This window comes from Archocentrus centrarchus, chromosome 16, assembly GCF_007364275.1.
Source record: "Archocentrus centrarchus isolate MPI-CPG fArcCen1 chromosome 16, fArcCen1, whole genome shotgun sequence".
NCBI lineage: Eukaryota > Metazoa > Chordata > Actinopteri > Cichliformes > Cichlidae > Archocentrus > Archocentrus centrarchus.
The window spans coordinates 1,351,571-1,495,749 of record NC_044361.1 but is presented as its reverse complement, the minus strand read 5'-3'; the positions used below and the strand labels follow the sequence as shown (position 1 = coordinate 1,495,749).

The 144,179-nt window shown below is 43.3% G+C and overlaps 3 protein-coding genes and 1 pseudogene across 7 annotated transcripts; 3 read left to right on the top strand and 1 right to left on the bottom strand.

Moving 5' to 3' along the window:
* Window positions 1-44,159: 44,159 nt before the first annotated feature.
* Window positions 44,160-48,390, top strand: rbm8a (RNA binding motif protein 8A). The gene is made up of 6 exons (XM_030749859.1): window positions 44,160-44,267; window positions 44,780-44,839; window positions 44,933-45,010; window positions 45,361-45,497; window positions 47,352-47,488; window positions 48,016-48,390. The coding sequence occupies exons 1-6, from the start codon at window positions 44,201-44,203 to the stop codon at window positions 48,062-48,064; spliced, it is 528 nt and encodes a 175-aa protein (XP_030605719.1). The 5' UTR covers window positions 44,160-44,200; the 3' UTR covers window positions 48,065-48,390.
* Window positions 48,391-50,636: 2,246 nt separating this feature from the next.
* On the top strand, window positions 50,637-95,549 carry otud7b (OTU deubiquitinase 7B). 3 transcript variants are annotated; one of them, XM_030749720.1, is made up of 12 exons: window positions 50,637-50,907; window positions 76,125-76,361; window positions 79,092-79,262; window positions 79,796-80,023; window positions 80,793-80,894; window positions 81,266-81,393; window positions 83,982-84,088; window positions 84,307-84,434; window positions 86,505-86,654; window positions 87,581-87,698; window positions 89,597-89,675; window positions 90,281-95,548. In XM_030749720.1, the coding sequence occupies exons 2-12, from the start codon at window positions 76,277-76,279 to the stop codon at window positions 91,745-91,747; spliced, it is 2,763 nt and encodes a 920-aa protein (XP_030605580.1). In that variant the 5' UTR covers window positions 50,637-50,907; window positions 76,125-76,276; the 3' UTR covers window positions 91,748-95,548. The 3 variants fall into 3 exon arrangements, with proteins under 3 accessions (XP_030605580.1, XP_030605581.1, XP_030605582.1); XM_030749721.1 differs by having other exon boundaries at window positions 50,638-50,907; window positions 87,584-87,698; XM_030749722.1 differs by lacking the exon at window positions 50,637-50,907 and having other exon boundaries at window positions 76,271-76,361; window positions 90,281-95,549.
* Window positions 95,550-96,423: 874 nt separating this feature from the next.
* LOC115793890 (voltage-dependent anion-selective channel protein 1 pseudogene) lies at window positions 96,424-97,101 on the bottom strand (annotated as a pseudogene).
* A 2,041-nt stretch (window positions 97,102-99,142) lies between these two features.
* mtmr11 (myotubularin related protein 11) lies at window positions 99,143-139,691 on the top strand. Of its 3 annotated transcripts, none has more exons than XM_030750101.1 (17): window positions 99,143-99,161; window positions 112,654-112,723; window positions 123,157-123,293; window positions 123,431-123,500; window positions 124,457-124,596; window positions 125,022-125,106; window positions 126,816-126,963; window positions 127,271-127,358; window positions 127,737-127,825; window positions 128,930-129,057; window positions 130,890-130,968; window positions 131,216-131,286; window positions 133,658-133,830; window positions 134,190-134,360; window positions 134,620-134,838; window positions 135,353-135,673; window positions 138,840-139,691. In XM_030750101.1, the coding sequence occupies exons 2-17, from the start codon at window positions 112,660-112,662 to the stop codon at window positions 139,290-139,292; spliced, it is 2,436 nt and encodes an 811-aa protein (XP_030605961.1). In that variant the 5' UTR covers window positions 99,143-99,161; window positions 112,654-112,659; the 3' UTR covers window positions 139,293-139,691. The 3 variants fall into 3 exon arrangements, with proteins under 3 accessions (XP_030605961.1, XP_030605959.1, XP_030605960.1); XM_030750099.1 differs by lacking the exon at window positions 99,143-99,161 and adding an exon at window positions 101,714-102,223; XM_030750100.1 differs by lacking the exon at window positions 99,143-99,161 and adding an exon at window positions 111,352-111,370.
* Window positions 139,692-144,179: the final 4,488 nt, after the last annotated feature.

The window sequence follows — 144,179 nt, the reverse complement described above, 5'->3', positions numbered from 1 at the left end:
CCTCAAAGAGCACAAACTCGGTCCACTTTAACTCATAGGGTCTTTAACTTTATTAATTCAGGCGTGTAAACAACAATACAGCTCGGTCTGGATGCTCTGCTGCATACGCTTCCGGCCCCTAAAACTGTCCGAGCGCTTCACCTATACAAACAGTAGTTCCTATTGTAACAACTAGTACCACTCGTTAACAGCAGGAGCTTAGACAATGTTCCTCTGAGGTGCCAGCGTCTCCTAATGCGGCTCATGAGATACAAACCAGAAGCTGTCTAGATGCCAGGTAAAACCCTCGTAGTAGCTGATGCCTTGTCTCGTGGCCCACAGACTTAAACCAAAGAAAAGACTGACACACACAGTGAGGTGGAGTGCTACATAGCTACTGTAATGCTAGGCATTCCAGCCTCTAAGGGTCGAATGGACAGCATCAAAGCAGCCACTGCAACAGACTGTGAACTACAAACTGTTATAAAGTACATAAGAAATGGATGGCCAGAATACAGAGATAAAGTTCCACTGAATGCCAGAGCATATGCCAAAGTGAAAAATGAACTGTCAGAGACAGATGGTCTAGTAATACGAGGATGCAGGATTGTCATTCCAAAGTCACAAAGAGCAGAGATCCTCAAGAAAATACATGATGGACACCAAGGACTTACAAAGTGTAGAGACCGGGCAAATTCCTCTGTTTGGTGGCCAGGGCTCTCTAACGAGCTCAAAGAGACTGTAATGCAATGCCAAACCTGTCATCTCAACACCTCTGCCTGGTCGACCTTGGAAACGTATCGCACTCGACCTCTGTGAACACAACAAGAATAACTACCTCATAGTATCAGACTACTACTCCCGTTTTCTAGAGATACTGCACTTACCTTCCACAACAAGTACTCAGATTATTCAACGACTGAAAGCAATCTTTGCTAGATTTGGGATTCCTGATGAGATGGGGAGTGACAATGGACCTCGGTTTTCCAGTGCTGAATTCAAAGAGCTAGCACAACAAATGAACACTAAACATTTGACCTCAAGTCCTCACCATCCTCAAGGAAATGGTTATGCGGAGGGAGCGGTGCAGACCGCTAAGAGAATCCTTAAACAGGAAGACTCCCTCCTAGCTCTCATGTGTTATAGGTCAACACCCTGTGCTACAACAGGAGTCAGTCCAGCTGAGCTCCTCATGGGGAGAAAGATTAGAACAACTCTCCCCACCCTGGATCATTGTGCCAAAAAGCGATCGTCTGCCAAAAAGTGATTGTCCATATTTAAACTGTTGTAAATGACTTGCTGACCTATAATCTGTGAAAAATATGTCAAACATATCTCTCGTGAATGATATCAAGTCATTTTGAGTAAGAAACAACATTTATGTCACAAGGTAGAAGCTGCAATCAGTTTTTGGCAGTGACTTTTATATATTCTTTATTTATCAGGGTAAAAACTGCGATTGGCCAGATTTTTAAAGAGATATGTGGCCAAGAGGGCAGCAAAAATCAGAACAAATGTGATATTACACTCTATAAAGATATTTTAAGTGCCCAAAGAGGACTGGATTTATTATAATGTACATGCAATAATGCAGTCATTAACATACTTGAATAACAGGTCATTTCTTCATTTTATATCTAAGCCCTTCATAAATCCTATTGACTACACTCTATTCACCAATATGAGCAAATACATTACACATAAAAACACAGCAACATCAAAAATCACTTTCTGGCAGACGATCACTTTTTGGCACAATGATCCTCTGCAGAGGTAAGAATCAGAAACAAAGCAGCAGTATTCAATGTGTGGAGGAGAGAAGAACTTAAAATGTTTTTACTCTTATTTATTTTCACCTTTATTTTCCACAGACTGTGTTCGCCTCACAATGCGAGTGTGAGTGTTCCTAATGCGTGGACCGTGATATAATTGTGTGTAAGTATCTATTGGTGTTGTTTGTGTGTTTTTTGCCTGAATATGTTTATGTATGCACTGTGTTTACACTCTTTATTTACAATGTAAAAGAATGTTTTCCAGCTTCTTGTTAAACCTACAGACGGTCCGCCGCAGCTTCTGCTACAGTCAGCCTCACGTTCAGGAAAAGGCGGCAGCCATTAAAAATCCTGCCCGGTGACGTGCAAGAAGGAAGCCGGTAAGACGTGTTGGATTGTATTGTTGGTCTGCTGTATTTGTGTAGTTAGCTTGGAAATGCAGTTTTATTTTTGGAAAATATTACTTATTTTTTTAACTTTATATAAAATCTGGCTTCTTTTGAACAACCCAAAATGTCTATAAAAAGGTGATGCAGTGCAGGTGAAAATAATTAACACTGAATGTTTATAGTTTCAGCAGCTGTAACATTTTGGGACCTAAAGATAAAAAATGTATAATCAGTTTAAAGGTGCCTCAATCAGAATCAGAATCAGAAGGTTTTTATTGCCATATGTGTGAACAGGTTCACAGCATTAGGAAATTGCTGCGGTACTTCGTGCTTACAGAAAAAAAACAAATAAGTATAAAAACTATAAGATACAAGTATACAAATTGCAAATATACAGAGATATTAGAGCTATAACTATAACACAATATTACAAAATTACAAAATATACAGTGCAGAGACTAATTAAAAGATAAAAGAATGTAAACTATATTCCACTAATATGTACATCAGTGCAATCAGACAGGTGCATAGACATAGGGTCATCAGCGTTTGTGGAGGGTGGTGGTAACAGTCTTAGGGTAATTGTTCATGAGTCCAACAGCAGAGGGGAAGAAACTGTTCTTATGGCGGGAGGTTCTGGTCCGTATGGACCGTAGCCTCCTGCCTGAGGGGAGAGGGTCAAAAAGTCTGTGCCCAGGGTGAGAGTGGTCGGCTGTGATCCGACCTGCACGCCCCAGTGTCCTGGAGGTGTACAGGTCCTGGAGAGATGGGAGGTTACAGCCAATCACCTTCTCAGCAGAGTGCACAACGCGCTGTAGTCTCTGTTTGTCCCTAGTGGTGGCTCCAGCGTACCACACAGTGATGGAGGAGGTAAGGAGGTAAGGGTTAATGACCAAAATCACTGAAGTACTTTTATAAATGTTACATTTTTTCAAAGTACTTGTTCATTTGTCTTTTATTCACAGGATGCAGGAGTTGGTACTTTGTCACATAACCATTGTTTTTGATGACAAAGATGGGCTGATTAATTTTTTTTTTTTTGCATTCAGGGTCTTATCTGCTATGTGTGCATTCAAAGTCAAGAGACTCAAACTTTCAGTGTAGTTTCCTGATTTTTCACAATATTTCATATAGTTTCATAATGACTTAATGTGTGCTCTGTGTCAACAGCTGCTGGAGGCGAGGACGAGTGTCCTGGCAGTGAAGGAGGTTGCCTTCTGGGACGGTGTCACCACTGACCTCATGTTGGATGAGGAGGATGACGTCTCAGAGGGCGTATCGGGCTGGATTAAGACCCCCAAGCTTCCCCAGCCAGGAGCTCAGTGACCTCTGAGCCAAACTGCAAGACTGACTAGAAGCTCACCCTAAATACAACACTGTGCACCATAAGTGTTTGTATGCTGGACCATGCTCTGAGAGAAAGCCACCACCACATGGCCTAGAAGTAGCAAAGCATCATATGTCATAATGTTTTTGTTTTCTTATATATGATGTGTGTGTGTGTGTGTGTGTGTGTGTGTGTGTGTGTGTGTATTGCTTTGTAAATAAAAAAAAAAAAAAAAAAAAAATTCAAACTTGTGCCTCACAATTTGTTTCTCTTAATTGAATTCCTTTTAGTTGAGGTTATTAGCATGGCATGAATACAACATAACATACAAGGTATATCACAGAAATAATAATTAAAAATAATTTTTATTACTGGGTTATTATTTATTAGGGAGGGGCTTACCCAGGCCTGTCTTTATAAAGGCCAATGGGGACATATCTACCAACCAATCACATGTGAGTGCTGAATTATGACGGCATTTTTTTCATCCAATAACTGAGAAGCCACGTGGGTCTGTTACTGCTGCTTCGGCTTGCAGCGCTGCTATTCATATGTAGAGTCGTGAACACTTCCCGCTGGCAGGTGTTACACCAAATTCTGCGACCCATCATATTCTGCGACCACAGGGGGCGATAGCGTACATCCCTCTGCATGTACGTGCTGAATACCAGCAAGAAGGAGACTATTTACGTAAACTGCGTAAGCACCAAAACAGGAGATTGTAAACCTTACGGAATATTATTTCGTTCGCATTGACGAAGGAAATGCGTGTTTTTAATTTGACATTGAACACAGCTGGACGGACCGTTGCATTGAATGCTTTTATTCTATCGTTTGAAATACATAAACCCACTACTACCCATCCTTCAATAAATTGGTAAACGATAAATAAATGTTGCAGTTTACGTAAATAGTCTCCTTACGATAACACCTGTTATCGTAATCATGTAGTGATGCGGCAGCTATTCTGTGGAAGGTATATCACTTATCTGGATATCATAAATATTCAGATCATTGATACAGAAACAGGACTGGCCGAAGGCTGTGTTCGGGGAGACACGCAGCTGTCATCTTGCTAACGTGTTTACATGTGGAAGCCACGCATTGCTAAAGCTTTGTGTAGGCTGTATACTGTTTCTCAGTGCACGAGTTCCAGGCATACAGATTATATCGACGCACGATGTCAAAAATTCAGCGGCCGCATCGTTCGAAGGACCCGGCCCACGTCCTTTGCGGCCCACGAAGACTGCAAAGGCTGGAAGTGAGCGGCTAGCCTTCATATCAGCGTCACCTCTGCGTAGCTCATGTCGCCTAGCAACCGTGAGTGCGAAGCACAGCTGTGTAAAAGCAGCTGGTTAAACGGAGAACGAACTTTTGCTCCTTTTTGTGGTTTAATTTTAAATCTTTAATTCAAAATAAGCTGTTAAAACAAGATGACACATTTCAACATCAAGGAATACAGCTGAGAGAATGATTAATTTCCAACTATATTAAGTGAGACATTAATGCTGAATAAAACTATCCAGTTATGATGCTTAACTTTAATTTAAGAGTTTGCTTATCACAGGAGCACTTCCACCCTTCGTTGGTCTGTGTAGTAGACTGGTGGGAAAATAAACAACATTTTGAAGTGTAAGCTTATGTATATTGATTCATTCATCAACCAAACTTAAATTAATATTTATCATATTAAATATTTAAATGTGATCAAAATGCAATTGTGATTAATTACAAAGCTCCTAATTAATTAGATTAATTTTTTTAATCGAGTCCCACCCCTAATTTTATTTATTTAATATATATATATATATATATATATATATATATATATATATATATATATATATAAGATAAATTATTATATATATATATATATATATATATATATATATATATATATATATATTATATATAAAATCACATTAAATAGTTGGACTTCCGGACCATGACTGGACCTCTTTAAATTTTATTTGAAGACCCCTGTCCTAAACCATCAGCCTTTTGGTCAGATATTTTTATTACACTTGGTCAGGCACTGGGGATTACTTTAGATTTGGATCCCTCTCTAGCTCGGAATGTTCTTTGATGTAAGCATCAATGAACATTCCTAACTCCTTAGATCTTTTGATGATGTCATCGAATTGGTCACGGAAGATCTTAAGTAGACCCCTCATATGGAACTTTCTTCCAAAGAATATCAGGCATTTTAAAATAATTTTTTAAAAGTTTCTCAACAATTGCCTGAACAAACGCTGCTCAATATGTCGGTCAACAAACCATCTGTCCTCCCTAATAATCTTGAGATTGTGGAAGGAACCATACTGGGAAACTCCTACAAAGTGGAGGCTTTGCTGGATAAGGGCACCTTTGGTTATGTAACAAAATGTCTCAATACCCAAACCAACAAAGCAGTGGCTATCAAAGTCAACAAGAACAATCCTGAAAGTCTGGAACAGGCAAAATTGGAAATGTTCATCCTCGAGCAGCTGCGATGCTTGGATCCAGACAGGTGCAACATTGTGAAATGGAATGGCTTTTTCTTCGACAGGGAGCGTATATGCTTAAATTTTGAACTACTCGATCAAAACCTACTTGATTACATGGAGGACTGCAAATACCAATGTCTTCCCATTAGTGAGCTGAGGCCAATTTTATATCAGCTGACAAATGCCCTGTCCCACCTGAATTCCATGGGAATAGTACACACTGACCTGAAACTAGATAACCTGATGGTTGTGGACCGCCATCAGTCTCCAATCAAAGTCAAAATTATCGATTTTGGACTGGCACGTCCTGTGTCTTCATTGAATCCATGTGACTATCTGCAGGTTGCTTGGTACAGGGCACCAGAGGTAATGGTCAGTGCTCCATTTAATCAAGCCATTGATATGTGGTCCCTGGGTACGATAGCTGCAGAGCTGGCCGTTGGTTGGCCACTCTACCCTGGTGAAACAGAAATTGATGTTCTCAGATTCATAATACACACTCAGGGTCAGCCACCAGACTGTGTCCTAGACCGTGGATTTAATACAGAGCGTTACTTCATACAAGAAAATTGCGGCAATCAGCGCTGGAGAATCAAGTCTGAACAAGAATTTAAACGTGACGAAGGATACCAAATGCAAGAAACACAATATTTTAAGCTTGAGAGTCTTGATGATCTTGAGCATTTAATGAAAATGAGAACGGGACACCACAGTGGTCAGGATTTGTTGGTCAGCCTGATTAAACAGATGCTGTACTTAGATTACAATCAGCGCATCACACCCTTGGAGGCTCTTCAGCATCCCTTCTTTGACCCCTGCCTCTCTCAGAGTTCCTCCAGAGATCCTTGCATTGACATAGAGAACAAAGACGACCAAAGCCTGGTTCTCTTTCAGGAGCCTTCCTATTGCCAATCAAAAAGCGCACACAACATTGTTAAAAACCCAGTTGAATTACCTGAACAAACACTGCTCAACATGTCAGTCAACAAACCATCTGTCCTCCCTAATAATCTTGAGATTGTGGAAGGAACCATACTGGGAAACTCCTACAAAGTGGAGGCTTTGCTGGATAAGGGCACCTTTGGTTATGTAACAAAATGTCTCAATACCCAAACCAACAAAGCAGTGGCTATCAAAGTCAACAAGAACAACCCTGAAAGTCTGGAACAGGCAAAATTGGAAATGTTCATCCTCGAGCAGCTGCGATGCTTGGATCCAGACAGGTGCAACATTGTGAAATGGAATGGCTTTTTCTTCGACAGGGAGCATATATGCTTAAATTTTGAACTACTCGATCAAAACCTACTTGATTACATGGAGGACTGCAAATACCAATGTCTTCCCATTAGTGAGCTGAGGCCAATTTTATATCAGCTGACAAATGCCCTGTCCCACCTGAATTCCATGGGAATAGTACACACTGACCTGAAACTAGATAACCTGATGGTTGTGGACCGCCATCAGTCTCCAATCAAAGTCAAAATTATCGATTTTGGACTGGCACGTCCTGTGTCTTCATTGAATCCATGTGACTATCTGCAGGTTGCTTGGTACAGGGCACCAGAGGTAATGGTCAGTGCTCCATTTAATCAAGCCATTGATATGTGGTCCCTGGGTACGATAGCTGCAGAGCTGGCCGTTGGTTGGCCACTCTACCCTGGTGAAACAGAAATTGATGTTCTCAGATTCATAATACACACTCAGGGTCAGCCACCAGACTGTGTCCTAGACCGTGGATTTAATACAGAGCGTTACTTCATACAAGAAAATTGCGGCAATCAGCGCTGGAGAATCAAGTCTGAACAAGAATTTAAACGTGACGAAGGATACCAAATGCAAGAAACACAATATTTTAAGCTTGAGAGTCTTGATGATCTTGAGCAATTAATGAAAATGAGAACGGGACACCACAGTGGTCAGGATTTGTTGGTCAGCCTGATTAAACAGATGCTGCACTTAGATTACAATCAGCGCATCACACCCTTGGAGGCTCTTCAGCATCCCTTCTTTGACCCCTGCCTCTCTCAGAGTTCCTCCAGAGATCCTTGCATTGACATAGAGAACAAAGACGACCAAAGCCTGGTTCTCTTTCAGGAGCCTTCCTATTGCCAATCAAAAAGCGCACACAACATTGTTAAAAACCCAGTTGAATTACCTGAACAAACACTGCTCAACATGTCAGTCAACGAACCATCTGTCCTCCCTAATAATCTTGAGATTGTGGAAGGAACCATACTGGGAAACTCCTACAAAGTGGAGGCTTTGCTGGATAAGGGCACCTTTGGTTATGTAACAAAATGTCTCAATACCCAAACCAACAAAGCAGTGGCTATCAAAGTCAACAAGAACAACCCTGAAAGTCTGGAACAGGCAAAATTGGAAATGTTCATCCTCGAGCAGCTGCGATGCTTGGATCCAGACAGGTGCAACATTGTGAAATGGAATGGCTTTTTCTTCGACAGGGAGCGTATATGCTTAAATTTTGAACTACTCGATCAAAACCTACTTGATTACATGGAGGACTGCAAATACCAATGTCTTCCCATTAGTGAGCTGAGGCCAATTTTATATCAGCTGACAAATGCCCTGTCCCACCTGAATTCCATGGGAATAGTACACACTGACCTGAAACTAGATAACCTGATGGTTGTGGACCGCCATCAGTCTCCAATCAAAGTCAAAATTATCGATTTTGGACTGGCACGTCCTGTGTCTTCATTGAATCCATGTGACTATCTGCAGGTTGCTTGGTACAGGGCACCAGAGGTAATGGTCAGTGCTCCATTTAATCAAGCCATTGATATGTGGTCCCTGGGTACGATAGCTGCAGAGCTGGCCGTTGGTTGGCCACTCTACCCTGGTGAAACAGAAATTGATGTTCTCAGATTCATAATACACACTCAGGGTCAGCCACCAGACTGTGTCCTAGACCGTGGATTTAATACAGAGCGTTACTTCATACAAGAAAATTGCGGCAATCAGCGCTGGAGAATCAAGTCTGAACAAGAATTTAAACGTGACGAAGGATACCAAATGCAAGAAACACAATATTTTAAGCTTGAGAGTCTTGATGATCTTGAGCATTTAATGAAAATGAGAACGGGACACCACAGTGGTCAGGATTTGTTGGTCAGCCTGATTAAACAGATGCTGTACTTAGATTACAATCAGCGCATCACACCCTTGGAGGCTCTTCAGCATCCCTTCTTTGACCCCTGCCTCTCTCAGAGTTCCTCCAGAGATCCTTGCATTGACATAGAGAACAAAGACGACCAAAGCCTGGTTCTCTTTCAGGAGCCTTCCTATTGCCAATCAAAAAGCGCACACAACATTGTTAAAAACCCAGTTGAATTACCTGAACAAACACTGCTCAACATGTCAGTCAACAAACCATCTGTCCTCCCTAATAATCTTGAGATTGTGGAAGGAACCATACTGGGAAACTCCTACAAAGTGGAGGCTTTGCTGGATAAGGGCAGCTTTGGTTATGTAACAAAATGTCTCAATACCCAAACCAACAAAGCAGTGGCTATCAAAGTCAACAAGAACAATCGTAAAAGTCTGGAACAGGCAAAATTGGAAATGTTCATCCTCGAGCAGCTGCGATGCTTGGATCCAGACAGGTGCAACATTGTGAAATGGAATGGCTTTTTCTTCGACAGGCAGCGTATATGCTTAAATTTAGAACTACTCGATCAAAACCTATTTAAATACATGAAGGACCGCAAATTCCAAGGTCTTCCCATTAGTGAGCTGAGGCCAATTTTATATCAGCTGACAAATGCCCTGTCCCACCTGAATTCCATGGGAATAGTACACACTGACCTGAAACCAGATAACGCGATGGTTGTGGACCGCCATCAGTCTCCAATCAAAGTCAAAATTATCGATTTTGGACTGGCACGTCCTGTGTCTTCATTGAATCCATGTGTCTGTGTGCAGCACATCTGGCACAGGGCGCCAGAGGTAATGGTCAGTGCTCCATTTAATCAAGCCATTGATATGTGGTCCCTGGGTACGATAGCTGCAGAGCTGGTCACAGGATTGCCACTCTACCGTAGTAGAACAGAGCTTGATGTTCTCAGATTAATAATACACACTCAGGGTCAGCCACCAGACTGTGTCCTAGACCGTGGATTTAATACAGAGTGTTACTTCATGCAAGAAAATTGCGGCAATCAGCGCTGGAGATTCATGTTTGAACAAGAATTTAAACGTGACGAAGGATACCAAATGCAAGAAACACAATATTTTAAGCTTAAGAGTCTTGATGATCTTGAGCAATTAATGAAAATGAGAACGGGACACCACAGTGGTCAGGATTTGTTGGTCAGCCTGATTAAACAGATGCTGCACTTAGATTACAATCAGCGCATCACACCCTTGGAGGCTCTTCAGCATCCCTTCTTTGACCCCTGCCTCTCTGAGTTCCTCTAGAGATCCTTGCATTGATATAGAAAACAAAAAAAATAAATAAATAAATAAATAAGATAACACAGAAGAACAAATCCTTGTTCTGTCTCAGTGTCCGTCCCATTGGATACAAATGTATACAAAAGCCCACACAGCATTGACTGGAGTGTCCAAAACCCAGCTGCATACCTAAATTCTACACTGAGCAACAACAATGAAGAGTTTGACATTAAATTTGAAACCACAAATGAGAGCGTACGATTTAGGAGTTAAAGTGCAGAGTCCTTCCAGTCCTGCTTCTGCTGAGCTACCCGTTCTCATCAAATTTGCCCAAATTGTCCACACTGCAAAACCCAGTACTAGTTTAGTTATGATTACACCAGCCCATTATTAAGTTGCTCCAAAAAATATCATTTGGGCTTTGTTTTTTCTTCCTGTTTTCACTTTCCCCTCACCCACCAGGCGGTCCCGGCAGATGGCCGTCGCTCTCTGAGCCTGGTTCTGCCGGAGGGAGTCAACAGGGAGTTTTTCCTCCCCACTGTTGCCAAGTACTTGCTCACAGGGAATCATCTGATTCTTGGGGTGGGGACTCTTGTGGAAATTGAAACAAGAAGAAAAAGCCTATTCAACAACAGATTATATAATCTTGACCTTGAACAAGTAACCTCACATTCAAGTGTCACTGAAGAGCAAATTTTTTTTGAAAATGGAAAATTGGCTATACTAAAAATTTGACCTTAAATTTGAGTTTGTCTATCTGGGCGGTCAATACTTAAAATGTCTTACTGTTTTAACATACTGTTGTAACTGTTTTAAGTCATAGTAAATAAATAAAAATTGAAGGTCAACTTACATCAAGTGTTGTTTTGGAATTCTTGTATTATATTATTACCTTGACAACTGACCTCAGGAAACTCAACTGTCACGTCTACAATTAGACAATATTTAGTACACAAAACATTCTGTCGTAGTAAATATATATCCACACAATCTTTTAGGGTCGTCTACATATCTCACACTGCACACAGATGTCAAAAAATGAAATGAAACTGAAATACAAAACATTTCACTGTGTGGTCTGGTAAATGAGGAATAGAAGCAGGTTTTGACCTTTGACGTGGGGGTCAAGCAATCCTTTGAACACCCAAATCTGCATGGGATGGAGTGTAAGCTATTGGCAGGATTAATATAATTTATGTCTATGTTTAAATTGAAATAATTTTAATATGATCCATGTGTATGAATATGTAAAGAAGTATATATGGTTGTTTAAAGACTGATTTTGAATTTATGTCTTTAATTTTTTGGCTTGTTGTCTCTCAGTTAGTCCACTTTTCTAAGGGTAATCATACTTTGAGTGTTGCATTATTTGCCACTTAGATCAGGTAAAACTTACAACCCTATTTGAATTTTTTTCTTTGTGTTTCATCTAAACAATACTCACTTTTATAGGATACATGAAATATTGAAAACAACATTTGCAGTTTCTATTCTGTACAAGCAGATCAAAGGATATTTTGGGAGAAAACATGAAACATTTTAACATATGTCAGTTTATTTGAATGCTTTCTTTAGTGCAGATCATAACCCTGCTTCCCTTATTGCGTTCTCCATCAACTCTAAATGTTGTAGCCTTTAAAGTCTTGGTGGAGTGTTCAGAGTAAACGATGTTTCAGAAACAAACACAGATAAGAGTTTAAAAGTTACTCAGATTGTTCAATCTTTAATTCATCCCTCCTCATTTTTGAATTTCAACGGTGATTTTTATTTATTTATTTTTTTTAAATCACTTTTATATTGATATTTACTGTCACTAATGACCACTGAATACATTAAGGTTACTGGGGTAAAGGTAAGGCCTGTTATAGCTATTATACGTGCTTAAGGCCTTAGTGGGACACATCTCTGTTTCACATGACTTTTGCAACCTCATGTTGTATTTTAGGAAGTCTTATGACAGGTACGCTCCTAAAATGGAGTTCTGCAGACCTGCCTGTGTTTTTGTAACGTAGATTAACAGAGGTTTTAATAGAAAGAAGATCCTTCACTGTGACACCTGCCAGAGCTGTTGTAAATCATTGAGTGACATTTGTTTCTTTCGCCCATGTGGGACAAGAGTTGGCAGAGCCTCAACAGGTAATTGGTTGGGGTTCAAGTTTCATGGGTTGAGACTTTATGTAAATTAGGAGGAGTCAAAGGTAAATGGGCAGTTACCATCTTTAAGATTTAAATGTTGGCCACTCTTTGTTTCACACTTTTTTGCTTTTTTCCTGTCCTTTTTTCTGTGTTCTGCATCCTTCTGTCTGTGTTTCTCTCTTCGCTCTCTGTGTATCTCAGTCTTAACTATGTTACTGTCTCTGTCTTGGGCTGTACCAGAACCTGCGCAGTGATTATTTTTTTTTTGGAAACTCTGGATTTAATTGGGTTTGGATTTTTGGCCAAAAGGAATGTGAGGACACCCCCCTCCAAAAAGAGATTACCAACAGTAGATGACACAAGGCTGACCATGTAAGAATTGGGAGCTTGAGCTTCCCAGTCACTTTAAAAACTGACAAGGCCACCCTGGGAATTTCACCCAGGGAATCTAATTTCAAGTTATATCAGTTACAAAAACAAAACAAAACAAAAAAAATAACAAACAAAAAATAAAAACACCATAAATATGTTTAGAACTACAAATAAACTTTATGAAATAACTTAACTTTAATGATTTGCCTAGACCCACATTACATAGATCAGTTTTGTCCCGTATTGTTTAATGTTAGAATATCAACTTTAATGAAAACACTGTGGGGTGAGACTGCTAGCTACATTCAACCCTCCTCCATCTGGGACACTGTTGCCAACCTGTGTAAGAAAACTCGCTGTCGTCTGTCTGTGACAAAGGCCGAAGTGAGGACCGGGGATGGCAGCGGACGGAGCGGGTGGGCAGGCTCGGTGTTTAAGTGAGGTTCGGGTGTTGGAGGGTGGAGACAAAGGTCTGGGCGATGCCAAAGTGTGAAGGGACACAGTAAGAAGGCTTTATGCACACAAAACATGGTGACAGCGGAGGATTTCGCTGTCGCTATATCGCTTTATGGGGCAAAAAAATAAAGTGCTGAGCCCTAGCGCGGCTTTGTTTACGCTGCTAAACTAAACCGGAAACAAGTCACCGAACTCTGAAAATGGTGCATTGAGGTCCAGTTGTTTTTATGGGGTTATTACGGCTGTCGGCACTAACCTAGTGATAGTAACAATTCAGTTTGGAGCAGCACAGGAATGAAAACTGAAAATACGGGAAAAATACAGGAAAATAAAAATACGGGATGACGCCGGGACAGAGGGGTAAAATACGGGAATTTCCCGGCCAAAACGGAAGTCAACTCAAGTCTATTTATAAAGCACATTTAAAAACAACAGCCGTTGACCAAAGTGCTGTACATTTAAGATAAATAAAATAAAATAACTTAAAAACGTAAAGGAGACAGATAAAACAGGAAGCATAAAATAAAAACAAAAATAAAAGAACAAACATCAGTAATGTATCCAGGACTCATTTTGATTTAAAAGCCAAAGAATAAAAATGGGTTTTCCAACGAGTTTTAAAGATGTCAACTGTAGGGGAGGTCCTGATGTGAAGGGGCAGCTTGTTCCATAATTTCGGAGCAACGACTGCAAAAGCCCGATCACCTCTATGTTTTAATCTTGACCTCGGTACAGTTAAGAGCATTTGCTCAGCAGACCTCAGTGATCTGATGGGAGTGTGCAGGCTTATAAGATCAGAGAGGTAGGAAGGTGCTAACCCATGCAACGCCTTAAAAACAAATTAAACCTTAAAATCAATTCTAAAACTGACTGGTAACCAGCGTAAGAATGCAAGTATGGGGGATATATGGTCTCGTTTACGAGTGCTGGTTAGTAATCGTGCTGCTGTGTTTTGAATCAGTTGCAGACGGCAAAGTAGCGACAGACTGACACCTGAATAGAGACTGTTACAGTAATCGAGTCGGGATGAAATGAAAGCATGGATAGCTCTCTCAAAGTCCGTGGAACAGAGAAATGGCTTCACCTTTGCAAGTAGACGAAGATGGAAGAAGCTAGATTTGATGACAGTATTAATGTGCTTGTCAAAACTAAGATTTGTGTCAAGGATCACCCCCAAGTTCCTTGCAAAGGGTTTATTATACATCTTTAAGGGGCCAAGGTCATAGAGGTCAGGGGTACCAAACACAATGACCTCAGTTTTCTGCTCATTTCATTTAAGAAAGTTTTGAGCCATCCATGTTTTAACTTCCTCCAGACAATCCAGTAAGGCCTTCAAAGGACTCGCTGAGGTTTTTTTCAGTGGCAGATAGATCTGCGAGTCATCTGCATAACAGTGGAAGGGAATGCAGTGTTTTTTTAAAAACTGAGCCTACAGCCTAACTGTAAAACTTCTGTTCGTTAAATAGGATTTGAACCATTTAAGTGCAGTCCCTTTAATACCAACAAAGTGCTCCAGTCGAGATAAAAGGATACCATGATCTATGGTATCAAAGGCAGCACTAAGGTCTAAGAGTACTAAAATGGCAGAGTCCCCCGAATCAGTAATAGTTAAAAGGTCATTTAAAACTTTTAAAAGTGCGGTTTCAGTACTGTGATATGCTTTAAACCCAGACTGGAATACTTCAATAACAACATTCTGGTCTAAGAAGGTCTGGAGCTGAAGGAGGACAACTTTCTCCAAGACTTTTGAAAGAAATGGCAGTTTAGAAATTGGTCTGAAGTTGGATAAAATGGTTGGGTCAAGGTTTTGTTTTTTAATAGGTTCTACCACAGCATGTTTAAAATCAGCAGGCACACAACCAGAATTAAGACTGCTATTGATAATAGACAGCACACGCTTTCCCACTGTGTAAAAAACATCCTTTAGTAGGAGAGATGGAATAATATCTAAAGGACATCTTGTGGGTTTCAACTGGTTGACTACTTCATTCAGCAGTGAGAAAGACACGGGCTCAAAGTGGTCAAAGGTAGTAGCGGTTATTGTGTGAACAGATGGGTCGGTGACAGGAGGGATAATATGAGACCTAATATTAGCTATCCTATCAACAATAAATCTTAGTAATTTTTCTCACACAGCTTTAGACGCAACAAGAGGAGGAGCACCGGGAGGATTTAGAACATAGTTAAAAACAGTAAATAAAATGCGGGGTCTGTGACAGTTATTAGACACAATCTCAGAGAGATACTTTGTTTTTGCTGCTCTTACAGCTCTCTGATAGTTCAGTAAAGATTCTGAGTGCATCAAAAGACACTTGAAGTTTATCCTTTTTCCATTTACGTTCGGCTTTTCTACACATCTGTCTGAGTTCTCTGGTGCCACTGTTCAGCCAAGGCTCAGTTTTCAGTTTTGGTCTCCTGATTTTGAGAGGAGAAATGGTGTCAAGGATTTGTGAACAGGTGGAACAGAACAGAGAAAGTAAGTCGTCAGTGTTCAGATGGCTGGGCCAATCAAGAAGTACTGCATTGTTGCTATTTTGATAGCAACGAATAAAGTGATCAGCAGTAACTGAATTAACCATGCGAGATCGGTGTGTAGGCACATCAGGTTTGGCTGACTGGCATGAAAGTGAAATCTCAAATATTACAGGCATGTGATCAGAAAAATTAACTTCACAAATTTCAATGTCACAGAGAGGCAGGCCACAGTACAGGGGTGGACAGCTTGATTTCAAATAACTGCAGTTCGAAGCTGGAGTAAACATCAGCTGTTAGCTGCCGGTGTTACACCAAATTCTGCGACCCATCATATTCTGCGACCACAGGGGGCGATAGCGTACATCCCTCTGCATGTACGTGCTGAATACGAGCGAGAAGGACACTATTTACGTAAACTGTGTAAGCACCAAAACAGGAGATTGTAAACCTTACGGAATATTATTTCGTTCGCATTGACGAAGGAAATGCGTTTTTTTTATTTGACATTGAACACAGCTGGACGGACCGTTGCATTGAATGCTTTTATTCTATCGTTTGAAATACATAAAACCACTACTACCCATCCTTCAATAAATTGGTAAACGATAAATAAATGTTTCCAAGCACTTTTTTGGGAAGGGGTTCAAACGATTTATAAGATTTTCTGCCACCCAGCTCAACTCGCATTCAGCACGTACATGCAGAGGGATGTACGCTATCGCCCCCTGTGGTCGCAGAATATGATAGGTCGCAGAATTTGGTGTAACACCACCGGCAGCTGAAGCTGTTTTTATAGACAGTAGCTAGCCGTCCGCCTCGGCCGGTTAACCGAGGAGAACTGAGATAGTGACAGCCTGAAGGGACAAGTCCAGAAAACGGGCTCAACTCACCCAAGCTTAGCCAAGTTTCCGTCACTAGGAGAAAATCCAAGCCTCGAGAGTCATTCAGGATAAGAGTTTTATTGGCTAGTGACCTGGCATTAACCAGGGCAAGCCTGGCTAAAACAGAGTTGCTATCCGGCTGCGATACACGACCCAGGGGGCGAAGATTCCGGTGATCCACTCCACCTCTACGAAGACGGGGTGAGGGATGCCGAGGAAGCTGGACAGTAGGTCGCGGAGCCACAGGTACAATCCACCGATAAGCGGGTTCCAGTGATCGCCAGGATATGGTCCACTTGGGGTCCGGGGCGAGTCGGTTCAGAAAATCGCGGGGGTTGACCATCGGGGAGACCGCCAGGTAGTGTTTAAACTTCGCTGACACACCACCTCGTTTCCTGTGGCGTTTCTTGTTTGCACGAAGACAAAGTGGGCTGCGGCGAAGGTACAGAGGTACAGTCTCCAGTACAGGTGGGATTTGAAACTCCTGACGTCCTGGAAGCAGTCGATATTGCTCTTCAACGATGACTTTGGTAGTTAGAAGGAATTGGCGGTCATAAACCAAAAAAGTGGAGACATTACTGAAGAGAAACAAAGCGAAAATAAGCAAAACAGGTAACAGCTGACGGCAAGCCACACACACGGGCGCCATCTTGATTAGCAGGACGACTTGACAGGTATGTGAATGGGATGCCTGAAGAAAAGGGCTGAAAGAGTCACCAGCTCACAGGTGAGAGTCTCATCCTCTACACCAGGGTCGGCAACCTGTAATCCGGAAAGAGCCATTTGAACCCGGTTTACACGGAAAAACAAGACAGTGAGAGCCGCAAATACTCGCGGAAGCCGGTAGCGGCTACCGCGAGTGACGCATATATTGAGAAACTAAAATAAATAAAATGATTTTATTTTAATATTTCAAGATCACAATTATGTTCTAATTTAAAACAACAAAAACCGAACTGACAAAAATAAAATGTACTTCAACTGGATACTTATAATTTACTTCCGCGAGCCGCACAGAGCCGCAGATTAAGCCTGGATGAGCCGCAGGTTGCCGACCCCTGCCCTACACACAAAAGCTAAAGTGCAGCACAAAGTGATGAGGAAATAGCCACTGCACACAGAAGCAGATCCCTCCACCATAGGCATATCAGCTCCTAAATAAATCAATACACAAATTATATACACTTCAATACAATGTGTGATTAACCCTGCTGCACAATACACTAGCAATCTGTAGCTAGCCCAAAAGCCTCCTTGCTGTGGGTTAACACACACAAAAAATAAAATGTAAAAATTCAAAACTCCAAATAAAACAAAGCAACCAAAATAATCTTAACAGTCTTTGAACTAAAACAATTAACAGTGTGAGATAATCAACACACACAACCAGAATCTAAAACCAAGTTAATGTATTAAAATCCCATTACCTGCTGTTCATAGCAGGCAGGCATTTTAATTTAATATATAGGATAGAAAAAATGAATTTTAAATTCTATTCTAGATTTAACAGGGAGCCAATGAAGAGAAGCCAATATGGGAGAAATCTGCTCTCTCTTTCTAGTCCCTGTCAGTACTCTAGCTCAAGCATTTTGGATCAGCTGAAGGCTTTTCAGGGAGCTTTTAGGACAGCCTGATAATAATGAATTACAATAGTCCAGCCTAGAAGTAATAAATGCATGAATGAGCTTTTCAGCATCACTCTGAGAAAGTAATGCCATCCAGAGTAAGTATCTGGTTAGACACCATGTTTCTAAGATTTGTGGGCCGAGTACAAGAATTTCAGTTTGATCTGAATTTAGAAGCAGGAAATTAGAGGTCATCCAGGCCTTTATGTCCTTAAGACATTCCTGCAGTTTAACTGATTGATGTGCGTCATCTGGCTTCATTGATAGGTAAAGCTGAGTATCATCTGCATAACAATGAAAATTGATGCAATGCTTCCTAATAATACTGCCTAAGGGAAGCATGTATAATGTAAATAAAATTGGTCCTAGCACAGAACCCTGTGGAACTCCATAATTAACCTTAGTGTGTGAAGAAGACTCCCCATTTGTGAATTATACCACGGAGTCAGGCACTTCTGATTTGAAGCTTTCCTTTTCAGAGGAGCCACAGTATCCAAAGTCGTACGCAGTGAGGATGTAAAACTATTGAGATAATCGACCTCACTGGGACCTCACTGGGAGCAGAGTTTAGGTAGCTGCTCTGCACTGTGTTGGCACAGAGTCACAGTAACTGTCAGAATGCTCGAAGCACAGGTCGAGGAGGAGGATTAGCTGCAATCTTCAATTCCAGCTTATTAATTAATCAAAGACCCAGACAAAGTTTTCATTCTTTTGAAAGCCTGACTCTTAGTCTTGTCCATCCTAATTGGGAAAATCAAAAACATGTTTTATTTGTTATTATCTATCGTCCACCTGGTCCTTACTCAGAGTTTCTGTCTGATTTCTCAGACTTTTTATCTGATTTAGTGCTCAGTTCAGATAAAATCATTATAGTGGGTGATTTTAACATCCATGTAGATGCTGAGAATGACAGCCTCAACACTGCATTTAATCTATTGTTAGATTCAATTGGCTTCTCTCAAAATGTAAAGGAGCCCACCCACCACTTTAATCATACTCTGGATCTTGTCCTAACATATGGCATAGAAACTGAAGACTTAACAGTATTCCCTGAAAGCCCCCTCCTGTCTGAGCATTTCTTAGTAACATTTACATTTACTTTAATGGATTACACAGCAGTGGGGAATAATTTTTATTACAGTAGAAGTCTTTCTGAAAGTACTGTAACTAAGTTTAAGGATCTAATTCCTTCATTATTATGCTCTTCAGTGCCAACACAGTGCAGAGCAGCTACCTAAACTCTGCTCCCAGTGAGGTCGATTATCTCGTCAATAGTTTTACATCCTCACTGCGTATAACTTTGGATACTGTGGCTCCTCTGAAAAGGAAAGCTTCAAATCAGAAGTGCCTGACTCCGTGGTATAATTCACAAACGCACAGCTTAAAGCAGATAACCCGAAAGCTGGAGAGGGAATGGCGTCTCACTAAATTAGAAGATGCTCATTTAGCCTGGAAAAAGAGTTTGTTGCTCTATAAAAAAGCCCTCCATAAAGCTAGGACATCTTACTACTCATCATTAATTGAAGAAAATAAGAACAACCCCAGGTTTGTTTTCAGCACTGTAGCCAGGCTGACAAAGAGTCAGAGCTCTGTAGAGCCGAGTATTCCTTTCACTTTAACTAGTAGTGACTTCTCTTTTAGACAAGATGGCGGCGCGCATAGTCGCAGCGGCTCAGTGCTCTCCTTTTCGGTGCTCTGTGAAATTGTGTATGTTGTTATGTGTGCTTCAACTGTGGCTCAACACATCACCATTATGTCGGGCGGACATTATAACATACAGACGGCACGAACTCCTACATATAGGAGCACAAAGTGAGCAGGCGGTTATGGCTGACTTCCTCCACTCTCACAACATCCCGGTGGACATCGCCAGACCACCTGGCTCTTTGTGGTTCATCATCCCTGTGAGGGGGGGTCGCAGACGGAGACGGCGCAGAGAAAGGAGGCAGAAAAGAGGCGGCAGAGCTGGCGTTTTGGAGAGGCTACGTAAACGGCCTCATAGACCTCCGTTACCCAGTGTTTTCCTCGCCAATGTAAGATCACTCCCGAATAAAATGGATGAGTTGAGACTGCTGGTGGCTACAAACAGGACCGTGAAGGACTGCTGCGTTTTGCTCTTCACTGAGACCTGGCTTCATTCATCCATTCCTGATGCAGCCATCGAGCTAGCCGGCAGGACAACGCACCGGCATGACAGAATGCGGACCTCCGGTAAGAGCAGAGGAGGGGGTGTGTGCTTGTATGTAAACAACAGCTGGTGTACAGACAGTATGACTGTGAACAGCCACTGCTCTCCAGACCTGGAGTACATGACTGTTAAATGCAGGCCCATCTATCTGCCCCGTGAGTTTACAGCTGTTTTGATCACTGTTGTTTATCTTCCCCCTGATGCTAATGCTAACTCGGCTGTTAGTCTCTTACATGACACGGTTTGCAGTCAACAGAGCAGATATCCTGAGGCTGTACACATCATTGCAGGAGACTTTAACCATGTCGATTTAAAGACTGTTCTACCCAAGTTCCATCAGCATGTTAAATGCCCTACAAGAGGGAACAACACACTGGATAAAGTCTACTCTAACATCAAGCTGGGTTTCAGGGCTGTGCCACTGCCACATCTGGGCCAGTCAGACCATCTGTCCCTGCTTATGATTCCAGCATACACCCCCCTCAGCAAAACTGCTCTTTCTACATCTAAGACTGTTCAGACCTGGCCTGAAGGTGCCTCTCAACAGCTGCAGGACTGCTTTGAAACAACTGACTGGGACGTATTCAAGCACCAGGACCTGGAGCAGTATACCTCAGCTGTTCTGGACTACATCAAGTTCTGCACCGACACTGTAACTGTGGACAAGAATATCCGGGTTTTTCCAAATAGAAAGCCATGGATGAATGGAAAGGTGCAGAGCTTACTCAGAGAAAGGAACATCGCCTTCAGAGCTGGTGATGGGGCGCTTTACAGCGCTGCCAGAGCCAACCTGAAGAGGGGCATCAGGGAGGCCAAGGCTGTGTATAAGAGGAGGATTGAGGACTGTTTCCAGAGCCACGACTTCAGGCAGGTGTGGCAAGGGGTTCGGCATATTTTGAACTACAAACCCAGCCTGTTAGTTGATCAGCGTAACATCAATCTGGCAGAGGAGCTGAACAGCTTCTTTGCACGCTTTGAGGTACAGCAATCAGAGACAGCCATCCAACATCCCTCAGCAGGCAGCAGCAGCATCCTCAGGCTGCAAGAGCAAGAGGTGAGGCGTATGCTGGAAACTGTGAACCCCAGGAAAGCTGTGGGGCCCGATGGTGTCTCTGGACGGATACTGAAGGTCTGTGCGGCTCCGCTGGCTGGTATTTTTACCAGCATTTTTAACCAGTCCCTGAGCCAGGCTGCTGTCCCTTCCTGCCTGAAGTCCTCCATTATCGTCCCCATCCCCAAGAAGAACACTATCAGAGGTTTGAATGACTACAGGCCAGTAGCACTCACACCAATTGTTATGAAGTGCTTTGAAAAGCTTGTCCGGGCTCACGTCATCTCCAGTCTCTCTCCCAGACTAGACCCCCACCAGTTTGCCTACAGAGCCAACCGGTCCACAGAGGACGCCATTGCCACGGCCCTCCACTCTGCCTTCTCTCACCTGGAGCAGGGGGGGAACTACGCTCGGCTGCTCTTTGTGGACTTCAGCTCGGCGTTTAACACCATCCTTCCTGGCAGACTGGTGACTAAACTGTCAGATCTGGGGATACCACGCTCCACCTGTCTTTGGATCAAGGACTTCCTGACAGACCGTTCCCAGAAGGTAAGAGTAGGTCCCCACCTCTCTTCAGCCATCAGCCTCAGCACCGGCTCTCCACAGGGCTGTGTGCTGAGTCCCCTACTCTTCACCCTCTACACACATGACTGCACCTCCATACATGCCAGTAACTGCATCATTAAGTTTGCGGATGACACCACTGTGGTGGGGCTCATATCAGGCGGGGATGAGTCAGCATACCGGGACGAGGTGCAGCGGCTGTCAAGGTGGTGCAGTGAGAATAACTTGATCCTGAACACCACTAAGACAAAGGAGATGGTAGTAGACTTTAGGAGGACAACACATGTCATTCAACCTCTGTTCATCGAGGGGGATGAAGTGGAGCTGGTTTCAGATTTTAGGTTCCTGGGAGTACATCTGCAGGATGATTTGACCTGGAGTATCAATACGACCAGCATTGTCAGGAAGGCCCAACAGAGACTGCATTTCCTGAGGGTTCTTAGGAGCAACTATCTGACCCAGAATCTGCTGGTGTCCTTCTACCGTTGCTGTGTAGAGAGCATCCTGACCTACTGTCTGTGCGTGTGGTTCAACAGCTGCACAGCAGCAGACAGGAAAACACTCCAGCGAATCATCAACACGGCTCAAAAGATCATAGGCTGTCCCCTGCCCTCCCTCCAGGAACTGTTCAATGCCCGCTGCCAGAGGAGGGCACAGAACATCCTCCAGGACCCCTCACACCCTGGACACTCCTTGTTTCAGCTACTGCCATCAGGCAGACGTTTCAGGACAATGAAGGCCAGAACAAACAGACTGAGGAACAGCTTTTATGCCAGGGCTATCATTGAACTGAACTCTGTGTGGTTTGGACAGTGATGTGGGGTGGTAGTGCTGACTGTGTGCGTGCGTTGGTGTGTGTATTGGGGCTAGATTCGTCTTAATTTACTATTGTGCACTGTATTTTAGTAATCATTTTTATCACTCATATTTTTATTATTTTATTATTTATTGTCTGAGGCACCTAGAAAGGAATGCATTTTAAATTTCGTTGTGCAACTTCTGTGTACAATGACAATAAAGATTCTGATTCTGATTCTGATTCATGGATTTCTTTACAAATAAAATTTTAGACATTAGAGAAAAAATTATTCATAACCATCTCAAAGATTATTCTTCATGTTCGGCTGCTTTCAGCACTGCTGGTATTTGTTTAGACTCTTTTGCTCCAGTTGATCTTTCAGAGTTAACTTCAATAGTTACTTCCTCCAAACCAGCAACATGTTTGTTAGATCCCATTCCTACTAGACTGTTCAAAGAAGTCTTTCAAATTTTTGATGCTTCAATCTTAAAAATGATCAATCAGTCTTTATTAGTTGGCTATGTACCACAGACCTTCAAGGTGGCTGTAATTAAACCTCTACTTAAAAAGCCATCACTGACCCAGCTGTCTTAGCTAATTATAGGCCAATCTCCAACCTTCCTTTTCTCTCAAAGATTCTTGAAAGAGTAGTTGTAAAACAGCTAACTGATCATCTGCAGAGGAACGGTTTATTTGAAGAGTTTCAGTCAGGTTTCAGAATTCATCACAGTACAGAAACAGCATTAGTGAAGGTTACAAATGATCTTCTTACAGCCTCTGACAGTGGACTCATCTCTGTTCTTGTCCTGTTGGACCTCAGTGCAGCTTTGATACTGTTGACCATAACATTTTATTACAGAGATTAGAGCATACTATAGGTATTAAAGGTACTGCACTGCAGTGGTTTGAATCATATTTATCTCATAGACTCCAATTTGTTCATGTAAATGGGGAGTCTTCTTCACACACTAAGGTTAATTATGGAGTTCCACAGGGTTCTGTGCTAGGACCAATTTTATTTACATTATACATGCTTCCCTTAGGCAGTATTATTAGAAAGCACTGCATCAATTTTCATTGTTATGCAGATGATACTCAGCTTTACCTATCAATGAAGCCAGATGACACACATCAATTAATTAAACTGCAGGAATGTCTTAAAGACATTAAGGCCTGGATGACCTCTAATTTCCTGCTTCTAAATTCAGATCAAACTGAAATTCTTGTTCTCGGCCCCACAAATCTTAGAAACATGGTGTCTAACCAGATACTTACTCTGGATGGCATTACTTTGGCCTCCAGTAACACTGTGAGAAATCTTGGAGTCATTTTTGACCAGGATATGTCCTTCAATGCACATATTAAACAAATATGTAGGACCGCTTTTTTGCATTTGCGCAATATTTCTAAAATTAGAAACATCCTTTCTCAGAGTGATGCTGAAAAGCTCATTCATGCATTTATTACTTCTAGGCTGGATTATTGTAATTCATTATTATCAGGCTGTCCTAAAAGCTCCCTGAAAAGCCTTCAGCTGATCCAAAATGCTGCAGCTAGAGTACTGACAGGGACTAGAAAGAGAGAGCAGATTTCTCCCATATTGGCTTCTCTTCATTGGCTCCCTGTTAAATCTAGAACAGAATTTAAAATCCTTCTCCTCACATACAAGGTCTTGAATAATCAGGCCCCATCTTATCTCAAAGACCTCATAGTACCATATCACCCCAACAGAGCACTTCGCTCTCAGACTGCTGGCTTACTTGTGGTTCCTCGGATACTTACGAGTAGAATGGGAGGCAGAGCCTTCAGCTTTCAGGCGCCTCTTCTGTGGAACCAGCTTCCAGCTTGGATTCGGGAGACAGACACCCTCTCTATTTTTAAGATTAGGCTTAAAACTTTCCTTTATGATAAAGCTTATAGTTAGGGCTGGATCAGGTGACCCTGAACCATCCCTTAGTTATGCTGCTATAGGCCTAGTCTGCTGGGGGGTTCACATAATGCACTGTTTCTCATTCACCTTATTTACTTTGTTTATACTCCACTCTGCATTTAATCATTAATTGATATTAATCTCTGGCTCTCTTCCACAGCATGTCTTTCTCTCCCCTCAGCCCAACCGGTCGTGGCAGATGACTGCCCCTCCCTGAGCCTGGTTCTGCTGGAGGTTTCTTCCTGTTAAAAGGGAGTTTTTCCTTTCCACTGTCACCAAGTGCTGCTCATAGGGGGTCGTTTTGACTGTTTGGTTTTCTCTGTATTATTGTAGGGTCTTTACCCACAATACAAAGCGCCTGGAGGCGACAGTTTGTTGTGATTTGGCGCTATATAAATAAAATTGAATTGAATTGAAGAGCATAACAATGAAGGAATTAGATCCTTAAACTTAGTTACAGCACTTTCAGAAAGACTTCTACTGTAATAAAACTTATTCCCCACTGCTGTGTAATCCATTAAAGTAAATGTAAATGTTACTAAGAAATGATCAGACAGGAGGGGGCTTTCAGGGAATACTGTTAAGTCTTCAGTTTCTATGCTATATATCAGGACAAGATCCAGAGAATGATTAGAGTGGTGGGTGGGCTCCTTTACATTTTGAGAGAAGCCAATTGAATCTAATAATAGACTAAATGCAGTGTTGAGGCTGTCATTCTCAGCATCTACATGGATGTTAAAATCACCCACGATAATGATTTTATCTAAACTGAGCACTAAATCAGATAAAAAGTCTGAGAAATCAGACAGAAACTCTGAGTAAGGACCAGGTGGACGATAGATAATAACAGATAAAACATGTTTTTGACATCACTAAGCAAACCGGTGAAAGTCTCAGGCCAGGGCAGGACAACTTCAGCACGGCGCAGCAGGCATCAACCGCTGGCTAGAACCCTGGTATGTCAATGACACTGGATAAATATAGAAAAGTCAGTTTGCCAAAAAGTGACTGCACCTTCTGCCTCAAAATTACTTTGCCATCATTTATGAGATATATGTTGCATATATACTTGGCAGATTATAGGCCAACAAGTCATTTACAACAGTGTAAATATGAGCAAATTTTTTTTTCCTGCAAATAGAAGAAGTCACTTTTTGGCACAACAACTGCATAATGCCAACTTATATCACCACTATCACTGAAACACAGGAGACTCTGATCTTAAAAATCAGTTTTAGTTTTTAATTCTTTCAGCTGCAGCCTGTTTGAGAGCAAGGAACGAATAAAAGTAAAAAAAAAAAAAAAATAAAGAATCCAAGTGTGGGCTCAGATTACATACAAATGTGATACAAGTGCAAAGAGGCTTCCAGTTTTAGGATCATATGTTAATGCTTTGAAAACAACATATTTTTTCTGTAATTGCAGCATAAATGAATTACAACATTAAACAAATAAATTAAGGAATTAAGGTTATTTCTTACTGATGACCATCAGGTAGAGACATTAGACACTATAAAAAAAATAAAAAAAAAAAAAACAACTAGACCCTCCTCCTAGCTGGCACAGTATCTGAAGAAACACAAGTTTCTGGAGTATTGATTAATGATTTCATACCTGTTGATCTCTAACCTGGAACACAACCTGCTCCGGGGTTAGGTTCAGGTAAGACCTGAACTACCTTCACAGTGCTGAAACGTAAACCCTGAAGTTACCCAGATAAGACAAAATCCTGCTACTATCATTCAAGAACCATAAACTTTTAAACAGCAACCATGTGAGCGCTCCTGCTAATCATTTCCAGCCATTGCTCTCAACTTACAAATATGAGCACACTCCTTGGCGTTCCTGTTGAAATAAACCTGCCACCAAATAAACCCTCACTGAGGAAAAGGCACAGCTGCTGTCACTTAGCAGGCTTGATAGCTAATTAGCTGCTCAGCTGCAGCACAGCTTGAAAACTCTCCGGCAAATGTCACTTCAGTCCCTTTAAAAGTTGTTGTGGCTCTTTCAGAACCACTCCTCACAAAAGAGTTTCAAACTACAGGCAGCTTTGCTGAGCTACTTTTCCCTCTTGTTCCCTTTTTCCTGCACAGTTTTCAGGAGCAGCTGCTATCAGTCAGACGCTGACTCGTCTCCAAGTGCTGAGATAAATGAGGAAGGATGGAGATCGAACCCAGCTGTATGCCGGCAGAGACTAAAGACTGTTTTGAATTGTTTGGTTTTTGGTGGGTGGAGCATATTTGTTCCATATTGAAGTTCTGCACACTGATGAGGTTTCAGCTGATAATATCTGGAGTTGTGTATTAGTGCATTAGTTTTATTTCTGTATCATATTCCATTAGCTTTGGACATGAAGCCAGGAATGGCAGAGAAGTGTGTGAGGGTGGTGCTGGAGACTGCAGTGAGCTGGGTGGTAGGAGTGACAGATGGGTTCATGGTGGGGGTGGGATTTCAACAGGGATCTGCTCTCAGCCCCTTCTTCTTTGGGATGGTGATGGACAGGTTGACAGATGAGGTCAGGCAGGAGTCTCTGGGAACTCTGATATTTGCAGACAACATTGTGATCTGCAGTGGGAGCAGGTGGAGGAGAACCTGGAGAGGTGGCAGCAGGATTAGAAATGAGTCCATCAGAGGGACAGCTCAGGCTGAGCAGTTTGGAGACAAAGTTAGAGAGGCGAGGCTGAGATGGTTTGGACATGTGCAGAGGAGGGAGAGTGGATATATCAGACAAAGGATGGTGAAGATGGAGCTGCCAGGCCGGAGGGAAAGAGGAAGACCTCAGAGGAGGTCCACGGATGTAGTGGAGGAGGATGCTAGGGACATGGTGAGATGGAGGCAGATGATCCACTTTTTTTTTCTTATCCTACTGACATTAAAAATATTCCAGGATCATGAAAGGAACGTCATCTTAAATCTTTAATATTTCTTCCCTACTGTAACTGAACCCAATTTGATGCCCCGTCTTTCATCCTGACAGCTGTGAAGGTCGTGGCTGCGTTTGTCAGGCGGCCACGACCACACACTTCACCTTTGTGTAGTGTCTGAGCAAAGTGCTCACACAGGACCACATGGATGAATACCCCAAATCTCAGCCTGAGAAGCAACACAATGTGCAGAGCTTACTTAAGCAAACACTTTTTTTTAAGAGCTATATTAGCCAAGCATGATGTCTGAAGCTGTGAACGGGGTGGGGGCTTGTTTTCAGCCAATACTTTGAAATACTTTTTTTCTAAGTACTTTTAGTTGGCCAAATTCTCATATTAGAAAATCGTTTCCCGTTGATAATAAAATTGATGTCACCTGTGACAGACCCCCACCCCACTCCCACTGGCCTGTGTCCAGTCTGGTCCCTCCATCCTTGCTCTCCACGATGACTGTAACTCTGTGTGGACTCAAGCTTGTGTTTGATCATCTATTAAGTTTCAAATTAATTATGAACACTGTTCAAAAGATCTACCAGATGTGTACAAACATGAACAAAACTCCAATGAATGCATTTCATTTTGTTCATTGTGATCAATAATTGTGAGGAACTCACTTTAAAGTGGTGTGTGACTGTATCACACACAAAGTGGGTGCAGCACCTTCACCGAGCGTGGATAGTAAACCCGCACTGGTGCAGACTCTGTGATGAGGGGCTTTTATAACCCACTTCCACCTGAAGCATAGGTGGTGGATCCTGCAGTCAGAGGGTGCAGGCTGAGAAAATACAGATGTGGCCCCTCCGCCCTCAGTCTCTGTCAGACCATTGTCCCCGCTGCCTTTGAGTCCTCCCCTGTTTTCAGCTGTGGGTCTTGACCTTTTGTTACTCTGGTTAGCTTTTGGATTTGGCTTGTTTTCCATGTGTTCTGTTTCATGTATAGCAGATCTATAGGCTGGACTAGCCTTCAGTCCAGTGGCGTCAGCTGCTGGATTTACTGAACCTCCCCTGAACTGTGACAAATGACTCGACACTGAGAGGGTCATTTATGACTTTCCTCCCGTGGAAATCCTAATTATGATTGTCTGCAAAGGTAAACTGTCAGATATACAGTGTATAAGGGAATAAGCGTGGCAGCGATTAGCTCACAATTGTACTCGAGTGCAGTACTTGAGCAAATTTACTTTCCCTGAAGTGGTGACTGTGTTCACATTATTGATTCATTAGTAGGTTGATTGGACGGATGTTTGATGAGAGAGGCAGCAGATAAATGGCGATATGCAAGGATGGAGAGATGGATAAGGAAAAGAATTACAGACAGATGGAGAGGCAGACAGCCTGCCAGACTGATTGTTGTTGTATTGACCATGTGACCGGTCAATACATCGCTGCGTCTGAAACATTAGCTGCTGATATCAGGTCGTCCCGTGTGCTGTGTGCAAAAACAGAAAGGTGGCACGGTTCATATACGCACAGACGTGGGTTCACATGTGCCCGCTCGTATATGCACAGACAAATCCTTGGATTTGATTCCCAAAGAGAAAATGGATTTATGCCTGTTCAGTCCAGTGAGGGGCACGTAACTGCAATATTTCGGTCGAACGTCTGCGCACCGAGGTGCACAGCTTCACTTGCACTCTCCTCTTCCCTTCATCGCTCCGTTTTGTGAGTTCTTGCATGTATGTGTGTGTGTGTGTGTGTGTGTGCCTTCGCTCCTGTCAGTCCACTTAAGGGCCTTTGGTTTCAGAGGAGGCCATTGTATTTCCTCCATCGCCTAGCAACCATCACCAAGGCCAGCGGTCCATTGTTGCGGAGGCTGAGCACCTGAATTGCCTGCTGCCTGTTTCTACTTTTCAAAATTGTACTGTAATTTCACAAAGTGGTGTTTCAGCATTAGAGAGAGCGAGAGAGGCAGCCTCGCTCCAAATTGGAGGGTTATGAAAATTAGGGTAAGCTTCATTTGTTGGTTTCACATCAGGAGCTGCGTGCATTTTGGAAAAGCCCCACAAACATGGTGTGCTGCCGGGGAATGAAAACAAACACTCAACGGTGTATATGGTGTAGTGTGTTCAACCTATAGTGTGTGTGTGTGTGTGTGTGTGTGTGTGTGTGTGTGTGTGTGTGTGTGTGTGTGAGAGTGAGTGAAGGAGGAAGACAAAGAGAGCGATGAAGACAGGAATGGAGAGATAAGGATTAGCTGTAGTTTACTGCGTGAGTGTTTATGGCCTCGTAGTTTGTTGAAATGCGCTTTATGGACCGAGAAGCTGATAAAGAAAGAGATAAATCCTCAAAGACGGGCAGACAAAGAGCAGAGAGAGAGAGATGTGGAGACCCACGGAGAGAAAAATGGAGAAAATAGGAAAAAATATGAACAGAGCAACATGTAGTGGGCGGAGCTTAAGTGCTGAAAAGGTTTATGGGCTAGATTTTTCTCAGTGACGTCACTTTTACACAGTTTCCTTGAATAGCACCTGTGTGCCTGGGGGCTGTCTGTCTGTCAGTCCTGAGTAAAAACATAACCCATGCCAGCAAAAACATATCTATCAGTGTTCTCCACTGGCCAATGCAGACAGACTGTGCCTTTTTCCCTCAGAGGCCAATGCACACTGTTGTCTTCAGATCTTAGCGATTGGCCCCCTCAGCGCTTCCATTTTCTCAGCAGCCCCCAATTATTTCAGCATCTTTTCTGCAAGCCTTCACATTTTTTTAAATTCTCTTTTTTAAAGTAAAAGGTTGTTTTTTTTTCACCTACTTTCTCTCCGTGCAGTGAAAATTGCTCTTTTTTTTTTTTTTTTTTTTTTTGTGCGCCTGCAATCGACGCCCTTGCGGATGACCCCAGGTGTCTGATTCAGAAATGGTAAGTGCCACCAATTTCACCATCAAAGAAATCTGTGTGTTGTTACTCTGTATATCTTTGTATTGTTTTTGTCTGAGAATTTCTTTCCTTTTCTTGATCTTTTACGTCGCAGCGATTGAGCTGTGACTCGTGATCTGTGCCCATCTTTGTCTGTCAGTGTCACACACTTTCTCTCATTGATTTTCAATTGTGCAACTGGTCCGTTCGGTCTCCGCAGCCCCGCGTCTCACATCAAATCGCTGCAGAGACGTCCTCACAAATCAGGTTATTCTCATTCATTCACTGACTAGAGTCCATCAGATGCATTAGAAATACCATTTAAAATACATACAAACACATGCAACTGCCATCCATGTTACACACTGCACACACACACGCACGCAGATCAGGTTTCATTGCATGGACACACACAGACACACACACAGAGGGTCTGTTAGATGGCAGCACTGTTGGCTGATGTGCGATCAAGTTCCAGTAAATACTCACTGCAGTCTCCTCGTTCTTATTTATGTATTTAAATTTACGTGGAATCAGTTTTGTTTTACACACTGAAATTTTACACCGATCGAAGCGGCTTCGATAGTTTGTTTCATTTTTCTTTTGGCAGCGACAGAAAAAAATTCAAGATTAGATCCATTAAATGTTTTTATCAGCTTGAACTAAAGAGGATCATGTCTGTCTTTCTTAATATGCTGCATATGAGTTCATGGCACAGATAGGTGATCATTTAAATATATGGGCTTATGCTTTATTATAGAGCCTATAATGAAAGTGCTGCTCTCATATAACGTGCCGGTTAACTGTCGTGTTTCCGCAGCTGTAGCATGTGCCCGTGCAGCTAAAGCATCAACAAAATGGCAGCGTGCCCACGAGAACGACCGTCTGCCCTCAGACACACACACACACACACACACACAAAAATGCTTTTATTAATGTTCAGTTATTGATGACATTAAAAAAAACACCTTATCTGCATCCTGCAGACTTTGTCGAGTTTGTGGAACAAAGTGCAGCGTTAAATGAATGCAGCTAGTTTATTGGAGTTCAGGGAGGAAAAAAATCCTTTTTTTTTAACTTTCTCATGGATATTTTTTAATTTTTTGCAGCTTCCTTTTGCAGCAGTATTTAACCAAAACTGATGGAAAATAAAGAAAAATCTGGTGGCAACAGATCACGCAGCTTCAGAGTTCCTGTTTGATGTTTCCAAGGGTGCAGCTAATGATCATATTATTGATTAATCTGGAAACAAATGAAAGGAAAGACAGCAGAAGAATATCCAGCTTTCACCAAGCAGTCAAAACCCTTAAATTGTTCGTTATGTGATAAGAAATATTTTTGAAATTTTTGCCTAAAATAAGACTGAAACAGTGCTGCTCTGCTTCAAACTGCAGCATTTCTCAGGACGCTGCAAAGCAAGGCTGCTGCGTTTAATCAGAAACGCTGCTGCTCTAAATGGATCGAATCCATTCGTGTCACCTCAGTAGAGGCCTTACATTCTGCACTCTACACAATATCAATGCATTCACTGGAAACGGTGCCATGCAGCTCACGTTGCTGATTGACAGACCAGCAGTGAGCTCTTTAATGCTGAGGAGAGCTGGTTAGAAGCTGTTTTCTCTCTGTTTCAGCTGGCAGGGTGGTCAGCAGCCACGCTGAGCCTTGGATCAGATAACCCTGACGGTGACCCCGGGCCTTCATCCAGCCTTCAGGCTCGTCCTTCTTCCAGAACATCGCACACCCAAAACACTTAACCCTCCACTAGTTCCATATTTAAAGATGGAGAAACTGCAGGAGTAAAATTGTGCTTAATAATACAAGTTAGAGGCAGAAAGGAATAACATTTTCTATTCACGGCGGCAGAGATGTAAGATGAAGGCTTTGTGAGTCCTGCTTTCAGATGTGAAAAATGGTAGATGAAAGATAATGGTCACACAGAGATAACTGCAGTGATTGAAATAATAACCCACGCAGTTCGTCTTTTTTTTTTCCTTTTTTTTTAAGTGTTTCTTTTACACTGGTTTCAGGCACTTTTCCACGTGGTTTATTGACAGGCTGCCAGCTGAATCATTTAATCTCTATGAGTACAAGGAGAAGGCCACCGAGCACAGCCAGTTCTGCCGCGGCGCTCCGGCCTTCAACTGAGAGTCCCGAGGAAAGTTTGGGTGGAAGGAGGTTTTCTTTAAGGCTGCTTCAGCTCCGGCTCTGCAGGAAGATCTGGATCGTGCGGGAGCTCGGGGAGGCCGCCTGGAGTGTGGCCCGAAGTTTGGCAGCGGCAGATAAAGACTAGAAGAACAGAATGGTCTTAATTGCGTATTTTATTTAGTTGCTTAATCCTGTAATGGTGTAACTGATGCTTTCTGCCTCAGGAATGAAAAAAGCTTTAAGAGAAAGATGCTGCTCAATGGGGGGGTCCACAGCAGCATGGAAGACTAGTGATTTTGTTGTTTTGTTGTTTAAAAGGACAACAAATCATTGTCTCCCTCATTGCTGTGAGACACGAGCTTCAGGATTCAAGCCATGTCTTCATTTTCAGGCACACAGATTTTTCCTTCGAGGCACTAAAATTATAAATGAAGTCCTCCAGTGTCCTCCTCAGAAATCCCACTCGGATGCCTTACTGCTGTGTGCAGCAGACTCACTGGAATACAAAGAGGTCGCGTCGAGCTTCGTCCCCACGGAGAAATGGCTCAAATCAAAGTCCTGCTTTCGTCTCATAACTGGGATACATGCAGAATACCAACACCGTGACTGACCTTTAACAGGGGAACGGTCCTTTTTCTTTGCTGTTGTCGACCGTTAATGAACAATAAAGTTTTAAATGACTTCAGTGCAGAGAGTCCAGGCCCCACATGTGTGGGATTTTTCCTTCTGCTTTGATGATTGCAAAGAAAAAGTGTTTGTGGAGAAAATAACTTTTTAATAAATGTATTAGAAACTCTTTCAATTACAAACTGCCTTAACAGTGTTAGAAGTGATATTGTTGCACATCTTTACAGTGGATTTCTTATTCAGAGGTTTATTGTGAACACGCTTATGAAAAGAGTTTTACTGTGTATTTCAATCTTGGCTGAAACTTTATCGACATGGAAAATAAACACATCTGCTACCTCTTCACACGCTCGTGGGAGTGTTTGTGATCGAACGCTTGTTTCATTTAATTATGGGCCTGAATATTAGTCGGTGCATCCATGGATGATGTCGTGAGTCCGATCCTCGACTCCACAATATTAAACAACCCACTTCAAAATATCAAATGGACTGAATGATGGAAAGCCAAAGGTCAGAGGTCATGTTGACTCTCATTAGTTTCTGCTACAAATTATTTCACTTCCAACTGTATTTAGTTGACCTTTGCCTTTCCATAAATTTAACCCTAATCTACTAATGATATAAATAAAGGATTGTTTTTAAAAATTTGAATATCAAATCGACTCAAACAGACAGCACGATGGAGCCGCAGCATTTTGGGGGGACAAAGGTGAGGAGTAGGAATATTCTGGTATTTCTTTGGGTAAAATGAGCTTCACGAGGCACACAGTTCAGTGTACATCACCTGCTGGAAGTTCTTCACTGTGTCAAACGATTCATGATCACATCCCACCCGAGGTTTGACCCGATCCTGGAGCGCTCCCGGGCCAGAGCCTCGGCCTCTGCCCGCTGTAGACTGGTTCAGTCTGGCCCAGGTCCTCTCACCCAGAGGCTGGACGCCGGCCCAGCTGACCGTGGCTGACTGATTATTTTTTGGGCTCACAAAAAAATTCAAATTCTACACCAGCAAATTACTATAAAAATACAGGAAGTCACAAGGAACAGAAACGCTGACAAAACCTGTAATTTTGTTGTAGATCAAGAAAAAAAACTGACAACAGTATGAAAAATGCTGCTTTTTTATGTGAATATACTTTAATACATTCGAGAGAACAGTAAAATTACAGTGTGATGTAAACTAACAGGATTATACTGTAAACCTATTGTAATTTTGTTTCACTTACATGGTGATTATCATATATGATCACATGCATTCATAATCAGTGGAAACCTTACCATCAGCAACAGTGAGCTGGCAGTGAGACCGCGCTCAAAGCTGGAGAGAGTCCAATACAATGCAAGCAAACTATGAAATCAGATGTTTCTGACAATAAAGCAAAAGAAAAAAGAAGAATAAAAAGTCAGCGTGTTTACTTTACCCAAACAAGCAATACTTTCTTTGTCTGCTGCCATACAAAGAGGAAGAAAAGGAAGAGAAGCAAAGCAGCGGGAGACGTGCCGTTATGCTTGGTGTTCTCAGTTTTTTCTGCCTGGGAGTGAGAGGGTCTTTATAGCTTGGCCTAAAGAACTGATCAGTATCAAATCAATTCCTACAACATTACAAAGAGAGCCCCAAAAATCAGACCGTCCCTGATGAACAAGCACTCGGTAACATTGGGGATAAAAAACTCTCATTTAACAGGAAGACAGAGAGAACAGAACCAGAGACAATAAAAGCACAGAGAGAAGATACACAACAAACAAGGAGAGAGCAGACAAACATTAATGACATGCAGTAGTGCCATTTAAAGCCACAGAGCCTGTGCATTAGTATCCCAGCAGCACTAGCCTATAGCAGCATAACTATGGCAGGGTTCAGGGTCACCTGATCCAGCCCTAAAAGCAGAGACAATCTGCCTCCTCAGTCCAAACTGAGAGCTGGCTCCACAGGAGAGGGCCTGACACATACTGTGAGGTATTTAAGGTATGATGGGGCCTGATCATTCGGGACTTTGTGCGCTTAAAGTTCTTGTTTATAGCCTCACTGCAGTATTTCGCATTAACTGAAGGCTTTTCAGGGAGCTTTTAAAACAACCTGATAATAAAATATAGTAGAATCATCCAGTTTCAAAGTAACTAATGCAGCTTGTCTTTCAGGATCACCCTGAGATAGGATGTTCCTAATTGTAGTGATATTGCACAGATAAAAGAAAGCAGGACTACTTTTTTTTAATGTCCAAGTTTCTGAAAATATCCTGCTCAAAAATTACTCCAAGGTTCATCATAGCAGTACTGGAGGTGATTTTGTGGGCTAAAGAAAACCTTTTAATGAAGTCTGCCAGAAAGCACCAAAGGCAGCAGCAGCCATACATCAGTCAGTCATCTCTCTAACGAGAAGAGTGGGAAATACGAAATCCTTTTCAGTAAGACACATTAAACAGTATATTTATGACAGTATAAAAACATACAGTCTTTTGTGTGTGAATAGGACACCTGAGACAATTTTTTATGTGCTGTACTCAATAAATTTTGATGACTGCAGGGGTTACTTCTCATACTGGTGCCTCAGCAGAAGCCTGGTGAGACCAAGTTACTGTCCTATCAGATGGTGCTGAGAGCGTAGATGAGCTTCTGAGGTGCTTCACTTTTTATCAGTAACAAAGTCAAATATATAATTTTTTCCTGTTGGGTTATTTATCCATCTCAGTTCTCTTGGTGAGAGCCAGTTTTAAAAAAAATATCAGCTTTTCACCATCGTGGAAATAAATGGCACTTGCCTTTCCTTTCTGTGCTCAAACACCATGAAAAACTGAGCAGCAATGTCTTTTTTCCAAAAATCATAATAAATAAATATAGACATACAAACATGTAGAAACTTCTGTGGAGAAAAAAATGAAGCGTCACCAAAAACTGTAATTCTTCAAATGCCCACTTGAGGCTCTAAAAGCAAACTTTTACAGACATGTTTGCAGTCTGGAAAAAAAACTACATTTAGACGTCTACATTTTTTATAACTCACTAGTTTAAATTTTATTAAGGTTTGCAGTTTGTATGATCTGGGTCATGGTGCTTTCACTGACATGTGAATGTCTTTTAATAAGGCACTAATTAGCAGGTGTGTGTGTGTGTGTGTGTGTGTGTGTGTGTGTGTGTGTGTGTGTGTGTGTGTGTGTGTGTGTGTGTGTGTGTGTGTCCACCCACTTGTCTAAATATCATCTCTTCTGCCTTAAAAAATAAAAAACTAACATTGCTTCCAAACATGATGTGCCGTGGCTATGTCCTTCTTTGATATACAGTCTATCTCTGCAGCCCGTCCAAAACCAGGCGACTCTCACCAGAACAGTGAAGATGGATAAGTAGCACTGCCTGCTGGGGGAAAACTACTCCTTTAATGCTTCTGTAACAGCCAAGTCTCTTTTTTTCTCTCCTTCATCGTTGCAGCAGCAGGCAGGGTTGGACACTGTGGTGTGGGTGTAACCAGGTTAATGTGAACATATTCTGCACATTTGACATCGTCCCCTAAATAAATGAGCATGAGCAGCTGTGATTTCGCTGTTTTTCTCATTTTCTACTTTTGGTTTTGGTGTGTTGTTCCTTTATCAAGCTCACCGGTGGCTGTGACCACAGCGCCACCCGCTGGTGGAGGGAGAAAAGCAGCAGCGAGTAACAAACTAAAGAGAAAGAGCGCAGGTTTGTGTTACTGTGTTGATGATGTGAGAGTGATGGCGTCCAGCATCAGCCTGATGTGATGGAGTCTGAAGGAGGATTTGAGGTCAGGGTGGTTAGCTGTCAGTTAGCATGCTGCTCCATTATTAAATCTGCTGCTGAGCTGAGGTGGGACCCAGTTAGTGTGTTTAATGTTCTTTAGCTGTGTCAGCCGACATGTTTAGGCACCGCCGCCGTTTGGACCCGTTAGTAACCCCGGGATCAGATTTAATGCTTGGACTGAGTGGAGATCCTGGCTGATCCTGAACCTTCAGTGCTGGTAACCCACTGAAGGGTTAGTGAGTCTTCCTGACCGGTCCCTCTGCAGGTGAACTGAATCAGGTGTAATTAAACTGGGATATTAGAGAGTTTAAACACCAGCTAAATAATAACTAACAAAGGTTAACTTTAAAGCTGAACTGGACAGGGAGATGGATTTATTTATTTATTTTATTTTTTTTTTTTGGGGGGGGGGTGTCCGTTTTACTTATTTTATTCTGGGATTTGGATGCATACGTCCTGTAAATTGTCTCTATATTTCTGTGTCTTCTGTTTCCCATAAACAAGCCTGCAGGTCAGCACTCACCCTGCTCTGTGGTCTGTATTTTAGGGCTTCCAGTTATAAACTGCTCTTAACCTAAGCGCTGATCCTGTCTGTAAATATCTGCAGTGCTATCTGTAGCATCACTATGGCAACCTGCATATCTGTCTGGTTTGTGCCTCTGAGTGTAACAAAGTAACTACAAAGAAACTCTGGATCTCTAGCATGCAAAAAATGTCTTTGTGAAGTTTACTTGTGTTAAGTCTTCAGTGTTTGCAAGTCTGCTGTGTTGTAGTGCCTTAAATGCTGTGTGTGTGTGTGTGTGTGTGTGTGTGTGTGTGTGTGTGTGTGTGTGTGTGTGTGTGTGTGTGTGTGTGTGTGCGCACGCATGCGCATGCGTGTTTCCTTTCAAAACACATCTGTGCTGTGAGAAATAGCCATGCAGCAGCTTCAGATAGATCAGAGGTATTCAAATAAAATTTAAAGAGGTCCAGTCAGACAAAATTTCATGCGGCCAAGGTCCAGAAGTCCAACTATTTAATGTCATTTTATATATATATATATATAGAATAGAATAGAATGCCTTTATTGTCATTATACAGGATGTACAATGAGATTGGAGGGCCACTCCTGTTCAGTGCCATGTAACAGAAAATCAAACTCTCTAAATGAAAATAAAAATATTATAAAAATATTATAATCTAGTATAATCAATATGATCAAGATATATATATATATATATATATATATATATATATATATATATATATATATATATATATATATATATATATATATGTCACAAAATTAAATAAGTTCTGATTGGATGTCGTCCCCACCAAGCATTTTCATCTTGTTTTCATTCGTTGACGAAAGTGTCTGTTAATTTTGTTATCGTTTTTATCCTTTTAGGTAGTTTTAATTTAGTTATTTTCTCGTTTTCATCATGAAAAAAAGGGTCATTGGCGACAACTATGACGAAAATAGTTCGTCAATAAAATTAACACTGGGCTGATGCCACATTCACGTGTTGCTTTGCATTCACAGCCTCACTAAATGAGTTTAGTGTACCAGAATGATACCAGAATGATACCAGAATACAAAATAAACTGCCTTTATGGAGCTTCCAGCCTCAACACACAGGCCAATGGCTTTAGTGGATCCATGACTGCCCTCTGCCGGTCTTCTGATATAATTTATTACAGAAAACTAAACCCAAGCAAAGATGGTCCTAGTTGTTTAAACTCAAATTCAACAAATTTATCCCATCAAGTTTACATAAACATCTTAAAATATGGGCTGAGATCAAGCAGAATGCTGACGTCACATCTCAGATTGTAATTTTTAGTAGAGCAGCGATTCCCTGCAAAATTAGAAAAGTACAATTACACACAACACAGAGGTAATATTAGACAATCCACACAAGTGTAAGGTAAGAAAGCAAGATTATGCGTGAAAATACATTAATCTCCTGTTTATGGTTCATACAGTGACATTAAAAAAGTAATTGAAGATTAATCTGTGTGCAGTTATGTGACATAATGTTAGAGGAAATCTCAGCATCTCTGTAATAAAAACAGTATGAATTTTTGAAGCTGTGACTCATAAACCACTTCAGATGTACTCAGGCACACTGAAATATGACATGGTTAATAAGTCATCAGATTACAGTTTAGGCCATTTAGTGAGTGGGCCGTGCGTCTGTGGTGGTCAAACCAGAGTCAACAAGAGACTTTCTGCTGCTTCCTGAATCCTGTCCACAGCTGTCTTTAATTCAAAATGTACAAAATCAATGAGGGACCAACACAACATAACTGCTGTAACACCATAACTCAACACATTAACGCCAACGTGAACAGTCCTATGAGTCTTTGGACTAGTGGCCCCTCCCTCTTGGCCGTTACAGTATTTTAGGCTCTTCCTTAATGAGCCTCGGCACAGCCTTTTTCCCATGACACAGTTAGCTCCACAGGGATGACCTTAGACTGCTCTGATCAGATGACTGTCTGGATGATAAGAGGGAAATTCAGCTTCCTTCCCAGGTCTACTCTTATCTCCCACCCTTGTGCCTTCTGCAGGAAGCTGGCTCTGGTTCTCCTCGCAGTAGATGGCTGCCTGGATGAATGGCAGTGTTTGTACTTGTGGCTTTTGCGGTGGTTGTGTCTGTTTCCTGGCCTGCTTCAAGGTGCTTATAAAAGTTGTAGTCTGCAAGTACCTTGTTGTGCCAACATCTAAACCTCCCACTGGGTGAGAGTTGTATAGTCCCCTGCCAAAATCTAGGCTAGTGTATGCCCCCACCACCACCACCAGTTTTGCCAAAGAATGGTGTGTGTGTGTGTGTGTGTGTGTGTGTGTGTGTGTGTGTGTGTGTGTGTGTGTGTGTGTGTGTGTGTGTGTGTGTGTGTGTCTTGTGGAGTGATGAATCCAAGTTTGAACATTTTTGGTTCAAATTATTAATGGTATGTTGACCTGAGGAGAGAGGTCCAACAGTGAGTGTCTACATCTGTAAAACACGGTGGAGGCTGTGTCATACCCTCAGATCCACCAGCTGGAAAGTGTCTGATTGGCAACCCATTCATTATTCAGCACAATAATGATCCCAAATACACAGTCAATGCAGTAAAAGCATGCCTGGATAGAAAAACACACAATGAAACACTATGAGCCATGGATCGACCTCCTCAGAGCCCAGACCTCAGCATTACTGAAGCAGTGTGGGATCATCCTGGCAGACAATGGAACAAAAGGCAAAAACATCCAAAGAAGAGCTTTGAGTGTCCTTCAAGAGGCCTGGAGAACTTGTCTATGTCTAACCTTCAAGCTTGTTAGAATTGTACAATCTCTGTTTCTGTATTTGAACATGTGTCAATAAATCACTGCACTTTTTTTTTTCTCCTAGCAAATTATAAAGAAATGAGGGGTTGCTCTAGAGTTTTGCACAGTGCTCCCAGTTAGCAAAATGACTCCACCACCAACCTGCCCCAGATGTGTCACTGACTCCGTAAAGGACCCACAAAACCAGTCCGGATTGGAGTCCACCTACACAATTTGCCGGATTCGGAATGGATCAGGATTATGGCTCAGGAAAAGTGCAGGACTGGATCCGAAACGGCTCCGGTCATTTCCAAGCTCATCCGGTCCGGATCCGTTTTGGATCCATTTATGTAGCATGTCATCCGGCACAGATCCGTCTTTGATCCGTTCACGTTCCGTTTTGGATCCGTAGCATGTCATCCGGCCCGGAGCCATTTCGTGTTTGTTCATGGATGCGGATTGCTCTCTGTGGCTTGTTGCAACAACAGCTGGTTATAAACTGGTTATAAACTAACATTATGCCAGCTAACTTTAGACTCGAGTGTTCTAAAATCCCACTTTCTCTCTGAGCTTTCTGATCACATTATCACAGTTTATTCTAAGTGTTGCAGGTCAGTGATGACGGATCAATTTTTTCTGTTCTAACTGATCTTCCTCCAAAATCTTCACAGAAAGGGGAGCAGGATGGAGGAAATCTATAGTGCAGAGCAGAGAGGGAGAAAAAACTTCCTCTCAGTATCATATAATACCTACAGTAATACATAAGTAATGTGTTATAATACATACACACAAGTGTGTGTTCCTATTGATGAAATTAGCAAGCACCGTAAGTCCAGGGTGAAATAGCTAAATAAATGAAAAAAGAAGCCAACAATAATCATGCAGGAAAAAATGCAGCGAGATTCTTCATGATTCTGTATCATTATTATTCTTTATTTCCTCAAATAAATGTCCAGAACATAAATGTGCCGACTCAGCAACACCCTAATTAGTGTCTGTCAGACGTGAGAATCACAGTAAAATGTGCTGCCTGATATCTGCCTGCTTTTTTTATATATTTTAAAAAGCTTCATTTACTCAAGCATGAAATACGTTTCTGTTTGTCAGATAGTCAGAAAGACACAAACAGACATGAGCGAGGTAACACAGACTCACTGCCCTCACTACAGGCAGCTCCTCCTTAAGATTAGTTAACACACGAGCATCAACACCTTTAAACCTAATAAAAAAGATGATGACCCCTGTGGCTCACAGCTGACCTGGTATCAAAGCTCCTCCTCCTTTTCCCTTCTGGTTCCTCCATGGTCACATCCACCTGCATGAGCACATGACATCAGAAGAGACGCCACAACAGAGTGTTAGTGCTCCATAGTTAACTCTGTCTCTCTCAGATGCTCCAAGATTTGACTTTGGAGAACAGAAACAGGCTGTGCTAACAGTCAGTCCTGGAGAGGGTCAATGAAATCATTCATGTGCTCAGCCTGGCACAGTGTGACCAACTTGGCGACTTTGTTGTTAGATTTAGTGGCTTTTCAGACCCTCTTAGAGGCTATTTTTCCTAAAGGTAGTGGTGGGCGGATCGATCCAAATATCGATAATATCGATACCAATGTTGATCCCAGTGTAATGAGATAGATACTTTAGCTTCAGTTTCTCTCCTGTATGCAGTGCTGCGGTTTCATCAAAGATGCGAGCTGACTGTTTAAGTGCCGCTCCTGTCACAGCACAGAGCAGGCACACTTTGCTTCTCCACTAACGGCAGTGTTTTGACGTTATGACATGTAACATATTTATGTGGAGAAAAAAAGGAATTTGTCAGCGCTCTCAAACTCCCGGCCACTTCCGGCCCCGCCCCTACTTCTGGCCCACGATTTGTTGTCAAAAATATTTGGCTCTTTAGGAATAACATCTTTGTCTCTCCAAAGATGTTATTCATCTCTCCTACAACCTGGATTGCAACTACATGCAAATGACAAATTATGCAAATTAGGTGATGGCGTCATCTAGCGGCTTCTAGCGTCTTTTAGGACAGCCAATAGCTACTTTCCTTACTGAAGAATTGGCAACAGTGTGTTGCCAATGACACATTGATCACTGATCAGTGAATAAAACATCGGTCACCCAGCATCAGGGTTATTATAGTTAACGAAAACGAACGAAATAACGAAAACTGAAATTGAAAAAACATTGTGGTTAACTGAAATAAATAAAAACTACAATTAAAAGGAAAAAACGATAACTAACTAAAACTGTATTGTGAGTTTAAAAAACTAACTAAAACTAACTGAAATTATTGTGGATTGATCTTTTTACCACTCTCCGAGTTTAAGTTGGGAGCGCCGTCGGGCAGCTGTGTGCGTGCGTGTGCACGAGAAAGCCGCAAAGTCGCTTTCACAGCGTTGCGGCAGCGTGGACCCGCTCTGAACTGTCCACGCTGCCGCAACGCTGTGATTAACCTGTTCAGTTCTTGTGTTTCCGTCTACTTTATCAGTGAGAGAATAACAATCAGGAATAATAATCAAAGCATCAGTATAAGGACTCACAAATGTCAACAAATTCCTGGAGGGAGACTGCTGTCGGAATGGACGTGATGAAATGAAGGAAGTGGAAAAACAGGGACAAATATGTTTGCAGCCAAAAAACTTGAGCATAAAGAGCAAGGACCAAAAAAAGTCCCAGCTGGCACACGACCACAAGGTAATTAACACACACAACACACACAGCTACACAAGCATAAATGTGGACATGAGGTCGGACACTTCCATAGGTTGTGTACAGAGGCTGCAAAGACCCTGCAAGTCTAATCAGCGAGCATCTAACCAAGCTAGCTCCAAAACAGAAGCAGCTTCAGGTGGTGAGAACATCAGGATGCAGCTGGATTTGAGCTTTGACTCCTTCAAACAGTTTGTTTTTGTCAAACACCACATGTAGCTGTTGTTAATCTGCTGCACTGACACTGAACTTTATTGGGAGTTTTATTGTAGAATTTATTGAGTTTGGGAGTTCATATTTTTCTTTGTTTCTCCTTGTTGATGTTCATGTGTGTCCTAATTATTACACATTTAGCGTGTAGTGCTTCTGTCTTGTGAACCGTTGGTTGTTGAATATATTTCTTTATGGTATCTTTTGTTGAGTTTTTATTACACAAAAGTCACTTTTGCGCATTGAATCTTGCACCTGACAAAGTATGAAAATACTAAAACTAATACTGAAACTAACGAAACTAAACTAAAACTAAGCATTAAACCTAAAATAAAAACTAATAAAAACGAGCAAAACCACTCTGAAAACTAATTAAAACTAACTGAATTAGAGAAACAAAAGTAAAAACTAACTAAAACTAAACGATAATGTAAAATCCAAAACTATTATAACCCTGCCCAGCATTTATTCAAAAATGCTTCATTTATATATATATATATATATATATATATATATATATATATATATAAAATCCTCTTATTTTTAAGAAATGAGACGTTGCAGGTATTTTTAAACTAAATACCTGCAACCTGCAAGCTTGTAACCAAAAGGAACACCTTTAAATATGATTGTTTGTTTAAATTAATTTGACCTAAGCCCCCTTTTCCTGTCTACAGTTTATTTTTCTATTTGTTATAGTTCCTTTCGATGTTTATTGCTTCGCATGCGTATTTTATGTATTTTAAAGCAATGGCGACTTACTTCACACAAACTGGCAACATCCGCCTGCCTTCCTGCGCTTTTTGCGTACGCACGTTACGTAGGTCAGACGCGTACACACAGAGACATCATGGCGGACGTGCTGGATCTTCACGAAGCGGGAGGCGAGGACTTTCCTATGGATGAGGATGGTGATGGTAATAATAATTTGTGTACTGTTAGTGGCAGATGTTACACCGTCCCAGCGTTCAAATGATGTGTAATATTGAGGTCCGTATCACAGTCGTTGGGTCCGTAAATGCAACAAAAGCTGGACTGCGTGGGAGCAGGCCCGATAAATGCTAACATGCTAACGCGAGCTAGCAGCGTACTGTTGATTAATTTAAACGCGCTATGCAGGTTAGCTAGGCTGCGGGCACACAGGTCTGTAAAGGTCACTTTTTCCCCTGAAAATATTCCCTTTTAAGTGGTTAAGTGAGTGTGAAGGCGAACATTTGCTTGGCCAATAACTTAAAACCCAGTTTTAGTGCAGTTAGCAGCTGCTAACACGCTAATTCGCGGTAACGGGTGATTGTTTTCACAGACCAAACTAAGGCAGCGCGTTATTTGTTTCCGGTCAGCTGAGTTAAAATTGTTTAATGAACTTGCAGTGAAGAGAGCGTTACAGTAGCGTGCAGTGGCTCTGACCTGTCCATCTTTCATTCATTAGAAAGCATCCACAAGCTGAAAGAGAAAGCTAAGAAGAGGAAAGGAAGAGGCTTCGGCTCAGGTGAGTGGCCCTTGGTGCGATGCTGGTGGCTTATAGAGTGTCTCCTGCCTGAGCTGCGGAGGGCAGTAAGTGTTAATGTGCTTCCATTTCCAGAGGAAGGAGCCCGGTCCAGAGCCAAGGAGGACTATGATACTGTGGAACAAGACGGTGATGAGCCAGGCCCTCAGAGATGTAAGTCCAGAGTCAGTTTAACACAAGATGATATGATGAGCTTAGAGAGCAGCCGGGAGGAGGAAAGTGACAGAGCAGTCTGCAGCCTTTGAGGGCGAGCGATACAGATCTTATTTTTTCATTTTTGTTACACAAAAGAACAATAATGTGATGATAAAGTGCAACAGCACAGTCTACACACTATCAGATTATGGGAAAATGTTTGTTGCTTTTGTTACCCCATGTCAGGGATTTATTTTTATTTTTTATAGTGAATCGGATGCTGTGTTATTATGGGATAAACTTAATTTAGAGCTCAGCAGGTTTGCTCTTATTATTGTTATATTTAAGTTATTTATTGCTTGCGGCAGCTGTGGAGGGCTGGATCCTGTTTGTGACGGGTGTACACGAGGAGGCCACAGAGGAGGACATCCACGACAAGTTTTCAGAGTTTGGAGAAATCAAGAACCTGCATCTCAACCTCGATCGCAGAACAGGATATCTCAAGGTGAGGGAACAAAAACATGGTATTAGCACATTTATGAGTATTTAAACAGATGAGATTCAGTCCATGCACATGTGTCAGTGTTTTGCATTTTCTGACACATCCTATGGATCACTTAATTGAATTTGGGTCACATGAGCAAGCATTCAGGTGCTGTTTCAGTGCTATGCATCTGCAACATCGATATTTTGTGTGGCAATATTGTATCAATACAGGGACACCAGATATTTATATTTTAGTAAATAAATTAAAATACTCTGGGCTCATTCATGTACCTGAGATAAGCTGAGCAAATTAGCATTAAATAAGCTTGGCCAAAAAAAAAGAGAGAAATCAGTGGTTTCCGTGTGATTGTATTGATTTTTTTTTTTTTTTCTCACACCCTGTGACTGACTGTGGTGACTAAATCACTTCTGATCGCAAGGCGGTTGCACAGGTCAGCTGAAGGGAGGCAACCTTTCTGCAGACGGTCGCAGTCTGACTTGGACTGACTGCAGTCGCCCTGAGAGAGCTTGTTGAAGGCTTGCAGACACTTAGTGTCTGATTTATGGATGCAGACAGATGCCAACATGTTACATCAGTCTGAATGAGTCTGTCATTGAGCACAACTCGAGGGGATTCGACTCAGTGTCAGCTGCTTGTATTCCTGTAGAACAGGGCGGTGGCTGAGGACAAATGTAAAGCTTAAATGTGAATCTTTATTAAATGCAAATTTCTGTGTATGCAGACAAACAGCTGTGATTTTTTTTTTAAGTTTTTTACAATTTATCAATTACTGTACTAAATGGACTAGTTCTTATATAGCGCTTTTCTACTCTGAGCACTCAGTACTTACACAACATGTTTACATTTACCCCATTCACACCCATTCATACAAGCACTTCTATGATTATCTAAGCTAAGTGCTTTTTATTATCTAACATTCATACACATTCACACTCCAACGGTTGTGTCAGAGAGCAACTTGGGGTTCAGTATCTTGCCCAAGGATACATTGGCATGCAGCCTGGAGTAGCCAGGAATCAAACCGCTGACCTTCCGATCAGTAAGTGACCTGCTCTACCTCCTGAGCTAGAGCCCATCCTCAAGAGATGAATTTAGTTTAACTACCAGCCACTGCTTCATTGTCTGTTCAGTGTTTGTTTAGTCTGCTACTGTCATTTATGAGCTCGGGTATCAGCATAACAATGACACTTTTGTATGTACACCAGCTTAACTAAATTCAACAGAACAATTTTAGATATCACACGTCATCGTTGCGTGTTAGAGAAAGTTTGTTCATGCAGATAAATAACTGAAATGTATGAATGCAAAGGAACAGCTATGTGTACAGTCCTTGTCCTGCTATTTTAATATTTCAGCCGTGTACCACACTTATTCATTAAGGAAAAACACCTGATGATCCTCGATTACAGCTCCACAGGAAGCCTCCTCTTCTCTCTCTGCTTGGTGCATATTAGGAGATCAGATATCCTTCAGCTTCACTGAGATTAGTTTAGTGGGTCACAGGAGAATAAAGGACATAGGAGCCGAGGAGGCACAAATTAATACTGTTGTCTTTTTCCACTGCTGAAGTATAGAAACATGTCCTCCTTTCGGCCACAAGGTGGCAGCATTGTTTAGGCTGTGAAGTAGAAATGAAGCGTGTGATGCAAACCGATTCTCATACATCTTACTGTTAATAATTTTTGATTGCAAAGGTCAAAATGTGTTTGCCGACTAATTCCACAGGGTGGAGGGAGAGGAGCGTTTATTTTCTGAGCTCTTTTTGAAGTTTTTCTTTTTTTCTTTTTTGAAATTACATTTCACTGTACTGTTAACATAAAGATGCAATAACCCGCATTGTTCTGTCTCCAGGGTTATGCACTGGTTGAGTATGAGACGTACAAAGAGGCGCAGGCAGCCATGGAAGGGCTCAACGGTCAGGACCTCATGGGCCAGCCCATCAGTGTAGACTGGTGTTTTGTCAGAGGGCCTCCCAAGAACAAGAGAAGGTGAGGGTGGTGCGTTCTTCTGGAGCAGGAACAAGCTCCTGTGTGTGAAGAAGACAGTACGACGATGTATTATGAATATAAAGTATGGATCATGTTAGTAGAATTTCTTCATCTTACTGGTGATGAATTTTCCTCTTCCCCGGTCCTTTGTGTTTGCAGTCGATGTTTAACTTTTCTAGTTAAGGTCTTTATTTACCCCAAAAGATGCAAAGTTCCTGTGATACAGCCGGCAGAACATAAAATATAACAACTTAATAAAAAAAAAAAGGAGAGAAGCTTTCAGAAAAGGAGATTAGTTTATTAATAATAATAAGAAGCAGCTCAGCAGACTTCTGCATTTTTGTGTATAAACTTCAGTTTTCAGTATTTCTGCACTTTGGCTTCCAGTAGAAGGATTTGGGATATCTCAGCAGGTTTCCCAAATATTTCGACAGTTTAAACAATTTGACTCAAATCATTCAGTTTCAGCGTTCACACTTCATTTTCTTCAGAAGTTCATCGCCAGTTTAATGTGTGTTTCGTCGTAGGACTGGCGGACGGAGACGCAGCAGAAGTCCAGACAGGAGGCGGCGCTGAACGCAGGACGGCGTCACTGTGATGAGCGCGTCATCGGCTTTCCGATGCCCCCCTAACAAACAACCTTAGGAATTTTTGTACAATAGTTTGAGTAAACGTGTGACGTCGACTTGTGTGACTGCAGATATTGAGATGGAGAACACCAAAAGAATAAGTTGTCTGAGCAGCATTTACAGCTGTTTGGCTCTAACAGAGAATCTGAGATTTTACTTTCAGCTACATGTTTGTGTTTCTGGTTTTTGTGATTTCTCATAGTGTTTTCTGTTTGCTTGTTGTAACTTTTGCTTTATATAACCTGGGTAAAATTAAAATTTTTAGAAGGTAAATCAGTGCCTGTTATTTTGTTGTTGTTGTTGTTGTTTGTAACAGTTTAAAGAACATTCACTGTAACCACTCATTTTACATTTTGGCTGCATCTATAAAAATACATATACAGGTGACCAGTGAAGGTGATCATAACAAATATTGACCTTAAAGTTTGTTCTAATTGTACAAACTCAGTTTTTGCCTCATATATTGTATTTCCATGTGTGTTTGCATGGTTCAGTAAATCACTGCACCTATTTCCCATTTTCTTCCTAAATTGTTGTACAGTATGTGACAACATAAAATAAACATTTAGGAATGCTGACATGTACATATTTGTAGGAAATTTGAGCTTTTCTTTTAGATTAAATTCATTTCATAAAATTGAACATGCAGGGCATAAATTGCAAAGGAACAAAATACACCACAAAAAAATTAAAGGAACACTTTAATCAGAGTTCAGCATCAGGTCAGTTAAACTGAGGGGGGGTCATCAGTTTCAGCTGCTTTGGTGTTCATGAAATTACCAACAGGTGCACTAGAGGGGCAACAATGAGACCCCCCCCCCCCCCCCCCCCCCCCCCCCCCCAAACAGGAATGGTTCACAGGTGGAGGACACTCACATTTTTCCCTCATCTTTTCTGACTGTTTTTCACTAGTTCTGCATTTGGCTAGGGTCAGAGTCACTGCTGGTAGCATGAGGTCATACCTGGACCCTACACAGGTCACACAGGTAGTCCAACTCCTCCAGGATGGCACATCAATACGTGCCATTGGCAGAAGGTTTGCTGTGTCCCAGCACAGTCTCAGAGCATGGAGGAGATTTCAGGAGACAGTTACTCTAGGAGAGCTGGAGAAGGTCCTTAACCCATCATCAGTACAGAGATCTGCTCCTTTGTGCAGGAGGAACAGGATGAGCACTGCAGAGCTACAAAATGACCTCCAGCAGCCGCTGGTGTGAATGTCTCTGACCAAACAATCAGAAACAGACTTCATGAGGGCGGCCTGAGGGCTCGACGTCCTCTAGTGGGCGCTGTGCTGACTGCCCGGCACCGTGGAGCCTGATTGACATTTGCTGTAGAATACCAGGATTAGCAGGTCCACCACTGGTGCTCTGCGCTTTTCACAGGTGAGAGCAGCTTCACCCTGAGCACATGTGACAGACCTGAAAGGGTCTGGAGAAGCCGTGGAGAACGTTATGCTGCCTGTAACATCATTCAGCATGACCGGTTTGATGGTGGGTCAGATGGTCTGAGGAGGCATATCCATGGAGGGACACACAGACCTCTACCGGCTAGGCAACAGCACCCTGACTGCCATCAGGTATCGGGATGAAATCCTTGGACCTGTCAGACCCCACACTGGTGCAGTGGGTCCTGGGTTCCTCCTGATGTACAACAATGGCCGGCCTCATGTGGAGAGAGTATTCAGGCAGTTCACTGAGGAATTGATACCACTGACTGGCCCCCACACTTGCCTGACCTAAATCCAATAGAACACCTCTGGGACATTATGTTTCGGTCCATCTGACACCACCAGGTTGCACCTCAGACTGTCCAGGAGTTCAGTGATGCCCTGGTCCAGATCTGGGAGGAGATCCTCCAGGACTCCATCCATCATCTCATTAGGAGCACTGCCAAAAAATTGCCAGAGGTCAACACAAAACCAAAGTAATTTAAAGAAATGGGAGCACATTTGCAGTGTCTGAAAAGCTTTTGTTTGTTTTTTGAAGAAGTAAGTTTGATATGTGTTGAATTTATTCGTAAAAACCAGAGATTTTGCGTTAGAAAATTTAGATATATCGTCGTAAAACTTTGCAAGAAGTGTCCCGAGGTTGATTACAAAGTACTACTTTTCAGACAAAGCACTGAATGGTAAGAAAACACTCTCAAATCACATGTAATATTATCCATGCTAAATCTACACATGACCTGCCACAGGTTACTAGTGCGTGCACATTTCCAGAAAAGATGGATTACACTCAGACGTGTTCCCTGCTGCGTTTTATTTAGCATCGCTAATGACGTAGGGTTTACATCATCCTGGATGACCTCACCCCGGCCACGGTGACGCCCCAGCTATTTTGTCAACTCCAAAGCACCTGTCACTCCGGCCTGAGTGCCGCACTGTCATTGGTTGCTGAGACGAAAAACCCGGCCCCCCATTTTTCCGCAGCCAGTTGGCAGGCGGATGTTTGGCGTTCTCATTTGGTGTTTACTCTAATGGGGAACGTCGGTCAAAGTCTTCTAGTCCGACCATTGGTTTTCGTAACCGTCAATAAAATAAACTCCCGTCTCTGATTGGCTGGATCCTCGTGGGGGCGGTCTGAAACCTTCGGTTGACGTTGTTGTTGTAAGTGGTGGAGAAATTACTTTGTCGCTGGTGGTCCGGTTTGGGATTTTACGCTCAGTTCTCCCCATGAAGACGCTAAAAAGTTAGAAGTCGTTGGTATTGGAAAAGTATATGCTACTCACAAGTTGGCACTTGCTGGAAAACTGAATGGGACGATGAAAACAACATCTGCGAGGCCGCTAAAGGTATGCAGTAAGGGGATACTCCAGCTACTAGCGTTAACCTAAGCTACCGTTAGCTTGCTGCTGATTAGCCAGGCTTGAAGTAGCCACTTGCTAGCCAAACGTAACGGTTCGGCCTAATTACCGGAAAAAAAACCCCAAAAAAACATACGGCACTTCTTTATGGTGAGCATTCATGCGCATGTGTGGCAGACTTTAAAGGGATGATTACATTTCCTAATGGGTGCAGATAAAGTTAGTGGGATGTGTATGAACGGTGCATGGACCTCATGCGTTTGAACGCCTTAAATGCGTTTATGTAAGCATGTTTATTGTTCTGATATTTTTCCTTCAAAGAATAGTTATAGCCATTAATCGCTGGGTGAGAGTGAGCGGTGAAGACAAGCCGTCGCCGTGTGTGGTGTCAGGATTCAGAGAGCTGGTTGCTGAACCTTGCCTTCGCTTTATAAGCTGTCACATAAGCAGTACGAACAGTGAGATCAGTGTTAGATGAGCTCTTTAGTTGTTGTGCATTTGTCGGTGGACGCAAGTTCAATCATCACAATGTCGCTTTTTCTGGGAGCTTCTAGTCACGATCCAGATTATCAGAGTCCGGTTTTTATTTAAGGTGCGTCTGTGATGTAACACTGACTTAAAGCACCAGCTCAGAGGAAATTAGCAGAGCCAGCTCTTCACACTCTCTCCAGTTTCTAACCAAAAACTGGATTAACTGAGCCCGAATTAAGCGGCTAACTCGGTGTTTCTCCCCACACGTCGGTGTGAGACTTCTACCTGAGCTGGAGGGTCACAGGGTTCACTCCTTCCTGCTCAGCCTGAAACTGTAACTGGGCTTATTTGCCATATTTTTTCCTACATCACCACCAAGGTGTAAGGTTGCACTCTGCCTTGAATTATTCAGGTCTTGTAGTTGTGGACTGCTTTGTTTGCTGGGACACCGGGACAGACAGCCAACATGAGAAGTAGGACAGGGGTACAAGTTCTTAAGTGGATTTGGCCTACAGCAGGGGGGGGTCAAACTTATTTAGGCTGTGTTATGATCAAGTGGGCTTGACCAGTAAAACTGCTGAATAATCACCTTTATTTATTTAAGTCTATGTGTAAAGAACGGAAAACATTTACATTTAATGAATCTTTCATTTACGTAACAGGCGATGAGCAGCAAAAGATCTCTTAAGAAAAAAGACTGCAATTGAAACCAGCATTTCCACAGTTCATCACTTTTATTGGTATTGCATGCAAATTAAAATTTACAGTGGCTCATTAAAGGAGAATAACCTCTTATACTCCTGTCTGTAAAAGCAGATGCAAATAACTCCTCTGTCCAGAAGGTCAGGCTGGAGCTACAGTGACTGCTGATTACCAAACAAACACACGCACAATAAATGCACACAACAGTGAAGCGGTTGCTCATTGAGGAGTTAGGCATGGTGCAATAGGAAAAAGAAACAGATCCAACCCTCCACCCATGCTCACTGTTTCCAGTGGCTGTGAAGGATGCTTGAAATGTGGACACACAAGCAACTGCAGATCAGCACCAGTGTGGAAAGTTGGATGAAACTACCAGCACGATGCTATTATATACACAATACGACTGGTAATATTTATCTTTTCCGTGAGTGACTTTTGCAGGTCGAACTCTGAGGTACGATCAATACATTCCAGTACAGTCTAACGGCAGTTTGTGAAATAGTCACAACTTTCAGTGTGTTAATTTGTGTTGCTGAACACACATTTCCACCCCTTGTTTTCATGTCCCTGAATACAGTTTTTCATCTCTGTATGTACTCATTCGTGTCCAGATACACAAAGTGAATATCTTCCACCCCTAAAGGCAGGAAAAAGTCAGTATTTTAGAGGCTGGAGGGGTTGGTGGTGTCCTGAATCATTTGTACACTTATGCCAGAGTCTTACACTTCAATTTCATCATTTTGGCGATTTAAAAACTACTTAAGTTTAGTAAAAGACCAGAATTAAAGTCCAGTGCCACTTTGTTGTAGCTCAGTTTTGTTGGTTGCGAGCACGACTGTGCTGATGAGTCTCGACAGCTTACGAGCTGTGGACGTGAATCCTTCTTCCTGTCCGGATGCGTCAGTCTCAACGTTGTGCCAACTGTAACTAAGAAAACAGCAGAATTTGTGGTCAGAAACATGGAAAAATTGCTTTTCAAGATTGCTCTTCTTTGATAGAGCAACAGTTTTACACTTTTTTATGTGGCCAGTGTATTAAAGCAGGCCTGAAATCAACCCAACTGTTATATTGAAGATTATATATAAGGAAGAGAGTCGGGTCAACAGCTATGAGTCAGAACCCCCCCCCCATCTCCAATACTGAAGAAGGCGGCAGGGGTCCAGGGCTGCTCAGTTATCATAGTCTCAGTTATTTTCATGATTATTCAACACGATTTGAAGAAGAGTAGATTTATTAAACTATAAACTGTAATTAAAATTTAACTGAATAAATGAAATAAATGTGAATTGAACCACAGTATGGTAGGCAGTAAATACAGTGTAAAAATTAAGGGGAAAGGATGTGCTGAAATTATAGACTGTATATGAAAGCTGAGCGTTTTCAGTGTTGCCGTCTGTGTTTTAAAACTGGGCGTGATGAGGAAGAAGTGGATCTGATTGGATCATTCCAAGAAGTCGCTAGCTAATGAGTATATCCTAGATAATCCGCCTTTCTTTTTCTAACGATGTCCATAATTCACAAAACAAACTTGATGATTTATTCACTAAGACTGAGTGAGTTAACTCATAACGTGTTCAGGAAAGTATTTACTGAGGTCACTGACACAAAGGGTCATTTTACCAGAGACTTCTACACAACTGGAACTGCTTTTGCAACCAGAGGGTGCGCCTCCTGCTGGCCATTTTTATACAGGATGCAGGTTAAGGCCCTTCAGCTTCACTTTTCTGTGTCGATCTTGTATGTGGTCCAAGTTTAGGCTGACAGGTTGTGGTTTTTCCACAGCGGTGGAGATCCAGCATGCTAAACAGTCTTGACAGAACGGGACTTCCAGGGACCGATCCAAGGATGTTGCAGGAGTGCAGGCATTGCTGCAATGTGAAAGCAATGATTTCACATTAGCTTTAATTTTTGCAGTCATTTAAGTTTTTGACTGCACGCCGTCATCTCACTTTCAGTAATTAATTTAATGAAGCTTCCCATCAGTTTGGGGACGTGCTCGTATACACTGTGGCCACTATTTTCATACCACGATGCACAGTAAGGGCGTGTGTGGGGTTGGACTGTCAGGCTTCATTATACAAGTCCTCAACACTTGAAGGCACATATTATATTGATTCATACAGCAGCAGAGAGAGCACCTCAGGCGAGTATTTTAAGAGGGGTGCAGCATCCTTCTGACTGCCGGTCACAGTGTAGAAGTCAAAAAATGTGAGAATAAAATGTATTTTGTTTCCCACTGAAGACTAAAATTAAAAAAAGCTGCTCTCCTGTTGTATGAACACTTGAATGACCGAATCACGTATCCAGATTAAGTCACTTTGTCCGTACGCTAAACAGGCAGCACCTCAGCCTGCATCCATTGGAACTAAACCAAACAAATATCACTGAGTTTCTGCTCTTTGATTTTATGTGACGCATATCAGTTTTGTTGGTTCAAATGTGAATATGTGGCTCATAATTTTGCAGTGTATCATGTACATCGGATCTCCAACAGGACTCAAATGTTTACAGTAGCCTCGGGTCAAAGTGACGCTGATGGGTGGTGGTACCCACTGAAATCACTAAGGCTACGTTCACACTGCAGCCTGAAGTGACCCAAATCCGATTTTTTTTTTTTTTTTGCCCTCATGCGACCTGTATCCGATCTTTTCATGACTGTCTGAACAACACAGATCCGATTTTTACAAATGTGACCCAGGCCGCTTGGATATGTGGTCCTAAATCCGATACGTATCCGATCTTTTCAAATGCGACCTGTGTCTGTACGGCCAGGTCGCGTTCATCCGACCTGCACGTCATCGACACTCGACAAACGTCACTGTTCTGCGTCCTGATCCATGTTTACCGCCACAAACACTGAGCACGCTCACGACGTGTGACGTTACTGCGTCCTCTACTGCGCATGCGGGACACTTTTAGGTTCGTTTGCAGTTCACACACAGATCACATCCAAGCATGTATTTGGAAATGTGAACGACCACACAGAAGGAAAAAAAAATCGGATTTCACAAAAAATCTGAATTGAGCATTAAGGCCTGCAGCGTGAACGTAGCCTTAGAAATGTGACAGAAAATATTTTTAACCACTACTTTTTTCTTAAAAGTTGGTTTTAATTTAGCCAACCTTAAAATACACTTTTCTTTATCAAATGTCCAGAAATGATAGGACAATGTATACACTTAAGTTAACCAGGGTAACAAAGACTCAATACAAACCAATCATGATTCATAGTAACCCCACACAGGCTCCTTTTGAGCCAGTAAAAACCTCAGCGTGTTGAGCTTTATTTCACTAAAGTTTGAGATCGGAAGCTCTTTTATTGTCAGTGATTGATTGATTGGAGTGGGGCGTGAACCTTCTTCAGCTTCTGAAGCGTGATGTGCCTGAAAATGTTTGAGAGCCCCTGCTGTAATCCTAAATGATGAGCTGTAAGTAGACACTTGTAATGCCTGTGTAACAGGGTTTGTCATGAAGCTGGAATCATTAAGTTTTATGAGCTGCTGGTCATGGGATTATTATACACATGGCAATAAAGATAGAGCAGCAGTGAAGTTCACATGACAGCTAGTTTAATTTGTCTTTCTCTGTGACTTCCTTTGAGGTTTTGTCATCTTTAGGAGTGCCAGAAACCTGCATCACACAGTTGTTGTGCTGAATATCCTTAGAGAGGATATATACTCCTTATATTGGTGAATATAAGGAGTCTAAGGTAACCACTCTGAGCCATGCAGATGGTATGAAAATTTAAATTTTTCCTCGCCAAGTTCCCCCAAACAGCTGCTCACTGTCAGCGATGCCGTGTCAGTTACACGGCCAGGCCCGTTTGGCCTACTCCCACAGGAAAACACGGTCAGATTAATAAGTAAGTAGATGAGGTTAGTAGGACAAACACATGAATTTTTTTCTGTTAGGCGTGCATGTCCCACTGGCGGTGAGGCATGAACTAAGCCTTGTTTTGTTTGGACACTCTGCAGATTCCCAAAAAAAGATTTGAAACCCACATCCATCCGTACCCTTATATCTTTAAGAGGAACTGCTCAGAAACTCAGGAAGGGGATGAGATACAAAAGAGAAAGCTGCTTTAGTCCCTAAACTGTCCCGGTGAGACGGGGATCTAAAGGTGGCTCGTCTCCTCGTCCAGACAGCAACTCATAAAACTCTGCAGCCCCACCCTCCCCAGCTTGGCTGGTTGCCTGCCAGTCTTGTGACACAGCAGCTAGCCAGTGCCCAGGGCCGCTGGTGTCCGGGAGGGGCAGAGACTGTGAACTGAGGCGTCTACCTGGGTGCTGACTTTGAGAACATGCACGTAGGCGTAGCCTGTAAAAATACTTAATGATAATATAGTTTGTAATGAAGTATCAAATTCACCAAAGCAAGATAAAAAAACAGCATAGCAAATATCAGATGACATTAAAGTGACTGTGGAACAGATGAAAGGGTAGCGAGGTGTCCACAGAAGACATTTTTGTTTATTAAAAGGCCAGAAATGCCGTGCATAGTTGACCCATTTTGAGCAGGAACAACTTTGGTAGTGTTAAGCAGTGTGAGATATGTACGTCTTATAAATACACTCGTGCTAAGCTGTGGATAGTAGGATTACACTGGGACTGTGTTCATTTAATTCATGCAGTTGTGATACATTAGAGGTGACTGCAAACTAAGGTGTAACAGTTTTATTGTACCATCTGAGAAACTATAATCCAGTACAGTATGAGTCGGCACACCCAAGAGAAAAGCTGTGGTAATGAGAGCTTGTTGTATTGCTTACTTCACTCACTGCAGCTCACTGCTGTATCTGCCAGAACCTCTCAGTCTTATTTACCTCCACCAAAAAAATGTGGTGGAGCACTTCGTTTCAGTGTGGAGTCCTTTGTGGCTTTCACTTTTTTCAGTGTAATGGTTGGTTTATCTCTGTTGTCACACGTATTAATTTTTCCTTCATGATAGGAATGATACTGCCAAAAGTATTCACTCATCTGCTTTCACACATATATGAACCTGAGTAAGATCCATTGTTAGTCCTGAGGGTTTAATATGATGTGGGCCCAGCCTTTGCAGCTATAACAGCTTCAGCTGCTCTGGGAAGGCTTTCCACAGGTTTAGGAGTGTTTATGGGAATTTCTGACCATTCTTCCAGAAGCTCATCTGTGAGGTCAGATGGGGAACTATTAATCTTATTCTTCATTTCAATCGAATAATATTTTAAGTGTTGCTGAAATGTTTAAACACAGGTGATGTAAGGTGGATTAGCAGTGTTAGCAGCTGTAGCCTTCTTCCTTGCAGGTTAGCCTCTGCACACCTGTGCAGAATGTGGTCGAGTGGCTATTGCCTCTTTTCTACTAGTACCTACTCAGCTCGACTGTACTCTACTTTGCTTGTTTTCCATTACAATTGAGTACTGTCTCAGTAAGGCGGCCCGAAAGTCCCGTGACATCATTTGTATGCGACACAAGCACAAACGTGCGCTCTGTTTAGCCACCGAGCACAAAAATGTCTCTGCTCGTTAGTGTGTAGCCATTTCCCTCACTGCTGGGTTTCAGAAACAGCGGGTTTGAGTCTTGTGACGGATTCGCTCTCGTGACCCATCTGACCGGGCAGTGATGTCACTAATCGGTGACATGCATTCTGTTGACGTCACATTTTCGGCCGAGTAGGTACTAAAAAGTACCAGGTACTGCCACCCAATGGAAAACCCTAGAAGTCGAGTCGAGCTGAGTAGGTCCCAGTGGATATGGCCAGTTTACTCTGACCGAGCAGGTTGCTCATTTCTGACTGGGACTGCAGAACCGTGCTGATTCACACGGCTGTCATCTGTCCTATATTCCACCTGCTAGTTTACATGGTCACATCACAGAGAGAGACAGAGGCGGGTGGTGGCATCTCAGAAACAACACTTAACTGGTGTTGCACATTATTAAAATATGAATAACTAGTAACAGAATAACAGCTACCAATGTTGGGGCTGACTAGTAAGGGCAGCAATGGTTTCGTCGACTAGTCCGCAAAATCTAAAAGCTGACAGGAGTCCTTAAGGACCAAATTAGGACTGGCAGATTGTGGAGTTTGGGTTGGCAGCTGTCTGAAATACTCTAACTCCTAATGTCCACCAAGTGAAGGCGTTTTATTAAATTCTGTCCTTCACACACAGAATAACACTTCTAACTGGAAGCTCAGCAGCAGCAATGCTGGATTCATGGATCAGCATCAGTGCTATCTGCACAGCTCTCTGCTGTCTCTGTTTGCTTCTAAGTAGCAGGTGGAGTCATAATAAACAGTAGTTAACTGGTGTTGTACCTTAATAAAATAGGAATCATTACTTTAATAAACTGGTATTTTGTGTGCTGACTAGCAAGGGCAGAAATGCCTAATTATCTAGTCAACGAGATGTGCGTGCGTGGTTTGTACAGGTTTGTTGGGTTTGATAAATTCAGAAGTTTCAGTCAGCATTTGTTTGGGGTTAATGTTTATTTCACAGCAGAGTATTTGGCGAATGCCTCCTCAGCCTGGGATCTCAGCGTCTCCTGCCCTGCCACGTTGATCCAGGACAGCGGGAGTAATCGCACACACGGTCCTAATGAGGAGCCCATCCCCCGGGATGACATCAGACAGGGTGTGACGTGAAGTCACCCTGCTGTGTGCAGCGAATGGCCCGCAGCACGTGGGGATTCGCATGAGCATTAGCGCTGCACGCCTGCAGAGGCTAGTGCTTGTTTTAGCCGCCGGCTTTAGATCTGGCAGGGCTTGGTTGGCTTCACATTCAGGCTGATTTAGCAGGAGTAGATCGTGACGGTTGGAGTTATTGTACTTGCAAGTCACAGATCCATTTTGTTTCCAGTATCGAGCAGATTTTAAGCTCTTTTCTTTCCAGCGTGTTTTGTGGAACAAATGTGCTCGACTTTAAAACGAGACAGAGATCAAGTTGGAGTCTAAGAAACGTCTCGTATTCCTCGAGGGCTGATATGCCGATGAAAGCAGCAGTCATCTCACTTGCCTTTTAAATGTGAATTATGTAATAATAATTGTTTATACGTGAAGCACAAAGGATATTTTGGCATCAGTGCCATCTCTGTAACATCAGATATTGCCAGATTATTTAAAAATTTGTGCACGCATCAAGGCAACAGAGCGGCGGTGATGTTTGTCAGCCTTAAGGTTCGTTAGTGAAAATCAGGGATTCAAACCTTTGGTCAGAAATCGCTGCTTGGAATTCAGGAAAGGTCACATGTGTTATTCATGTAGATGTGACGAGTTTTTGAAATGAGGTGCGTTCATGAATGTTAAAGTCCTGGTGCAACAAGCATAAAGGTGAAGACTGAAGAGAGTTCAGAGGTCAGCTTATTATCAGTTTGAAAGTTCAGTTGCTGCTACATCTCGCTCTGACCTCTCCCGTCTCGTGTTTTTCCTACTGGCTAATGGTTTGGTTAATAGTTGGGTGGTCCCCTGTATCATTCAGCTGTTTCACCAAAGATGTCTCACGTTTGGACATGCAGCAGGGAAACCTGAGCGGTTAAAATATCCAACTTGTTTAGGTAGGCAGTTTAAAGATGGATGCAGAGGCTTGTGTTTCTCCACAAAGCCTACAAATCAATGAGTCCAGCAGGGCCGGATGAGGACTCCTCTATACTAGAGTTTAGCACGGCAGCCGTCACCACATGAAGCAGTTTATCCGTCAGCCTCTGTGCTGCTGTCCTTCAGAGGCAGAGCATCATTTCTCACCGGATGCTCTGCAGGACCGTTTGTGTCTGTTTGTGCGTTTCTTTGTGCACAGCGCTGCGTAAAACCTGCGGTGGTACAATGCAGAGGCCATCAGTCTTAATGTCTTGGTCAGTGTTTCTTTTTGTGTGCACTTCTGAAACAGCAGTGCATTGATGGCAGATTAGCTTCCACTCCCTCCCCACTCACTTTGAGGATCAAATGCCCTCATTATATTTTCTGCTGTTTCCATCACCCGTCACACTGACCAACAAAGCCGTGTGGTCCCTGTCTGGAATGTGGGAATGCCGCTTACAGTCCCCTAAAGCCCTTTCTACAGCCGCCTGCTTCATGTGGTTGTTAATTATTGCTCCTCAACTGGTGATTACTGGGCCTGACTGCAGTGACGTGCCCCGGGCAGAGACGAGGAACCTCTCAGGTCTAATAAACCATCACAATGGACAGGAAAGGAGAAAATAAGGATCAGCCTGCAACAAATAAGAGTCCCAGCACTGATGCTGTGTATTTTTATATTTACTACATGATAACACATGCAGAGTTACAGTCAACGTAATCAGTTTCACTTTCTTAGTTAATTTAATTGTTTGTATATGCAGAAGACAGCGTAGGTGGTTTGTTTGTTTTCTTTGGTATGACTGAAAAAGTTCCTGTGGATTTAAAATGATTTCTTTACAGGATTTTTAAGAATTACGTGATTCATTTTTTTCCTTTGTGTTTTTGTCCAGCACGTAACGTTTTCATGCCTGCATGTGTGTGTGTGTGTGTGTGTGTGTGTGTGTGTGTGTGTGTGTGTGTGTGTGTGTCTGAGCTTATGAAAAATGACCATTCGAGAAAATTCAGGTTGATTCGTGATGACCATGGAGCAGAAATCACCTGCAGCTCTCAAAATCAGACACCTGTTTAAGAGGAACAGGTGTGCTTTTTCATTTTCGGTGAGCTTTCTTTTCTTTGTCGTCCACTAACATGTGAGCTTGGTGCTTCATGCTGTGGCATCCAGAGCAGTATTTTAGGGGAAAATGGACTAAGTGAATTCAGACATCTCTGCTACATGCTCTGCTGCACTATGACATCAGCTCTCAGACACTTCCATAAACACTTGTGCTCAGACGCTAATACTGCCCATTTCAGCTTGCTGGACTTGGCTGTTATTACTTTGCTTCAGTGATTATCAGCAAGAGTTTACATCAGGCTGAAGAAAAACACAAATCCTTCCACTGGCTCGGAGACATTTTGTCTGAAACCATCACTGGATGTCAGTAAGGATGCCTCTGTTAGACGCTTACATAGAATAGAATAGAATAGAATAGAATAGAATAGAATAGAATAGAATGCCTTTATTGTCATTATACAGGATGTACTATGAGGTTGTACACGTGCACTACGTGCTTACTTGCGTAGTGCACGTATGTCCACAGGGTTGTGTTGCCTTAACCTCCTGAGACCCGAGCTCCTGTTTGTGATGCATTTTTAATTTCTCCTAGATATTTGTGATTAGATGGACCTGAAATGTATATAAACTGAGCTTCCTCTTTGAACAGGAAGTTGTATTTTGTTACATGGTTGTTACATACTTTTGTGAGGAAAAAAATGGTGTCCTCAGATGTGGACACTGGGATTATTTTATAGCATAACACAACAAAAACAACATGACTTAACAAAGTATAAAATATTATTGAGCACAGTGAAGTATAAGGTGCAGCAAAGCCAAAATGTAATGTCCCCGTATGTGGCTGCAGGGTCTCAGGAAGATAAGTCGAACACAGTCATTCGTACAGATTTCAGCGGCTGCTTTTTATGAATGTGCAGCTTGTTTCTGACCATAACTTATGCTAAAGTCTTTTAAAGATGGTTTTGTTTACATGGTAAACTGTCAATTCACTGCCTTTCTCCTCCTGCCCGCTTCGTGGTCCCTCCTCTTACCTACGTAACCAAACACTTAAGGGTGTGGTGTGAACTGTTCGTGGATAGTTTTCCCCTTCAGAATAAATGTGAGGGATTGTATTATTTATAATTTTAGATATTTGTAAGGCTGTAGTCGCTCGCCTCAGCTTACCGGAGTCACTGAACTGGAGCTCTCTGCTGTGTTTGTGCCTTTTTACTGGTTTTATCTGACAAATAATCTGGTTTGCTTTGAGTTTATTGAACGAAAAGACCATCAAAGAAGTTTGTGCTTCACTGCTGGTGACAGAAATTCTGGTCTTTTATCAGTTTAGAAATTAGCACTAATTAGCAGATATATTACACAGTTTATGGATGTAGGATGCTACGATAGCTAGCTAGCTTTAGCTGATAATGTAGGATGTTAACATTGAGACTTCAACATGAGGAGTCCTAACACACTGAATGGAGGTGGTTACATCCATCTTCATATAAGGTCTGTGGTTTGAAGCCGGTGTGAGCCTAGGAATACACAGTTTGAGGCACAGCACATCTCAGTCACCAAAACAAATCGTCACAGTGTCACTGAACAGTTTGACAGGAAAATGAAATTAAAATCAATAAAAATACAATCCTAAAGCTCTCTGTAGATATTACATTTATAGACGGGTGTATTAACCAGACCAAAATCCAGAGAAATTCACTTTGCTGTAACGTACCATTAAAAAATATTGTTGTAAGGAGTATTGCATTGCTGAGTAGTTGTATCCCAAGCTTGTTATTTCTAAAAGCCCCAAAATAATTACTTTTGTCATTGTTCTGCTTTAATTTTGTTTCTCTGAAAAAGTCTTTAAGAAGTATTAATTCAGACATTTTTTTAATCAGGAACTCAGCATGCATACATTCATACAGACCCCAAAGGAAATATAGGCATCCACTGGCTTATCAGGCCAGCTGCTCCGTAAAAGCTTATTAATGCTACCTGCTGTCTGGTGTTTAAGTCAGCTTAAGAACCAGAGATAGCATAAAGCCTAAGAACAATACACTTTCAGTAAAATGATGTTTTTTGTTTATGAAAATTAGGGCTGAATGAGGAAGACGTCGGGCGCCAGGCTCTCAGAGAGAAGATGATGTCACCGATTCGATCGTCTCCGATCGAGGCGTCACATGCTCCTCGGGTTTTGTCCCCACAGTGTTTAAATCTTAGCCGTCAGCTGTTTTTGAGCTCCGCACAGTGCAGACTTTCCATGTTTAAACTGTGATTAGGAGTGGATTATTTTTAGACTATCTGAAACAGGAGGGTGCTCTAATTCTGGCAGCTCAGATTAGGTGGTAACTCTCTGTTTGCATTGGTGGCGGTGCTCACACGCGTGTTATTGCTCTGGTTTTAGATGTAAAGATAGAAACTCAGAGTAAGCGCTCAAATGTTTAACGGACATTGAGGGACCCTGTCTTCATGAGCAGTGCTGCTAGCTGATCTAAATGTCTGTGAATGCACCCCCCCCTTTAGCCCCAGTGTTGCACTATTTTTAGACCAGATGAACTTTAGGAATTTATTTGTTCAGTCATGAAGCTCAAAGGTGCTGCAGCCTGCAACCCAAACATGAAAACCATGATCAAATGATCAGTAAGCAGATCTTGTTTTCTTCACCTTGTTTTGCCTTGAGCGCTCACGCAGGAAAGAGACGGAGGTTCGCAGGTTTATCTGTTTCTGAGCCAGCAGAGAGGACAGGGAGGCTGGGAGAGGGGTGTCGGACTTTGCAGATTTTTGTTTGATGACTGGACAGCTTTCCGACTTGCCCGGCTCGAGTGGCCTCGGAGAGGGCAGGCGTGGTGTGGAATCTCTGACATCAGCTGTGTGTGCATTCGGGATGGTGGTGTTGTCTTACGCATTAAACACACAGACGCCCGCAGATGGTGGTTAAGCCACTGGGGTTGAAATGTGTTTTTATTTCCTTGCAGGGAGGCTCATCTCGCCTACTTTGTTTAATTTTTTAAATTCCTGACTTGCTTGTAAATACCGGGTGGACCTGACACTTCTTCCAGCGTATGCCGAGCCAAGCGGTGGGAAAATAAGTAGGAATGGGACCCATCCAGCTGATAGCTTGGCTCGATTTAAATAAAAAAGCTGGATTTCTCACTGTGAGGAAGGGTCTAAGAATCATTTTTGTTTATGAAAACCCACTTTTTTTTTTCCTGGACCAAAGTGGGTCTTTGGGTGTGACTGCACATGCGAGCATGATTGGTCTGTATTTAGTTAAGGCTGTGAGTCTCTGTTCCCTGAAGTGTATTTATTTTACTGTTATATCTGCTCATTTGAGCAGACAAAAGTGTTTTTAAATAATTTAAAAAAAATATTTTTGCTCAGATATAAGGCTCGATTTGAACATTACCTTCCTAGTTTTGTCAAAGAAACTGTAACTGATAATTAAAGCAGCAAGAACTGATGATCTGGCCCTCACACCTTTCCTCATGTTGTGACTCAGTATTGGCATGTAGAGGTCTCCAGGTCTGGATGTTTAACGAGTACTGGAGGCGGTAAAAAGAGCGATTTTGACATCGTCTTTGCACATTTAGACTTTGCTAGCCTGTCTGTTTCCTTGTGCATACAGTATAAAACACTGGTGCTGTGCATCGTCATCGCAGAGATCATTCCTGATGATGGGACACAAATCCCTGACTTAAGTCTCCACATTTAGTAACTGGTCTCCTAAACAGAGTGAGGGAAGAATTTAGTTGTGATCTTCCTCAGTTGTAATAATTATTAGACTCTTTAGAGCTAAATTCAGTATCATACTGCAGGTTGTAACTGCAGCAGACCCTGACCGGCTGCTGTAAGTGACACTATAAAGAAACACAACAACTAAGTCAAAGGAGCTGAAAACTTTCAGACCTTTTCTGTTGTGTCAGCTCCCTGCATCATATTTTGCTGTTAAATCTGTGCTAAAAATATACGACAGAAAATTGTTGCCAAATGAGCTTGAAATTCCTCCAAATTGTCGACCTTTTGCAAAGACAAAAAAATTATTAATAGCCTTATTTGGGAAGACTGTAGCCCATCTTTGTTGCAGCTACATTAGAGTTTCGCTGCATTAAAGACAAAAGCACTCTTGGAGTCACATGAAGATGCTGTTTTTTGGGGGGGCTAATGGACCAGAGCTAGCCCTCTGGTCTCTATAATTCATATGTCAGCAACATATCTGTGCATGTTCTGTTGAACTGTAGTCCAGTGGTTTCTATTGATTTTTCTCCAATGACCAGCTTGCTAGCATATTTCCTTTTGTCCAGGGAATGGGCACACTCCAATTTACTGCATTGATTTCTGAGATGTAACCCAATAGCAACTGAAAACATAAGTCCCTCCCTGAGAAGGCAGCAGTTTAAAGTCTTAAATTGTAATTGAATTGTGAATCTATGTTTTTTCTCTTTTATGATGAATAAATTAGTTAAAAGTGCTTTATAAATGAATTAAGGGAAGATGAGAATTGATGCAGACCCTGTCTGCGGCAGCGTAGCGTTAGCTCGAGGCTGTATCTGCAGTGCTTTGGCATTATACAATCCCTTGGAAAGTGATGTGCCTACACTATTCCTATGATGCATCCATTCGCCCTTGAAGATGAGGTCAACATTGTCAGAAAAGAAAGCATCGGCTGGCCCTATAGAGGGATATTACAATGTACTGAGAGGATTTTGCATCGCTCTGTGCTCTCTTTGCTTTGCTGTGCATTTTCTTGTCCAACACTGTTCTCTGATCCGGCCTTTCTCTCTTTTTTAAAACCGTTTGCTCGTCATGTTGAGGAGACTGAAGCGGGACTTCCTGTACACGAGCAGCAGAGCCATCGTGCTGCACCCTTCGTATGAGGGGAAACTTTGGAAGATCTGAGTAAAGGTCTTGGTTTTCCTCCATTCCTCGACCAGGCAGTGATCAGCCTCCTTCCCAGCTGTAGCTCTCTTATGTAATGAGCCAGTGTAGGCTGACTGGGCTCAGTCAGTAACCAGATTACAGCACCACAGATTCAGACAGCTGAAGGACAGCCATCTCACCACACCTTTGTTTTTTTCCTCTGCTGGTTTCCTTCAGTAGCATCATTGGTGTTTACTGTGATTGATTGTTAACAGTGTATCCACCCTGTTTCTGAAGCACTTAAAAACTGGCTTCGGCTCACTGGGAGGAAGAAATAACAAGCAAATGCTGCGCTCTGTTTTTATGCATGTCTGTTTTTAAAGGACAGTATGCTACGCCTACGCCTTGCAGACATTTCAGAGCTTACGCTCACTGACAAGTCAGACAACAAAAGAGTGACTGAGCCTTCAGCACATCAGTCATGTGACTATACAAGTATTTCCTCCAGTATGTCTCTAAAGTCCACTTATTAGCTGTCAGGACAGCCAGAGTAGTATTGGATTATCGGAGCTAATAAAGATCACTGATGGGGCTTTTCAGGCACACTCTCATAGCCTTTTTATGGAGTTCATTTACTCACGAATACAATACGTTTTTATCACATGACCAGAATTAAATTAAGTGTAAGCATGTGACCCATCATGCTTATATACTGAGGACTGTTTGAGCCTGGGAATACCCCGATTGATGACGGTGTTTTCCAGAGATACATTTCTCTGGGGTGAACCAAGTATATTAACAACCGGCCAAGTACACACTGACTACCATTATTATTATTATTAATTTTTTAATCTGAGCTAACAAAGCCATCCTACAACCGCTATCCACGGCCTTCCCATCCTATGTCAGGTTGCTCATGATGTTGTCCTCTGTATCGTTCACCTGCTTCCTCACTGAGGATCTTGTCCTGTGGTCAGATTGCAGCTGCTGACAGTAGTCCATGTTCTGCTCTGATGGTCTGCCGTGAGCTGGAGCTCCACTCTAACCAGAGCCTGCGGCAGGCGGAGAACTGGTTCACGTGCTGTTGGACGACCATCACCAACTGCAATCTAAAAGGGTGGAATTGGAGTATGTTTGCATGATGCTGTGAGTTTTCGTAATGCAAACTGTGCTCATTTTGTTGTTGTTTTTAATGTGTATCAGCCCTAATTAATCATCTCTGCAGTTCGGCTGTAGTCACTTATTGGCAGGTGTGTACAGCAAAGCAGATGGAGCTGCAGTAAGCTCCTCGGTTCATCGGTGTAGCTGGTAGTGCTCACTGCTCCGTCTACAGACCGGAAGGTTTTGCTTTTTTATCCCACCGTTCCTCTTAGTCACACGTGTCGCTCCTGCCGCAGCTCCCACCGGCCACATCGCCTCACCCTGTTTGCTTACCTTATGCCCTTTATCTCATTACTCATGTGGTTTTGCCAGGTGGGCAGGGTGTGTTGCATTTACTGAGATCACAGGAAAGGTTTCTGTGATGTGAACAAAAATAGAATGGATACATTTATAGACATGGTGTTTTATCACATACTGACCATTAGAGGGGAACAACTCAGCCACGCTCATTTGGAGAAGTCCCACTGGTATTTAGGTGACGCATACTATCCTCACTCTGTGTGTGACAGCGTCTTTTCTTCTTAATCGTAGAACAAAGCTTGGGTTTCACACAATAAATGAAACCTTAGTGAGCAAAAACAAAGAGGTGCATCTTCCCCTTTACAGGGTTACAGTGACCTGTTTCTCAGTGTCATGGAGAAAGAAAATCATGACCTGTGATGCAAAGAGGCAAAACACAGAACCTGTTCTACATAAGGATGTGCAGGTCGCTCCATGTAAACAGTAACATACTTACTGTACATTACCAAAAGTATTTTGGTAATGTCTGTCTTGATGAACTCGACTGACCCTGTAACACCGGGCGATTGCCGCCGTTACCTGCCCCTACCTGCCGTGAACAGCTGGTTAACACCGAGCGTATCACCGGTGAGGCGGCTGATCAAAGGAAATTTGAATTACTGTAATTACGTCACCGTTTGGCCTATCGGAAAAATTCAAACGGTTTCTGAAAGCTGAGAAACCCAACATAGGGTTATTATAGTAATTGTTGCCAGAAGTCCGCGAATGGTGGCACTTTTGAAGTATGCTGAGTCCCCGATGGCACATTTGGCATTGTAGGGATAACATCCCATTCTGAATCCGTAGTAAAACCTCTGGATTAATATGATGTGGACCCACCCTTTGCAGCTACAACAGCTTCAGCTCTTCTGGGAAGTCTTTCCACAGGTTTAGGAGTGTTTATGGGACTTTCTGACCATTCTTCCAGAAGCTCATCTGTGAGGTCAGACACTGATGTTGGAGAGAAGGCCTGGCTCACAGTCTCCGCTCTAATCCATCCCAAAGGTGTTCTATCAGGCTGAGGTCAGGACTCTGTGCAGGCCAGTCAAGTTCTTCCACACCAAACTGGCTCATCCATGTCTTTATGGAGCTGCTTTGTGCACTGGTGTGCAGTCATGTTGGAACAGGAAGGGGCCATCCCCAAACTGTTCCCACAGAGTTGGAGCATCAGATTGTCCCAAATGTCTTGGTGTGCTGAAGCATTAAGAGTTCCTTTGACTGGAACTAAGGGGCCGAGCCCCAGGCTCTACAAAATACATGAGACAGATTTTCGATACATGTTTTACTTCAGCGTCTACTATTCCTTTATTTATTGGTTGAACTTGCTGCAAGTATTCATTGGAAAAATCTGCAGATAACTTTCTGACTTTTCACTTATTTTAGATTAGATTAGAGATTAGATTAGATTAGATTAAACTTTATTAATCCCTTTGGGAGGGTTCCGTCAGGGAAATTAAAGTTCCAGTAGCGCTTTTTACATTATAGTCACACAAGCAGAGATATAGTTGGAAATATTGTCAGTCGGAAATATACAAGAATATACAGTCAGAAATATACAAGCAAAGAATTAATAGATAAATAATAAGCAAAAGACACAACAAGACAAAGAAGATATAAGATGTCAGACAGCTGAGGTAATACTTGCACAGTGATATTATGCATTGTCCAGTACTGTTTTACTTTACATTGTGTTTATGGGCAGGCTCAGAAACGGTTTAGATAAGGATCCTGTTTGTTTTCTACAGAAAATAAACCATCTTTTTACAGTGCTACAGAAGATATTTGTAGTTTGGGGTATTCCCAGAATTTAGGTCGCACCACAGTGAGGGAGCTGCACAGTAAAGCATTGTGAGGTGTTTTCAGGTAATGGCTTCATCCCAGGGTGAGAAGAACCAAAACTACTGAATCCTAAAACCAGTTTGGCTGTTGAGAAGATGAAGACAATAAAGAAAGCCTGAGTGAGAATAATGAATAAGAAGACAGCATGACTGATAATTAAAAGGAAACTAGAATTGGGGGCATCATTGCAAGTTTCTTTGTTGCATTTGTAGCTAGTTTATTTTTATAGATGGTGATTCTGAGTCTGCAGATCATATCTAGAAATGTCTCACTGTTGTTGCATCACTGCTTTTCCTTTTACATACCTGTTTTATCATTTGGCTGCATTTCTTTCCCCATAAACGAGCATCATTTCCTTGTGATGTAACTGTTATTTTTAGATAATTCATATTTCTCTGCATGCCTGTCGTAGTCAGACTGCTCTGTCGTTTTAGGCCAGAGAAAAATGCGGTTCATAACTTGTGGTTTGCAAACAATGTTGCTGAGCGAGTAATAAGACGTGAAGGCTTTTTGGAGTGTGCGAGGTGGAATTTTACAGCAATGAGTGCAGCTCCTCGCTTTTGTTTCAGCCACTTTTGTTTGTCTTTCCGGATTAGGAGCCCGGCTCTGCTGCAGATCTGCACAGTGTGGAGATTTTATGCCTCCCGTTGGTGAATCATACCTTTAACAATGTGCTTTTATCTGTTTACTTCTTCCAGAAGTTGATTTTGCAGGCCTGAACAAAGATCTGCTTTGTATTTATTAATTTACCCTTAATTTACCCCACATTCACGGCAAATTAGTCCTAGTGAAGAATGTGGTAAGTATAAGTTAGCCTGCTGTGGAAAACTGGGCAGATATTAGCTGAACAAATGAAGGTGGATGATGTTAAGCCACCTGAACATAAAAACATATTTTAATTAATTAATTTAAATCTTACTCTTCAACTCAAATGAAAAACAAATCTGGACAAAAGTGGTGACTCTTCCTTCATGCAGTGACCACCACTGGTCCTCCTAAAAGCTGCTGGCAGCACTCAGAAAGACTTCCTGGTAGCTCCAGCACAAGAGGCAGAGAGCCAGAAATGGACCAGATGAGAAACAGTTTGAAAGAAAAGGCAACTGTTAATGAAACATGTTGAGTTTTAAAGATGACTTTTTTTTTAGACCAGCAGCTCCCTTTTAGTCATCTTGTTTGGAGCTGAACTAAACAGTGAGTGAAGCTGAGCTTTTAGGGAAGGACAGGAAGGAGCTGACCTCACCGATACGCCCTTTAACAGCCTTTAACTCGCCGGTGACAAGTTTGCTTAAGCACGCGTTGCATTACTGTAATTATGCAACGTGTGGCCCTACTGGAAAAAATTGTGTTGCACAGCCAACATGTGGTTATTATGGTAATTTCACTCGTGCTGTCGCAGGAAGCCCACGAACGCCGACACATTTGAAACACATCGTGTTGGTGATGACACGGTTGGTGTTAAAGGGTTAAAAGAAAAAGTATCCAATATGGCGGACTGAGTGGCAAAACCTTTGCAGACTCCAGTTAAATTTTCCTCTTAGGGTTCGAATTGTGAACCTTGTTGTGTGATTATCCAATATTTTGTTGGCTAAATACCAAAGCTAACATCACAGCACGTTAATATATATTAGAACTATAGCCCTTTGACAAAGGTTCTAAAAATAGCACGACTGACCAAGATTACAACCTGAGAGCTCTATACGAGGCATCTGATAAAGATGATGTTGAAGACATCATCTTTATCAGATGGAAAAAAATTGAATCGGATCTGCATGCTAACAAAAAACTCAGAAAGTTGCAAATTGGCAGTCTATGGAGAGATGCTAAAGATGCAGTTCTCTGAGCTTCGTGGCTAAACTGATAATTTAATCCCAGATATTTGGGGATTAAACATGGCGTGGTGGCTACCACTACTGCCTCACAGCTACAGTGACATCTAGAAGGTCTGGGTTCGATTCCACCTTGGCCCGGGCCTCATGTTCTCCCAGTGTCTGCGTGGGTTTCCTCCCACAGTCCAAAGACATGCAGTTACTGGGGTTAGGTTAATTGTCACTCTAAATTGCCCATAGGTGTGAATGGTTGTCTGTCTCTCTGTGTTGGCCCCGCGACAGGCTGGTGACCTGTACAGGGTGTACCCTGCCTCTCGCCCTATGACAGCTGGGATAGGCTCTAGTGACCCTGGACAGGATAAGTGGACGAGGATGGATGGATATTTTGTTATAATCATAGGAACTCAAAGTTGTAACTGAAATTAAAATGAGATCAGCCCTAATTCATTATTTTAACACCATATACATGTAAATTCAGCCAGGACATGCATGAAAAGCTGTCTTGGTATATATATATATATTTTTTTTTTAATTTAAGTTTTGAACAAATAATCAAAAGATTTTTTATTTATTTATTTGTGGTCATGTTCAGCCATCCCAGTGTGTTTGATAACAGTACAAAAACGTGTCCTCCATAAATAATCTAAAGGACAACAAACCAAACTTTGTGGTCCCGATCCGAGCGACAAAGTGACCCTCTTTGCCCACCACGGGCTGACGCAGTGGGCTGCGGTGACCTCTCCGTCTCCCTCCGTGATCCGGGCCGTTCTCCCGCCCTCAGCTCAGCACCCACGTGTTGTCAGCAGCTCCTGTTACGTAAGCCCTCCTGCCAGACAAAAGCTCAGCCATCCCAGATACAAATCACTGACTGGCCCATGTTGGCAGCAGTGCTAACACTGCTCAGTAATCCACGCAGGGTCTCTCTCGTTCAGAGTGCCTTTTCTCTGGCTGCCAAATGGAAATTTTTGACCATGTAATAACAGATTTTGGGGGCATAAAATACAAGATATTTGTAAGAGCTTAGGTTTTATTTTTTTAAGAGGGCGGTGACCTTAGAGGTAATTCCCTCTTGATGTCAGACTTTTTGGGGAAGTTTCACAAAGTGTGCCAACACCGCCACAAATGATCATTTATCAGTGAGCATTTGATGGACGCCATAAAGCTGTGGCCTCTCATGCTTCCTCCTTCCCCTCAGCGTTGTTTAGTGTCATAAACATTTTTATTGCTGTCTTAATGACTTTAAGCTCCGCCATCATTTAAGCCCGTGTTATGACTTTAGTTTTATTGGAAACATTTTACAGTGTATGAAGTGACCGTAATCACAGTGGATGAGTCATGGCATTAAAATTAAGATAAGTGATTTTATGATAGTGTAATACCAGAGGACTTGTAGGACACAGACTGGCGTTTATACTGAGATGCTCCTGAAAATAAAGTGTTTTTGAAGGAGGTGCCGTGTGAGGATTTTGGCATCACACACATCAGCAGCAGCTCTGCTTTTATTGGTGTGTGTTAGGACGTTCTGTCCGCAGCCCCTCATGGTTATCATCCTTTCCACTTCTTTATGTTTAATGGCTGTGAGCACTTATGGCTGTAAATAGGCAGGCCCGTGCTGGTAGTCTATATACCAAATAATAGTACGAGATTATAAAAACACAGGTGGGGTTTCCCCCCTTTTTTTCCGGTGCAGGACAAATCAGAAGCTGAGACGCAGACTGCGAAGTCAGACCGTACATCTGCAGCGCCTTCCTGTTTGTATGCGTTAGTCTGTAACCGTCCTCCATTTTTCTCTGCACTAAACCAAAGGAAAAAAAAGGTTTGTTTTCTTTCTTACCTTAATGCAAAAAGCTTGCCTTTGTTTCATTAATGATTAATTTATAATTTATTTATAGCAAACTACTATCTGAGGTGTTCCCAAGCCAGCTGCCCCCAGGGTCTCCTCCCAGTCTGAAACCCCTCACCGAGGTGGTGTCCTGATCAGGTCCCCAAACCAGAACCAAACTCGATAACCGTAACAGTTTTCAGGAGATGAATCAATGAGAACAGAGACACGATATCTTCATAGACTTATGGGATGAATCAAAGTTGAGTTTTAAGTGGCTGCAGAAGATTTTCACATTTCAAAACAGGCTTTGGCACTCTTTAAATCTGGGAACATTTGACCTATTGCTACAGAGCCCCTCCAGCACTGTCCCTGCAGGGCTTTGTTGGTCTATTGTGCCTTTCTGTGTCAGTCTGAATGGGATCTCTGTCTGTTTTGTTACACTGACGTGGATGCGATCAGTAGACCTTAACATCACAGAACAGACAAACTGCAAGGATATTGGGAGATGCTGCAGAGGAGACTGTCGAGCCGCTGACTCTGCAAAGAACGATCTGGAAATGCAGCGCTGCCTGAGAAAGTCTCTCTGCCCTGCGTGCCTTTAATAATGATAAAGAAACTGAGGGCTGCAGGGAGAGAGCGTGAAGCGAGAGGACGGTGGAGAGGTGTAAGAAGAGTAAACTCGTGACTCATCCGGCACGGTGGAAAAGAGTTCACTGAGTCAGAGATGAGCAGGAACGCTGGGTGGTGGATGAGCCACGAGACTGATGGGAACAGATGACTGTAGGTAGATTAAAAAAAAGAGGTTAAAACTGGATTCATCAGCTTGAAGATAACATAATTACTAGTTACTTTTACAACTGTGCAGAGCAGATTTGCTATTAAAAAAAACCCCCATAAAACTTTATTGTTCACATGCTGATGATATATTTTGGGATGCAACAGTCACTACAGTTTATTATTGTGCTCATCAAACCAATACTACTCATTTCTAATCATGCATGCTGTGTGAATTTGAAACACATTGATCAGAAATAAGGATGGGACAAAATACAACAAATATTAATAAACTGGTGCTACATATTTGTGTCAAACATGTTGTCCCTCATACTTCGTGCCTCCTCATGGTGGTGCCTACTATAAAGTGAAGAGGAGTTTATCAGCTTGGGAAAACTGCAGTAAAAAAAACTACACTGCTCAAAAAAATTAAAGGAATACTTCAAAAAGACATCAATCACATTACAGGATGTGCTCAGCACGAGTCTGCTCTCACCTGTGAAAAGCACAGGCCTCCCGTGGTGGACCTGCTAATTCTGGTGTTCTGTGGCAGAAGGCAGTCGGGCTCCACGGCGCCCACTAGAGGATGTTGGGCCCTCAGGCCCACCCTCATGAAGTCTGGGTACCGAGCGACGGCTTGCTGATGCTAACGGCCGTGCCCGCTAGCTGACTGTGACTATAGTGATCCGTTGCGGTAGCTAACAGCTGAAATTCTCAGCCTGGCGCAGCGGCTCCTCAGCAGTGTTTGAAGGGTTGAACAGCAGTTGGGTGGGGCTTATGTGTTTATAGCCATATTACTGATATCCACTCTTACTGTTATCATACAGAGCCCAGAGCAGAAAAAAGTCTGAAGACTGACCTTTTGGTGCACAGGGAGTACTTGTAGATACTAATAAATACTTGGATATAGGTACATATGTACACACAATCTCAATTTTTTTTCTCTGTTTCATATTTCTGTAAACTGAATATTTTTGGTTAATCGAGCGCGTTGATTCCAGCCCTGCCTTAAATGGTCTGAATCTGTAGATGCTGCAAATCTTTACTGAAAAAATGAGGCTTTTTGGTTTAGCTTGGTCCCCAGATTACATCCTTTAGACCAGGGCTGCTTTAATTCATACCCTGTGTGCGCTGTGTATCGATGTGCACCGATTGCCATCTGCATCCTTTGTGTCAACGGCCCATCATTGCTGACTTTTTATTTCAGTCCTGATAATGTTCCTGTATTGATTTCAGGGCCAAACTGAAGCGTGCTCCCCGTGGGTCCTTCAGATCTGCTGTTGAAATTTGAAGACTAATTGATTTTAAATAAGCCTTTTGAAAGGCGTTCGTGTTTCCTCCTACCAGACCATTCTTCAAGCTTTACTTTAAAATCTGTGTGACGTGTCTTCACTCCTCTCACCTCTTGCTTTGTCAGTCACGTGGTGCCGCATGGTTAGGCTTGGTGGGACGATCTGCACACCCAAGCAACCATGTTTCCAACAAAGTTACATCAAGTATAGTAAAATGGGTTAAAAGGGCAAAATAAAGCCTGCACTTTGCACTCGTTTTTACTGCACTACGAACTTCTAAAAGTACATTTAAAAAGAACAAAGAAAGCAAATGAAAATATACAAAAAATATACTCTTGTTTTTAAGTTGTTTGTGCAGCTGCTGAGCAGCTGGCCAATCAGTGGAGCCGGTGGCTATGTTTCCACCAATCAAAAGCTTCAATAACAAGGAGGATTTTTTTCTTACAGTCAGTATTTTCACATTAAAATGCCAATAAAAGTGTTTGAGCAAACTTTCTGTTAAGATAGTTTAAATATAAGGATCATGAATCTTTCACAGGCTGCTGTCCACCTCCTCTTTGTTTCAGCACAACTGAATTAAAATAAAAGCTGTCGTGTGCAGATTAACTGTTTATTTTGCCCCAGACTTTACATTCGGTAGAGTTCTTGTAAACTTTACTGCACGCTGCAGCAACTATGCTTTCCAGCAGAGATACCTGCATGCAGGGTGGAGTCTAAAGGGGGGCACATTTAGTCCACTTTATTTATTTCAAGACTTTAAAAAAACTGTAACTACAGTATAGATTTGTACAAGATATTGTAGAAAATGTGTTCTTATAGATGAAGCTAGTAGGGCCAGTAAGTTGGGCAGTGGCCAAAATGTCATGTTCAGGGTAACTGCAGTTATTTTGAGGTTGCATCTTAACAGAAAGGTGGTGGAACCAAAGCAGATTTCCTGCATCCACCCTGTGCTGTTATACTCTGTCTTTGGACAGGATGATGTCACACTTCCTCAGGTAAATGCAGCTTAGCAGGTATCCGTGTTGTAATTTATGCTTGGTGCCTGCAGTGTTTCACTAAAGTCTTTATGGCTTCTGCACACACCCTTCATATCAGTCATTCAGCAGGTAATATCTGCAGGTGTGATTGAAGCACTTACTTACTTGTCTCGAGTCCAGATTTTTGGAGTGATCATGAGTCACGGGTCTAATTTTTGAGGCTGTCAGCTTCTCTGAACTGAAAACAGCTCATTAAAGCGTGTTCACAGAAGCAGCTGAAACCAAACACTAAAGTTTTCCCACATGACAAACATCACACCTCACAGCAGCTACTCAACTCGTCATTTGACTCCCGCTAGTTTCTGAGCAAACAGTCAGCGAAACCTGTGATCTTTGTGTGCCTCGGCTGTTTTCATGGGTGGGATGAGTGACTGTGAAAAGGTGTCAAGTTCAAAAACAACCAGGCCGCAACAGGCTTTCATTTAAAACGGGGTTAAATAAGGTCATTATATCACTGCTTGCACTCTTTTCCATTTCTTGTGAGCTGATTAATGCAGATGTTTAAACTGATGGGTTCATACCTGCAGTTTTAATCTTACTTTATCTTCTTTCTTGTTTCCTCAGGTGTGGCTGGTAGACTAGCTGAAGGTAGAGGGCGGCTCCACCTTATCCCTTCCCCTTGCGGTCCTATCGGGGAGAGCAGGGTACACCTTTTGTTTTTGTTTTGTTTTTTTTATGCCTGGATGCAACCCGCCAACTTGTGAATTCATGATCACATGACCGTGGATATGGACGCAGTCCTGTCCGACTTTGTCCGTTCCACTGGAGCTGAACCGGGATTGGCCAGAGATCTGCTAGAGGGTGAGTTACAGAGGATTTCATCATGAATATTAACAGCAGTGCACACTGAGCATCAATGTGTGCATACAGACCATTTTCATTGTAACTGGTTATTAATGAACTTGTGCTGCTGCTGTATAAATTAACTGGCGGTGGATGAAACAGGTGTTAAGGTTTCTTTGCTTCATGTTTAGGCTTCTCAAACAGTTTGATGTGATTATTTATTTGTTTTAATTGGCTTCGTGTCTGCAGGATCGGGTTGAGATTACAGTAAGGAGCGCCGCTGCTGGCACCTTTCTTTGACAGTGGTATAGTGGTTAGCATTCACAGCGGGAAGGTACTTGGTTCGAATCCTTTGACCTGCTTGGGAGTTTTCTGTGTGGTGTTTACATCTTCCCCTGCAGTGTGGGTTCCTCCCACAGTCCAAAGACACCCTTGCTAGGTTGATTGATGGTTCTTAATTGGCTGTGGATGTGAGATTGACAAAGTACTTAATGTGTATGGAATAAAGAACTGTGGTTAAATGTGGTCTAAAGTGCCTTGAGTGGTAAGTTTCCCTCCAGCTGGATTCACGCGCTCTGTCTAGGCTCCGCCTCTTTGCAGGTGAAACGCTTCCTCTGTTGTGTCATGTGCTGAACTTGAGACTGTTATTCGTGCATTTATTTCATCGCGCTCAGATTACTGTAACGCATTGTTTACTCGTCTAAGCAAAAACTCCTTGGAGCGTCTCCGGGTTGTTCAGGATGCTGCTGCACTGGCTCCCCATTAAATTCAGAGATTCTGGTTCTGACTTTTAGAGCTCGTGATGGAGAAGCACCAGCTCACATCAGCAAACTCATACATCAGGTCTCTGAGGTCATGTGATCAGGTCCTTCTGGCTTTACATCATACGAGTCTGAAAACTAAAGGAGACAGAGCGTTTTTTTTAGACCTGCGTTTGGTTAATCATTTTTTTTTCCTGTTGTGCTCTTCTGTTATTTTGTGAAGCACTTTGTGACATTGATCTTCAGAGGTGCTATATAAATAAAATTTTACTTTACTCTTTCGAGCCGTGCACCTGTAGTCTCTCACTCTTCCTTCAGTGTGAAAATACAGATTAGTACTTCATCAAAGGCAAGCTCCTAACTGTGACTGGTGGAAACATCAGCTCTGATAACTCTGTTGCTACTGGCTGTGATAGACCATCCATGAATCCATCTGTGGGTTTGCAGGAGGGCTGGAGTCTGCAGTGCCAGTCCATCCAGACCTGCAGCCAATTTGGAATCACAATTAACCTAAAACACATGTTTTTGGATGATGGGATGAAACCGAAGTACCAATCTGACCAGGAGACGTGCTGTGAGGCGGCCACGCTGATACTGAATCACTGTGAATTCATATCGAACCCCAGAATTAAATACCGTATTTTCCGGAGTATAAGTCGCACTTTTTTTCATAGTTTGGCTGGGGGTGCGACCTATACTCCGGAGCGACGTATATGTGACATTTATAACACATGAACCAAAATACTCCAGCCATTTGACATCTCCGTGAACTGCAGCTTTAAGGCAGTCTTGCGTAACCTGTGGGCGCAGTGGATGATGGATGGAGAGCACAGCTTAACGGCAACTGGGAGAATGCGCCACCCAACTTTCCTGGAAGTCATTGGATGGATCAAGAAAACATGGGCTTCAGTGACAAACCATCCTGTTGGGATTCAGAAAGGCTGGAATAATTGGAACTGCAGCTGACGACGAGTCTGACTAACGCGACACAGAAGAGGAAGCGGCGCTTCGTCTACGGAGTGTACGGAGTTGTTTAGAAGTGACACCGAGCATGAAGAATTCAATGGATTGATGGTTTGGTTAACTTGTTAGTATGTTCTTTATTCTATGGTTATCTGAATAACTTAATGTTACGTTAACATACCGAACACGTGTTCGTTGTGCGTCATGTAGCTGAATGTGTTACGTTAGCATAACGTAGGCGTAACCGTGTTCGTCCTGTTCTTTAATCCATTATTATTTTAAATTGCCGTTCAAGATGGAATTTCTGCTCTGGGTCTCAGATTGTATCAACCCCCCCCCCCCCCCCCCAAAAAAAAGTGCGACTTATATTCCAGTGCGACCTATATATGTTTTTTTCTTCTTTATTATGCATTTTTTGGCTGGTGCGACCTATACTCCGGAGCGACGTATAGTCCGAAAAATACGGTACACAGAAGTATATGGCCTACTTTTTATGTTATTCATAAAATTAAACATAAGGACCAAACTTGTCAGTTCAGTTTGTCTTTACACTTTGATCCCCTCTATTTTAGTCCTTTAACTTCATTCCTGTTTCAGGTGAAAGTGTGGATGTAGTCACAGGAAGTTAACTGGAGGTGAGGTCCAAGCAGTGGTCTCAGTGTTTGTGGCTCGTTACTGTTAATTATGCTCTCCAAGTCTAATGGAAAGGTGTAACTAGTGTCAGCAGGGCTCCTGTTGCCTAGCAGCAGCACAAGTTCCAGATAAGAATGTGGGTTAAAATGTAACGACGCAGCAGCAGCAGCAGCGAGGCCGCGAGCTGCGGCGTGCTCCATATTCTGATGTTTGCCAAAGTAGAGGAATGTGTCGGTGGCCTTTCCGTGTGACACACGGCCCACGTTGCATTGACCTGTGGTAAATATTTAAACTGATAACGAATCGGCCATCCGCTTGTGAAAAAGATTGAGGCAGTCGTGTTGGATGGGTTCGCTCAGACAGATGTTCCTGTCCCTCTCTCTGTTCACAGGCAAGAACTGGGACTTTACTGCCGCCCTCAGTGACTTTGAGCAGCTGCGACAGGTGCATGCTGGGAACCTGCCGTATTCGTTCACAGAAGAGCGGACGTATCTGCCCCCTGAGAAGGAGATGGCCCGGGTAGGACGGCCTATACTCCACCGCCAAGATGAGGTGGTGCAAGGTGAGGCTCTCAGGAAGTGGGCTGGTTTTATGGTGCAGTTCATTAGGTACACCAAACTTAAACTAAATGTGTGATACTTCAAACATGCAGCGGCTACGAGTGTGTGAGGGAAAAGATGATGTCACAGCTTGTGTGTTGCGAGCAGTTTTTGGATGATGCACCCTGTTGGTTGTTGAGCTGTGATATGCTAAATGCTGAAAAGTTTATGTTGGACTTTTTTGGCCATCCATTCTAACAAAAGGAACTTGCACATGTTTCGTCTTTGAGTTTGAGTTGGTTCTATTAGTTTAGGTGAGCCCACATTTCTAAAAATGCAGGGGTGTCCTCCCACAGCCAAAAATAATGGACCAGTCCTGAAGGGCTACTAATGAAGTTCTTCTCCCCTTATAAAAATGAGCACTCGTGATTGTCCCACCGGTTAGAATTGGGGTGGATGAGGGCACTTAAAACAAACACCTGTCCAATCGACCACGAAGCTGCTGCCATAATAACTGCGACACGTTAAATACCGTTTGTCTGCCGCTGTCTTTCAGCTACAGAGAAGCGTCTTTCGAGGGGCATTTCTCATGCCAGTTCCACCATCGTTTCTCTGGCACGCTCTCACGTCTCGAGCACTGGGGGTAGCAGCAATGAGCCTCTTCTGGACACGCCCTTGTGCACTTTCCAGCTGCCGGACCTCACTGTGTACCGGGACGACTTCCGGAGCTTCATTGAGAGGGACCTTATTGAGCAGTCCATGATGGTGGCCTTGGAGCATGCTGGTTAGTAGAACTCAGTACCACATATGAGATTTTAGGCTTCACTGGCTTCTTGAGTCATAGATAATTGTTTCCCTGTCAGCATTTTAAGTTTGCTTTTTTTTTAATTCATACTGAAATACTTTATGTAGACCTGCATGCAGATGATAACTGATGCTGCTTCAGTTTTGAATATTTGAACTTGTGTTGTTGTTCCAGTTGCTACTTTGCCCCCCCCCCCCCCCCCCCCCCCCCCACTTCCGACTCAGTATCCAGACTCCCACCTGGTGCTGGAAGTTTCTTCCTGTTAAAAGGGGCTTCTTCCTTCCTAACTGCTCACTGAGGGGAGGGTGGTGGTGGTGGTGGTGGGGTTATCACTGGGCTTCTTCCTCTGGTATTGTAGGGCCTTTACCTGACAGCATGAAGTGGCACTATATAAATGTAGTGTTGAATTTTTAATTAAACTGTAACCTCAGCAGTGACCATATCACTGATTCAAACAGTTCTGACAGCTGTGATAAAAACTGAATGCTTGTAAAGGCAGCTGTTGTCACTAACTCGTAATTATAGGTTATGAATTGTGACGTTGATTTCTTTCATTCCAAAATATTACGGCTGCAGAGAAAAGGAATAAAAACCTTCTCTGGAAGTCTTTTGACATTTTCCAACATGAAAATCTTGTGTTGACCCGAGTATATCTATTTGATGAGCTGCACAGCAGAAGTTTTGGATTAATATTTCACCGTATTTGTCATGCAAACACACGAGTTAAGCTTTTCTTATTTGCCTGCAGGGCGGCTGAACTGGTGGACAAAAGTGGTTCCAAACTGCCAGAGTCTGCTGCCTCTGGCAACAAGTGGAGATGGAAATTGCCTGCTGCATGCAGCCTCGCTCGGTGAGACCCCGACACGGTGCAGGTTCACACTCCATTAGCATTCATTAAGGGGACTCCAGCGTTAGCTTAAGCACTAATTGCGTTTTACAGTGTTGCAGTGCACGTCCACTTTATCTTTATGGCCCACTTAGGAGTCCTGGTCCACACAATTAATAATGCTCAAACTGTGCAGGCATTTTATAGTAGGTGAGATTATTAATGGGTTTAACTTGTTCTCATTAAAAGTCTTTAATAAGTTTATTGTAATGCCCCAAATAAATAAACTACACACATTTGCGCACCTTTGAGATTTGATCATTTTTTTTAGATGTAGTTGTACTGAAGGTTCTGCTGATGTGTGTTTAATGGCCCGATGTTGTTTTCGGCTGCAGGTATGTGGGGCTTTCACGACCGAGACTTGATGCTGCGGAAGTCCCTGTACGCGCTGATGGATCACGGGCTGGAGAGGGAGGCGCTGAAGCGCAGGTGGAGGTGGCAGCAGACCCAGCAGAACAAAGAGGTCTGTCACAGAGGCTGCACGTTTGTCTTTGACCTCTTTGTTATTCCCATGACTGCATTAGGGCGGTGCACAGACAAGTCGCCCAGCAAGTTAGGATTTTCACATGCTTTACGTGCCAGATAATTCCAGTCAGCCTGCATAACATTTGAAGTATACAGAGAAGCATGCAGGTCCACCAGGAAGTATTTAAAGTAGAGGAGGTGAAAGAGCAGAGGGTAGACCGAGAGTCCTGCAAACCCACGCTCAGGAGTCGCACAATAAAACAAGGAATGGGCAGAATCCGTCATTTTTAGCTTTTCTCCTGTTATTTCACACCTTTGTTTTCTGTTAAGAAGAGATCAGATTAAACTGCCAACAAGGAAAAACATTTCACAGCATAAACTTGTTATTTTTTATTCTTATTTATCAGTTCTGTTCCTGGTGCTGACCTCTCAGGATAAACATGTTTTATTTGTAGTGATTCATTTATTTAATTTTGGTTACCTGTGCTCTGCAGCCCTGCAGCGTATTCAGACGTATGGACACAGGTTCTCAGTTACCTTGTTTAGTTCTCCTCTTCTTCACCATAGCAGGACTGGAAATATTTATACAGACCGGACTTTCTTTCTCAGTATCCATAATTCTTCACACGGGCTGTGCAGTTTATCAAATATTGATTAACTTTGATTTGCAGTGATTAGTCAAATAAGATAACCAAGATAAAATACTGTCGTCCTGTTTTAACCTTTTAGCGCACCCTGTCCTTTCTGAACTCGTGTTCAGTTCAGTTCACAGTTATTTATCTTTATTTTTTCAGATAAATTATAATTGAAGCGCAAAAGGGAAACTTACAATAAATCTGACTGAAGTTCAGTAAATCTGCTGTTTTTCCAGTCTCATGTTACATGTTCCCGATGCTATTTTTGACCAGACAAATCTCTGCTGTGCAGCATTAAATTCAAACATTGGTTGCTGTGCTGTTATGGAAAAAAGGAACTTGCAGGTTTAGATATTAAACCAAATTTCCGTGTAACTGATTGTTCTTGGTTAACTGACTTTTTAAAATTACGTTGAGCCCTCACCTTTGTCCTTTCCTGCAGCAGTAACGTGCTGATGGCCGTATCAAACACAAACAGCTTTATCACTCTGAAATGTAACCATATTATCTGGAAGCACTTTTATCTCCACCTTTTTTCTAAGTAGTGCTGATAACACTTAGATTCAGCGGCAGAAACAGGATTTTAGAGCCTGTTTCACACAGCACAGCTTTTCTCCTCATGGAAGCTTAAAATTGTAGCACAGCAAGTATGTTTTTTTTTTTTAAAAGTGGATGCAGAAAGCCTGCAGACACCCACAGGAATGACTTCCTAATGTTCAGCCATTCTCCAGCAGAACATCTGAGGTGTCCTCAAGCAAATTACTTAAAGCAAACACGCCCTGGTGGAGCTGCTCGGTGGGCAGTGCTGGCGACTGTGGCTGCTCTGTGTGAATGTAGGTCATTGATTTGATTTCATGGCTGTCAAAACTGGCCAAAAATCAAGTTTGGTCATCTGTTTAAACAAACACACACGGATGAGAGACATAACTACTCCTGTAGGCATATTTACATACCTTACACAATAAACAAATACAGTTATTAGGTTAAATCATAAAGAATGGACACCCTGAGTGAGCTTATCTTTCCTCGACATGCAACAGGAAATAATCAGACCACCTGCAGCGCCTCAAGTTTGTATCCATGATTCAGGTAAAGTTGGACAGTTATGAGCAGACAGGATTCCTCTGAGTGTTTGTTGCTCTCCCTTCAGCGGAGTCGGGTTGTGAACTCTGTACCATTGCTCACCATCACCACAGTTGTGATGCTGTGTAACTGCATGTGGCAGCAGCACAGCTGTAATAGGTCTCTTTGGTTTGATGTAATAATATTTTTTAATATGCCGCATAAACACATAATGTCGGTTAGCAAAAGGCTAATGCTTCTGTGACGCTAAATGATTTAGGCTGGTATTATGCTAATGTAAAAGCCAGCATAACGTGTGTGTTATCGAGTCTCCTGCCTGCATGCAGACAGCAGTGTTGGCCGCTGTGGTGGGGATTCAGAGACCTGGTTCGGGTTCACATCTGCCCCTTTATTACGGAACTGATCGTTCAAAGGTGACACGTTCTGGTTTCTGAAGCTATCCTAAACTAGTTCATCGGTGACCTGATTACAGATGATAACTGTCCACTTATGTTTCCTAATTCTCAGCTCAGGCGTCCGCTGCTCTCCTCTCACACCAGCGGCAGGGCAGCTGTCACAGCGTTTTCCACAAATGAATATTCATTCTCACAATCGAATGTCAGTTTTATTTTCAGTTAGATTATATCATGAAATTTAGAATATTCGTTGGCTGCTACACGACCAGCAGAAAGTTTCTAAAGCCTCTAGGCTCAGTTGTTGGTATGTAACCTTGAGGTAAGACGCCATAACGTCAGTACGTGCTTTGTGACATTTGACACTGCTTCTCTAAATGGTGTGTGTGTGTGTGTGTGTGTGTGTGTGTGTGTGTGTGTGTGTGTGTGTGTGTGTGTGTGTGTGTGTGTGTGTGTGTGTGTGTGTGTGTCCTCAGTCTGGGCTGGTGTACACGGAGGAGGAGTGGCAGAAAGAGTGGAACGAACTGTTAAAGCTCGCCTCCAGTGAGCCGAGGATACACTACAGCACCAACGGCACCAACGGGTAAGGTCTGGCCGGGACAATGCGGCGACTGTTAACCAGCACACTTAGTCACAGCCATGTTTTTATTCATGAACAGACTGAGTGACCGGCCCTCATTAGTCCTTTTTGCTGTGACTGAATACAGCGACAGTGAAAATCAGACAAACACGATGTGGTTTTACAGTTAACAGTTGAAACTTTGATTATCTGGTTTAAACATTCTCTGATGTCATCATCAGGGCGGAGTCTTCAGACGAGCCAGTTTATGAGAGTTTGGAGGAGTTTCACGTCTTTGTCTTGGCTCACGTCCTTCGAAGGCCCATCGTGGTGGTCGCTGACACCATGCTGAGGGACTCGGGAGGAGAGGGTAAATATTTCTCATGTACTTCATTATAACGTTTAGGAATTCAGTGATTCGGGGAGAACCCGTCACATACGTGTCTGACATCGGCGGTCACAGCGACGTGCTGGATGGACTAACATGTAACAACTGCTGAGTGTGTTGAAAGAGAGCAAAATGCTCCGTGCTGATTGCTGTGACCTTTTTACCTTTCTGATCAGTTTGATCACATTTTCCTGCTTCGCAGCGACGCAAGTCCTCCTGAATTTTAACCCAGACGTTGTTATTGCAGATTCAGCCTCCATCACTGTGCTGAAAGACAGCAGCACATGAAAGCAGGCCTGCAACAGTTTAAAAGTTTCTGTTTTTAGAGAGTTTCCAGAGTGGGTTTGTTCAGTTTCAGTTTAGCTTTATTGTTTTGGAAAGTTTCAGTTTTTATAATCTGGGAGGTTTTTATTAGGTACAGGATGTAAATGCTTCAGAGTAGTTATTACAGCACATGTGAAGATGATATCTGGTGACTGTGGAGGCCATTTCAGTACACTGAACTCACCACCATGTTCAAGAAACCAGTTTTAGATGAGCTTAGTGACATGGGGAGTTATCCTGCTGGAAGCAGCCAGAGTCATGAAGAGCTGGATGTGGTCAGTAACAATAATCAGATAGACTGAAGTGTTTAAGTGAGGCTCAGCTGGTGCTGAGGGGCCCCACACCGTTACACCACCAGCTACCAGGACTGTTTATACGAGGCAGGATGGATCTGTGGTTTATTCGGACCGTACCATCTGAGTGTCGCAGCAGAAATTTAGACTCGGACCAGGAAACATTTTTCCTTTGCAAATTTTAATTACCTTTGATTCCTAATGACCCGTTGAAGCTGCAGCCTGTGCACAATGACAGGCTGCAGCCCCAAGCTAACAAGCTAGCTAAGACAGAAAGTGACAAAATGGAAAGTCGATGATGGAGGAAGAAAATTTCAAGAGTTATTGGCTGCCACTTTATACAAGTGTAGCAGCGCCTGTGTAATATCTGTACATCCTCTCAGGGTGAGCGGAAAACATACAGCATAAGTTTGTTTGGTGATACTCTATAGCGGGAGTGTCCAAACTTCCGGCCACGCCCACATACAATTTGGCCCTTTAAGTTACTTTTTTGACATTTCGCCTTCCCCTCCAATTAAGAGGATTAAGCAAAATGTCAAAAAAGTAACTCAAAGGGTCACTTCCATCCTGAGACAATGTTAGCCCAGCAAACTTTAAAAAAGTAAATCTAATAATCAGTGGTTGCCTGGTGACCGTGTTGAATCTTTTGGCTGGTTGCCCAGAGCTTGAGGGTGCTGGTCACTCCCAACCAGTTTTGATTGCACAGGTTGCCTGATAGGAGGCAACTTTTCTGCAAACGGTTGCAGTCTGACTCGGACTGACTGCAGAAGGTTTGCCGATAATTGCAATCTAATTTTTAAATGCAGACGGATTGCCAGCGTGCTGCCATCAGTCTGAATGAGCCTTTGTTGTCGAGCTCGAGGGGACTCGACTGGCTGCCAGCCGGTTGTATTCTGGCTGTTTTCCTGTAGAACAGGAAGGTCGCTCAGCACAAAGGTTACAGTTAGATGTGAATTTCTGTGCATGCAAAAAAACCAGCAGATATACAGATTAGAGAACAGACCAAACAAAATCTTTGAGCAGATAATCTGTGATTCGTGACTTCCGTGCCTTAAACAGACAGTATGAACTCCTGGCACCCTTTTCTGTCTCCCCATGCTTCACAGGGTTTACCTGGGTTCACCTGGCCTGTGAGAGCTTTCCTGTCTCATGCCAGGACCCATCTCACAGAAGAGATTTATAATCCTAAGAGTCGAGTTTCACTTCCTGGTTGATTTAAAGGTTAAATAAATAAATAAAAATATTGAGGAAGACTTTTGTAAAACAAATGTGAAGCCAGCATTAACAGTTTGTGATTAAGTGATTTAAAGTCTTCAGCGAGTGAGATTTTCTCTTGTATGTCTTTATTTTTGACTTTCCATTGTGCTTTATCAGCTGAGAAACAGCTGTGGTCCTAATTCCCAGAAATTTCATGTGTTTATTACTCTTCCTCCAGCCTTTGCTCCCATCCCGTTCGGAGGCATCTACCTACCGCTGGAAGTGCCAGCTGCCAAGTGCCATCGCTCTCCGCTGGTCCTGGCATACGATCAGGCGCACTTCTCTGCTCTGGTCTCCATGGAACAGAAGGACAGCTCCAAAGAGCAAGGTGATGCTCTGCAGCATCCTTTAAAATGATCGCATAAATATTGATTCTCTTTTGGAAAGGCTGGTAGTAAGCGGCCGTCTTAACAGAGTACCTCAGCCATGGGAATGCTTACATAAATAATCGTCCTGAGAAGTTAATTCCTGAGTTTTCTAGTAAGCACTGGGAGCTTCTTTCTTACTCTCCTGCGCGGTGCCTCTGCTCGATGGGGAAGTCCTTTGGCACTGTGGTCTTAGGGATTTATTTGGGAATGGTGACTGATGACGACGGGGCTTTTGAGTATAGCTGGTGCACCAAAGCAGCTCAGCTCCAGGATGGCCTAAAAATACACTGAGTGATTATCAGAGGTGTAAGTCCTGCTAATAACTGAGATATTTAAAAATGATTTTTTTTTTTTAACAAGTCAAAAACACAAACATGATTTAAAGAATCCAGCACCAGCACCAGCCACGTTTAGAGTCACTTTCCACTTAATCTCTTCCCTTTTAGTAAGTACTGTACTGCAGCCTGAACTTATCTACACACTGAAGTGCGGTGAATACCTCTAACAGCATTCACACACTATAAGAAATTCCCCACAAAAAACCCACTGACCCCAGGAATCCAAGGCTGTTCTGGCTTGGACGTGGTTGGTCTGCTTCTTCACTTTTGCAACTTCTTTGGTGTCCTGGGAACGTCGGGATAAATCGGGCCGGATTTGTACGATCCTTCAAAGTGGGATAGCCTTCATTACACCAGTGCAGCTCCCATATAGGGACACAGCGATAGTCTGAATTCCCATGGTGGTGGTTTAATGTTTACCCATAAGAGTGGAATCTGAATCTGTACCTCTGAAATCTCACAAACATGCAGAGCCACGTGTTTGCATGCAGTCCTTTCTTCTTTAGGTGTATTTGTGTTTTTAAATACTGCTTTCTTGTCTCCACCAGCAGTTGTGATCCCTCTCACTGACTCGGAGCACAAAATGCTGCCGCTGCACTTTGCTGTGGATCCCGGGAAGGACTGGGAATGGGGGAAAGATGACACTGACAACGTGATGCTGGCAAGGTAAAAAAAAAGAAATCTGGTTTTGGTTGTCAGTTTGAATGGCGCCTTTTACAAGGTTACAAAGACCAGAGTCAACAACTAGTGTGGCACATGCCCGTTTGTGCCTTTATCGACAGCTGTCTCTTCAGCACCAGGTGTCGGTGTGTAGGGACCAACTGCTGACTCCAGATTAGTGAAAATTAGATTAGCTCAGAATATCCTCTATGAATGAACCAGAGGAACGAGCACCAAAATAACCTTCCACCTTATTTACGTCAGCGGATGACACCGGAGGTCTTATTCAGAAGAAACGGTGGGCTGAGGTAATGTTATGTGAGCGGCTGTTAACATTGTTTTGAAAAGGTCATTGGCTTTAAAGGCCACAGCAGAGCGAGAACGCACAACAGTGAGAACGCACAACAGTGAGATGCTTTTAGTGCTTTTGCCATTTACTCCACCATTGAGAGCCAGTTTAGCAACGTGAATCTTTTTATTTTCACTTTACATTTAAAGAGCACATTCTGATTATTTCCAGCTCAGTCTTCTGGTCACACTTTATAATACCCATTATTATTCTAAATTGATAGGCAACTAGAAGGAAAGCTGCAAGAGTGAAAGGGAAGGTTTACAACAGGGCTCTTCAACTCCAGGCCTCGAGGTCCAGTGTCCTGCAGCTTTTAGATGTGTCCCTGATCCAACACACCTGAATCAAATGGCTGAATTACCTCCTCAGTATGCAGTCAAGTTCTCCAGAGTCCTGCTAATGACTTCTATATTTGACTCAGGTGTGTTGAAGCAGAGACACATCTAAAACCTGCAGGACAGGGGCTCTCGAGGCCTGGAGTTGAAGAGCCCTGGTTTACAAGATTGTAGTGAGACCTGCTGTGATGTACCGTTTGGAGATGCTGACACAAAGACAGGAGGCAGAGCCGGAGAGGTTAAGATTTTCACTGGGAGTGACCGGGATGGACAGGATTAGAAATGAACAGCTCAGGCAGAGCATTTTTGGAGACGGAGATAAAGAGGCGAGGCTGAGATGGTTTGGACATGTGCAGAGGAGGGAAGGTGGATATACTGGACAAAGATAGAGCTGCAGGGAAAGAGGAAGACCTCAGAGGAGGACAGAACGGTGGGGTAGGATGGGATGGAGGCAGATTATCCACTGTGGCGACCCCTAATGGGAGCAGCTGAAAGAAGAACAGTTTTTGTAATGCAATTTAAGGATGATTAAAAATATTTAAGAATGTGTTATGTTTATTTACACTTAATTTGTGTAATACAAAAATATTTTATAAATTGGGTATTTAAGATAAGAGCTGTTAATTAAATCTTTCATGATGTGCGCATACATTATTTTATATAGTATATGTGATGTTCTTTATGTTTTGTACTTGTTTATAATTTGGTTGTAAAACATGGATTAAGACATCTGCCTCCCCAATGACTGCTGGCTAATGCTAATGGCTGCACCGCTAGCTAGCTGTGATGACAGCGATTCTTTTGTGTGGGGGATGTTGTATATATTACACACACACACACATAATAGACAGTAAGGAAAAACATAGGTCCGCTGTAAGAAGACAGCTAACTAGTGTTTATGGCATCGAACAGCATCGTTTGTGTTCTGTTTTTGTGCTTTCACAGCGTGCTCTCATTGTAAAACCCAAATCCTCCTTCACTGTGTTTTTGTTGTTGACTACCTCGGCTCATTTTGAATCTGTTTTTCTGCCCATTATTATGATGCTTTAGAATCCAGCTCACGACTGCTGTCTGTGTAATGACAGAAACATTGTTACATTATAAAAAATAACAGTCGACTACCCAAACAACAGTAATTACTTTTCCATTATTGCAGGAAGCCCTGGCAGAAAGTTCCCTCTCACTGAACCTTGTTTTCTTTCCCTCTGTCTTCCACTCAGTGTGGCTCTGTCTTTGGAGGCTAAGCTCCAGATGTTGCACAGCTACATGACGGTCACCTGGCTGCCCCTGCCCTGTGAGGTAAGGATGCCTGATATAACACTGCTTTTGCAATGGCAGGTGAGAACGTAGGTTCAGAATTCAGAAGACTTCTTTAAAGTACTTCAGCTGACAAATTAAATTTGTGGTTATTAGAGAAGGAACTGGATCCTGACGTGATCAGATGAATGCCTCAGGGGTTGGTGATGAATGTTCCTGCAATTATTACAAACAAGGACAGGTTTTCTTTCCTTTTCCTTTGGGCCAGCTGTGCCCCCCCCCCCCCCCCCCCCCCCCCCAACTGCTGTATATGTGAAAACAAACTACACTGGCCCATTTATGTCAAGGAGTCATGCAAACACAGTGACAAAGCTCCTCTTGTGTCCCACATGGTAATGCCAGGAAGCTTGGAAGGACAAGTTCATAGTAGTTTCATGGTTATGCTACAAGGAATGGCGGCAGTACGTGAAGTCCTGTCTTTGAATGTATTTGAGGTCATAGTCACTGCATCATTGCAGGTCAAGCTTGTCATGTTTCTTCCATAAGTGTTGTGCAGTTTGGTCCTTTCCTTGTGTCCTGATGTATAATGTTCTGCTGCTCTGCAGTATTTTTTCATTAGTCTGTGTTTCTGCTTTGTTTTGCTGCAGCAAGCCCCGCTCGCCCAGCCGGAGTCTCCCACAGCATCAGCAGGAGAGGACGCCCGGTCGCCTCCTGACTCCGGAGAATCAGACAAGGAGTCGGTCAGCAGCAGCTCCAACGGCAACGGAGACACAACCACAGGATCAACGGTCAATGGAGGCGGATCTTTGGCCAAGAACAGCTCCTCCTCTTCATCTAGTTCGTCGAGCAGTGGATCAGCGGGGAAGGACAAAACCAAGAAGGAGAAGGACAAGGATAAAGACAAGAAGAGGGCAGACTCTGTGGCCAATAAGCTTGGCAGTTTTGGAAAAAGCCTGGGCAGCAAGTTGAAGAAAAACGTGGGTGGGCTGATGCCAGGAAAGAATGCAGGAGCTGGAGGTGCCAAGCAGGAGGGTGGGGAGAAGAAGAAGGGCTCATTTAGAGGGAGGAAGGGCAGCAAGGACAGCTCGCCTTCAGCCCACGCCTCTGAGGATTCTGGCAAAGGCTCTCCCTCCTCGTGCAGCGAGCGTCTCAATGGGGCGGGGAGCAGCATGAGCAGCAGCGGCGGGAGCAGCACTGAGAGCGAACCCTACAAGTACAGCGCCGATGTAAAGGTCAGCCTGGGCATCCTGCGGGCTGCCATGCAAGGTGAGAGGAAGTTCATCTTTGCCAGCCTCCTCACCACCAGCAACAGGCAGCCTTTCCAGGAGGAGATGATCCAGCGCTACCTTGCCGATGCAGAGGAGCGCTTCCGGTCTGAGCAGGAACAACAGCGCCGCGACGCAGAGAGGAAGAGCATCGCTAACAGCATCCAAGCACCCAAGAAGGAGGTGATTGGTTGTACAGAGCTAAGTTACCGGCCTTACGAGGCCAAAGAGGAGCTGTCGGAGAACTCGTCGCCTTCCTTCAACACACTCAAGCTGTCTCCTTTGAGTCCCTCTATGTACTCTGCTGTTGTTCCCATCCCCCGGCCCTCCTTCATAGATCAGCCTCCTGCAGCCCCCCTGACCCAGCATCTTCACATGCATAGCTACTTGGATACTCGACGCCAGGTAGCTGGAGGCTCCTCAGCAACTTCTTACCCCGGCCTCCCCTCGTACGCGACCCTCCCCCGGCACTGTCCCACAGCACAGCCTCCCTCCCATCCCCAGTACAATAACTCACAAGGCCCCTCCTCCCTGAGTCCTTCTCGCCTTGTACCCTCATATCCCCTCGAATTCGACCCACCGGACTACCCCGGGGCTGAACTCATCAGTGGGAGCTACACCAACGGCTACCGGGACATGAGCTCCAATCTAGACTCTCGGAGTGCTCAACCCCCAGTCAGACACTACTCACTGGGCAGCGCCAGTGGATTGGCCGGCCTGCAGTCCAGTCGCTGTCGGACACCCAACTGCAACTACTACGGACACCCCGAGACGGGCAACTACTGCTCCTACTGTTACCGGGAAGAGCTGAAGAAGAGGGAGACAGAACCGGTCCTCCACAGGTTCTAAGCAGACCTCGTAATGGTTTGAACTTTGATGAGTGGCCTTTTTAACGACCGGAGCAGATCAGCCTCTGGATGGACGGGGGCAAAGGCAACCATCTCCCTCCCCTTTTATTCTTAGCCGTGTCATTACCTGTTGAAAGTGAGGCTGCGTAACTACAGGATAAGCAGGGCGGTCTTTGACTGCCAGGTCACATTAGACCAGAGAATAAACTGCACTTCTGTTACATTTTGCTGTGGCTCTTATGCAGGAGGTGTGTGTGTGTGTGTGTGTGTGTGTGTGTGTGTGTGTGTGTGTGTGTGTGTGTGTGTGTGTGTGTGTGTGTGTGTGTGTGTGTGTGTGTGTGTGTGTGTGTGTGAGACAACTACAGGCTCTCCTTGTTTCTTGGAGTTGAAGGCCTTGCTACTATCTCCTCCTGGTGGAGCGAATGTATATGGCAGGCATCGTACGTAACACTCATCAACACATGTACAGAACATGCATACACACCAAGTCAGGCTTACACTACGACATAAACAGAGATGCAAGCACAAACAGAAGGTGTGGGTGTGTCTCCTCATTTGTACTCTGTGATGTTTGATTGGTTCATTAAGGGATGTTTGAAGTCACATCTGGTTATGAGGTGATTTCAGTGTTACAGATATAAACACTATTATTACGAGATGCTTGTACCTCGGGAAACAGCACAATTAATCCTCGTCAAATTGCTTCTTTTGTTGCATAAAATGCACACTGAAACTGCCGCGCGAGGCTCACGATAAGCGCTCTGTAGGCTGCTGCGGTGCTAATGTTACAGAGCGCGTTCACGGTGACTCCTTCAGGCAGAGCAACTTTTAAAAAATCAGCATTTTTGTCCAGTTCTGTAACTTGGATTATGAAGATGTCAGCTTTTCCCCCTTTTTATTATTTAAAGATTAAGAGCTGTTGACCAGGTCACACGATTGACCAGGCGTGATAGAACAAAGAGAACGTAGGAGGTAGTACGACGGTGAGGTACTGTCCCAGTGTTTCATACATGGGTCTCTTTTTGTATTCGGGTCTTCCTGTTTCCTGTTACTGCGGTTGGTGTTAGTGGGCCTGGGGATGCAATAATGTGTAATATATGAGATGAAACTTCACATTCAGCACAGCAGACTTTGGAGATAACGGTTAATAAGATAAATTAGTTAAACGTTAGTACCACATGTGTCCAAACATGTTGCATGAAGCAGCGATGATTTCTGTCTCCGTGATGCAAACTGACACGTGCACGCTGCTGGATGTGAGAAACTGACCCTGTATTAACAAAATCTGGTTACTTTTTTTTTATTATTATAAAATTTGCCCTCTGTACGCCGATGGTTTAGAAACAAAACATGTTTGATACAATCTCACCTGAAGCTTTCATCATGGGAGGTGTTCGGATTAATTAGCTGCAGGTTCAGAAGCTCTGCTGCAGGTTTTCTCTTCGTTTCTGCCCCTGTCTGTCAAAGTCGTGGTTTTTGCACAAATCTGAGCACTTTCCTGATGTCTGTGACTTCAGAGCGTTGCTGGCTTTTAGTTGGTCATCACTGCAGACACTGCCACCTCCGTTTCTGGGAAATCAGAAGGTTTCTTTCCAGGATGCAGGAGAACTCCAGCGTTTCGGTGCCGGTGTCTCCGTCTGTCCTTGTTGCCTTTTTCAGCGTTTGTCTGCATACAAAGCGGCAGACATCAAACCTGCTGCTTCCACAAGACTGCTGTCCCCAAAACCTGTTTCATATTGAGTCTGCTGAAATGTTCAGTTTGACTCTTATTTCATTTTAGTTGTTGGCTAATTAATTTCTCATATTTGTTATTTTTCCCCTATAATTAAACCGTGAAGGTGAATTTGGTTTGAGCGAGCGGCTCTGGTTGCTGCTCTTATTGAGTCGGTATTTTCTTTGGCATTGGGCTCTTTTTCAGACACAGGATACGTGACATCGCTTCATTATAGCTCCATTACTGTGTACGTCCATATGTGCAAAAATACTTATTAACGTCAATTCCAGATGTTTAATTTGCATTTAATTCTTTCCAGCATTGTCAGTCAGGGCAGGCGTGTGCACTCTGACCCTCCACGTCGGGGTCAGAGAAAGAGATCGCCGTCTTGGTTTGAGAAGAGCAAAAAGTATCCGAGTGCAGGAAACTTAAGTAACAGTTGGTGAGATAACGTCTCATCTCTACCTGTAATTTCTGTTTAGGATTTTGTGCAGTGAGCTGAGCTGCGACGCGTCCGTGTTACTCATGAGTACAGCTCCCACATTTCTCACTAACCTAAAATGAGCTGCTTTAAAGGCAGGAGCGGATAATCTCACCACGGCCTCCATGACCTGCAGAAACGGCCCACGGGCCTCGAAGAGCTGTCGTGACTTTGACAGAAAAGTGAGCGGGGGGTGTCTAAAAGGGGGCTTCAGAAAAAGCACAATTCACTCTGCAATACACTGCCTCTTCCAGCCGAGGGCGCCCCTGTTCTTCTGTCGTCCTCCCAAACTGCAAACACACCAACAAAATGATTTTGAATAACTTCATTCGACTCCGTGTAACACAGCATTTCAAGCACGGAGGGATTTCCTCCTGTTTTCGGCGCTTTAACCGCATTTAAACGCTGCCGTGTCGCCCGCTCCTAAAACACGTTTGCTGTGTTTGTGTTCATGAATGTTTGAGTTCAGCTGAGGCCCAGCAGGAGTTTCCTGAGTGTGGGAAGGTGATGCCTGTTTATGTTTATGAATGTGTGCTTTCCCGCCCTCCGCAGTAATAATTGGCTTAAAAACCTTTTTTATTTGATTTTTTTTTTTTTTTTTCCCCCATTGAAATTGATGCCTCAGAAACATGTAAGACATCAGACTTTACAGGCTACGAACACTTTTTTGTATTGTAAAAAAACAGAAACAAAAAACAGTGAGAGGTTGTATAAATATGTTTGGAGTTATTTTTGTAAGCCCAAAGCTTTCCGGTGTTTTTAAAGGGGAAGAATGTATATTGTTGGTCTGATTTGGGGCACGGTTGGCGTTACGTAGAAAGACACTTTGGTGACCCCGCAGATGAGCCTTCTCATACTCGAGGCTCTCTCATTGCAAACTAATTTCCTCAGTGCTGACCTAATAATTTGAGAGTATATATTTATAGTGAGATTTTTTTAAATAGGTTTCCTTGTGGAATGTTTAGTTGAGATGACTTTAGGATGTTCTTTCTCACATGGCTAATTGTCTCGCAGTCTGGCTTTTTATTGCTTTTATTTTGGTAAATTTCGTTTGGGTGACCCGCGCCGTGCTGACACGTGACCCAGCTCGTTCCCTCCAAACCGGAAGAGAAATGGCTCAGATTCGTTTTGTGACAAAACCGACCCGATTTATATTTTTCTATATCGTACGACTCGGTCATTTCTGTGGGAACACACGATTCCTTCTCAGTGACATTAACGTGGGGTCCTTTCAGGTGCATGGGACTAGAAATATTGCATGTAAATGGCAAACATTCTACCAAATCTGTGCATTATTTGAACTTGATTTCAGCTGTCCTGGTATTTTATTTGGTTTTTATTTTTTATCTACTAAACATTTTACTTTTGTTTAGAGAGAAGAGGCCTAAGGCTGTGTGACAGTGCAATCTGGACAGAAAGAACATCAGATTTTATGTTAGGTTATTATTATAATTAATAATTTTTTGCACCGTTTGAATAAATTCTCATTGTATTACAAGAAAGCTCTCTTTGTTTTTCATCAACAGCTTCTTTTGTAAAAATGTGTTTTCTTCAGTTGTTGAAGCTGCAGCCACAAAATTACTGATATGAAATGAATCCAGAAAAATACTGAAGAACTGCTGGAATACAATTATAATCAAAAATGCAATAAAGGTTTTACAGCATTCGTGATTCATGAATAATGACTCAGGTACGGGTGCATTAACTGTAAAAAGAAGAGGTAAGCATTTGTAGAAATCAACATTATTCTGAGTCTGAGTCGTTTTAGCTCGTGACCTTCAGGTTCATTTCAATCATCCTAAAATCAAAGGTTCAAGTATTACTCCACACACCTGAAACACAAACTCAGAAAGTCATCCTCCCCATCCTCAGAAAAGATATCCACGATGGTGTCGCTGCTGGAGTCCTTCCAGATCACCTGCTGCTGGGTAACAAGGTTTGAGTCCAGATACACAGACCATCCTTCTGTCCTCACTCATGACCTCCAGGACCGCATCGCCAGGTAGTTCCCTCCTGGGTAATTTTGGAGCCCACTTGAATGTACTCGAAGCTGCTTCTGCCTGCGAGCTACGCAATTCAAGGTGAAACTTTGCATTCACTGGTTATAGTTTTGCTCTAGGTGGTCCTTAAAAAGGTGGTAGATTGAAACAATTGAAACATATTTAGGGGAAACAGGTTTGTGAGGGAGAGCGATGAATAAAGGATCACTTTGGTGGATGGATGGATGGATGGATGTGTGGCACAAGGACTGGAAGGCCTTCTGCACGATAGTAAATTAAAACAGCAAATATGGATCAGAACAGAGGCTGTATGATGTTTCTACCTTGTTTCCATTTGCAAGTATGACAGCATCTTTCTCCAAACGAGTCCAAGCAGATGTTACATTCATCATGCATGCAGAACATCCTCATCCTCTTCACTTCCATGTCCATGTTTGCAGTGTTAACTGTAATTCCAAAACTTGAATTCACCCCAAAATCATCTAGAATTGTATCTGTGAATTCGGGATTACTGATGTAATTCGGATGGTACCCAACCAGCCCTGAGAGGCTAGCACCGCTGCACTGCGGATGGCTGTGTCACTGATGTCACAGCCAAGGTAATGTGGTCACACTTGTATCCTGTCTTAATCTCACCACCTTTCTTGGCAGTGTTTGCCAAGAAGAAGGAATCCAATGCAAGCTTCACCCCCTTAGCCAGCTGATCCCCGAGAGCGGTCTCCGTTCCAAAGGTACCGTCAGTGTTCCAGTTCTCTGCGAAGGCGCTCTGGCCTCGAGTATTTGGTTTCCAGACCCTGACGCCAGCAAGATCCAGTGACCTTGCTGGTCTCAGTGTTGGCCCAGCCCGTGCTGCTGAACTCCAGCCCATTCTCAGACTTTGTTTCCAAGTTCAGCTTGATGAGCCCAAAACCATATCCTTTGGTAAGAACATTGCTGGCAGACTTTTCAAGTTCGTCATAGGTGGGAGGTCCAGCCAGTATCTGCATCCAGCTGTGGTGAAAAGGAGGATGAGGTGGATGCAGAAGAAGAATCCACCTGCTGACAGCGTAGGCTCCATCTGGGGTCATTTCCTGTAGCAGGTGGCCCATGAGCTTCCTGTTTTGTCTTTTATTTTTATTCTGGATTGCCAGCAGGAACTGGTCACTGACATTAAACACCATATTAATTCATCTTCTGTCAGCTGCTCCCTTTAAGGGTCACCACAGCGGATCATCTGTCTCCATCTCACCCTATCCCAGCATCTTCTGCCACACTAACCCTCCACCTGTCCTCCACTGAGGTCTTCCTCTTCTTCTCCTGCCTGCTAGCTCCATCTTCACCGTCCTTTGACCAATATACACACTCTCCCTCCTGCACATGTCCAAACATCTCATCCCATTATTGAAAGGGGATTATATTTCTTCAGTTGTTTTGTATTCTGTCTGTATTCCCATGTGTTTGGGGGTGTAAGGTTTTCTGGTAAGTGGACAGCCCCCAGAAAAGACCCTTTCTGCAGAAGCCTCCAAAAGCCAGGCACCAAATCCCATCCACCCCCAGTGAAAGTCCATTTATTTAAACCATGTTTTAATATGTGTGTGTTTTGTTGTGTATTCTCCTAACCTTTTTGCATTATACATTGCTGAATAACTCCAGCTCAGATGATGCAAGGTCCTGTGTCTGGGACTGTTTTATATATCAGAGAAATCGGAGACCCTTATGTAATATTGAAGAGTTTCCCATGTGGTAAAAAATCCAGACCTCGCTCTATTATAGTTCACAGGGACGCCGTCTCCCCACCTGTTCAGCAGGCTCGGCTTCACTCCGGATTATTCAGACTTTCCCGTTCTCGCTGGAAAGGAATTTCCTTTAAATAGGTTTTCTGTTTGTCTGGAAGAGAAGCTGGCAGCTCAGTGGCTCCGGTTTGAATGAGAGAGACGAGGACTCTGCTACAGGATCAGAAAGAAGGTAAAGGAGCAGCATTGTTCTGCTCTTTCTTCAGCTTCTCACAGCACAGAGGTCAGTGTTTTTAATAGATGTTGGCTCAGCTACAGTTTCCATACTGAAGGACTCGGCAATTCCGATTCAGTCATTGTTTTCTTGGAAACATTTAAGGCCAAACGAGTCATAAGACCAAAGTCAAATGTTCTTGATGTGATCCCCTTAAATATAACAGTCATCATGGATATAAATATGATCTCAGCTCTGTGAACATGAGGAGATCAGCTTAGGCATTATGATGCACAAACCCCCCCTTTTTTTGTTTTGTTTTCTTAAAATTAATAAATTTCCTGCAAAATGATATGTGTATTTAACTTATTCATGATGATAATATGAGTTTTCATATTGATTTTGTTGCTATTGAACAGTCAGGGGTCACATGCACGACCACTACAGCAGAATATAATACTGATCCCGTGGACATACTGGTAGAGCAGTTTGTTGAAGCATGCAAACAAATGGAAATATGATATATAAGGCTAAAATAGATTTTGTATAATTCAGGTGAGCTTCGGTTTATATGTAGTGTGATTGCCTTTATTCTTCAGCACAGCCTGAACTCTGAGGCAGCTTCCTCTTGTTTCTTTAAGCAGTCTGCTGGGACAGTTCTCCTTCTTCTTGAAGGACATTCAAAGCTCTTCTTTGGATGTTTCTGCCTTTTGTGCTGCTCTCCGTCAGGATGCTCCCACAATGCTTCAGTAATGCTGAGATCCAGGCCGATCAATGACTGATGGTGTTCATCTGTGTGTTTCTATCCAGGTGCTTTTACTGCAGTGTGTTTGGGATCATTGTCATGCTGAAAAATGAAGCCGTTGCCAGTCAGAAGCTTTGCAGATGGTGTGTTCATAATTTGACCAATGCAGCTCCAAACCACGACAGAGCCTCCACCCTGTTTTACAGATGGCTGTAGGCAGCGACCTCCTCTGTACATATTAATGATTTGAACCAAAAATGTCTAATTTGGATTGATCTGTTGCCACTGGTCCAGGTCTTGTTTAGCAAAGCTCAACCATTTCGCTTCCTTATGAATGATTTTTTTTTTTTGCCAGACATCCTGAGAGCATCTCTGATGAGGCTTCGGTGAACAGCAGATGGATCAGCTGAAGGTCCAGACGTGTGTGTCAGGTCTCTGCTGGAGTTCTTAACTATTTCTTAAGGAGATGACCTTTACACTGTTCATCTGCTGTGGATAGTTGCTTTTTAGGTCTTCCTCAAAATCTTTAGGGACTCACTGCACACAAAGGTGAGATGTTTGTCAAACCTTCAGCTAATAGCTCCTTGAGAATCATCTTGCTGTTGCAAAAATATTATGTCTATAAACGATGTGTTATCATTGGCATATTTTTGTAGAGTCAAATAAAGAAATGTTGTGCTTTGCCACAGGCTGCTAGTAACAAAGTGCTTAAAGCAGGGGTGCCCATACTCGGCCCGCGGGCCGCTCCGGCCCCGCCCCCTACTTCCGGTCCGTGAATTGATGCCAAAAACAACATGGAATTTGGCCCTTTAAGTTACTTTTTTGACATTTTGCCTTCCCCTCCAAATGTGAGGGTTAAGCGAAATGTCAAAAAAGTAACTTAAAGGGCCAAATTCCATGTTGTTTTTGGCATCAATTCGCGGACCAGAAGGGGGCGGGGCCGGAAGTGGCCCGCAGGCTGCAAGTTTGGGCACCCCTGGCTTAAAGATATAATTTTAAATTAGTTCCAGCTCCAGGCCACTGTGGGCCAAACTCTGACTTCTGTTCACAAGAACATTCATTTCAAAGTGGTTAATACTATAAAGACCCTATAATATTAGAGAGAGATTACCAATCAAATGATTGGTGACAGTAGGGAGGAAGAACTCCCTTTTAACAGGAAGAAACCTCAGTCAGAGGGGGAGCCATCTGCTTTGACTGGTAAGGGTCTGAATGGAAAGAGAGGAGAGAAAATAGGACCATATATGAAAGATGACCATATATGAAAGATGACTATTTCAAGTTCTCTGTGTTATGAAAAACAAAGTTGAGCATGCTGCTGTGTCATCAGTTTCCACTCCTCCACCTCTGCATTGAGTTCAAGGGGTTAAGTAGGGAAACCCAGTAAGCTCAAATGAGCGACCGAGCTTCCTGCTCTCTTCAGTCTCTCAATATAGTGATGGGTTGTTGTGAAAGATCTGGCTCTTTGTGGTGAAGGAGCCGGCTCCTGATTGTGAGCCATTTTTCGTTTTTTATTTTTGTGGAAGCTGCACGTGATTGGTTAAGATGGGTGGCAGCATCTGCGTGTCTACACTGAGTGAGAGGGGAGGGGCCACGGACACACCGCACAGTGAGCACACAAACAGCAGAGAGGGAGAGGCTCCTGCAAAGTTCGCTTGAAGACAGGAAAGAGCTAGAGGAAGCTGTGCTTTACGTAGAGGCTACACGCGGGAACAGTGAGGAAAATGAGTGGCAAAAAACATAAAGTTTCAATTCAATTCAATTTTATTTATATAGCGCCAAATCACAACAAACTGTCGCCTCAAGGCGCTTTGTATTGTGGGTAAAGACCCTACAATAATACAGAGAAAACCCAACAGTCAAAACGACCCCCTATGAGCAGCACTTGGCGACAGTGGGAAGGAAAAACTCCCTTTAACAGGAAGAAACCTCCAGCAGAACCAGGCTCAGGGAGGGGCAGTCATCTGCTGAGGGGGGGCTGAGGGGAGAGAAAGACATGCTGTGGAAGAGAGCCAGAGATTAATATCAATTAATGATTAAATGCAGAGTGGAGTATAAACAAAGTAAATAAGGTGAATGAGAAACAGTGCATTATGTGAACCCCCCAGCAGCCTAGGCCTATAGCAGCATAACTAAGGGATGGTTCAGGGTCACCTGATCCAGCCCTAACTATAAGCTTGATCATAAAGGAAAGTTTTAAGCCTAATCTTAAAAATAGAGAGGGTGTCTGTCTCCCGAATCCAAGCTGGAAGCTGGTTCCACAGAAGAGGCGCCTGAAAGCTGAAGGCTCTGCCTCCCATTCTACTCTTAAGTATCCGAGGAACCACAAGTAAGCCAGCAGTCTGAGAGTGAAGTGCTCTGTTGGGGTGATATGGTACTATGAGGTCTTTGAGATAAGATGGTGCCTGATTATTCAAGACCTTGTATGTGAGGAGAAGAATTTTAAATTCTATTCTAGATTTAACAGGGAGCCAATGAAGAGAAGCCAATATGGGAGAAATCTGCTCTCTCTTTCTGTTTGGACACATTTTAATGTGATAGGCAGAGTGTAGACTGCAAAGTTAAAATTTCATCTGCACAGGCATATATAAACTGTTCATCCATCAGGAGAAACATGATCAACCCCTCAAAGGCCCTTGGATTTTCTGAGTGCCAATCTTTTGTTTGTCATAATTTATATTGAAGCACTCTATTCTATGTTGAGTATATAAAGAAACATTTGATATAATGTATGTTTTTTTTTTTGGCCACAGCAGCTTTTGTACACAGTAGAGAGAGACAGGAAATGGGGGAAACTGGCGACGGGCCGGGACACGAACCCGCGCTGCCCGCACTGCAACGCGGAATGTGTATGTGGTCGCCGGCTTTACTACTAAGCCAGCCAGGCGCCCCATAATGTATGTTTTTACATTAGTAATTCATTTTACACATTTTTTTAATTAAAAAATTAAGTCTAAGGAGCCACTTGGGAGCCGAAAAAGCTGTTTTTAGTTAGCCGAGCCAAAAGAACCGGCCCTCAAAAAAGAGCCAGAATTCCCATCACCATCTCCTTAGCTTGACGTTAGGCGGTGGAGATGTCCTGTCCCTTTAAGAAGCTCCACGCCACTGCTGCCACTGCTACTCCTGACTCCTCGTTTTTTCCACCCGTGTGTTTCACTATGGCGAAGGCATAAACAAACACAGCAAATCCCCAGTAACGGTGAACACGTCGCTCCACTTCATGAGAGTCGGCCGGGCCGCGGCGCAGAGGGTGTGCTGTGGTCTGTTGGTGGTGCGGTCAGCGCTCTGATGCTGTCGCTGACAACAGCGATGAAAGTAGTTTGCGTGTCCTCGCTGAGCAGCTCAGTAGCAGCAGCAGCAGCCGGCGGTGATACAGGCTAACCGAGCGGAGCTGTGACGGGTTTTTCCCCCCTTCTTTTTTCGTTTAAACGGCTGAAAATGGGACGAAGAGAGCTTTAACCTCGCGATAGCTCCCGTTTTGATATTTTTGCCACTCCGTGAGCTTCGTTCCGCTCCTGCTCTTCACTTCAGTGCGAGTTCAGCCGTCGTGAAAAATGTTGACAGGATCTAAAACCACGTTCAAAGTGAGACAAATGCTCCCGGACATCAAGGTAAGGTCAGCCCGCTGCGGTGCAGCGCTCATCTGTTAAACTGCTGCTTCTTCTTCTGTGTTTTTGATGCTTATTTGACATCTTTCACACGTGTTTGGGGCTCCCTGCTGCAGCGATAGCCTCAGTATGAATGCCGTTAGCGCTTTGATTTGCAGCGCAGCTTTCCTCCCTATAAGTTAATCCCTCAGCTTTAACGGCGCTACTATAACTCATCCGCACGCCTCGCGTGATACAACACCACGCAGGCCAGAGAGCAGGCAGTGTCATGATGCAGGAAACACCGGCCAGCAGTAACCAAGCTGAGCTATGAATGTAGGCAGGCTGCAGCCAGAAATCTGCAGTCCCTGTTCGGAGGCTCCTCAGGGGGTGAATGTGGACTGTTCCCCGCTCAGAGCTGGAGCTTTACAACTGGACAAACTAGCACAGGGCTGCTCCTGCTGCCTCCTGTGTGGGTAACAGGGAGATTTATAATTACAGTGAGGGCATTTCGTGTCACCATCTTTGGCTGCATGCCTAATTAAAGGCCAGTGAAATCTTAATCACCTCTGGGGCTCGGGGGGACACACGCTGCAGATGAGCTTCATCCTCAGAGAGCTGCTTTTGTTTGCTGTTAAAGGTCACCTGCAGGGGTGTGTCCAGACAGTGGGACATGGGGTGGCACAGGTCCGACTCAAAATATGATCGGCCCCACCACACCCAGTGCTACTGGATTATAGTCCTGTTAATTTCAGAGTGGGCAACAACACTGCATGGTTAGGATGGATAGGACATGTAAACTGGGTTTACAGGGTTTTGTCTTCCCCCAAAGAAGAGTCACAGGACTGTAAAATATAAATAATTTGAACTATTTTTTTTCTTTAAAGTGGAGTTTATTTACTCAAAGGAATGTAGCGCAGTCATGTTTATGGTCAAAGCAAAACCTCTAAGGCTCATTTTCAGCCACGAAGGTCCCTGATTTACTGCAGTATTTCACTGAAGTACAGCTTTAATGTTTGTGTTGAATGAATGATTATTGTCATGCATGGTCACATACGATGAATGTTATTCTCTCTAATAAAAGAAAAGTTACCATACAGAAATGCACACATAAAATACACATCATACTGCGTTTTACTTCTGCTCCAGTGTACTTTGGGTGCAGATACTACCCTTTGTACTCCTTGCCATTTATTTCAGAGCTTTAGTTATTATTTAGCAGATTTTTTTGAAATATAAATGTACTAGTATTTTATTAATTAGAAATAATTTAAATAAGCTCCTGCTCTAACATTAAAATGATCCACAAATCAAGAATATAGAAAGTTCTGAATAATGTGTACTTTTAATTTAGGTATTCTAAAACCTATTTTGATGCTGACACTTTGTTACCATTAGGATACTCGGGTATGATTCTGAGTTTTACTAAAGTACTTCAGTAACGAGTACATGTTTAGCCAGTTATAAAACACTGTGTGCCCACTTTGCAGTGCGAGCAGCCACTAATTATACAGCTGCTGTATCTCCTGTCGAACACACATGCAAAATGCCATGCAGACGAGATGATGATTATCACTTAATGCTGATTTCCTGTTGCACGTGGATGCCTGCGGGTCCCCGCTCTTATCAAGCATTTGAGGCTCGGGTCAGATTAGAGGATGAGATGTATCAGCTTCTTTACGTCCTGCTGCTCTTCGACAAAAACTCAGCAGCTTCACAATTTAGATGAAACTGACCACCTGATTCAGTCTGCAGAGCGAGTTTATTATAGTGTAATACCTTCAGATGGCAAAAATAGCACCAGATTGCATGTTAAATTTAAAATGTCAGACTTCCTGTTGGGTTTAGGTGATAGGAGGCTTTTTTGCACCTCTTGGGGATGTTAAATGCATGTGAAACAGCTGTGAGGCTGCTTAATTTCATGTGCAGAAATTTCACGTGTTTTCGAGCATGTATAGCTTAAATGTGATGTATGTGCATAAATAATAATAAACAGAGTAATTCTGGGGCCTCAGAATCATAATGTATGCTTGTCACAAAATCGAAAGCCACCCTATTTGGGAGCCATTGGTCGAGCCAGCTGGGTCGGTGGCTACACTGTGTTTGCTTCTGATGAAATATTTTGGCTTCCTGTTCTTTGGCCCCCTCCCTGTTCTTTGGCCCCCTCCCTGTTCTTTGGCCCCCTCCCTGTTCTTTGCCTCCTCATTTATAAATTCCTGGTCACGTAATGAAGGTGAGCTCTTTCTCGTGCTGCGTTTTAAATGATCGATTAGATGTTGACCCGTTTAGGAGCTCCTGAGGGGCTGGCGCTTTGGAGGAGCCTTCAGTTTGATGGAGAGCACAAAGACGTGCACACACGCTGCGCTCAGATCCGCCTTTTCCTTCGGGAACAGACTCTTGGCTCCGTCTTTGTGTTGCCCGTCTCTCCTCGGTTATTTTCAGCAGCCGCAGGGGGAAACGGTAACAGATGCCTGTACTCTGCCCTCAGGCGAGGCTTGCATGTGGAGGGGGTGGGGGTGGGGGTGGGGGGGTGATGTGCACTGCGCAACATCTGGTTGTCACCATGGAGACAGCGGTTTTGTGGTTGAAGATATTTGAATTTGATTAGCTCATAGTGAGACTTTCAGGAACCCTCACAGCCCCCCCAGCAGAATCGCATGTGTCTGAGATTCAGGAAGTGAACGTATCTTAGCTTCAGCTTCACTGCTTCTATTTATTTTATGTCCTCAGCTCACTGCTGCTCTGAGTTACCGTAATGTGGAGGCTGTGCAGAGGCCACCCACACACTCTTATGTTCCAGTGCCATGAGCATGTGTTAAGACTGGTTTTGAAAAATGAATCCAACCCTGCGCTCATCCTGGACCAGATGGTTTTACCATTTGGATGTTTAATCTTCTTGAATCCTGGTGTAATGCAAAAGACAATCGAGCCACAATCACAAATATTTCTTCATCGGTAACGCAATAGCTTGACTTTTGAAACATGATGCATTTGCTCAACTTTTAAGAAAAAAGGTGTTGGTTGTTCCTCGCAGGACGTTTCCAGAAAGCTGAACTGATGCTAATTAAAGCACAGCACCAAGACAAACCTGAACAACAAAAGACAGTCCATAAATAATAGTTTTATCTTATTTCCATTATTGTTGGGGGAAAATATTTAATAATCAGTCCTGATAGGGCGATGTACCCACTGTGACTTCACCCACTGCTTTTGGATTTAAAGCCTCCATGTTGGTTTTTTTGGAGCCGTTAGCGACCGCATTTAAAGGAGAGCTAATTTCAGCTGCTCCTTTAGCTCCGGGGGATCACCGCTGCAGATAGATCTGCATATTTAATCTGGCACCGGTTCTACACCCGATGTTCTTCCTGACACAACCCTCCCATTTATCCGGGCCTGGGACCAACACTACGGGTACTCCGAGGCTGGGTTTGTGTCTCCCACCACAATCAAAGTGCAGATCTTTTGTGTGCACAGCGAATGCATTAATCACACGGAGAGGGCGGCGTGCTAATTTATCAACTAACACTAGTTAGCTTAAGTAGGAAGCTGCACCAAAAACTGTACAAATGAGGGCTGTGCAGCTGTTCAGATTTCAATTAAAAATCCAGTGATTAGTAAAACAAGAAGATTTAAATAAAGCGAATTTTGTTTTGTATCTCAGCATTGACCAGAATAATTGTGGTTATGAGTTTTTTGCAGCGGTCCTCTAATGCACAGATGCAGATACAGATGCTAATGAGTGCTAAATAACAGACTAATAAAAGACTAGAGCTACAGACGCCTGGGACAGTGTGCACCAGACAGCAAGCAATGTTATCTCTCAGGTAGTTCCATCAAAATGCTGTAAAAGGCACCAACAATATAGCTGAGTATTTATACTGAGCAGGCCAACTAGTCCTAAATCAGAGAAAATAAAAATGCAGGGTTTAGGTCTCAGGAGGTTAAATGTGTGGAATGCTGAGTAGCTCAATCAAACAGAAAACAGCAGCAGTGCTTAAATGCTACAAGGATGCTCGGGCTTGCATCTTGACAGAATAGCAAGCATATTCAAGTTTGTTTTGGCTGCACATATCCCCCTGAGTTCACTCGATCTGCATCTCCCAGCCAGCTTTGAAGCAGTCAGCATGAAAGGCACACAGCACAAAGCTCAACAGAAGCGAAAATGCCAGAGGAGGGATCATCTGAGCGCTATTCAGAGTGGCTTAAGATCCCAGCCCCGATAGAAGTGGGCCAAAGCAGTACAGTACCCCCACACCCGCTCCCACGGGGCCCAGACGGCACATTCACCGCCCTGCAGAAGCTCAGTCTGCTTAAACAGAGCGTAACAACGGGCTCCTCTTAACCCCACAGCAGATTTATGGTCCTCTTAGAAGGTGCATCGATCTGGCATCGAGTGATAATTAACCGGCGGCACATTCACTAACGGAGAGCCTCGGCCTTTGAGAGCTTGGCCGTATGTCTCTTTTAGTGTGTAGAGTGACTGTGATAATGTCACGTGGGTGGTGAGCTGTCACAGTTCGATGGTATTTCATTTAAGCCATTTGAGACTTTAATCTGCTGTGATGGACTCTCCGTGAGAAACACGAGTGCCACAGAGACCAGAGACCGGCCGCTGTGAGCGTCAGACATGCGACCTACGAGGCACCGAGCGATCAGCAGTGATGCTGAAGCGTGGAGCAGGAAGTATTGGTGTGGAAATCTTCTGGCTACATGGAAAGACCCTCTGGTTGCTGTCCCCAGAGACTGAGTCATCAGAAGATGACCGGGGTCCTCCCAGATTAGTGGAGTAGACGGTGAGTCAGCAGGTGTGCCGTTTTGGTCCAGAATAAAACTGTCAAATGGACGGAAATGAAACATCAGTGTCTGTCAGTCTGATCTGTTAGCAGATTCAGACTCATCTGGTACTGACCTCCATCATGTGACCTTTGAACTTCCTGTACTGATCTGACAGTGTGTCATCGCCTGCAGATTTAGCGCAGTGTTTGTGGGAGGAGCGTGACATCATCAGCCCCAAATCAGGCTGAAATGTGCAAAGTAATAGTTTAAAAATTGTCCCGTGACCATCGAGATTAAAGTTCATTATTGAGCTGCTCAGTTATTGGTCAATAATATTAATGTAGCTGATATCAGTGGCAGCTGCCATTAATCATCCTTCCACAGGTTCATCTGTCAAAAGATTTCATGACTTTTACTTCTTCTATGGAACGATTTTCTCTCCAGTTAACAAAACTGAGTTTGAGCCCTGCGACAGGCTGGTGCCCTGTACTCTGTGCCCTGTGCTCTGTGCCCTGTGCTCTGTGCCCTGTGCCCTGTGCCCTGTGCTCTGTGCCCTGTGCCCTGTGCTCTGTGCCCTGTGCCCTGTGCCCTGTACTCTGTGCCCTGTGCTCTGTGCCCTGTGCTCTGTGCCCTGTGCCCTGTGCCCTGTGCCCTGTGCCCTGTGCCCTGTGCTCTGTGCTCTGTGCCCTGTGCCCTGTACTCTGTGCCCTGTACCCTGTGCCCTGTGCTCTGTGCCCTGTGCTCTGTGACCTGTGACCTGTGACCTGTGCCCTGTGCCCTGTGCCCTGTGCCCTGTGCCCTGTGCTCTGTGCCCTGTGCTCTGTGACCTGCCTCTCGCCCTGTGATAGCTGCGATAGGCTCCACCCCCCCCACGATGGATGAGTTTGAGCGTTTATGGTGGGGTGGATGGCTGCAATAAAGGGAGGGGTGCGTTTGATTCATGAGAGCATCGTAATGACATAGTGAAGAAAAGTAACAGTTTATCCCGATTGTCTAGTTTTAATAATGGTTTGAAGTCATAAATTAAAATTCAATGGTTGGCCCACTTCTGTTTGTTTAGGCTGAATAACTGCTGATGTTTCTGAGAAGGCTGGGGGGGTGGTATGTAACAGTACTTCCTCTGTAGGGAAGAGTACAGTAAGGCGATGAATTGTGAATCTGCAGCATTAAAACAGACGATAATTATCAGTGTTTCATGTTTTATGGATGGACTGATGGTGTTTTTATAGTTTTGTACAAAAATGGGTTAAACTGGATCTTCACTACAGCCTGATGCATAAATTTTCCTATTAAATATTAACCACCAGAATGCCCAGCTCATTAATTATTGATAAATATTGATGTATCATTTTATCCCTTTTTCTGAACGCAGTTCCTCCAATTTGCATGTTTCCTTTTATTAATATCAAAATGCAGCTTTGGCTGAAATTCTGCTGTTTCAGTGTGCTGTAAATGTTTGGTGCCTTTTTTCCTGTGGAGTGTATTTTCTATCAGATCCTCTTCAGAGAGACGTCACAGCTCTGCCTCCAGAGGAAATCCAGCTGTCTGTTTTCTGTCTGCAGGAAAAAAACACATCTAAGCGATCCCTGTTTAGCAAAACTACATCATCTCCTGATTTTCCTTCCGACTCACAATGCCGTTTGACTGCCCTCATTCATGCACAACACAAATAAACAGGCTGTCGGGGAACAGTGGCTAAAAGCTAATGTGTGTGTGCTACGAGCCAGACGTTGCGCTGTGGGACGGCTTTCATATAGACGCTGAATTGTTCGTAGTAACAATGGAGACCACATTTTAACGGTGTTATGGTACAAATAAAAGCCCTGCTCTGCTGACTGAGGATATTCACTTAAACCTCATTGTCATTGCAGAGCTTTGGTGCAGCACAGGGCTCGTCAGAGCCATGTAAAATAACATTTTACAGATGTGATAAGTGGTTTAAATCTAGGAAATGAAAATGAAATTCGATGAGATGTGTTTACCCAAAAATGAGGCTGTTTCCTCGTGAGTTTGGCCACATGTTTGGGGAAAGACAAGTTTGTTCCAGACCCGGGAACAAGGCACGCTTACTGCTGAGGCCTGGCTGCAGTAGTGAGGGGAAGCCATGAGCAATGGAAACTGCAATAAGCCTTGGCCACAGTCCCCGAGGGTGGAAATGGGGGAGTTTGAGGAGGGCTAAAGTGGTGCGAGGGGGTGGGGGATGGGGGGTAATGAAAGTGATATAGTGGCCACTTCAGAAGCCACGCTATGAAAGCAAAAGCGACATGTCAGCAGAAACGCAGGCCTGGAAACGTGGTTTTTGTGATCTGTGACTCGGAGACGTGAGGCCAGCCTTACTGCGGTCAAAGTCTGTAAGTTAAAGATGGACATTATCTCAGTTTTCCTTATCTCCTCCCGGTTTGTCTTGGCTGTGGAAAACTTTCTGGCGAAGGTTAAATTCCTGCAGTTCACGTTTGAGAGGATTTTCTAAAAGTGTGAAAGAGTTAATTACGCATTAATTACGCTCCTGCTGTAGTCCAGGCTGCTCCTCACCTTCTGTGTTACAGCCTTATTCAGACTTCAGGGGCACATGTGACCCGTCTGAAATAAATAAGAAGCCTCTGAATATCTTTGATGGGCTTAAACTCAGGAATTCAGCTGCGGCGTTTCTGTGGGTGCCGATGGAGAGACGGCGTGCAGACATTTAAAGCCAGATGGAAAAAAATGAACAATGCTCTGGCAGAAACTACGGCTTGTAAAAACTTTAGTGTCCGGCCTCGTAATAAAAAAAAAATCCTTTTGTTTTTCTATAGTGGGGTGTTTTCCCAGAAAGTTTTATTCTTTTTAATTTAGTCAGTAAAATTGCTGAAATTAATTATATTTATGATCTTTTGCAGGGAGAACTCGGTGCAATTAGCCGATTCCTGTTGTTTTATTGGAGATTTAAAAGTCTGTGTTTGGATTTCAAAGGAAAAAAATTTGCCAGCTTGACATCGTTTAGTTTATTATTTATTCTCCAAAACATCAGCATAACTTTGTAAACAGTGTACACACACACACACACACACACACACACACACACACACACACACACACACACACACACACACACACACACACACACACACACAGCAGGTTTTGGCCTTATAAACACCATATTTATATGTTTTAATATAGAAATAACAGGAAAATTCATGTGTTCTTGTTAATTAAGGAAACTCAGACTCTTTAAATATAGCTGAAGCAGTTGTGCTTACATGTGCAGTGCCCCCCCCATTCCCCAACCCCATCACCCATTTTGAGTCAGGAAAAACTCTGTCACACATTGTTTATCTAATAACAGGAATATGCAAAGACTTCTGATTAGTAAACACATTTTTCTGTAGTAGTGTTGGTACTGCAGAGTTTGTGGGACGCGCTCAGAGGAAGAAAGAAAGTCTGAGCCCTGAAGAAGTGATTTCTTTTTAGCAGCAAAGGCTCTCTTTGTTAAAGCCTCCCAGCTTCCAGTGTCGGGTTTTCATGAGCAGGCTGCTAAAGCAGAATTCACCACGCTGCAGAATTGCTAGCATAACACTGGCGACTGAGTGGATCCGTTGTTATTGTTCGCGCCTCCTGGCTGAGTCAAAGTATTTTCACGATAAAGCCGGCACATTAAACGGAGATTAATAGTTTTATTGTGCGCCAACCTCAGGCAGAAGTGTTAAAGGAGAAGTCTGAGGCTCCTCTAACTTTGGCCTTTGCTCTGTTTCTGTGCTGTTTTAAAGCTTTTGCTGCCACCTGTACAATCACACCATCCTCTCACGTTGCAGACTTCGGCTTATTATGGAATCTTAAGCCAATAAATGTAAATGGCCTTCACGAAGGGGGGTTAGTAGCAAAGTTAAGTGGAAGCATATGTGCTAGTAAGCTCACAGCCTGATTATAGAAACCTCAGCGGCTCTGCGGGGTTGGATCCTGCTCCTCGGGCAGGCTCGAGTACGTGAGACGTTTGAGCGTCGCAGAGCAAAGCAGGAACAAACAGAACAGCAACATGGAAATTAAGAATCATGGGACTTTGTGCGGTTGGCTTTGTTTCTTTGTCTTTGAAAATGAGTCCACTGAGGCTGGGAGTCAGACTTTAATGAGGGGAGCAGGCAGAGCTGTAATTTCAGTGTAATCAGGACCGAAGGTGACGCGAGGCTCCGACCGTGACCCCCACTCGGCGTTGTTTAGTCTCCGTTTGGATTTCCTGTGTAAACAGTTTGAGGTTTTGGCATGGGTCAGAAATAGATTATTCATTTCAAAAGAAGGCCACTTTCATCACCAACGTGGAGTTTAGGCTCTCTGTAAGAGTTTGGTGAGGATGGTGATGTGATTTGATGAAGAACACTCGGCTCAGCAGCTGCTTAGTCTGAGCAACGCTGCTGGAAATACAAGGTTCTCCCCAAAGGTCCACCTCAACTTATGTAGGAATTAAATATAAAAGATGCAGTGGGGGAATAATTATTTGATCTTCTGCTGAAATTTGAATGTATTTTATTTGGTAGGGACAATGCACATTAATAAACAATCTGTAAATACACCAGAATTAGCCAAAAGGCTATTTTTCATCTGGTGTCTGTTGTGCTGAAGTTTGCTTACTTATAAAGAAATGAATGGTTTCTAATTTTTATGGTAGTTTCGTTTTAATGATGAGAGACAATCAAATATCCAGAAAAAACGCATTACATAAAGATTATAAACTGATTTGCATCTCATTCAGTGAAATAAGTATTTGATCCCCAAGAAAACGTGACTTAGTCCTTGGTGGAGGAACCCTTGTTGGTGAGAACAGGACGTTTCTTGTAGTTGATCATCAGGTTTGCTGATTTTGGCCGACTCCCCTTCACAGAAACTCTGAATCCTTTAGGATCGAATTTTTGGCTCCCGCCACAGATTTTCTGTAGGACTGAGGTCTGGAGACGGGCCAGGCCACTCCATGTTTCTTCTGACCACAGCTCTTAATCTCTGAATCAAACTTCTTGAGCAGTGAGATTTCAGTCCATTTTGGTGTGGATGTGTTACCGATGGCATTCTTGGTGACTGTGGTCCTAACTGCCCTCAGATCAGTAACAAGCTCCTCTTGTGTAGTTTTTGGGCTGATCCACCACATTACACGTGATCATCCTCACCCTGTGAGGCAAGATCTTGCATGGAGCTCCAGACTGAGAGTGATGATCATTTCCTACATTACCGAATAATCACACCAACAGATGCCATCTTCTCACCGAACTTCTTGCTGATGGTCTTGTGGTCCGGCCGTGTGCACGTCTACAGTCTTCTCCTTGACATCCTTTGACAGCTCTTTGGTTTTGCTCAGGGTGGTGAAGAGGTTGGAATAGAAGAAGCTGATTCTGTGGACAGGTGTGCTTTGTACACATAATGAGTTGAGATTAGGAGCATCTGATTGATTGATTTTGATTGTAATCTGTGTGCCACGTGGGCACACAGCCAATCTGTGGGAGCCAGAATTCTGGCTGGGTTGTAGGGGATCAAATACTTATTTCACTCAATGAGATGCAAATCGGTCTATAACCTTTATGTAATCATGTAATTTCCCCCACTGTGTAACATGTTAATCATTGAGCCTCAGAGGTGCAGGTACATTTTTACGTTCCTGTTGATTCAACATATTAATGAGCGGTTGGATGATGTTTATGTCTGCTGTCTTTGCCCTGCAGGAGAGGATGCTGAGTCAGACTGGGGTGAATGCCAGGAGTCGAGATATGTTTGGGCTGCGCTGCCTACCAGGTAAGATCGTGCTTTTACAAATTGTAGTTTTGCATAAAGATGTCAGTGAAATAATCATTACTGTGATTGGGGAAGTAATCAGATTTAAATTCCAAGTCTGATTTTGGCTTTCAGCACCTACAGGAAAACACATCCTTTCTGTGCGAAGGTCTCGTTTTATAATGCAGAGGCTCCATTTTCCTTTGAATGTCCCAAACTCGCTAACACCTGTCTGCAGATGTGTTTGGAAGCTGGATGAAACTTATGGCCAGCAGGGGGCGACCCCTCTGGTTGCAAAACGACTACAGGCTCTCACCCAGTGTTAATTTTGACAGCAAATTTTGATTTAGTTTTAGTCATAGTCTTTTGACGAAAATGTAATTTAGTTTTAGTCGTAATTTAGTATCTGAATAGTTTTAGTTTTAGTCGACGAATTATGGTAAGAATATAGTCGACTAAATCTACAGTCGATTTAGTCGACTAAAATATAAAGGGTGTAAAATGTAAATGCTTTTTCTTCAGTTCTCTTGAATTAGTCATTATACACACTTACACAAAACTAAACATTTTTTAGTAATATTCCATAACTTTATTCAAAGTTATGGAATATTATTAATATTAACATTAGCGTTTCACCTGCTTCCCACACACCTGATCATTAACACCACCTTACTGAGATAATCCGAGCGTTTTACAGCAGGACGCTCTGAAAGGTACAGGGCAGTGTTCAGGACTAAGGTTATAAAGGCTAATCCACCGCGGTGTGGAGATTTTCTCTAAACACAAACTGGGAAAAACACTTTACCCTGCATGACATTAAAATGCTGACCTTTGCATGGAGATCTGGGTGACTGGTTTGTAGATGTCCTTTAAGATTTGTCGTGTTTTTACCCGAGATAGTCGCCCCACATGGTTTACACATCGTTTTGTTTGTCACAACGTCAAAGGACAAATGTATCCATACATCGGCTCTTCTCTTTCTCCCTGCTGACATTGTTTACGTAACTTAGTTCTATCGGACGGAACGACCAATCACAGGCTAGTTTGGTCTTCCCGGATTTAGAGCAAATTTGTGCATCTGTGGGTTTGATTGGATGTTTTCCTAACTTGTCCCGCCCTGTCACAAAATTAAATCAGTTTTGATTGGATTTCGTCCCCGCCAAGCATTTTCGTCTCGTTTTCATTCATTGACGAAAGTGTCAATTAATTTCGTTATCGTTTTTATCCTTTTAGGTAGTTTTTATGTAGTTATCGTCTCGTTTTCGTCATGAAAAAAAGCTTCGTCGACAAAAACTATGACAAAAATATTTCGTCAATAAAATTAACACTGCTCTCACCTGGACATTTTTCGTCTATATGATCAAAAACACCTGCTAGCTACGACCTAAATCCTTACCAAGCGACCACATTTTCCTCACCACGTCCTCCTCTCTTTATTTATGTTTGTTTTTCATTTCAAATATTCTGTATGCTCGTATTACACCGTCATTCGCTGTAGTCCTGCTTTAGACAATTCACAGCTCGCACTGATTTAATGAGCATCCCTGTAGCTCAGGGTCAGTAAAGATATGAACACTTAAAGCTGCTGCTGCAGTCACCGTTCTCCGTGGGTTAAAGTTTCCATATTACACTCGTAGCCACACCTGGAGGAGGAATGTCACAGCAGGTGCTCTGCCTTTGATGTCGGGAAAACATCTGCTGTGGAAAAGCTCACATAAAAGAAAACGCTGCGCCTCTGTGAACAATAATACAATACAAGAGATGAGATCTGAAAGTCCGCTGGCTCTATTGTGTAATGAAATGTGGTCAGATGGAAGCAGGAAGCGCTTTGGTTTTCCTCATGGAGATAAATCCCCGTGTCCGAAAAGCTGCTGTGACGTCAGTGATTTGGGAGCAGTGGTGTGAAGCGCAGTGCAGAGAGGTTTGTGTGATACAGCAGCAGGGACGGATTTATGCTGTACATACAGAGGAATTCAACCCTTTCGTAAAACAGGATGAGAGCATACGTCAACTTTCCTGTGCCTTCCTCAACCGTTAAAACCGCCGCTTCAGAGAGAATTTAGCCTTCTAGGTTCACCGGAGGTCAGGCCTCCTCCTGAGGGATAATCTGCCGACCAGTGCAGGGCTGCCGGTCTTACATCCCCCCGAGCCTCGCCCCGCTCACATTCCCCTGTCAGCACAGGAGCTTTTCACAAGAATGGCAGCAGGTCAAAGTACTTCGGTCTGACACAGGCTAATCTTTAACACTACAGCTCAGCATCCCAGAGCAGATCGGGTGGAAACGTGTTTGCATTTGTGAGTTATTAGGGAGTTCATGAGGTGGGGAATCCTACTCGACCCTGTTCAGGTTCACTTGCAGCTCGGTTTAATTCTTTCGTGGTTTTTGTCTTTCTGCACCTTTTTTTTTTTTATAGATTTCTCAAAGGTGTGATGATAATAAAGCCCAAACACTCACAGCAGTGATTGCCCTGCAGAGCGTATTGATCTGAGAACACTTCATACTGAACCAGAGGTCATGTACTGACCAGTCTGGGACAAATGCACTTAAATCCAATGAAGTATTTGTATCTTTATCTGGAGTATGAGCGCAAACTAATTACCAACCTGTTTGTGTTTTATTGCTTTATGAGCCGTGTCACTGTGACTGTGGGATTCTGGGGACAGCTGCTGTGGTGGAAGTGACCATGAAACTCCACAGATGTGTGAATTAGTTCAGTATAAAGGCTGCAGTTGAATCCAGGTGTGGACCAATAACTCATTGGTGCTTTGCCTGGAGTTACACCATTGGAGGAGTTTATATAGCTTCTTTTTTTGTGTGCGTCAATGATGACCTGTCAAAGTTCAAACGGTGGGGCAGGTGATTTAAGAGACTTTGAACGTGGCGTGAGTGTTGGTGCCACATGGGCTGTTCTGAGTATTTCAGAAACTGCTGACCTACTGGGATTTTACCACACAACCTTCTTTAGGATTTCCAGAGAACGGCTGGAAGAAGAGAAAATAGCAGTTCTGTTTGAAAATGTCTTTCAGAGGTCAGAGGAGGATGGCCAAACTGCTTCGAGCTGATGGGAATGCAGCAGTAAGTTACATGAACACTTGTTGTAACCAAGGTGTGCAGAAGAGCATCTCTGAACACACTTTGAACCTTGACCCAAATGGGCTGCGGGAACAGAAGACCACACCGTGTGGCGCTCCTGTCAGCTAACAGGAAACTGAGGCTGCAGTTCTCATTGGCTTATTAAAATTGGACAATAGAAGATTAGAAAAACGTTGCTTGGTCTCAATCTGTGCTTCAACATTTGGATGCCAGTCAGAATTTAGAGTAAAAAGCATGAATCCGTCCTGTCTTGTATCAACAGTTCAGGCTGCTGCTGCTGCAGCTGCTGGTTGTGTAATGGTGTGGGGGATATTTTCTTGGCACACTCTGAGCCCCTCAGTTCTTTTTGAGCATCATTTAAACACCACAGCCTGCCTGAGTATTGTTGTTGAACATGTCCGTCCTTTCATAACCACACTGTTCTCATTTCTGATGGCTGCTTCCAGCAGGGTAACACACCGTGTCCCAAAGCTCAGATCATCTCAAACTGGGTTTTTGGACATGACCGTGAGTTCATTGTACTCAAATGGTGACCGGCCTCCACAGTGACCACCTTTGGGACGTGGTGGAACGGGAGCGTCACATCGTGGACGTGTAGCCGACAAATCTGCAGTAACTGTGTGACGCCGTCGTGTCGGTGTGGATCAGAGTCTCCGAGGAATGTTTCGGCTCATTGATGAAGGCAGAAGGGGGCCCAGCCCAGTACTAGCAACATGTACCTAACAGTGACTTTGTGTGCTTCTGCTGACCTTAAACACACACACACACACAACACACACACACATGCAGAACACTCTTTTTTTTTTTTTTTTTTTTTTAAAGAGACACACTTCCTTGTTTTATTCACCTAGCCAGCATAATTTGTTTTCCAGCAGTGATTGTGTTTCAGCAAACGCTCACCGTACACTGTGAGTGCTTAACCCCACACACACACACACACACACACACACACACACACACACACACACACACGCAGAGCTATTCTTAGCCGTCAGTTTCACTGTGAAATGTCGAAAGTCTCTCCTGCACATTTTTCCCCTGCTGGCTTTCAGCTTCATCGTCTTCTCCAGCAGCTTCATACTGAAGGCTTTCTTCTCCTTCTCCACCTTCATTCCAGCCAGATTAGAAACACAGCTGTCCACGAGAACCTGTCTTAGATTAAGAGAGAGAAGACAGATGTGCATTAGAGGCCCTGTTTCTCTTTTTCTATCGAGACCTAACTTAGCTCTTGTTCTGTTGATGTCAGGTCTGACTGAGTGTTATTTTATAAAGGGTTCAGATTTCAGGCAGGGGAATTTACCCTTCTGTACACACTCCATAGAGAAAGTGTTGATCCAATTTGTGCGAACAAGCTCACTTTCGGACACAAAGAAATCATGAGTTAGTGTTACCGAGGGCTCACGTTGCACTCTCTCCGTCTCTCTGCCTGCATGCATGCAGACGCTCAGCAGAGAATGGTTCGTTTGTCTTTGTAACCGTATCGTTGGTTCTCAGACCCACGGCAGTCATGTTTGTGTGGCTCCGTTGTCTGTCTCACGCTGTGATGAAAAGTGTCTTAAATATGTGCGACTCAGACCAGATGGACTGACTGAAAAGCAGTTTGTGGATTGTGGGATCCAGAATATCTTTGCAGACGTCGTCCCGTTCTGTCAGTAGTTAACGGGCAGCATCGACGGCGCTCTCATGTGACGCCGGGACACAGGACCTCAGAAACTGAGCCGGCCTGCAGGAGGGCTAAACGGGTCAGGACGGCTCCAACAGCCGCGGGCAGATCATGTACCGTTTCAGTGCTGTGACTGGGGGAGGGGGGGCATTCACACACAAAGAGGCCAGGACCCCCTTTAGAGCATCTTCACAATCCCCTCTTTCCAGAGTCTAATGTTACTGTGGGATCTAAAGGCTGTCAGTCAGCTTTACGGCTCGTTGATTGATGGACAAGAGACCACAGCATCGATATGTTTGATGCTTGGGTTTCAGTCTTCATGTTGAGGATGTATTCATGTATGTATTCAGTTCTTTTAGATGGGACGTTTTCAGTAGAAGAGTGAAAGGGTTTTTCCACTTTGACAGACGGAAGGAAAATGGTTTCATTATGAAGCTGCTGTTGCATTTCTGATTATTTTATCACACATCCTCACTGAGGATGTTTTCTGGGTCCAGGGTTGTGTTTATGTCAGTACGGATATTTCTGTTTCCATAGATATAACCCAGCGTAAGCTGCTCCTGGTGGGCTGAAGGGGGCAGAAACCTTTTGCTCTGCATGCATCTCAGCTGAAAATGAGGAACAAATGTGGATGAAAACAAATCCAACTGAGGCTGAGAGAGCATGTGGTTCAGATGTCTCAGCTGTATTTTCTCAACTCTGAGCAGAGTTTGAATGATTGAATTGGTGCTGATGCTGTTAATCAGTTGATTTTTGCCGTGAGTGTCGAAACATTTTATTTTGGTGACCCCTCAAATGTTCAGATTCATGTGGAATCTGTGGAGCTGCCACTCTCATCAATCAGTTTTAATGATATTTGTCTGCAGAGTTTTTAACTCTTTACGGTCTGTTTCTAAAATAGGGCATTGCTTCCACAGGGCTGGGGGAGCGACGCTGCCTCAGGGGAAGGAGTTAAGGAAGTATCTCAGGATCTCATTCATTTGGGATGTGAAGGTGAAAAGTGAGCTGGACAGCAGATTTGTACAGTTGACCCAGAAAGCTTTTGTTCTACTTTCCAACATGCTACTACAATTATGAGCTCTGCCTATTGACAGAATCAGGTTGCATATAGCAGTTTCCCAGGTTTAGCTTTCGCTCGGCCTTGGAGACGTCATGAGGGGCTCAGAGTGGAGCTGCAGCTCGTTAGCGCTGAAAGGAGCTAGCTCAGGCATCTAATGGCTCCTCTGCACCTCCCTTTGGACACCTTCCTAAACAGATACCTGCTAATTACTGCTGAATAAGAGACTAATACAATACTAGAATTTCATCAAAACGAAAACTAACCAAAATATTTCCATTAAAAAAATGCTTCAACAGGCACCAACACCACACACAGTGTAGAGCTCCAGGTCAGTGACTTGATTTAGTGAAGGTGAGACTTAGCAGACAGCAATCAGCTGCAGCAGGGGGTCATCAGCTTCATTTGTCCAGTGCTGGAAGTTTTCTCTGCAGACAGCGTGAGGGCCAGATGCTCTCGTAAAGTAAAACTAATGTTGTATCCTAAGTAATATATTATCATTTAATATATTAATTTTCCTTTTAAATGTATGCTAATTTTTAATGATGCAAGTCTTGCACTTACATGTTCTTCTCTGTTATGTTGATGGTTGTTATGGAGACACCGTAATTGTGCTCATTATTGATATGTACGCCGAGCCATCGAGCCACCTACCCGCCCGGCTTGCACCGGCTTGCGGTCCCCCCGCGAGCAGACCGTGTGAGAGACCCTCACAGCAAAGGAGACGGAGAGGCCGGGGAGTACGCTCGGCAGCCAGTAACGAACCTTCTGCAGGTTCACCGACGGAAATCTCGTCACGACTTTTACTTCCTTTAGATGGTCGAGTTTGATCACCGAACATTTTTCTACACAAAGCAAGGTTAGACTCACCGTCAGCTGTGTTTACAATCTGATCACCACCAACTAAAGCCGGCTGCTCAGTGCAGCGCAGTGCTGAAAATACTTGAAGTCACATGATCATATCTTGCATTCTGATTGGTTCTAGGGATAATAGAGGCTTTTGCCAACACACGGTTCATTCAGACTTGTCAGAGACTGTATTTATGGGGTTGTCTGTGTAGATTCTCAGTCATCCAGGTCATACTAGTCTCTGGAGCTTGGAAAAAGGCGACTGGACTTCTTTTTGTTTCACCTCTCATTAAAAAGGCTTCTTCAGTTCTCAACCAAATGGTGGAGACACTCAGGTATTCAAACCCCTGTGGGCGTAGTCTCCTTGAGGTGGTTATGACCCTCTTTTGTTCATATGCATAATCACATGTGCGAAGGTGTGCAAAGGGGCGTGGGTCATTTCATGACGTGACATGATTGATTGGTGTTCAGTACGTGTGGAAAAGATTCTGCAAATATCATCTCCCTTTTGACGGAGGTGGCGTTTAGCGGCTTTTGCATCTGAACTTTTGGTATTTTTTCCTCACTAGGCTAGCCTTGATTTCAGTAATATTTGGGGGACTGAATGGAAAGCTCTGGCAGGCCAGATGTGGCCCGCGGGCCACCAGTTGATTTTCACTGAATTACAGCTTCTTATCTGCTAAGATGTCTTATGTAGGGAGAAACTATCCACTACTTTTTATAGCGAGTTGTAAACATGAATTTTAATGCTGTAAAGTTGGACAGTTTAACATGGGAGACTATAGCAGTTGACTCACTTTTACATTCAGCCTCAAGTGGCCACTGAAGGAAGTACAGCTTTTGGATTGATTGATGGATACATGGATGGATGGCCATGCCTACACACCAGCTTTGCTCGGACTTTAAAGGAAAAACAGGGAGAACAGATGTAAATTGTAAATACCTGCAAATAAAAGCTGAGATGTTGATCTTTTGTTCCATATTGATTTATGTTTTCAGTCTACAGCAAAAATAAAGGGATTGGCCTCTTCCAATACTTTTGGAGTGGAGTGTATATCAATAAGCTGCTGTTTTATGCCATCAGCCTTGCTGAAGTGGGTGGATTCAAAGGTCTGAACCCAGGTTTAAAAGTTCTTTTGGGTCATTTGGTTTTTAGCGTCGTTGCTCACATTGACTCCTTGTGGTTGGTTTAAACTGTGAGTTTTACGTTTCAATGTAAAACGTTGGATTTTGTATCTGTGAAAAACAAGTTATTATAGGAGTCGTTAAACTGTACCCAAGCTCTGCAGGAGGAGCATAAAAGACTTTATTAGATTAAAGTGTCTCATAAACACCTTCCTTTGTCCAGCTGAGTTATGCTGGGATGATTCACCTGCCTGCACAAACTTTAAATGTCTCTCTTCTGTTCTCCTCCGGCTCCCCGGAGTGACGTTAAGAAGAGGCGTGCAAAGCCTCAGATTGTCATTTGAAAGACACTCTCTGAACAAGGGTTCACATGTGTTCACTGTTCATCCTAAATCTCTGTAGCTGGGCTATGTGTGGTTGGGTTTAATTGATAAGCCCAGCCTAGAGGGATTTTAATGCATGGTTTTGAAGGCTAAAGGGCATAAACATAATCATAGGGTATACTCAAAGATTTAGCTCCTCTTGCACAATCAGCAAATTATGGTGTTGGAAGCAAAAGCTCGTCTTCTTTCTCTCACAGCGTAAACGAGGGATTTATGTGCAAGGGGAAAAAAGGCCATTTCCTGTTTGTGCCCCAGAACATTCATCAGACTCAGCTCAGCATCTCTGCTGTCACTGTAAAGGCCGCGCTTCGTTATCCTGAGGAGGAATTCGCCGTTTCCTCGGCACGTTTGGAGGAACCTGCGGTCTTCTCCCATCTTTTTTTTTTTTTTCCTTTTGAGTGAAACGAAAACATTTGTCTCGTCACGGAAACAAAGGACCGCTACCCAGTCCCAGACCCTGTTGCCATGGAAACCCACAGCCTAACTGGCAGAGGCTTTGTGTCCCTGTGGTTATGAATGCGCTGCCTCACTGTGTGTGTGTGTGTGTGTGTGTGTGTGTGTCTGCCTGTGTTGTGGTGAAATAGTTTTCTGCACATCTGTGTTTGTGTGTGAAAGATTTTTGTGGGTGAAAAGTTTTGTTTTTGGAAGCTTCGTCCTGGAATTTCAGATGTTTCTTCAGCTTTTCCTTTTCATTTACCTGAAGAGACTCTGAGCAGGATCACAGCACACACACACACACACACACACACACACACACACACACACTGTTTAGCATATGATGTGTTACCAGAGGTGGAGGAACTTTCTTCCCTGGGCTCACGATGTCTGCAGACTTTGTCCAGTGGTGCAGGAAAATCCCCCTCCTGCCATCCTGATCGTGTAAGGTACAAAAACACTGATAGAATCATTTAATATTTAAAAACATATTTAAGTACTTTGTGTTGGCTCATAGAGCCAGTGAAGTTCAATCACGTGAACCTCCCTGTTCTGTCACAAAGTGCCGTCTCTTTGGGGTCTCGGTTTCTTCTGGGCCGAGAACGTCGCTGCAGCTCTTGTTTTTCAGCTCTGCTCTTTGTTGGGTCCTTTTTCACAAAGCGAATTAATCTCATTGTAGTTCTGCAATGAAATACTGTAGTCTGTGTCTCAAGACTCGGACTTACCACATGTTATGTTTACATGTGAGAGTTCCAGACTTTTAGTAGACGGGAGGCACACAGAGGTTTAGCTGCCACTACAGTACTGTAGATCAGAGGGTTTCAAACATTTTGAGATCACAGCACAGCCGAAGGTCAGCTGATATTTCAGCGCACACCTGAATTCATGTTTTTGTTATTATTTGAAAAAGCTTCGATGCCAGCACGTCGTCTTTTCATTGTGCTGTCAGGTGACGGTAGCACGATGACCTAGCAGGGTTTCGTGTGTGTGTGTGTGTGTGTGTGTGTGTGTGTGTGTGTCCTGATTAGAGTAGAATAATGAAGTACAGCAGAGTTTTCTTTTACTTTTTTCTACTGACCAGGCTGAGTGAGCACACTGGCCTTCTACCCTCGAGACAGAACTAAAGACACACACAGACATTTAATGAAAGAGTGTTTCTGTGATATTCATAAGCTTTATTACACCATCTGCTACGATCACTTTGAGTCTTGGATGTGTCACGCTGCTCCCAGTTGCATGAATGGATTTGAGTTCCCATCGATCAAACTTGTAGAATTGGTCTCTGTGTATGAAATGAGTGACTCCAAAGCACTGCATTCAGTATTTAGTTGCAGTTGTATGTTGCAGTAATAATGTTGACTCACTTGGATTTAGGTGATGGTTCTTCATGTGGAACCCACTGTAGATGATGCACCGTCCAAAGACCATCTCTTCCTGTTCTTCAGTGAACGACCTGCTGTTTCTCTCACAGGTCTTTGGTTGTACGATGCAACATTACTAAATCTCCCATTTCCATGAATACGCCTTTAACATGTCCCAGGGCACACCTGGTTAAAATGCTGCATGTAGCTGGATGTTTTAATGCACTTGCATTTGCCAACAAGTCAAACTGAATGTAATGAAGTGCAGAGTTGCTGTGATCTGAAAGGAGACGCTGCTGTGTTTGTTGCTCTTCCCGTCTCATCAAGGACACGTAACAATTCAAGGACATAACTTATAGTTTCAGGATGTTGTTACACCCACTCCCTGCAGGCCACTCTCTCCCACACTGCTTGTTTGTCTTTCTGTAAAACAAACTTCTGCTTAATATGCATCACAGATAATTTATCTCCCATCTGTCTTGTCTAGGCGAGTGTGTACTTCAGAGAGCTGTTATGGTGAGGAAGAAGTTGACGGGGAAGTTGAGGAGAGGCTGGCTGTCCGGGACCCTCTTCTGCACCCACTTCAGAGTGGCCTTTGTGCCCCAGGACAGCCCCAAACCTGACGTGAGTTCCTCAGCTGTACTGAATAAAGCATACAGACTCTGTCGTGTATTAACAATGTGTCGGTGTCTTCTGTTAAAACAATGATATTTTAAAATGCATAACATCTCGTGTTTCTTTGAAAAACATTTATTATGCAGGACAATGCAGATCCAGTGCTTCTAGGAGATCACGATGTGGCTTTGGCATCTATAGAGAAGGTTGTTGTTGGTGAGTAAAACTTCCTTTGTGCTCAGGGCCTGCACGAGTGTTTACATTCACGCTGTGAGTGGATATTTATTTACTAAATGATTAATTTCACGTGGCCTCCAATCACTGACCCAGACAGATAAACGGTGTGGCGTATCATTTACTCTGAACCCGATGATGTAAAAGGTACTCGGATAACAATCTGACAGTGTTCTGATGCCTTTGAGAGATCTCTTTTTATCAGCATTGTCAGAAAATTGGCTTTGATTCAGTGGGCTTAAAGGAGACCCAAATGCTCATTTTCAGCTTCATATTTTTATTCTGGTATTCAGAGTTTCTTTGCATGTTCACAGTTCATCCTTATTCATCATGTCCTGCGCCTTGGTGCAGCCCCTCGGGTCACTGTTGGTCTCAAAAAGCAGTATTTGTCCCAGTCCCTTTAAAAACAGCACCTCCTGTTTAAGCCGGCTGATTGGCTGCCCCTCAGGAAGCCTAGACTTGAACTGAAGGTGGGTGGGACTGTTGTGCTCACAGCCGGAGAGCTGTGTACCTGAGGTGACCATATAAGGGCTCACACCCTTAAATGTAGAGTTTTTGATGCTTTTTTTGGTATTTTTATTTTTCATCAGTGGATGATCCTCTTATTTTGAAAATTAAGTTACTGTTTCCACATCGGTGGGCTAACCAGTCAGCAACAGTTTTCATACTGCAGTCTGATGGCCTCTACACCTGAGCAGAACAAGGCTCCCACCACTACCTGCATGTTATTCATTTATTTAAGAAAACATGTAACTTTTTGCACACCCCCTTTTCTCTCAAATAATATCCAATTTTGTGGGAAACACTTTGCTGTATGTGCAGAGTTTATTTATCACACTTCTTTCAGGTTGATTTAAACACTCCTGCTATCCGCTGGGCTCCCGACCCGTTTATCCATTCAAACTTTAATTAGCATCTCTGCTCTTGGTGTGTTTCAGTGGGGCCGAACAGGACCAAGCTGGTGACGCCGAACTCCTCGCTGAAGTTCACTCCAGAGGAGCTGGTGCTTTACTGCAGGGACATGCGAGTCATCTGCTTCCTCTTTGACCGCCTCACTCCAGAATCGCAGGTCCTAGAGGTCCGTCCGTCTCCTTATTTTAGGAATTCTCTCATGTCATTTAGGGTTAAAGGCTATGTCTGGCACAAGCTGAAAAACCTCATGTGGGTCAAAGATCTTGCAAAAACTGATGACCTCTGCACCTGCATTGTTTCGTGTTGTTTTGCACTTTAAAAGTATGCGTGCCTGTCACCTCGTTTGCTCCCCTCTAATAAACATTTTCCAGGGTCTGCTCATTGTGTGGTGGGGCTGGTGGATATTTGTGTTTGTGTGCTGTGTTAGACTCAAGGCTGGGGTCGCCGTCTGTCAGTGTGCATCAGTCACTGCAGCGCCTCAGCATGTCAGCTTAGAGAAGCTGATCTGTGCACAGATCAGTGATCAGACATTGTGCTGAAAGATGATGACCTTTGTCATGCTGATGCGCTCGCTGTGGTTTCCCTCCTCAGATGACCTACAGCATCGCTAAGACCTACCAGCCGCCCAAACCAGGGTCTGTGCTATCTTTCCAGAACGCTGCACTCGGCAGTGTAGGTGAGTCCATCAGCATACTTGGCACCGGGACAATATCTTATCACTCTTTGGGTCTCCAGGAACGGTTTGATAAGGCTCATATTTTTAGCGTTGCTTCGTTCTGGCCCGTGTGGACGCAGACGTGTTTGTCGCTGCTGCCTCGTGTGTGCGCCTGCTCGGATGGTAATCATATTAAAATGACCCCGAGTCGACGATCTAAAATATTTATCACAATCTGTCGATCATTCTGCTTTTTTTTTCTGTGCATATTTTAGCTCTGATGAATATTCATGGGAATAACAGCTCGGTTAAAGTGAGAAGCGATTGCAGGAATGTGTTAGTCATGTGCTGTACTTGCTGCCTAAATCCTTACAAGTTTGGCTCTCACTTTGTTTTTCACCCAGTGCAGCTCCAGAGACAAAATGTACTAAAACTGTGATCACACTTCATCCTGTCCCTCCCTGTGATTTCAATATCATTTCAAAAACACTGATATTCCTGTTTCTGCATCTGAATGTGCGGTTAAAGCTCTTAAAATGGGGAGAAAATTAAAACTTGATGGTTTCTGTGCAGACCGTAATGACACACAACACCGGATCCTCAGTGGTTGGTGAGATTAACCCCCCCCTCCTCTGTGATGGCACAGTAAAAATACTCTGAAAACGTGTGTGAGGAAATCTCAGAACTTTGTGTTAACAGGGATTTAAATGGTTGCTTCTCAGCTCCGAATGCAAACACGCCGTAATTCACATATCGCTAACAGAAGCTCTCCGTCCACTTCGGCCATACGGGGAAATTTGAGCCTGTCTGTACAGTATAGGAAGCTTAGCATGCTACGTTAAAGCTACGCTAGGCTGACCAGGCTGAGGGTGAATGTCAGCTCTTGGATAAATAATGCAAGCCCCCCCCACCCCGAAACAAGTCAGCGATGACCTACAGTTCAACTCTGCCCTGTGGGTCAAGTGTGTGTGTGTGTGTGTGTGTGTGTGTGTGTGTGTGGCTGAGGTCAGTGGCCTTGTTTCACACCATGGTGTGGTTTCCCCTCTGTGCCCATGAACCACCTCTCCACCAGGTTTCATGAAATTCAGCTTAGTAATATTTGTGTACTCTTCATGATACACACACACACACACACACACACACACACACACACACACACACACACTGATAGCATATCTCCCCTTCTGCTCTCACCTTTGTGAGAGAAGTATGTGTCTCAGCCATTTATGAGCACAGGTAGTGTTTTACACTGAGGACCTCCAGGTTCTTGTTTAAAGTACTTTTTGGGTTTTTTTGGGGGGTTTTTTGCGCCTGCTTTCTGAACAGCCAGTATCAACTTTTAATTTTAATTTTGTTCCTGTGCTTCGTCTTTATGTCCTAATAAAACAAGTAAAAATGCTTATTACAAGCTTATTAAGCCCAGCATCACATATCTAAGTAGTTGTATTTTTATTGTACATCAGTGGTAACAAAATATCTTTGGGCTTTATGTGATTGGTTGGACAAAATACAAATTCTTTAATCAGAGAAGCTAAGACGTAAAATGACCTCTTAGTTCTTACTGAGTTCTCAGAAGAAGACAGTTTAAATCCTGCTTCCCATAATGGGAAATATGGTGTTTATATAAAATATGATTCAAAGCAGTCACAGTATCATCACGCTGTACCTGATCTTGTCTTCAAAGTGCTGCAAGCATCGAAACGAGCGTTTGAATCACTTTCTGCCTCTAGAAATGAAGCAGTTTCTAAGCAACCGCCGCCGAGACGCCCACATGAACTGGTTTGAATCTGCCTCGGACTGGGAGCAGGAGCTGGAGCGGTGCGGAGCCACAAGCTGGAGGGTCAGCACAGTCAACGACCGCTTTGAAATGTCAACCAGGTACATGTCACCAAACGTGCAGCGATGGCGCTGACCGAGCGTGTAATGATATGAAAGCATGAGTTTATTTTTGGCAGAAACACATTTCAGGAATGTGTGAGTGTTTGCTGCTCCTCGATAAGAGACTGTTTCCATAGCACTGTTCTGCAAACACAAAGGAAAGTGAGAAAGCTGAGGATACGCTCCTTCTAAAGGGCCACTCAGTTTTTTTAATAGAAAATGACTCATCCATCTGCCAATATTTCTGTAAATGTGCTTTTTACATCCTGTCAGTAAAGCTGAGTATTTTTTCTCTGGTTCCCGTCAGCCTGCCTCGCTTCATCGTGGTCCCACAGAAGGTTTTAGACACCGAGCTGAAGAAAAGCTTCGCCCACTTCAATGAGGGACGCATCCCTGTGAGTGCTCTGGAGACACGCTTTGGTTTAAATGATCACTTCCTGCCTCTCGGGGTTCATCAGGTTCTGGGAAGTTTTGAAACTCAGAAGCTGAAAACGAACTGAGAGTCAAACGTGTGGCGTTCGCTGTAAAGCCGAGCTGCTTCAGGAGACATCGACTGTGTCCAACAGCTGAAGAAACTATTCTCTTACTCTGCTGATAAACATTTAAAACTGCTGCTGTGTGTGTGTGTGTGTGTGAGATATCAGAGTGATCTCTTGCCTGCCGTCATGTGTCAGTATTCCCTGCTTATTAGCATTCCTGTGAGATAAAGTGTAGGATGAATGCAGACGCAGTAACGTGTTATTACAGAGGGTGAAACTGTGTTTGTGTCACAGCGCTGGAGTTGGCGACATCCCAGAGGCAGCGATCTACTGCGAATGGCCAGCTTCCAGAACAACATCTACCACGAGAAGGATGACATCAGGTGTGTGTGTGTGTGTGTGTGTGTGTGTGTGTGTGTTTGACCACCCGCACTTCAGACTGAACTGTAGGGTACAACTTTGACAGAGTAAAGTAGATGTTACAGTAAACTAATAACAGGCTGCCGGTTGGACTCCAAAGCTTACGGTTTGGTCTCGATTCTGAGAACACCTGAATGACCCGCGTTCAATCTTTTTGTCCTTTGGTCAGACTGCACATATTCAGTAAGTTTACATTTAAAGATGCTGAGACTCATATTTATACAACCATTATCTTTGACTTTAGCTTATCTGTGTGCAAACCTGCCACAACAGTTTACCAACAGCCAATCAGTTGTCAGCATTAAACTCTTCCACAGATGAACCATCTTTTGGCACTACAGTTACTTTGTTTCCATCGTCCTGTAGCGAACATGCAGTAATGTGTTCGGTACTTTTCTGAACACAAAGAGCAAGTGAGAGGCGCCGCAGGCCTCGAGGTGAGTGCTGCCGACTTGGGAAGCAGCACGAGGCTGCAGGTTAATATCAGCCCACTGCAGCATGAGGACACATGTTGCAGAATCATGTTACACTAAACGTTTTGTAATTTTTTAAATATTAGTCTCCACCACTGTGGCTTTTCTCATCTGAGCTGAAACATTTGAACCAGTTGTTTCTTTTTGGGGAAATATTATCAGTCTGCTGTGGTTACAAAGATCCATATAGATTCATATATTTGATGTTGTGCTTTTGGTGCTATGTAAGGTCAGGGGATTGGATTGGTGTCTATCAATGGGGATATTTTTTATTTTATGTATGAATGCATTGCCATGGAGACCTTTTATGTCCTTTTAGTGTGAAGTGCCCGTGTGGGAGCCTCCGTTCCTGCGTCTGAGCTAACTGCTTTGGTACTTTGGCTTTTATAAATCAGGCTTCTTCTTTTAACCTCAGGATTTTTTTACTCGTTTTTTATTTTGTTGCCCTTGTGAAGCTATTTTCTGAACCAAATCCTCCGACTCTGTCGCCGTTGTCCATTTATTTTTGTTACATTTGTCACGGGCGCTGTAACAGAGTAAGGCAGGCTTGTTGCTTGTTGCCGCTGGTTAACAGCTGGATCTGCTCTTGTGTAGGAACCTGGAGATGATCCTGTTTGGTTGCCAGTCCTCATTGTGTGTGGTGGTGGAGCTGGGCGAGGAGCTGCCCTCGCCGGCCGACATCCAGCTGGCACACGGCCGCCTGCGGGCGCTTTGTCTGGGAGGTGAGGACGAGACACAAACACGCACGTTCACACCTGAGCAAATACGTGATTACACACAACACAGAGGGGACATCACATCTGCCATCATCATCATTAATCTGCTGCTCATAAACCTGTCGGCACAGGTGGTGATCTGAGAGGTCCCAGACAGAAAGCAAAATGTATATAATCAGTTAAGTTTAGTATTAAATGGATACATTTGATGGATATTTTATTTGACTCTTTGTGTGTCACACTTGCATCTTTATTAGGAAATAAGCTGGAAACATCAATAGTAACAAAAGATTCAGATTTTGTCATTTATAATTCTTCAATTCTGTTAATGTTTTTGCAGCTCTGCTCTGACGTTGCCCTTTTGAACAATGCAATTAGCTTTTCTGTTAATATGATTTCTTCAAAGATCGTTCAGCATTGGTCCTCAGTTAGCCGTACGTCCCCTTTTTAGCTGCTATTAAAAGCATTATAATAAAAAAAATGTCACTTCCAGTTAAACTTTAGAGATGAAGCTTTAAAGGATAAACAAATAAATATGAGCTACATCAAAAGATTTTTGTGTTCTCCAACGTTTCGAGGGCCTCCTTAGTTTTCTGGTTCGTACTTTTCGTGTTGTGTTCAGCTCACAGACTTTATGTGAGTGTTGGATGGAGCTTCTGGGTCTGAAGAGTGAAGTCAGTGTGAAACTTGTTCTTCCTTTGGTAGCTAATAAAAAGCCGATGTATAGAAGTTCTGCTGGTTTAAAGACTTATTTAAACCTTTAAACCTACTTATTTAAGCATGATTATCATTTCATAAATTATGACCCCCATTCTGATACAAGTAGGTGATAAAGCTTTATTCTCCTTTGTAATTAACAAGTCACGTCTCAGATAGATCAGCCCCTGCTGTCACCTCTGTTTCAGACGGCCAAAATGCTCCAGTCGAGGCTTCGAGTCAGGCCGTCACTGACCATAAATATCTGTCTCTGATAAACACTGTCATTATCTGACATGTCAGCATTAAGCTTTTGCATTTCTCTTGATTACCTGAGTTCTTGTCCTGCAGTGATTAATGATGATGATTTAGATCACACCCTGGTTTCTTCCCTGTAGTAGTTAAACTCCTGTGTTAAACGGCTGTTTCGGGTCCTCCTGCTCAGATGAAAACAGGCTTTGTGAGACGTCCTTTTACATGTGAGCTCAGGCAGCACATTCCACTAGGAACAGACGACAAAACCCACAGTGGGCTCAAAATACGGGCCCGGGAATGGAAACGCTGAGCCATCTTTCTATGACACACACACACACACACACACACACACACACACACACACACACACACACACACACACACACACAGAGGAGCCGATTATCGTGGTTCACACATTTGTCAGCTCAGTGTTTTGTCTTTGGTGAGCGAGCTCGTCACCGTTCAGACGATTACTCTGTAAAAACAAACTCTGACTCGCCTCCATCACAGAAAATTAAACTAAGCTCTGAGGATCATTTTAACCTTCACTTCCTGTGTGTTTATGTGCATTTTACGCTCAGGGTCCCGTTTTAGGAAGGAGGTTATGATCAGTGTAATATTTTGATGGTGTCTGTGGGAGTGACGAATACACAGCAGTGTCACATTTACTGATTCTCAAATGACTTTCATTAACTTGATGATTTTACATGATTTTGTAAAGGAATTTAAAACGACGTATTTAAGACCTGATTTCACGTCATCGTCTGCTGCTGTTAAACCTTCAGCTCAGATACTGTGTCTGATTCCTTATTCTGAAACTTCATGCGTTTGTACTTGTGATGGTGTCTGAATATGATCTCATGCTCTTTTCCTCTTTGGGCCTATAGATATCTCTACATCCGTGTCTGTGCCTGATGACAAATGGTTATCTACCCTGGAAAGTACCCACTGGCTGGACTACACCAGGTAACAGCTCAGATTAGCAGTGTGTGTGTCATCTCTAATAAAAGGTTACCAAGCTCGTCATAGCCACGGCTTTTTGTTAAACGTGTGTCTCCTGACAGTCTAGTGTCCAAGGACTTTAAAAACCTTGAACATTTGCAGACAAAGCGAGGCCATGGAAGTTGGCAGAGCTGTTAGGTATGCTTGTTAGGTATGGCAGCTGTTTGTGTGACCACTCCTGTACATGTCACGAACCTACCTGTGTCTGCAGGTCCTGTTTGAGGAAAGCTTCAGAGGTAGCCTGCTTGCTTCGCGGTGGGCACCTGACTGTGGCGCTTCAAGGTGAGTCACGTGACTCCGGAGCCCGGCTCATATTATTCAGTGCATTCATTATTCACAGCACTTCCCTCTCGTTAATGCCGCATTAGGGCTTACCCTGAAGTAGCAATATACCGTGGACAGTCACACTCCACCGAGCCTACATGCACACTGTCAATAGGCCTCCATACGACATGCTTTTAAGGGCACATTTACACCTGCTTGCTACTGTTGTTTCACATGAGATAAGACAGCATGCAAACAAAGCATGCCTCATTTAATGGACTGGATATTATCATTGAAGATTACCTTCACACAGAGTGATTTTAAACAGGCTCTGCAGTGCTGGTCATTGTTTTGGGGAACTTCCACAGTTCTCCTTTGGCTCTGGGCTGTCCCAGTGTGATCCCAAACTGAGGTCAGGACTCTGTTGGGGCCATGCTCTCTGTTTCAGGACTCCCCTGTTCTTCCTGAAGACGCTGGCTTTATATTTATATTCAGTTTGTGCTGATTAGACACCCCAATGATGGTGATGCACAGTGGATAAAAATCTAAACACAAATGCCTTAAAGCCACAGACATGTTTTTAGTGCTGCTTGTTGGCCTCAAATGAAGATCTTCTAATTTAACCATAGCATTTAATTAATGAGGAAAAACTTTCTCTGTGTCTGTTTGGGAAGCAGCTTAATAGCTTAATAGTAGCTTAGCAGTAGCTTGGTAGTAGGTTAGCAGTAGCATTAGCTTAGCAGTACCGTAATAGTAGCTTAGCAGTAGCTTGGTAATAGTAGCTTAGTAGTAGTGTAATAGTAGCTTAGCAGTAGCTTGGTAATAGTAGCTTAGCAGTAGTGTAATAGCAGCTTAGCAGTAGCTTGGTAATAGCAGCTTAGCAGTAGCGTAATAGCAGCTTAGCAGTAGCTTGGTAATAGCAGCTTAGCAGTAGCTTGGTAATAGCAGCTTAGCAGTAGCGTAATAGCAGCTTAGCAGTAGCTTGGTAATAGCAGCTTAGCAGTAGCTTGGTAATAGCAGCTTAGCAGTAGCTTGGTAATAGCAGCTTAGCAGTAGCTTGGTAGTTCTGTATTCAGTGGACCTGATTTTTGAAACTCCTTTTGGATTTAAACGTTGTGCAGCAGATCTGATGTTGCCACAGAGGCTGTTTGTGTCAGTGTGCTGTTTTTCCTGGCGTGCTGCCTCTACGGTTTGTCCTGCATAAAGACACTTTGAGATTTCATCACCTCACCAAGGAGAGCTCATTTCCCCCTTCCAGCATTATGATTTGGTTTGCAGTTAATGGAGCGTTAAAGGACGCTCTGTTAAAGACTCATTGTCTAACGTGTACGTGGACCGATCATTCTTACAGTCAGACCTGCTCTCGTGGGAAAGGAGACCGAGCTCCTGGATAGAGGCTGAGCTCTCTTAATGTTGCTTTACGTGATGGACATGTTGCAAAGAGGAGCGTGCTTGTTGTGGACCTGAGCTGTCAACTGATCAGTGCTTGGCAGTGAGTCGGATCAGGTGATGAGGAAACACTACTAGACAGGCCGGGTAAACCCAAGTGTGCTATGAGGGTGAGCGCAGTGTGTCTGGCTGGGACTCAGATTCACAGAGAGAAGTGAAGCCAACAGCTGACCTGATTTTCCTCCACAGAGGAATTCTTGGTGCTCAGCAAACAAGTTATTTTTATTTACATAAACATAATAGATGATTATCAGACAGTTACAAATAACAGGAAAATCTGTCAAATAAGGTAACAGACTCTTTATCCTTGACTTTATCCGGACCGATCATGCTCACTTTGACCCTCTTAAAGGTCCACTGAGCGAAAATCACTGCATGATGATGTTTTTCTGACTCCTGACATTCTCACCGTTTAGTCGCCCGCGAACATCAGACCTTTGCTGGCCGTCAGCCTCGCTGATTTCTGGCTGTGTGTCAAAGTGAAGTAAAACAATCCAAACAGGGAGATTTCAGAAGATCATATTTTGCAGTGTCCATTTAGATTTGACTCATTTTACAGACATTTGGCTGATTTCTGATTATCTGCTCTGGCTTCCTGTTGTACATTCATAAACACTCACAGACTCAACACTGCAGTGCTCAGACAAAGGCTATTTTCAGCTGAGGATGTTTACCGACTGCTGCTGGTCTTTGGCTTTCTCTGCCAGGCTGTCAGTGAGAAACAGCAGTCAGGCTGAAAGGATCACAGAGCCATGCTCAGTCCTCCTGCTTTTCTTTTACTCTCAATGAAGTATTCAGAGGAATGAGAGCAGAATTGATGAATCACATGCAGGATTTTGTTGGTTTTGGTTGTGTACACAAAGCCGGGCTGTTCTTCTGGCTCGGTGATCGAGTGTAGGGACGGCCTTCAGTGTGCGCTCTCCCCGTTCTGCCGTTACAGAGGTGGAGGACCGGGACATGAGCTGCGTGGTGTCCAGCCTGGTGCAGGTGATGTGCGACCCCCACTGTCGGACCCAGTATGGTTTCCAGGGCTTGGTGCAGAAGGAGTGGGTGATGGGGGGGCACCGCTTCTACAGCCGCATCAACTATCACCGTGACAACGACAAGGAGGAGGTGAGTGGCCACGTTTGACGCCTGAAGCGTATTCTGCTGTTGGATTGGTTGTTGTCTCACCATGTGGCAGTTTACTGAAAACCCAGTGCCCTATGGCAGATGTGACAAAGCCACACTTACTAAAACTCACTCACCAGGAGGTTGAGATGAATTTTCCCCCTAACAAACACACCCTGTTTGTGCAGAGAAAGCGAGAAGTTTCCTAAACTCTTTGTTTCTGACGTAAGTCCTACCCTTACCCTTATGCTGCTGCCGTTTCCCCTTCCTCCATCTTCTGTCTCCTGCTTAATTCATTCATCTCGACGTGTTTGTGCTCTAACTTTATTTACTCTGCTCTCCCATGTGATCTTTCCTTCCAGGCTCCAGTCTTCCTGCTTTTCCTGGATTGTGTTTGGCAGCTGTGGTCCCAGTATCCCTCTCGCTTCCAGCTGACAGAAGACTTCCTGCTGGCGCTGCACGACAGCATCCACCTGCCGCTCTTCTCCACCTTCCTAGCAAACTGCCAGCGAGAGAGATGCAAACGCTCCCAGGTACCGAACACCTGAGAGGCACTTTGGTAACCTTTCTCAATGGAAAGGCCGCTCTCCTAATAAAAATATTGATCACTTATAATAGTTATGAAGTAATTAATAAATATGTTAGACTCCATATTAAGTACAACAAATCCTGATGTGGGCAGGTCCTCCAGATGATTGGAGTGGGGAAAATGTGTTGTAAACATGCTGCACAACATTGCAGACAGCAATCGTTGTTGTAACACGCTGCACCTTCTAACCCTGCTGCACGCAGAACCTCGGGCAGTGCTACACACCTGTCAACGGCTGGAGAGACGTGCTGCATCCCGATTCTTCCGCAGATCCGTCTGACCCGCCTCTGCCCCCGGTGTGGGACTGGTCCCTGCAGTACAGCAGGCACAGGCAAAGCCACTTCACCCAGCCTGTGCCCCCCACTCCTCCGCTCCAACCGCTGCTCAATGGCAACCTCAACACCAACCCAGACACACACAGGGTGAGGCTGCCACATCTTCTACATGATGCAACGTGTCCCCCTAGTGGCCGTTTTTGGAGGTCTAGCCTGTGTGGAGGCATATCAGTAGATCTGAATATACAGTGTATTTGGTGTGGTGCAGTTTTTGATTGGGCAGCGATACTTCAGACGGCACACTGGATTCCTCCTGTGCTGCTGATGGAAAGCAGTTGCACAGATGTTCACTTGCATCTTCTTAGTAAACTTAAGTGTTTTGGGAGTTTGCATCATGCCACTGATGCTTCCTGAGGTAGTCATTAAAAAATGCAGCCACTTAAAGTGAATTGTGTTGAGCAGGTTGACCATAAGGCCTCTGAAACTGACTTTTCTGTTTATAGATGTAAACTTTAGGAAGGATGCAAATCAGTGAAAATAACTTAGAGGCTCATGGAGAAAATGTGAGATAAAATTCTAGTTTTCAGCTTGAATGTGTGTGAAAGTTCAGATTTTACCTGACTGCATATTTTCTTTCCCACCTCTGACATCTGCCGGCCAGCTGACCGACACCATCCCGGGCTCAGTGTTTCTGCTCTCTCGAGGCGCCTTCTCCTGTCCCACTAACCTGCTTCCCTGGCGCAGCAGCAGCAGTTCAGGTGTTTACAAAAAGAGCCACCGGAGGGCGCTGTCCTCTGAGAACGTGCCTGGCCTGGAGAGGCTGCTGAAAGCTTGGGCTCTAGTTGAGTATCCCCAGGCCCTCACGTCCACGTCTGGACCTCAAGGACCACTTGACCCCTATGAGCCCTTACTGCCCCTCCTCATGGGGCCCTGCATGGGCCTGTGGAGGGAGTGCTACCTCCGCGGGGCGCTCCATGCGCAGGTATGTCAACAGTCTTCTGTAGGCAGGTAGAAGTGAGTAATTAAGAATAAGCAGGATGCAATTTATCTTTAACTTCTTATTGATTCCTCATATGAAGACCACGTGAGTGTTTAGCAGTGTTTCTGTTAGAGGTTCACAGAGGCTCAGAAAGCTGATGATGCCTTCTTCCGCTTAAAGCAGTTTTTACCAGCTGATAGATTTTAGCATTTAGATCTGAAGGTAAAGTTTCTATTTAGACCTGAGTGCCAAAAAGCTGTTGGGTAATAAAAGGTAACTTGGATATTATTGACAAAGATAAACTGATAAACTCTCCGATGGACCGCTCTATTCTAGTTTAACATTTGGAACTGAAACTGCCAAAATTTTAAATAAAAAAAGCGACTTAATTACATGTAAATATGCCACAAAATGCACTAATATATAAAAGAACTGTTGGCATTAATAAAATGTTGCTGTTTTTGTTTACTTCTGATTTTCTTTATTTTGGATTTTTTTTCTTTTCTTTATTTTTCTTATTTATTATTTATTTATTTTTTATTTTTATTGTAAAATATTCACATTTTGCCAAATGTATATTTTTTTCTGCATTTTGCTTGTATATTTAATTACACACTTACAAATAATCAATTAATAAAATGAAAAAGTTGTGACTATTACATCAGTCCAACAATGGGTGAAAAGTTTACCCTTCATTTGTATAATGAAGCAGAAATATAGAAAAAAACCAGAATAAATACATTTGAGAAATTATAAATAATACAAACATAATGCAGACATAAACACACACAAATAAATAAAAAATTATCAAACAAAATGTCAAATTAAATAAAAATGTAAAGATGAAAGCAGAAATAACATTTATATAACAATCACCTAATTTTACTTTCAATATAACTGTGTAATTAAAGGCATATTTCTATAAATTTTTGACAGTTTCAGTCCTCCATATAATTATAATTATTTGGAGGTTGTGTGTGTGTGTGTGTGTGTGTGTGTGTGTGTGTGTGTGTGTGTGTGTGAGCGCACACACACGTGTCCTGGAGTGTAAGTTGGTGGCCGTGGTCCTTCCTCTCTTCGTGATTGGTTCTTTGGCAGATGACGTCGTCTCTTTGATGGGAAGATCAGCCCGAGCTGTTGATCAACATCTCCCAATATGGTCGTGGTTCAGCCTTTGTGATGTGTGTGCATCAGTCCCCATGGTGATGCTAAGAGTTGAGCGCTGTGTGGGTGGGTGGGTGGGAGCCTTCAGCTATTTTAAAGGTGCTGCAGAGAAAAAACTCTTTCCGGTCTCAGTGTTTTGTTTTGGACGCCGCATCGAGTCATTCTGAAGGTTTGTGGTGGAAATCTGCAGAGTTCAGATATAAAACAAACTGCAGTGACACTCTGGTGTGTAACACACTCAGGGACAGCAAAGCCACTGCAGGAAGAAAGCGACTGTGACTGGGTCAGTGTCTTCTGGTAGGAGGTGAATGGTAAATGCAAAGTGCTGCTGATATGCTTTTTCGTGTTTTTGTGACACAAACATGCCAACAATGCGTTTGTCACTCAAAACCTTCAAGCTTTGTTAGCATTCGTCCTGAGGCGACCTCGGTGGACAGGCCTCAGATCAGCGGAGCAGGAAGAGCAGGGAACACAACCCTTATCCCAGTTTAGCAGCACAAATATTCCAGACTGGCTTGTTTTGTTCCTGTGGAAGTTTTTTCCAAGCTAGGATGCGGATGTAGAGCTTATATGAAAAAATTAGATTTATTCAGGATTTTATTGGATCCAGCTGCTGACAGTGGAGCGTGTTCAGTCTCTCTGCATGCAGTCTGTTCATATCTGCAGCGCTGTGAAAAAGTATTTACCCCTTCCTGATTTCTTATGGTTTTATCACGCTCACATTTCAGGTCATCAAATCAATTTTAACATCAAAGATAACCAGAGTAAATAAAAAATGCAGTTTTTAAACGATGATTTCATTTGTTAAAGGAAAACAGCTCTCTGAACCTGCCTGTCCTGAGTGAAACAGTCTCTGACCCCTAAACAGCATAACTGGCTGTGCCACTGTTGGCAGCAAGAACTGAAATCACTGCAGTAAGTGGCAGTGAGTCTGTGGCCCGCTCTTCTTTGCACAATTGTTTTAGTATTTTAACTCGGCCACTTCAGAGGTCACGGCAAAGCATCTCTGTCTGATTTAAGTCACGAATTTGACTCGGCCGCTCCAAAACCTTCATTTTGACCTTTTTATTTTATTACCACCACCACGTCTGACTGCTGGTCTGATGTTCTCTTTATGAAACCCTGTGTTAGTTTCTGCAGATGTAACGGGACTCAAACCTTCCATAAAGTTCAGCTTCTGTCTCGTCAGTTCACAGAATATTTTCCCACAAGTCTCGGGGATCATCCAGATGTTTGCTGGCAGATGTGAGACGAGCCTTTGTGTCCTTGTGGGTCAGCAGTGGGTTTCTCCTCGGAGCTCTCCCATAGATGCCATTTTTGCCCAGTCTCTTTCTGAACTCTGTCCTTAACTGAGCCAAGTGAGGCCTGCAGTTCTTTATATGCTGTTCTGGGTTCTTCTGTGACCTCCTGGATGAGTCGTCAGTGTGCTCCTGGGAAGGTTCCCCACCGTTCCAGGTTCTCTCCATGTGTGGATAATGGCTCTCTCCACGGTTCTCTGGAGTCCCAAAGCCTCAGAAGTGTCTCTGTGACCCTTTCAGACTGACAGATGTCAGAGACTGCAGACCTGCAGCGATCAGGCCCGAGTGCTGAAATTAAACTCAGCTTTCCAAAAACATCGTTACTTTCCCACACAGGGCCATGCAGGTTTGGAGAGCTGTTTTATTTTAATAAATGAAATTATTATCATTATTTAAAAAATATTTTGCATTTACTCAGGTCATCTTTGTGTGACAAATATCCTTTCTCACAGCGCTGCATGCAGTCAAAGTCCTGATGTCCTGACAGACTGATTATAAATCTTTTCTAATCTAATCCAGTTTATACATGCAGATGACAGTGAAGGTCACAGATGAACTACTTTAATGCTTGGTTGATGCGTTTCAGTTTGAGGGTTGGTTCTTTGTGGAGAGCAGGAAAAATGAGTTGTTCCGATTGGAGCAGCGAGGCTGGATTTAAGCTGCTGAGCGGTGCCTGTAAGAAAAACTCTGCTGTTTTCCATTCTCAGGCATTCTCCCACCCTATTTCTGCCAACCACCTCCACCCTGTGGAGAGGCTCGCCCAGGAGGTGCAGCAGCTCAAAGACAAGCTGGCACAAGCCTCCACCAGGAGAGATCCTGCCCCGCCCTCCGTGACGGCCGAGCACCGGAGAGCCGACGCCAACCTGAACCAGAACACCAACAACGGCACCTTCCTCTTCCCGGCGTCGAGGCCTCAGAGCGCGGGCGCTCCCAGAGCGGCACCCCCGCCCATCTCTGCCAACCACCACACCTCCAGGGGCGCTCCATCCACCTCCGCCCCACCATCCAGGCCTGCTCACAAAGACATGGGTGGCAGCAGCAAGCACACATTCCTGTTTGGGCACTCTGCTGTGATTGAGGCGCACTCTGACCAGCGATACTACTCAGCATCCAATAACACCAAGCTGCCTAAGAGCAACGGGCCCTCGCTCGCCTCCTGAGATCTGGCCTTCCTCTCTCAGGTGTTCCGCCCCACGACCAGGTTACTACAACCACATCACCAGTCTGCACAGCATGAAACTGGCGTGTCCCTCACTGGGATCATGAACTGAGAGCAGACGTGTAATAACGTGTTCATAAGGTGATTATAAACATGAGACATTGTGACAGACCACAATGAACTGCAGCCGAATGAAATGATCAGTGCAAGAGCTCCTCCCTCTGCTACTTATCACCTGTACTGTATTAAATAATGTGACAGTTTTATATTTGAGAAAATATTGAAGCAAAGAGAGTGGTGGTTGAAGGTGTTTAGTAATGAAGCACACTTTGCAGAATCTGAATATGCAGCAGAAAATAAGGAGACGGAAAGCTCGTAGTTTCTATTTTTACCATCTTATCTCGGGGGGTGGGGTTTGGGGGGGTGCACTGACAGATGGGGTGGGGTGGAGACAAATGTGTTCTGGGGGTGGGTGGGGGGTCCTGCAGGCACTTCGTCCTGAGAATGGACACACAGTGGATTTAACCTCTGACCTGTGCGCCCTTAAGGCTCCACGCCTGCAGACGTTTCAGCTCTTCAGTTCATTTATTCTTTGTTGTGTGTCAACTTCAAATAGAACATTAAATTATTTGGAAAATGATCATTTCCAAAAACCCTCACTTTCTAACTCCGGGCGCTGTGACCAGAGGAATTTAGGGCATGAGAGCTATTTTGGTAGCGCTCTGCTCTCGCATCGCTCCACTCACATGCACATGCAGAGGCCTATATTCAGCTTACAGGGTCACGTTAGCCTGGATGTTTCTGCAGTTCCTGCACGATGATCATTTCAGGGCTTTAGTAATATATTATTTCTCCTTATGGGTGGTTTACATGTGGATAAGTGTGATTGTTTTGGACACGGTTTGTAGTATTTGAAAATGTTTCCATCATTTTTATGATGGATTTGAAAAAACAGAAGCATTATTCTGCTCTTTTCGACTTCCGTACCTTGAGAAGGTACCAGTGTTTGAAGCAAAGGGAAGCTCATGTCCTCCTGCGCCTGCTGGTGTTTTAGTATGCAGACAGCATTTAGGTCAAGGATTTGTCTGAAAAGCACCGAAGGCAGTATTTGTTCCTGCGCCTTTAAATCCAAACAGTTTGCATGATGTGGGTGTCGAGTAGATGTGCTGGCGTCATTCCCACGGATGAATTTGCACCATTCCTGAAAGGAATATTTTTCCTTTAAACGCAGGATAGCAGTTGTCAGATGTACGTGTGATACCGGCCTTCTCTCATGTCAAAAGGTACCTCACTTGATAGCACTATGAATTATTAAATTGCTGTAAATATTCATTATGTCAATATAAGGCACACTGACATCAGCTACAGTTTCAGAGTTTTCCAGGTGTGATGCCAATGGATTTGCTAGTCTTCCATGGAAAAGCAAACACAAGGTCATCTTTGTTCTGTTGCATGGAAGCTCTGGTTTGATCTTCTGCTCACACCTGCTGCTGTGTCTTTGTATCATTTCATGTTTTTGGTACTTATATTTGCCAGATGTGCATATTATTTTTTCCTTTTTGGTACTCGCATGTTTGTCCTGATAAATAAAAGAAAGGAAAAAGCTACCAGCTCTGACTGACTCATACACTGTTCACACAAACCTTTTATTTTTTAACAAAATAAATATTTACAATATGATCTGGAAACACTTAAAAGTAGCATGGCACTGTACAGGAAAATTAATGTTTAAAACCCAACTGCATCAAACACAGTCAGCATAAAACAGCTTGAGAATCGTGTGATGATCAGAGGAAGAGCATCCTCTGATGGAAAATGTTAAATATACAAAATATCTACTCCGGTCATGTCGTGTGCAGCTCTGATTCGCTCTCCGTAGAAAACCTGCATGTTTAAAAATACGAATGAGGTGTTTAAATACACTTTGGCCTTCGATGGATCGAAAGATCGGAGACCTCTCCGGCAGTCTATGGAGATGCGTTTGGGCACTTAAAAAAATCTACGCATGTTAGTGTCACACAATCTCAAACGTTTCACCTGATTATCACAGACAACAGAGCAAGAGCGATGGAATAAAGTAGGACGACCACGACTCCAGAGTCACAGGTGGCGATCACGGCAGTGCATTTCAGATCAATCAGGTCACAGCTTAAGAAGTCCAGAGACTCAGCAGCTTCCCCAGGTAACAGCTTCAGGTTCACCCCGATCGACTGCCGTGCTCCTTCCCTGTATATTGCTGCTGCAGGATGCTGTAGGGTCCGTAGATGTAACCGGAAGAAGACGGGCCCAGACCTCCCAGCTGCCGGATAGACTTGCACATGGGGCAGGGGTAGTCGGAGAGACCCTCGATGTCCTCGAAGGCCAGGTTGACGATCTGGTCGCAGCAGGAGTCACAGTAGAGGTGTCCGCAGGAGAGCCGCTTGAGGCGGGCCTCGTAGGAGATGCAGCACTGGCAGTGCGGCAGATCGGGGCCCAGCGACAAGGAGCCGGTCAGAGAGCTGCTCTCCAGGCTGCCGGCCTGGCTGGAGCTCAACTTAGTGGGAGACCTGAGAGGGAACAGGAACTGGATGTCAATCAGACTGAAAGTTACACTGCATTAACTCAGACTGTAAAAGGCGATTTCTTTAAATCATAGGTGTAGATTTTGGGGGGGAACACGGGATATGTGCACCATATTTAGATCACGTTTGACCCCCTGAATAAAAACATAAAGGAAGCAAAGAGCTTACACTGGAAAACTGCCAGGATTTGGTGAAATACAACCTGATGCAGGATTGTGTTTTTCTTTTACAATAAAAGCCATTTTCATCATAAACTAATTACAAAAAAAAAAAAAAAAACTACAAAATTAATCTAAGAAAAGTGAGCACCTCTCTTGGAGGAGGGCCTCCCACTTCTTATATTCCTCTCAATAAACAAACCCTGGATTCAACGAATTTTTCAGGAAACATACCAAAAATTTGCCTTTCAAACATAAAGGAAAACTTAAGAAAACCACCAGCCTATCTTTAAGTCTGATTGTACATTTTTCTTTACATAAATACATTTCCATCATAAACTGATGCACAAAATGGACCACTGTAATAATTACCATTCAAACATCTTCAGCTTTGTTGACTCAGGGCTCCAAGATTGTGCTGGTTTCTGAGTCCAGCTCAGAATTTTCTGGGTAAATTTGATCTTTTATTGAGCAAAACTGAACAGATCTTCTTTTTGAATACTATCAAGAAAAAAATCCCCAGACTGAATTAATCGGTTACACTGCGGGAGTTTGTTTCCGCCACTGAAAAAAAAAAAAAAAAATCTAACATTTTTGTTGCCATCCATAACTCGAAATTTCGAGTTAGCTCTGCGAATCCCGAAACTCCGTGAAAGAGGTCATTTCCTTGTTACCCGGAAGCAGATGATGCCAACGCATGCGCACTTAAAGTCGGATAGCGACAGGCGGATGTTAGGAGCAGTGTTTAGCAAACGAGAACAAACTGTCATCAGGTTTTGACGGTTGATACCTTTTAGCGAATAATAGCTGCATATAAGGAATCAACTTTTTTTTTTTTGGTTGGTAATTTTTTTTTTTTAATTAAAATCAACTTTATTGATAACAGTAGGTTGATAGTACAGCAAAGTCAGAGTCAAAAACAGAAAACAAAACACTAATGTCAGGAGGTTATAAAGCAAGCATAAAAAGATATAGAATAAAAATAAATAAAAGAATTGGTTGACAAAAACATTAAAGTGAATACATATTTCAGATATCCTTATGGCTTTATTATTTTTTGAATGTTCAAGTGTTGTGATATATTGTTTGTATTCCTCTTTAAAAATTAAGAAGGAAGGTTTGTAATTTGAAAATTTAGATTTATGTATATGATATGTTGTAACTAATAAGATTATGTTGCTAATATAGAACTGGTTTGTTTTATTAGTTGCACAGCTGATGCCTTCAGCCTCCTTCTTCCAGGAAACATACCTTCATGATGCTTCCTGATTGGCAGAGCTAACTCGAAACTTCGAGTTATGGATGGAATTTTTTTTTTTTTCAGTGGGGGAAACAAGCTTCCATATTATACAGAACAAACCAAAACCACAACCCAGATATAAGTAAAACCATGACAATAAGAAGAAATTGTTAATTTTTTTTATTGTAAAATGGTGCAAAGGTACAGGTAAACCAGGTGTTCACCATCTTAATACAAAGACTGATTGAAATAATGAACATCACAGCCAAAGAACTCTCTATGAAAGTTAATATTCAGTTTTGAGACCCTGGACTGATGATTTAGCATTTTTAGTGAGAAATATGAGGTCATTAATGAATAAATTATAAAATGAATCAAGTGTTTGAGTACTGTTTTGTGGTGTGATTTAATATCACGATGTTCTGGTTTAAAGTGGGATTTGTCTTAAACTAATAACCCACATTTTCTAAAAACAATTAATCTTTTGGTATTTGATGCAAAGATACCAATGCTTCTGACTGCACAGATTTAGATGTTTAGAAATGCTGCTTAATTGACCACATATAATAAGAAACCTAATTTCTTTGGGGTTTGGAAGAACAAAAACAGGCAAACTGAATCTTTTATTTGGGCTGCTGTGATTTAATGAAACCGAGCCATTAATGTATGAAAACTATTATGAGCCGTGGACAGAGAGGAGCAGGCGTGATGGGATCAGGTTTTTCCGGTGCACTGAGCACAGATTTGGTGCTGCTCTGCACACATTTGTTCCTTGGAAGAAACAGTAACTGGTAAAACAAGCCCAGGTCACGGTTGGGGTGGAGTTACAGGATTGTGCAACAACTGTGTGCTGATACTGATCTGCCTGCAGACTCACACTGAATGTTCTCGGTCAGATTTGGACCTGAGTGCACAGCTACCTGTTAACC

Bases quoted from the DNA above. Each gene is read 5' to 3' on its own strand.
- rbm8a (XM_030749859.1), top strand. From the start codon at position 44,201: ATGGCGGACGTGCTGGATCTTCACGAAGCGGGAGGCGAGGACTTTCCT. The intron at 44,840-44,932 runs GTGAGTGGCCCT...TTCCATTTCCAG, and splicing joins AGGAAGAGGCTTCGGCTCAG to AGGAAGGAGCCCGGTCCAGA. The intron at 47,489-48,015 runs GTGAGGGTGGTG...GTTTCGTCGTAG, and splicing joins CCTCCCAAGAACAAGAGAAG to GACTGGCGGACGGAGACGCA.
- otud7b (XM_030749722.1), top strand. From the start codon at position 76,277: ATGACCGTGGATATGGACGCAGTCCTGTCCGACTTTGTCCGTTCCACT. The intron at 81,394-83,981 runs GTCTGTCACAGA...GTGTGTCCTCAG, and splicing joins AGACCCAGCAGAACAAAGAG to TCTGGGCTGGTGTACACGGA. The intron at 84,435-86,504 runs GTAAATATTTCT...CTCTTCCTCCAG, and splicing joins GAGGGACTCGGGAGGAGAGG to CCTTTGCTCCCATCCCGTTC.
- mtmr11 (XM_030750099.1), top strand. From the start codon at position 102,167: ATGTTGACAGGATCTAAAACCACGTTCAAAGTGAGACAAATGCTCCCG. The intron at 123,501-124,456 runs GTGAGTAAAACT...GGTGTGTTTCAG, and splicing joins TATAGAGAAGGTTGTTGTTG to TGGGGCCGAACAGGACCAAG. The intron at 127,826-128,929 runs GTGTGTGTGTGT...GCTCTTGTGTAG, and splicing joins CACGAGAAGGATGACATCAG to GAACCTGGAGATGATCCTGT.